The sequence below is a fragment of the Ailuropoda melanoleuca genome, chromosome 12 (assembly GCF_002007445.2).
Source record: "Ailuropoda melanoleuca isolate Jingjing chromosome 12, ASM200744v2, whole genome shotgun sequence".
Taxonomy (NCBI): Eukaryota; Metazoa; Chordata; class Mammalia; order Carnivora; family Ursidae; genus Ailuropoda; species Ailuropoda melanoleuca.
Genome location: NC_048229.1, coordinates 35429089 through 35567690, shown reverse-complemented (window position 1 = coordinate 35567690; position 138602 = coordinate 35429089). Strand labels below are relative to the sequence as shown.

The window sequence follows — 138602 nt, the reverse complement described above, 5'->3', positions numbered from 1 at the left end:
CTCATTTCCCCACACCCTGAACAATATTGTATACTACCTATGTTTGTTTTTGAAATTTTATAAGTGTACATGTGGTATATGTCATTTGCTTCTGTTATCAATTTATTGCCTCAGCTCCGAATGCACGCTCCAATATATGCTCTGTGATAAACAAAGGGATTAGGATATTTCTCCTTCATAGTGAGCACAACAGTTTTACTAGAAGAGGGCGCCAGAGGGACATTTAGGAACAACAGGTCGGACTTTGAGAAGTCCCCCAACCCCGATCAACAAAAACAGTAAATCAAGCATACAAAAACAATGATTTATAATGATTGTCAATTCCCACAATGTAAACAGTTCCATCCTGGCCAATTTCTAGCTACCAAAGTGGTATCAGTAAAGGTGGAACTGGAAAGAGATGTGCAGTAGTACAGAATGATACAGCATTTCTGCCATACAGACACTACAAACATAATTTCAAGAGCATAGATAATAAAATAATAAGAAAGTGATGCATTTGACTATTTGTTATCTTATTTTTAATTTATTTAATTACAGTTACATAATTTTAAAATAATGGTTGTCCTTAACACAAGTCTCAAATTTTCTGAGAATCTGCCAGTAAGAACTAGCTCCTGCACACCACTGCATCCATCTACCGCTACTCAATCCTCTGACGCACCCAGGCACCCAGGCGCGCGCACGCACACACTCCCACCCCCTGAGGTATTTATTCCCAGCGCTGCTCCAAGACCTTGGGCACCTCAGCGGCCACCATCGACAACACCCCGCCTTACCAACACCAGTACTGCACCCGTAACCAACAACCCCACCCGAAGTACTCCACATTGCAAGGCTGGCGTGAGCCTACGACTGCGCACTGGGAGACCGACGACAACTACCAGACACTCCTGAGGCGGGGTCGTCCAATGGCCCTTGGGTTTCCTAGTCTCCTGCTTTTCCGGCACTGGACTACATTTCCCATAGGCCACCGGGCCCGAATGACCGTGAGTCTCTGAGGTCCCCCAGAACATTCCTATCATTCTTGGGTGGAGCGTGTGAGCAGAAATAAACTCAGAATGAGAAGACAACTGAGAAGAAATTGACTCTGAAGCACAGAGGGCTTTAGGAGCTCTGACCCCGGTTGACGGTGGGAGTAGGAGGAGAGAGGCGCTGGAGTTGAACACGAGCGGCTAAGGGAGGTGATGGTGTGACAGACTTGAGGGGGAGGATGGGCAAAATAGGGTCAGGGTGTCTCCCTGGCTGCGCGTGATGGAGTGACAGGCGTGGGACAGAGCCAGAGTGTGTTTCCCTGCCCGTGAGGCAAACACTTTATGTAGGGGTTGTGTGTGAACATTGTGCAAGTGATAGACTCAAGAGCGTGTCTCACTGTGTGAAAGGTGGTGTTGCACTTGCATGACTGCACACGACAGGACAAAGATGTCCTATGATGGATGGAGTGGTGTGTGTGTGCATTCAAAAATTTAGCTTTTCAAAAATGGCCGGGTGGGGGTGGGAATAGCCCTTAGAGAGGGAAGAGGAGAGTCACATTGGGCATAGACCCCTCGCCTACTCCAGGATTTTTATTTAGGAGTGAAGCAAAATGATATCTGCCATTTGCTTTTAATGGTTCATCAGAGATAGATAGATAGATAGATAGATACATACATACATACATACATACATACATACATAAATAGATACCAAAAACAACCACAAAGTATTCACCTCTGTCTATCCCTTCATTACTGCCTTTCCACACAATTTAGACTTGTTACTTGCTCTGGCCAATGGGACAAGTTAGCAAACATAACTTGAGCAGAGGCATGAAAAGCACTTGTTTATTGGTAGTTGTCCTTTCTTGCTGCCCTTTGGATCCTTGCCAATCCCATATGAAAAAAAGTCCTGTCTAGCCTGCTGGAGGATGAGAGGCCATGTGGAGGAGAACTGAGGCCAAGATGACAGTCACCCAACTAACAGTCTTGAGTTTAGACCATCTTAGATCATCCAACCACTATCCAATCCACCAGATGACTATAGACACATGATAGATCCTAAGAGAGATGGATCAAGTCAACCCATACCAGAAGATAAAATGCTTGTTGTGTTAAGCCACTAAGTTTTGTAATTTGTTATGCATCAAAAGCTAACTGATACAGAAACACAGATAAACAAATATGACAAATGTTAATAATTTTGATCTAGATGGCAGATATAAAAACAATCGAACTAATAATATTTCAAAACCTTTGCACCTTTAAATTTTTTCACAATAAAATTTAGGAAAATAACCTTTTTTATGATATCATGATTCATGATATTAGGGCACTAATAATAAGAAAACATATAAAAGTAAAAATCTCACTGGAAATAAGTAATAAAACTAGTGTATAAATCACTTACAAAGCAAGTATGAAGGGTGAAAGACAAAAATAGCATGATTAATTTAAAATACAATAATTAGTGAAGGAATACATAAAAAGATATAAAATGTGTCATCAAAAACAAAATGTTGGGGGTGTGAAGTAAAAATATAAAGCTTTGTAATGTGTTCAAAATTAAGTTACTATCAACTTAAAAGAGACTGTTATATACATATAAGGTGTTATATGTGGACCTCATGGTAACCACAAAGAAAAAACAGTAAATATGCAAAAGAAAAAGAAGAAGGAATATAAACATAACTCTAAAGAAAACAATCAAAAGAAAATAGAGAAGAAGAAGAAAGGAACCAAGAAAAACTACAGAAACAGCCAAAAAACAATTAACAAAATGGCAATAAGTATATATCTATCAATAATAATTTTAAGTGTAAATGGATAAAATTCTCCAATCAAAAAACACAGAGTAGCCAAGTGGATTTAAAAAAACAAAAACCAAGACCCTTATGTATGCTGCCTTCAAGGGACTCATTTCAAACCTAAAGATACAATACACTGAAAGTGAAGGGATAGAAAAAGATATACCATGCCAACGAAAATGAAAAGAAAGCTAGGGTAGCAATACTTATACCAGACAAAATGACTTTAAACAGAGACTAACAAAAGACAAAGAAGAGCATTACTTGATGATAAAGAGGTCAATCTAACAAAAGGATTTGTAAATATTTATGCATCCAATATAGGAGCACCTAAACATATAAAGTAAATGTTAACAGGAATAAATGAAGAAACAGACAACAATACAATAGTAGTAGAGGAATTTAATACCCCCACTTACATCAATGCATAGATCATCATATAGAAAATCAACAAGGAAACATTGGCCTTAAACAACACATTAAATTAGATAGACTTCATAGATATATGACATAACATTTCATCCCAAAACAGAAGAATACACATTCTTTTCAAGTCCACATGGAACATTCTCCAGGATAGATCATGTCAGGACACAAAACAAGTCTCAATAAGTTTAAGAAAATGGAAATCATATCAAACATCTTTTCTGACCACAATGGTATGAATTTATTTTATTTTCTTAAGTAGGCTTCATGCCCATTGTGGGGCTCAAACTCACAACCCTGAGATCAAGAGTTGCATATTCTACTGACTGAGCCAGCCAGGTGCACTTGACCACAACGGTATGAAACCAGAAGTCAACTTCAAGAAAAAAACTGGAAAAAACACAAACACATGGAGACTAAACAACATGCTATTAGACAACCAATGTATCAACAAAGAAATCAAACAGGAAAATTTTAAAGATTTTATTTATGGGCTGCCTGGGTGGCTCAGTTGTTTAAGCATTGGCCTTTGCCTCAGGTCATGATTCCAGAGTCCTGGGATCGAGTCCCACAGTGGGCTCCCTGCTCAAGTGAGGGGTCTGCTTCTCCCCCTCCTACTACCCATCCCCCTGCTCATGTTCTCTCACTCTCTCTCACTCTCTCTATATATTTGAGAGAAAGTGAGAGAGAGGGAGAGTTCAGAGGAAGAGTGAGAGGTAGAAGCAGACTCTCCGCTGAGCAGAGAGTCTGATGTGAGACTCGATCCCAGGATCCTGAGATCATGACCTGAGCTGAAGGGAGATGCTTAATCAACTGAGCCACACAGGAACCCCTCAAAGAGGAAATTTAAATAATTTGTTGAGACAAATGAAAATAGAAAAAAATGTTTCAAAATCTTTGTGATGAAGCAAAAGTAGTTCTAAGAGGGAAGTTCATAGTAATACAGGCCTACCTCAAGAAACAAGAAAAATCTCAAAAAAGCAATCTAACCCTACGCCTAAAGGAACTAGGTAAAAAAGAAAAAACAAAGCCTAGAGTTAAGAGAAGGAAGGAAATAATAAAGATCAGAGTGGAAATAAGTGAAAAAGAAAAGATCAAGAAACTAAGAGCTAGTTCTTGAAAAGATAAACGAAATCAACAAACCAATCATAGATTCATCAGGAAAAAAAGAAAGCCCAAATAAATAAAATCAGAAATGAAAGAGGAAAAATTACAACCAATACTACAGAAATACAAAGGGTCATAAGAAAATGCTATGAACAATTATATGCCAACAAGTTAGACAACCTAGAAAAAAAATGGATAAATTCCTAGAAGCATACAGTCTGAAGAATCATGAAGAAATAGAAAATATGAATAGACCAGGGGCACCTGGGTGGCTCAGTCAGTTAAGCATCTGCCTTCGGCTCAGGTCATGAACCCAGGGTCCTGGGATTGAGTCCCACATCGGGCTTCCTGCTCAGTGGGGAGCCTGCTTCTCCCTCTCCTCCCCGCTTGTGCTCTCTCGCTAGCTCTGTCACTATTTCTGTCTCTGTGTCTCTCTCAAATAAATAAATAAATAAATAATATCTTTTTTAAAAAAAGAAAATATGAAAAGACCCATTAGCAGTAGTGAAAGTAATTTTGACAGTAATTTAAAAAAAAAATCCCAACAAACAAAAGTCCAGGTCCAGATGACTTCACAGGTGAATTCTACCAAACATCTAAAGAAAAGTTAATACCCATCCTTCTCAAATTATTCCAAAAAATTAAAGATGAAATACTTCCAAACTCATTTTACAAAGCAGCATTACCCTGATACCAAAAACAAAGACACTATCCAAAAAAAAGATCAATATCCTTGATGAACATAGATGTAAAAATTCTCAACAAAATATTAACAACCTGAATTCAACAATGTATTAAAAGGATCATACACCATGGCCAAGTGGGATTTATTCCAGGGATGCAAGAATGGTTTAACATCTGCAAATTAATTGATCTGATACACCATGTTAACAAAGTGAAAGATAAAAATCATATGAACATCTCAATAGATAGATACAGGAAAAGCATGTGACAAAATTCAACATCAATTATAACAAAAATTCTCAAAAAAGTGGATATAGAATGAATGTACCTCAACAGAATAAAGGCCATATATGACAAACCCACAACTAACATTATACTCAATGGTGAAGAGCTGAAAGCTTTTCCTCTAAGATCGGGAACAAGACAAGATGCCCACTTTCACCACTTTTATTCAACATAGTACTGAAGTCCTAACCACAGCAATTAGGCAAGCAAAAGACATAAAAGTCATCTAAATTGGAATGAAGAAGTAAAACTGTGACTATTTCCAGATAACATGATAATATATAGAGAAAACGCAAAAGACTCTACAAAAGAAAACCCTATTAGGACTAATAAATTCAGTAAAGTTGTGAGATACAAAATTAATATGTAGAAATATGCTGCATTTCTATACACTAATAATGAGCTATCAAAAAGATAAATTAAGAAAATAATCCCATTTACAATTATATCAAAAAATAAATGCCTAGGAATAAATTTAACCAAGGAGATGGAAGACCTGTACTTTGAAAACTATAAGACATTGATGAAAGAAATTGAAAACAACACAAATAAATGAAAAGATATACCATGTTCATAGATTAGAAGAACTGATATTGTTAAAAATGCCCATACTATTCAAAGCAACCTATAGATTCAATGCAATTTCTATTGAAATACTAATGGCATTCTTCACAGAACTAGAACAAATAATCCTAAAATTTGTATGGAACCACAAAAGACCCTGAATAGCCAAAGAAATCTTGAGAAAGAACAAAGGTGGAGATATCCCACTCCCTGATTTCAAACTATACTACAAAGTTATAGTAATCAAAACAGTGTGGTACTGGCACAAAAACAAGCCATAGATCAATGGATCAGAATAGAGACCCCAGAAATAAATCCACACTTAAATGGTCAATTAATCTATGACAAATGAGGCAAGAACATACAGTGCAAGGGGTTCAGGGGAATTGTCTCTTCAACAGATGGCATTGGGAAAACTGGACTGTTACATCCAAAAGAATGAAACTAGACCACTTTCTTACACCATATACTAAAATAAACTCAAAGATGTAACTTAAATGTAAGACCTGTAACCATAAAACTCCTAGAAGAAAACACACAGTAAGCTCTTTGACATCAATCTAAGCAATATTTTCTGGATGTTTCTTCATGTAAGGGCAACAAAAGCAAAAATAAACAAATGGGACTATATCAAACTAAAAAGCTTTTGCACAGTGAAGGAAACCATCAACAAAATGAAAAACCAACTTATTAAATGGGAAAAGATACTTGGAAATGATATATCCAAGAAGGAGTTGATATTCAAAATATACAAAGAACTCATACAACTCAGTGCAAAAAACAAACAACCTGATTAAAAAATGGGTGGAGGACCTGAATAGACATTGTTCCAGAGAAGACATCCAGATGGCCAACGGACACATCAAAAGATCCTCAACATCACTTATCATCAGGGGAATGCAAATCAAATCCACAATAAGATACCGCATCACACCTGTCAGAATGGCTAGTATCAAAAAGACAAGCAATAAATAGCAAGTGTTGGTAAGGATGTGGAGAAAAGGGAACTCTCATGCACTATTGGTAGTAATATTAAATTAATGTAAATTTGTGCAGCCACTATGAAAAACCTTATGCAGTTTCCTCAAAAAATTTAAAAAACCAGAATTACCATACAATCACAGAAAAAAGAATTACCACACAATCCAACAATTCCACTTCTGGGTATTTATCCAAAGAAAACAAAAACACTAAGTTGGAAAGATATATGTACCCCCAAGTTAATTGCAGCATTATTTACAACAGCCAAGATATGGAAGCATTTAAGTGTCCGTCGATGGATAAATGGCTAAAGAAGATGTGGTATATGGAATGGAATATTACTCAACTGTGAAAAAAAAGAGAAATCTTGCTGTTTGCGACAACATGATGGACCTGCAGGGTAGTATGCTATGCGAAATAAGTCAAACAGAAAAAGACAAATACCATATGATTTCACTTATATGTAGAATCTAAAAACAAAATGAACAAAACAGAAAAAATCATAGATACAGAGAACAAACTGGTGGTTGCCATGGGGGAGGGGAGAAAGAGATTAAGAATTGTGTACAAACTTCCAGTTATAAAATAAGTCAATGGAATGTAATGTACAGTACTGAGAATACAATCAATAATATTATAATAACTTTGGTGACAGAGGGTAACTAAACTTACTGTGGTGAACATTTCATAATATATAAAAATATTGAATCACTATCTTGTACACCTAAAGCCAATATAATATTATATGTCAATTATAATTCAATTAAAAAACATTAAAACTAGATTATCTAAAAATAAATATAATGGAAGATATGCAAGGCCTACAGTAAATGTTAAAAAACTGAAAAATTGAAGGCATAAATAAATGAAGAAATATATCCTTTCATGGATTGGAAGACTCTGTATTATTAGCCTGTCAATTCTCCCCCAAATGAATCTATAGATTCAATACAATCCAATAATAATCCCAGCCTGCTTTTTAAAATATAAGTTGACAGGATAATTCTAAAATTTATACAGAAAGGCTTAGAGTAGCCCTGACAATCTTGAAGAAAAAGGAGGAGGACTTAACACCACTTTATCTCGAGATTTATTCTAAAGCTACACTAATAAAGTCAGTATGGTAAAGACCTAAGGATAAACAAGCGTATCGATGGAATAAACCATATAACAATGAATATGTCCTAGTAACAACCAAACAGAACCAATACTGGCTACAGAGTTGTGCAATGTCCTGTAGGTCCCCTGCACTGTCTGGTGAAAACTTTCATTGCTGGGTTTTGAGGAGGCCCAGAGTAGTTGATGAGGAGCTAAGCTGGACAGAGTTGGGGGGGGGGGGAGCACAGGACTGCCTGCCTAGGAGCTGCAGGGTCTCCAAGGAGACCAGCCAGGGTGGAGCGAACATGGCCAGGGAAGTTGGGAAGAGGTGAGAGTAGACTTGCCAGATAGAGCACATAAAAATACGGGACACTGGGCTACCTGGCTGGCTCAGTCGGTAGAGTGTGCGACTCTTAATCTTGGGATTGTAAATTTGAGTCCCGTGTTAGGGGTAGAGATTACTTAAAAAAAAAATCTTAAAAAAAAATACAGGATGCCTAATAAAATTTGAAATTCAGATAATTAGTGTGAGTACATACCATAAAATATTTGGGACATACTTCTACTAAAAATTACCTGCTGTTTACCAGAAATTCAAACTTAAATTTGCATCCAATATTTTATCTGGCAACCTCAGGCAGGGGGCAGTGGAATGGACTCAGGAAAGAAGGGCCAGGAAATGAGAGGCAAGGGAAGAGGGGAACTGGAAGGTCAGCTTGGAGAGAGTTGGAACCTGGAGGAAAGCAAAGAGAAAGAGATAGGGGATGTAGGGAGAGTGAGGGACTCTATGATGGGAGAGAGGTGGAAGGACAGAGAAAGGGCAGGCAATGGAGATCCTTGGAAGGCAGAGAAGTTTGGAATACAGAGGGATATTTGTACATTCAGAAGGTTGTGGATAGAAATGGAGGAATCCAGGGGCCTGGGGAGACACTTCTGAGTGTTCTGGCTGGCATGCACCTGAGATCTTCTGCCCTCCCCACACCAATGCAGACTGTGGGTGGGTGTATACACTGGTGTGGCCAGAACACGGTCAAGTCCTCTCTGAAGTTCAGCCATATCTCCTACAATGAGAACCTATGATCCCACCCCTCATCCTGACCTATTCCTGAAGACTCCCGTCTCTTTAGTTCTCAAAAACCTGGAAGATCAAAGAAGGCAGGGCTCCCAGAGTGCAGCAACTCCTGCCCTTTCCCCCAGCTGAAGGGAGCAAAAGAACTCAGGGAAGAGGAAAGTTTCTCTTAAGGACACACAGCAAATGCAGGGTAGAGCCTGGTCTCTTGTCTCACACCTGATCACATTCCAACAATTCCTTCCACTTTGATTGCCTACCCCTGACCTCAAACACCCCTTTAGATGGTCCTAAAATTTGCTCTTATCTAATCCCCAAGTCCTGCTACTCCTGGCTGTGGATCTCTTCCTAGAAGTTTCTGATTGTCTTCCACTTTGTTATGAAACAATCCTCCTCTCACACCTGCCGCATCTGTGTGTGGCTTTCCACAGTCACCATATACAGTTGTTCATGTTGGACACTGCACAAAAGCACTATACCTAGGGAGGTGCCATTCATGTCACAGACATCTTTATTATTTTGAAAAATTTTGTAAATATTTGTGTATTGTGTTATTCTTTTGCCAACTGCAAAGTAAATTATTTATAATTTATTGCAATCATGTTCCAGCAGATGGCAGCAAAGTGTCTTGGTCTAACGTGGTTGGTAGCTACCATTCCTCTTCCACTTAGAGAAATCAGTTTGAAAATCTTAGGACACATGTAAACTGAATTTATCATGGTGATCATTTTGCAACATATACAAATATTGCATCATTATGTTTTACACCTGCAACTAATATAACGTATGTCAATTATACCTCAAAAAAAGAACAAAAATAAATTAATTAAAACAAATTTTTTAAAATACTCACAAAAGAGAAAGAAAATGGGAAGACCTTATTGATCTCATATTATCTGAAATAGCCTGTGCTTCTGAACAAGGATTTGCTTTTCACTTGATGCGCAAGGCATCTTTAAAAAAAAAATCCCCTTTCTTCCACAACGGGTTTGCCCCCAGAACACAGGTGTCATGAAAACCACCACTAAATTTAAACTGAAATGGGAAAGGAAAAGACTCTTATCAACATCAGTGTCATTGGACACCTAGATTCGGGCAAGTCTATCACTACTGGTCATTTGATCTACAAATGTGGTAGGGTCAACAAAAGAACTATTGAAAATTTTGAAAAGGAGGCTGCTGGGGTGGGAAAGGGCTCCTTCAAGTATGCCTACATCTTGGATAAACTGAAAGCTGAATGTGAATGCGAACCATTGATATCTCCCTGTGGAAATTCCAGACCAGAAAGTAATATGTGATCATCACTGATGCCTCAGGACAATGAGACTTTATCCAAAACATGATTACAGATATATTTCAGGCTGACTGTGCTGTCCTGATTGTTGCTGCTGGTAATGGTGAATTTGAAGCAGGTGTTTCCAAGAATGGCCAGACCCATGAGCATGCCCTTCTGGCTTACACGCTGGGTTTGAATCTACTAATTGTCGGTGTTAACAAAATGGATTCCACTGAGCCAACCTACAGCCAGAAGAGATACAAGGGAATCATTAAGGAAGTCAGCACCTATATTAAGAAAATTGGCTACAACCTCAACACAGTAGCATTTGTGCCAAATTCTGATTGGAATGGTGACAATGTGCTGGAGCCAAGTGCTAAGTGGCTCAAGGGATTGGAAAGTGACCCATAAAGATGGCAATGTCATTGGAACCACGCTGCTCAAAGCTCTGGATTGCATTCTGCCATCAACTCCTCCAACTGACAAGCCCTTTTGTCTGCCCCTCCAGGACATCTACAAAATTGGTGGTATTGGTACTGTCCCTGTGGGCCAAATGCAGACCAGTGTTCTTAAACCCAACATTGTGGTCACCTTTGCTCCAGTCACTGTTACAAATGAAGTCAAGTGCATTAAAATGCACCACAAAGCTTTGAGTGAGGCTCTTTCTGGGAATAACGTGGGCTTCAATGTCAGTAACATATCCGTCAAAGATGTTCGTAGTGGAATTGTGGCTGGTGGCAGCAAAAATGACCCACCAACGGAAGCAGCTGGCTTCACAGCTCAGGTGATTATCCTGAACCATCCAGGCCCATCAGTGCTGGATACGCACCCGTGCTGGATTGGCACACAGTTCACATTGCTCTCAAGTTTGTTGAGTTGAAGAAGAAGACTGATTGTCGTTCTGGAAAAAAGCTGGAAAATGGTCCCAAGTTCTTGAAATCTGGTGATGCTGCCATCGCTGACACGGTTCCTGGCAAGCCTGTGCATGTTGAGAGCTTCTCTGACTCTCCTCCTCTGGGCCATTTTGCTGTTCATGACATGAGATAGACTGTTCTGCGGGTGTCATCAAAGCAGTGGCCAAGAAGGCAGCTGGAGCCGGTAAGGTCATCGAGTCTGCCCAGAAAGTTCGGAAGGCTAAATGAATATTATCCCCAATACTTGCCACCCCCGTCTTCATCAGTGGTAGAAGAATGGTCTCAGAACTGTTTGTGTCAGTTGGCCATTGAAGTTTAATAGTAGAAGACTGGTTAATGATAACAATGCATCGTAAAACCTTCAGAAGGAAAGGAGAATGTTTTGCGGGCCATTTGATTTTTTGTGTGTATGACAGTTTTAAGTCATTAGGTTTCTTTTTTAAGATTTATTTATTTTAGAGAAGGGGGAGGAACCTAGGGAGAGGGAAAAGGGGAGAAGCAGACTCCCCTCTGAGCATAGAGCCCGTTAAGGAGCTCAATCTCACAACCCTGAGATCACCACCCCAGCGGAAATAGAGTCAGAGGCACCCCTTAAGTTATTAGTTTTTTAAATCAGTACTTTTTTTATGAAGGAATTTTTATTTTTTTAAAGATTTTATTTTTTTATTTGAGAGAGAGAGAGAGAGCACAAGTGGGAGGGGCAGAGGGAGAGGGAGACTCTCCTTGCTCAGGGCAGAGCCCAACCCAGAGCTCAATCTCATGACCCTGAGATCACGGCCTGAGCTGAATCCAAGATGCTCAACCGACTGAGCCATCCAAGCACCCCTAGGATCAGTATCTTTTTTTTTAAGATTTTATTTATTTGACACAGAGAGAGAGGGAGAGAGCAGCAGAGGGAGAGGGAGAAGCAGACTCCCTGCTGAGCAGGGAGCCCAATGTGGGACTTGATCCTGGGACTCCGAGATCCTGATCTGAGCCGAAGGCAGACTCTTAACCAACTGAGCCACCCAGGCGCCCCAAGATCAGTACTTTTAAGTGGAAACAACTTGACCAAAAATCTGTCACAGAATTTTGAGACTCATTAAAACAAAAGTTTAATGAGAAAAAAAAATCATTCTTGGTGTCTGTGCTGTGGCTGCATTTAATATTTCATATTGCAGTTCATATTTTCTAATTATTTACTGTACCAGACTAGAATTATTGAGTTCCAAATTTAAGTCCACACATCCTTTCATTTGGCATGAATCACTACATAATAATTAATACTCAATTACCCATAGTAATCCACAAAGAATGTGGGTGGAAATTTCCACGTGGGTGGAAATTGAATAATATTACTCAACAGCCTGTTAATTATATTATTATAGCAGTTGTTTATTATAAGCTTTAACAATTTCATCAGTATAGAAATTATTATTAATTTTAATGACTTGTCATCTACATATTATTTTAAGATGTTAAGATTCTAGGGGAAAATGTTAACCCTATTTGACATCCATCAAGAAGGAAAAATAATCAGGATTGGAAAATGGAAAGCTCATTGCTTTAATAGCTAACAAAACTACTTAGATAATTGAATAAATTTTTGCAAAAAATAGGGTAGCAGGAGAAAAAAATTCTACAATGGTTATTTCAGCAGAATGTAGCTGAATCCAGAATCATTAATGATTGACATAAATTTACCTTCTACCTCCATGTAAACTGTGAGGAAAAATTTCAAGAAATGAGTGGAAGAGGGAAAATGAAGAATCCTTTCATTAACATGCTTTTTTAAAATTATTTTATTTATTTATTTATTTATTTATTTATTTATTTGAGAGAGACAGAGCACAAGCAGGGGGAGCAGCAAACAGAGGGAGAAGCAGACTCCCTGCCAAGCAAGGAGCCCTACATGGGACTCGATCCCAGGACCCCGGGATCATGACCTGAGCCGAAGGCAGAGGCTTTGCTTAACTGACCAAGCTACCCAGGCATCCCTCGTTAATACACTTTTTGCCAATCCATCTTATTCAGATATTAGACTCCTACATTTAAGTTCTTAAAATGTCAGTGTTTGAATATTCAACACTTAAACTCTTTTTTTTTAAAGATTTTTTATTTATTTATTCGACAGAGATAGAGACAGCCAGTGAGAGAGGGAACACAAGCAGGGGGAGTGGGAGAGGAAGAAGCAGGCTCATAGCGGTGGAGCCTGATGTGGGACTCGATCCCACAACGCCAGGATCACGCCCTGAGCCGAAGGCAAACGCTTAACCGCTGTGCCACCCAGGCACCCCTCAACACTTAAACTCTTAAAAATTATTCACTTTATTTATTTTTTTTTTGGTGGGCAGCAAAGAAAAGTTTAGTGAGTGATAGTACAAACGTCCCAAAAAGAGAGGGGACCTGAGAGAGTTGCCCAAAAATTACTCACTTTAAATAAGAAATTTTAACTTTTTTTTTTTTAAGTAGGCTCCACACTCCACATGGACCCCAACAAAGGGCTTGAACTCAGTAACCTGAGATCAAGACCTGACATAAGCTTAACGGACTGAGCCACCCAGGCACCCCAAGAAATTTTAACTTTTGAAAGACATAGTGGTAGACAGAAATATCACTTCACACCAGTTCTTCCAACTGGGGAATATATTATCAGATTTGGGTAACTTTATTTCATCTCAAAGGATCCTGTAATTAATCTTTGTTTCTCTGGAGATGGGAAAAATACACTTGAAAGAGAGAATGCATAAGGGCACCTGGGCCACATTCTCTTTCTCTCTCTCTCTCTCTCTCTCTCCCTCTCATTCTCAAATACATAAATAAATCTTAAAAAAAAAAAAGATAGGTCACATGTGGTGTTACACATTATCTAGGGGATGGCATTTAAATAATCATTACAATCATAGCACATTTGATTAATGGAATCATTTTGAATAAGTAATACTAAGTATTTCTCAATTATTTTGGCCACAAAGCCTGCTTGTAGTTAATGAATCAGTTAATAATTATTGCTAGATGGGCAGAGTTCAGGACTGCACCTATTCCTATATGTAAACATGTTGGGGAATTTTGTCCACTTCGGGGAGAAAGATGATAGCACATTTATGAAACTGCTTACACAAACCAAATCTGGGGGGGAAATCATTTGAAAGGCCAGGTATTTGCATATATGCATGAAAATGGAAAGGTGCATGGAAGCTTATGGAAAACAATAGAAGATCCTTGAAAACATTCTAAGGCATTCAACAGAACCTACAGACACTCAAACACCAGATAGTTGAAGACATCCAGACAGATGCTCTGGTAGTAGGCTGGGGCTAGGGCAGAGACTCTAGATACAACCTCCAGACTTTCCTCCTTCTTTCCCCTTGGAGGAACAAATCCAACTGGACAATGAATAATGCAGCAAAAATTTCTTCTATACTACTAAATTTTTAAAAAGATTTTATTTCTAAAGTAATCTCTACAGGCAACATGGGGCTTGACCTTACAACACCAAGATCAAGAATTGCATGCTCTACCAACTGAGCCAGGCAGGCATTCCTATACTGCTGAATTTTTAAATATCATTCAAGCACTCTGCAACTGCTTTTCAACTTCTAATAAATGTGAAATATACTGAAAATACATTTATTTTTTATTTAAATTTTAAGATACAGTGCAATATTGGTTTGTTCTCTATCATTAAGAGTCTCTTATGATTTGTATCCCTCTCTCCTTTCTCTTTCGCCCCTCCCCCTATGTTCATCTGTTTTCTTTTCTTTTTTTTTTTTTAAGATTTTATTTATTTGACAGAGAGAGAGACAGCCAGCGAGAGAGGGAACACAAGCAGGGGGAGTGGGAGAGGAAGAAGCAGGCTCCCAGCAGAGCAGGGAGCCCGATGCGGGGCTCGATCCGAAGGCAGACGGTTAACGACTAAGCAATCCAGGTGCCCCTCATCTGTTTTCTTTCTTAAATTCCACATATGAGTGAGATCGTGTGGTACTTGTCTTTCTCTGACTGACTTATTTCACTGAGCATAATACACCCTAGCTCCATCCATGTCATTGCAAACGGCAAGATTTCATTCTTTTTTATGGCTGAATAATATTCCATTGTGTATATATACCAGATCTTCTTTGCCCATTCATCTGTCATACTTGGGCTCTTTCTATAGTTTGGCCATTGTTAATAATGCTGCTATGAACATCAGAGTGTGTGTATCCCTTTGAATCTGTATTTTTGCATCCTTTGGGTAAATACCTAGTAGCACAATTGTTGAACCGTAGGGTAGTTCTATGAAAATACATTTATTGAAAATAAATTTGAAACTATTCAATATGCAAAGAGAAAACTGATTTGGTGGCATCACACCATTAGGAATTCAATTTGAGGTAGCAAGCGACATGCTTTTAGAAACTGCTCATGACATTCATATAGATTTGCAACTTAGAACATAAGCCAAAGGTGCACTTTGAAAATCACCTACTCTTAAACGGTGTTTTAAGTGAAATTAATATTTTCAGCAAAATAATGCAGGAATCCAATTCAATGCCCTTACAAGCACCAAATGAAGAAAGGATAACACGACATAGTGATATGTTAAAAATTGTTGAGTCTTGGTGGTGAACATGCTGTTCTCTGTAGGTTTGTGTGTGTGTGAAAATTTCTAACAGTAAAAAGTTTTTAAAATAGCACCTTAGGGACACCTGGGTGGCTCAGTCGGTTAAGCATCTGCCTTCAGCTCAGGTCATGATCCCAGAGTCCTGGGATCGAGTCCCACATTAGGCTCCTTGCTCGGCACGGAGCCTGTTTCTCCCTCTGCCTGCTGCTGCTTCTGCTCTCTCTCTCTCACCCCCACACACAAATAAACAAATAAAATCTTACATTAAAAAATAAAGAAATTGCTGCAAGCTTTAAAAAAAATAGCACCTTAATGTCTACCACCAAACATCCTCAATTTCCCCCCAATCTCTTAAATAATTAATTATTTGGTTACTAAAGTTTAATTACTGGAAAAAAAAAAAGAATCCCTGTGTTCACAGGGAGCTCAGAGTTCATGTTGTATAGCCCCCTATGGATATATGAGCCCTGCCCAAATCCCTAGACCTAGATCACCAGGTCTCTACTTGATTACCTCCTGCAATGGAGAGCTTCCCACCTAATATCTCACAGCCTCCAAAGGTACCGAAAGGTGACCAGAATCAAAATCACATACACACAGCCACACACTCACGCAGTCACTTACACACACTCTTTCATACATATGCAAACACTCACACACTAAACCGGCTGGTCGGACAATTCTTCAAGCCTCAGTCTCTGAAACTGTAAACCACTGTGAGCACTTCCAAAGCCTCTACCTTCCACAGGGGCTTCAGAAAACCCAGCCTCCTTCCTTGGCCAGTCTCTGCTCCCCAGCAGCCCTTAGCTCCACCCTGCTCCTGTGTGGCCAGTACCCAACACAGAGCCCAGGGCAGGAACAGGAGCAGCAGGAAGAATAATGTGGATGCAAAACAGGTTTGGGGAAGTGATGCCTGATTGGAGGGGCAGTGATTTGGCAAGAGGGTGACCATGTCTATGAGAGTTCAGAATCTGGTGACTGTCCACAGTGCCTGGGTGTCTGCTGTCACAGAAAACATTCCACCAAAGTTAAACAGGCACTGGAGACTTTATTCAAGACAATGGCAGGGGTGCCTGGGTGGCTCAGTTGGTTAAGCCTCTGACTCTTGATCTTGGCTCAAGTCTTGATCTCAAGGTTGTGAGTTCAAGCCCCACACTGGGCTCTGTGCTGGGTGTGGTGCTACTTAAAAACAAACAAACAAACAAACAAACAAACAAACAAAAAACCACCTAAGACGGTAGAGGAGAGACACTGAGCTCAACTCCACCAAAACAAAATAGGGGAAGGTTTTTAAACCCCAGATGGGCTAGTGGAACAGAGCTGGTTGATGATAGAAGAGGCGCTAGTCCATGGAATGTGTCCAGCACCCTGAGTTATTTCTGAGTTTGCAAGTGTTTTTCTCTGTGATAAGGTCATCTGTGTTTGCTAATCGTCCGTTATTCAAGTTCAGCTCCTACCCTCCCACAGAGCCTGGGAGATTGGGGGGGGGGTGCTATCTTCCTCCATGCTGACTTTTCAAAGGGATGGCTCCCAGGTCCCTGAGAAAGACATCCCAGGGTTGCAAAACTGCTAAGAGGCTGGGAGAAGATTTGCCTACATTTCAAAGAGACAGAGGAAGAACGTGCATCTAAAACACGTGCCCTGAGGAAAGGGAGGTCAGGGGCCTGAAGTCAGGAAGAAAGCTGTGTAAAATTTAGTCAAGTTCAGGGGACTATTAAGGCCATCCTGGTCACTGTCATTATGTCAACTCTGTCCCATCCATCTGTGGGTCTGTGACCCTAGGTCTGCACATGCCTGGTGCCCACCCTGCACAGCACAGCAGGGGCGTGAGCGCAGACGACAGCACCAAGGGGTAGAAGTGAGGCAGGTCAGGAGGTGCTGACTTGGGGTCTCTGCCCCAGCTCCCGCAGCCTGCAGGGGCATCGGTCTGCATGTCCCCACTGCCCTGTGTCTGAGTGTTCACACGCATCTGTCTGTGTCCTCGGGGGATACTGTGTCCCTCTGCTTGTCTGCCTGTGTTTCCATCTCCTCCAATGCTTTTTTATTCATTCATTTACTAATCTAATAAACATTTATTAGGGGCATGTCCTGTTCACCAGAGTGTCCCTCTTCATGTCTGGGTTTGTCTGGGTGTCTACATTTACACCTGCCCACACTGCATGAGACTGTCTTTCTGCATCCCATGTGTAACTGCCTCTCCATCTGTCTGTCTGTCTTTCTCTCTCTGCTTCTCTGTACATTCATTGGTTCATTCATTCATTCAACATTGCAAACATCCCTGAGGCCTCTGGGGAGTTCTCAGCCTGATAGGGGAGACAGACAGCAGTCCAGCCCAGGGTGACCATGGCTGGGAGACAGGGAGGTGCCTGAGGCTGAAAGTGGGTGGATGAGTGGGGGAGATTGGGATCAGAAGAGGCTTCTGGGAGGAGGTGATGTTTGTGTCTCTGGGTGTGGAGACACGGCCCCAGCATTGGAGGATGTGTGTGTGTGGTGTTTGTGCATAATGTGTGTTCCAGTAGAGAAAGAGAAGCGAAATCAAGAGACCATGTGTACCAACCTCAGACTAGAACACAGTGTGGGGAACGGGGTAGAAAGAGAGCCTGCAAACTATAAATCTCCCAAATTAAGGGTTATAGGCCTCTAGCTCCCCCTTCCCTCATACTCAGAAATCCAGACCCCAATCTCTCTCCCTCCTGGGCACCAAGGACTCATCATGGCCCCATCATGATTACCTAGGAGGAGACCAGGAAGGGCGGGGGTGGAGGAATCCTAAGCAGGCTGGAGAGCCGGGATGCCTGGGGCTCAGCAGGGAGAACCAGCCAGACAGAAATCAGAGCAGGAGGAGCTGTCCTCAGTGTCTCAGCTCAGCTCCACAAGCTGGCAATGGGAGTCCCCAGAACCATCCTGCTCTGCCTCTTTGGGGCTGTGTTCTGCCTGACAGGTACCCAGACTTCTGAGCCCAGTGTTGGGGAGGGGTGGACTCCTGGGTCTAAGGGAGGAAGGACTGGGGAGGCCTAGGCTCCTGGGTCTGAGGGAGGAAGGACTGGGGGGACCTGGATCCTGGGTCTTGGTGGAGGAGCCGCTTGGAGACTGTGGCCTTCTCATGTGTCTTCTCCTCTGAGCTCCCACCAGTCATCTCTGGTGTCTCTCTTCCCCTCTCTGCAGACTCTCATCCTGCCCACGCCCTCATTCAAGGGTACTTCCAGGGAACCCTGGGGGCTCTTTCCAGAACTGGCAGGGAACTTTGGCCTCATCCTCAGGCAACCCCTTCCCCCAGTTTGGGAAAAGATAGAGACATACTCCTATCAGGACCACAGTGTCTCCAAAGACAGGGGCAAGCGGGGAGAGGAAACTAAGCCTGAGCCTGCTCCCCCGCCCCCCCCCAACACCGTGTGTGTGTGTGTGTGTGTGTGTGTGTGTGTGTGTGTGTGTGTGCGCGCTCAACCCCGGAAGAGAGTCTGATTGCTGTGTGTGTCCACATGTGGGTGCCCGGTGGGTCTCTGTGTATGTGTGTGTTTCTCTGTACCAGATTTCATACATGAACAAGTGTTTGAACAAATGCTTCTGGGTCTTTCTCTGGGTTTCACTTCCTCTGTAAAAGCGATGTGTGTGTGATTTTGCATATCTGTGTCTCTCTTTGTGTTTGTGCATCCTGTGATCATCAGGTCTGGTTTCATCCCTGGGCACATGTGTTTGGGGACTGAAGTGTGTCTGTCTCTCTGTGTATCTGTGCCCCATGTCTCCCTGTGTCTTGGATCTGTCTATGGTTTAAAATTGTATGTTTTTGTGGGTCTCTTTTTTTCGTATCTCTAACTTGGCATAATTGTGGTCTCTCATTTTATTTGTGTCTAAGATTCTTGAGGCCATATTTGTCTCTCTCTGGGTCTGACTTCCTCTGTCCCTGGGTCTCTCTGCATGTTGTTTTTGTTTCTGTATCCACACGTTTTTCTGTCTGTTGATATGATCTTGCATGTGTCTTGGGTGGGGGAGTTTCCATTGGGACTTATTTCATGTGTGTATACAGAACTCTGCGGGGACGCTCCGGTTGCTCTGTGCATGTGAGTGAGATTTGCATGAGTCTGTGTCAATTTTGTTATTTTGTGTTTATGTCAGTATTTTAACTGTTTTGTGTGTGTGCTGCTGGGGCTGGCCGTGTGTGTACATTTGTAGTACAAGATTGCACATCCCATTGCCTGTGCTGGAGTCTGTTTTCTACCCACGGCCTTTTAGTGCTACTGGACATCCTGAGTTTGGTTGGGAGAGGGACAGGCGGAGCAGGAGTGAATCACTTCCTCTTTTATTTAATCTTAGAGGGCTTCCTGGAAGAGGGTGGAGATCCTGAACAGCTGGGGGAGGGAAACTGGACTGGCAGGTGCACAGAGGCCATTACTTTGCCAGGAGGTAGACACTGCTGTGAGCAAGCCCAGCAGCGGACCCTAGCTCTCTCTAGGCAGCAAGGCCTGGTTCCCCTCAGAGCAGAGCAGCCTGGCTGGTGAGACTGTCATTTGCAAGGGGGAGCTCTGGGGGAGTTCCTGGAACAGGCTCATTCCTCCCTACCCCACCCTCCCCACACACACAGCTCCTCTCACCCTATCCACCCTGCTTCTCTCGTCAGACACCCACGACCGGCAATGCTACAACTTTCAACACATCTACTTCGGGCCCTTTGACCTCAGCGGGATGAAATTCCACAATGTCTCCTGTCCCCAGGGATGCTCTGAGGCTGTCTTGTCCCTGGACACTGGTGAGGGACAGGAAATGGCAGGAAAAGGAGAAGCGGGAGCAGAAGACAAAGGGGGTGGGGGCAGAGACAGGGATGAGAGATTAGGGAGGGAGGGAGCAGAGGAGAAGAGCCAAGGGGTTAGGGGGATTGGGGTGAAGAGATGGGCAGAGCTAAGGACAGAGAGCGGAGGTAGAGGAAGGGAGGAGCAAGGAGGTGAGGGAGAAAGACCAGGGAGGATGAGGGGCGTGCTGACGGTCAGGAGGAGGGAGGGGAAGAGCCGAGGAGGGGAGGAGGTAGGAAGGGGTTGGTGAGGGGAGGAGGAGTAGGGGGAGTAAGGGAAGCGGAGTTTGCAGGGAGAGAGGGAGAGGGAAGGGCAGGAGGGAGAGGCGAGGTGAGTGCTGGAAAAGAGTGGAAGAGGAGGGAGAGGTTAGAGACTAGGGAGGCCGAGCGGGGAGGTAAGAAGGAGAGGAGGAAGCAGGCTGGAACGAGGCAGCGCACCAGGCCCCGCTCCCCTCCTGCCTCCAGGGTACCGCGCCTCAGTGACCTTGGTCCAGAAGGGCTGCTGGACAGGCCCGCCTACGGGCCGGATGCTGTCCGACTACCACGCGCTGCCGCCAGACTACTCGGTGGTGCGCGGCTGCGCGACTGACTTGTGCAACTCCGACCTCATGACCCACGACTCGATCCCCAATCTGAGCCCGGGTGAGCCGGAGGGCGGGGCGGGGCACTGGGTGGGCTGGCAGGGTTCCCCCCCATCCTCGGCCTTGGCAGGGAAGGGGCGTGGCCTCCACTTGGGCGCTTCCTCCCTCGCGCTAGGATTAGGGCCTTCATGTCAGTCAGGCTAGGCGGGCGCCCCGATGCAGTGCGCAGCTCACACGACCGTACCGCGCAACCATTACCTGAGTGTGCGTCTACGCTCTCTTGCTAGCTCCCAACCCGCCGACTCTCAGCGGCTTGAAGTGCTACGCCTGCTTGGGTATCCACCCAGAGGACTGCACCCCGGAGAAGTCTCGACAGGTCCAGTGTCACCACGACCAAAGCGTCTGCTTTCAGGGCAACGGCCAAATGACCGTCGGTGAGGGGCTGGGAGCGGGGCAGAGCCTGCCCAAAGGGTGTGAAGGCAGGGCAGGCCTGACGGGGAGACATGGCAGTGGTCTGAAGGAGTCGGCGTGGCTGGAGGGAAGAGCCATGGCTCTCCTTTGAGGAAGAAGCATGGCCCTGGTCTGAGACAGGAGGCAGAGCCATGTTCTGGTCTGAAGGAGGAAGCCATGCCCCTGCTCTGAGGGAGGAGGCAGGGCTCTAGTCTGAGGAGAGGGACTGGCAGTAAGTCTGAGGACCCAGTCGTGGCCCCCGCCTCTGAGGTGGAGGTTCAGACACAGCTGCCTCCCTCAGTTCTGACCCCTCACTGCCCCCACCCAGGCAACTTCTCAGTCCCCGTGTACATCCGAACCTGCCACCGGCCCTCCTGCATCATCAAGGGCACCTCCAGCCCCTGGACAAACATCGACCTGCAGGGCTCCTGCTGTGACGGGCACCTCTGCAACAGGGACTCCGTGGCCCAGCCCTTCACCACTGCCTCTGCCACCGCCCCTGCCCAGGCGCCCCTCCTCAAGGCCCTGCTCCTCATGGTCCCCCTACTGCTGGGTACTCTGGGAGGACCCCTCATGCCCCTCGCTTAGCCCCTCCAGCCTCTTCATGAGCAGGATGCTGGGGGCAGACATGCACTCACTTCTCGAAACTTCAGCCTTTGTAATGTGGTTTACTGGGAAATGATATCACACAAGAGTTGCACTCCTGTCTCTCTCTGCCACCCCCCCCAACTTCTCATTCCCTGCCCTGCCCACACCTGATCAGCAGGCCTGGGAGAAATTGGGAACGGTCCCCATTATCCCAGGGTGGGGAGAAACAGCCCCATCCTGGCCCACATGAAGAGCAATCCTGACAACGGCTATTACTGAACACCAGTGAAGCCCTGGCACCCCACGACCCGGTTTCCTCCCTCTGGAGCCAGCAAGGAACTACAATAATGTCTTTATTCGTATCATCATGAGAGGTTCAAAAGGCAGTATATCCTAGGAGCTAGGAGCCCAGACTCTGGAGCCAGCCTGCATGGGTCTAAATCCCAGCTCTACCATCTAGCCCGTGGCTAGTTACTCAACCTCTCTGCACCTGTTTCCTCACCTATAAGGCACAGGTGAAAATAAAACCTATACTAATGACAAGCCCTACTTCGCAGTGCTTGTGTTCAGAATTTAATGAGATGAACACGGACTACCTGGGACACAAGAGCCACCCAGCGTGAGTCGGGCTATTATCACAATGCCCATGAGCAAATGAGAGGTGAAGGCATGTGCTCGAGCTCGTGTATCTAGTGAATGGAGAGCCAGGAGCGTGACTCCCGGCGCCATCAACCACTAGGCAACTCGACCTCACAAACACACAGGTGTTGATGAATTTGACAGAAAAGCACTTGAGGCGAAGCTGAACCAGGAAAAATTCTCCAACCTGTGGAGACTGGGGGAGACACCCTGGAAGAAGTGAATCTTACGCAAACTCCTAACGGGTAAAGAGGTCTTTGGCAAAGAGAAGCAGGAGGAAGGGCATTCCAAGCGGAGGAGACAGCCTGGACACAGATCCAGAGGTAGGAAGGAACACGGGGTGGGCAGATGTGTACATAAACATGGAATCCCGCAGCGTGACCTCTTGTCCACGTGCTTTACAAGGTCCTTTCACATCCTGTCCCCCACTTGGTCCTCCCAATGACCCAGAGAGGCACACAAGAAAGGGAGTTGCATCCCCATTTGGCAGACAAGTTGCCCAAGACACGGTGAGAGGCAGTGATTTTCAGAGTAAGTGGCAGGGCAAGGATGGATCCCCACATCTTCTAAGTTCCTTAATGAAGAGGAAGTCAGCTCAGACACTCCTATCTTCCTGTGAGGTCAAGGGGAGAAGCGTTCTAGATGTCTACACGTCTTGACATAGAAGGAGAAGCTGAATGTCAATATCCATTCATTCATCACATTTACTCAACACCTACCGTATCCAAGCACTGTCCTAGTTTCTAAGCATACAGCAGTGAATGAAACAGGCAAAAGTCCCAACCTTCAAGAAACTGACTGACTGATTTATTCTTTTATTTATTTGACAGAGAGAACACAAGCAGGGGGACTGCAGAGGGAGAGGGAGAAGCACACTCCCCGCTGAGCAGGGAGCCTGATGTGGGGCTCGATCCCAGGACCCCATAATCATGACCCAAGCTGAAAGGCAGACGCTTAACCAACTGAACCACCCAGGTGCCCCCAGAAAACTGACCTTTCTAGTGTGGGAAGCAGACTTTGGATTTTACTGCAAATGTGGTTTGAAGCTGGGATGGTCAGTCTGGGATGGTCAGTCTGACGTGTCTGCTTGGATAGGCTACAATCTCAGTTAGCCACGCAAACACTAATCTCAGTGTAAGTACGAAGGTATTTTGTAGATATAGATATTACAGTTCATGGTCAGGTGACTATGAACAAGGGAGATTATCCAAGATCATCTGGGTGGGCCTGGGTCAGTCAGCTGAAAACACCTTAAAAGCAGACTGAGGCTTGCCTGAAAAAGAAATCTGCCTGCGGACAGCACCTTCAGCCCGTGCTGGAGAGTTCCAGCCTGCCTCTCCTTACAGCCTGCCCTATGGATTTTCAACTCACCTGGCCAGCCCACACAATCACGTAAGCCTTGCCATAAATCTCGTATCTTAATATATATCTCCAGCTAGTTCTGTTTTTCTGGCTGATCCCATACTGATAAGAGAATCCATTGGAGAATTATAGCAGGGAACTGCCATGTTTCACATAAATATATATCATATAATAATATATGTATAGTATATTATTATATCTTACATAGTGTGTACATAATGTTATAATATATGTATGTAATTATATGTATATGTAATTACATATAACTTTTTCACTGAAACATAAAACACATACAGTAAAATGCACAACGTGCCATTTTTCCATATGTATACACCTGAGTAACCTCCACTAGGTCAAGATATAGAACATTTCTGGTCCCTGTCCACAAAGCCTCCCACATAGCCTTTCACAGGCACTTCCTACCAGGAGGGAGTCATTATTCTGACTTCTATCGTACATCAATTTTGCCTAATATCGTACGGCATATAAATGGAGTCATACAGCGTGTCCTCTTGCGTACATTTTAATAAGATCCCTGGGTCTGGGGCACCTGGGTGGCTCAGTCAGTTAAGGGTCTGTCTTCGGCTCAGGTCATGATCTCAGGGTCCTGGAATCAAGCCCCGGGTCAGGCTCCGTGCTCAGTGTGGAGTCTGCATGAGATTCTCTCCCTCTCCCTCTGCCCCTCCCCCCATTCACATGTGTGCATGCTCACTCTCTCTCTCTCTAATTTAATTAATTAATTAATTAAAATTTTTTTTAAAAAAAAGAAGTCAGGAAACTCAGTGGCCAAAAGAGGGGACAAGGGGATTTCTGGGATCTGGTCTTGTGTTTCTTGATCCAAGAATCCACTCACCCGGGGCGCCTGGGTGGCACAGCGGTTAGGTGTCTGCCTTCGGCTCAGGGCGTGATCCCGGCGTTGCGGGATCGAGCCCCACATCAGGCTCCTCTGCTATGGGCCTGCTTCTTCCTCTCCCACTCCCCCTGCTTGTGTTCCCTCTCTCGCTGGCTGTGTCTATCTGTCAAATAAATAAATAAAAAAAATCTTTAAAAAAAAAAAAAAAAAAATCCACTCACCCTGCTCTTTGCTGAGATTTGTGTCCTTTCTATATGTTTATTATTTTCCATAAAAGGTTGAAAAAAATTTTAAATGCTTTCTTGGTGCAGAAATGGCAAATGGGGGGTGGAGAGAAATAAAACATACCCCCTTTCTTAAAGTTATTTATTTGGTTACAACTAATGAGAAAAGGGATAAAGAAGACTTCAGTTAACCATCTCATGACATGAACCATTGCGTGTTAGGTAATGTGTTAAATGAAAAGGAGTGACTGAGCGAATAAATCCAGGAAATGTGGTCTCTCTTGTCTCCATTGTGTGAAATATTCAAATGATATTTAGTATTGTTACTATCTGCATTCTGACTGAATGGACTTAAATTTGCACATCATTCATTTTGCCTATCCCTTCACACACATTTTTTTGTCTTCTTGATCTTTGGTCATCTAACCCTTTTTTACTACTCACCCAACAACTAATTATTGCTATTTCCTAGTTGCAGGGCCTAAGAAATACCTGGTCTTGATGAGAAGGAAAAGGCAGAAGTAGCATGGATGCGATTGACAAAATTTTCATTTATGAATGTCAGGACCACCACCACTATGAATCCTTATATGAAATAATAAAGGGAAAGAAGAGGCAAGATTAAATGAAGTCAGTAGATAGATGATAGACAGATGGAAAGATAAAAAAGGAAGAAAGGAAGAGAGGGAGGGATGGAGAGGAAAAAACAAGTGAAGAAGAAAATATGCATATCTACAGTTTGCATTTCTGTAACTGGTCACAAGGCCATAGTTGATATGTATGCTTTCCTTCTTTCGTTACTCATTCCGAATTTCCTTTGCCCTCAGCTGGAGAGTGTCTTTTAACTAGGGAGGTGACCCAAACACTCATTCCTGAAAGGTCTAAATCCTTAGTGGTCCTGTCTTTTTTTTTTTTTTTTTACTTTTGGACATGGAATCTCTAAGAAGAGTTCCAGAGAATGCCTGGGGTTCCAGACATGCCTATTGGTTCAGTGGCATGAGGAGGAGCCCCAAATGCCTGGGTGGCAGTCTCACCTTCAATTCAGACGAACCACTGCTGTGTCCTCTAGTGGAAGCATTCTTTCCTTGGGAACAAAGACCTCCAAACAAGCAGAGCTCAAGGTCATGGGAACAGGAGGCAAAAATTTTCCAAGTGGGTAGTAGGTGTAACAGCGAGAGGACCCCCTGCCACCCCTTGATACCCATGCATTCTGTCTGTGGGGAGACAGCACTATAAAATGGTCATCACCTCAAAGCTTATGCTGTACCCTAGAAGGCGGAGGCCCATCCTTTCAGGGTGTTGACTCCCAGAGGGCAACAATAACCCAGGCATCCCATTGTTTTATCAGGTGAGCTTCTTTTAGGTGATGAGATATGAGGTAAGACCAGTGAAATCCACGGGCACGAGCCCATTGCCACACTTCATTCACTGTATTAAGAGGTTCCTGGTCAGAAACAACACTGTGTGGAACACAGTGGAGGAGAAGACATTCTGCAGTCCTAGGGAGGGAGTTTAAGTAAGGTGGGAGAAGAAAGGAGAGCCCTTGATCCTCCAAGTGTCCATTTACATACAAATGACCACTTAAGACACGGGTCTTGGAAATGAAGCTGAAAGGTGGCAAGGGAACAGCATTAATTTACCAAACCTAGAGTTATACACCTCGGTATCCATCATTCATTGTGGTCCTCTGTTCCTGGCCATGCACTGGGCACGGGGGCCATGGAGGTGACTCCCAAGCCTGGAGGAGCTCTGAGTCTGATGTGAGGGAGGCAGATCCACACTCAGACAGCCACAAGCCTATGGTGGAGGAACATGCATGTATAAGAGGAGACAGAGTTGGAGAGGGATATAATGAAGCTGGTGCCAGAGGGAGGAGAACCTGGTAACAGGTCTTAAAGCATGCCATAGGGACAGAGAAGGGAACAGCATTCCAGGGAGAGGGGCTAGCCAATTCAATGACAGAGAACACAGAAATAGAAGTAATCTCAGGGGAGAGTCCACAAATATTTGTTATTCATTCCTCTGTGCTGGGCAATCCTGGTGAATCCTACCCTTGAGGACTTCTTGGTCTGATGGGGGATGCAGGCTAGCACCCAAATGGCCATAGACCCCAGATAGATCAGGGGATAGATAGAGGAGTGGTTGGGCTGGAAGGGCTAACAGGTAAAGAAGAAACCTCTGATTGAGGGTTGAGGCAATGGAGCATCAAGGTGGCATCAGAGAGGACAAAACCTCTGTTGGGTCCTGAAGGATGAGTAGAAGGTCATCATGTGGACAGAGTGGGAAACAACATTCAGGCAGAGGGACCAGCCCAAGCCAAGGCCTCAGGAAATGTTTGCTAAATTGCAAGAAGACAGCAGGACAAAGGCAGGAGCAAGTTAAGACACAGAGCTGCAGGGAGGGAGAGTCGGCAAACATTTACAATCTGTTCTGAGCTGGATGATGCCAAGGACCCAGTAATGAGTCAGATCCAACCCTGCCTTCCTGCTCTGGAAGGAGACAGTGATAAATCTGGAGGCTCACAAGCGGTAAAGCATGAGGTATGAGGGCCTAAGGGAGCTCCAAAGGGGAAGACCAGAGAAGGCTGTTGACAGGAATTAATCTCTGAGAAGACATCTAAATAACTAATAGGAATTGGTAAAGCAGTAGGAGGAAAGGCATTCCAGGTAGGAAGGACAGTACTCACAAAGGCTTGGTTTGTGTATACAGCATGAGGAAGGAAGATGAGGATGAAGAGGATGGCAGAGTCCCTGAAGGGCCTAAAATGTCAGGTGAAGATAAAGTCCCCTGAACTTTTCCCTACAGCCAATGGGGATCCATGGAAGGGCTTAGAGCAGGAGAAAGACATGGTGGAAGCCCAGTGATGGGAAGCTCTCCCAGAGACCATGCGGGGGACAGACCAGGGGGAGTGAGACTGGAGACAAGGAGAAGAGAGAGGAGGTCGTCTCTCACTCATAATCAGGGTGCCAGGGGCCACATAGTATCTAAGGGTTGGAGGGAGAAGGAGAGACTAACAAAGCACAATGTGTGAGGGCTGTGGGTTAGGAGGAGTAAAGTTTCTTATAAGTGGGGATAGTGGTCTCCTCTGGAAATTGGGAAGGGAATTTTGTCATAAAGGGGCACCCAGGAAGATTCTGGGGAGAAGCAATATTCTCTCTGGGTGTCCAGGGTGATTTCATGGGGGTTCACAATATAATTATTTGTCCAAAATAGACCTCTGGATGTTATGCACTTTCTGCACGTACAGTACATTTCATACAAAAAAAAAAAAGAATTCCAATAGCAAAGTTAAGGCCAGAGCCCAGGTCTTTGGACTCCCATATTGTGGGAGTCTATCTTTGTTGATAGAGGTCAGAATAGTGACCATCCCTGGTGTGTCAGTTGGGAGAGAGTACAGGAGACCTTGCGGTGACAGTGGAGATGCCCTACGGCCTGATCAGGTGCTGGTCACACACGTCCATACACAGGTAGAGCTGCATCAATCTGTACACGAAGATTTGCAAACCTTACAATGTGTGAGCCATACCTCAATGAAAAGAAACAAAATTCAAAATACGACATATAATTAAATGATATCATGTCTGGGATTTGCATTAAAATAATAGAGGAAGTGAGGAAGTGGGTGGAGGTGAAATGCAATTAGCCATGAGTTGGTAGTTGTTAAGTGGGTACATGGCGGTTTATTACACTCTTCTTTTCACTTCTGTATGTTTGAAGTTTTCCAAAATAAAGAGTATATACATGAATGTATGTATACATGAATAGATAAGCACAGAAATAGTTAGGACAGGGGCGCCTGGGTGGCACAGCGGTTAAGCGCCTGCCTTCGGCTCAGGGCGTGATCCCGGCGTTATGGGATCGAGCCCCACATCAGGCTCCTCTGCTATGAGCCTGCTTCTTCCTCTCCCACTCCCCCTGCTTGTGTTCCCTCTCTCGCTGGCTGTCGCTATCTCTGTCAAATAAATAAATAAAATCTTTAAAAAAAAAAAAAAGAAATAGTTAGGACAGGTACCTACTGAACACACAGTGACCCAGGCACTCCCTCCCTTGGGAACTCAGATGTCTGCCTTCTCTCAGTGATCCAGAAGTTCCAGTGTCTGGATGGATCACACACATATCACTCCTTTCCCAAGATTTGTTTGACCTCTCCAGCGTAATGGAAGTGGAAGCCCTAATCAGCACCAAGGACAGATCTGTGGCATTAGGTCTCAGAACCACAGACAGCAACTTCAACTAATTGGGGTGGAGGGACAAAGGACAGGGAAATGAAGAAATGACATCCTTCCCACCTCCAGGACAGTGTGGAACAGGGTAAGAGGGTAGAGTCGAAGGACAGCCAAAAAGTACCATTGAATAAGAGGATTCCTTCACAAATATCCATGGGGCATCTCCTATTGCCAGGAGCTGTTCTGAACACTGAGGATGACAAATCCCTGCCCCAAACAATTAGACAAATAAGAAAACAGGATTATTTAGACAATCCTAAGTGCTATGAAGACAAAGCAATTAAATAGGATACAGGATTCTTTATGGAGCAGGAGGAGACCGTTTTTAAAGAGGTGGTCAAGAAAGAGACTATATTTGAGCAAAGAACTGGATGAAGTAAGACAATGATTCGTGAGGAGATTGGAGGGCAAAGCACTCAGGCAGAGGGACAAGCAAGTGTCAAGAACTTGAGGCAGAGAAAAGCATGGCAGGTTTGAGGATCAGCAGGAAGGCCAATGTGGTAGAGCAAAGTAAATGGAGAGGAAAGTGGCAGGAAGGGTTTTGGCAAGATAGGAATAGACTTACAGGAGAAAGAGAGAGGAAAGTATGAAAGACAGGGATTGAAAGAGTCAAGAAAGGGGCACGGGGTGGTTCAGTTGGTTAAGCATCTGCCTTCAGCTCAGGTCATGTTACCAGGGTCCCTGCTCAGCGGGGAGCCTGCTTCTCCCTCTGCCCCTCAGCCCACTCATTCTCTCTCTCTCTCTCTCAAATAGGTAAATAAAATCTTTAAAAAAAAAGAAGGAAAGAGTCAAGAAAGACCCAGAGATGGGGCGTCTGGGTGGTTCAGGTGGTAAGTGTCTGCCTTCGGCCCAGGGCATGATCCTGGCGTTCCAGGATCGAGCCCCATGTCAGGCTCCTCCGCTGGGAGCCTGCTTCTCCCTCTCCCACTCCCCCTGCTTGTGTTCCCTCTCTCGCTGGCTGTCTCTCTCTCTCTGTTGAATGAATAAATTAAAAAAAAAAAGACCCAGAGATAAAAAGAAAAGCAAAATGATACTATCTGCAATTTATAAGGTACAATTTCCAATTTCCATTATCTATTCCATTATATAATCACAGTTGATCCTTGAACAACATGGGTTTGACCTGTGCAGATTCACTTATACACAGATTTTTTTCAATAAATACAGTACTATAAATGCATCTTCTCTTCCTTATGGTTTTCTTCACATTTTCTTTCCTCTAGCTGACTTTATTGTAAGAATACAGTATATAACAAAAATAACGCACAAAATATGTGTTAATCAACTGTTTATGTTATCAGTAAGGCTTCCAGTCAACAGTAGGCTGCCAGTAGTTAAGTCTGGGGGGAGTCAAAAGTTATACATGGAGTTTTCAACTGTGTGGGGTGTCTGTACCTCTAACCCCCCATTTCTCAAGGGCCAACTATATACATATTCATATATATACATATAGTTTTTATTATGTAAACTTCAAACACGAAAATGAACAGAAGAGTTTGATATTTATTATCATTGTGTAACAAATCACTACAAAATCTAGTGTCTTTTTTTTAAAGATTTTATTTACTGGGGCACCTGGGTGGCACAGCGGTTAAGCGTCTGCCTTCGGCTCAGGGCGTGATCCCGGCGTTATGGGATCGAGCCCCACATCAGGCTCCTCTGCTGGAAGACTGCTTCTTCCTCTTCCACTCCCCCTGCTTGTGTTCCCTCTCTCGCTGGCTGTCTCTGTCTCTGTCAAATAAATAAATAAAATCTTTTAAAAAAAAGATTTTATTTACTCATTTGAATGAGAGGGAGAGCACAAGGCAGGGAGGGGCAGAGAGAGAAGCAGACCTCCCGCTGAGTGGGGAGCCCGATGTGGGGCTGGATCCCAGGACCCTGAGATCATGACCTGAGCCAAAGGCAGACCCTTAACTGACAGTCATCCAGGTGCCCCAAATCTAGTGTCTTAAAACAAAAACTATATTATTTCTCATGATTCTGAGGGTTGACTGGGCATTTCTGCTCACCTCTCCAGAGGTTACTCATGCTGCTGCATTCAGCTGGGGCTAGACTGAGGCTTTGGGCCAGGGTGCCTTGATTCTCCTCTGCATGGCCTCTCCATGGGCTTGCTCACAGCATGGTTGTCTTAGAGTTCTAAGAGAACAAAGCGGAATCTTCTAGTTCTTTGAACAACTGGACCTTGAGCTGACCCAGCATCATTTCCACAACAAACAAGTCACAAGCCACATGCCAGCACAGACAGGAGGGGTTATTGGCAGCCAGCTTTAGAGACAATGTACCCCAAGTGCTTATAATACACCAGCTCCAGGGGGTGCCTGGGTGGCTCAGTCAGTTAAGCGTCCGACTCTTGATTTCAGCTCAGGTCATGATCTGGGGTCCTGAGATGGAGTCCCCTCCATGCTGGGCATGGAGCTTGCTTAAGATTCTCTCTCTTCCTCTGCCCCTCCCCCCTCTAAAAAAACAAAAACAAAACAACATATACTAGGTCCTGTGTCGAGGACTGTGGATATTCATCTAATTCTCAAGCATTCCTGTGACATGGGTATCATCCCCATTTTGCAGGACACACAGCTAAGATCACAGAGCCAGACATGAACACTGGTAAATCCCTAACCCAGGCTGTATGTGTGTTATATTCCACACAAAAACAATCAATGAACCAAGGTCTGTGGACTCCCAGACTGTGAGATATAATTATTTAATTATACACTACTTATAATTTAATTCATATATGACTTAAAATAATATACATATTTTTTAAAAAAAATTTTTTAAGATTTTTTAATTTATTTATTCGACAGAGATAGAGACAGCCAGCGAGAGAGGGAACACAAGCAGGGGGAGTGGGAGAGGAAGAAGCAGGCTCATAGAGGAAGAGCCTGATGTGGGGCTCGATCCCATAACGCCGGGATCACGCCCTGAGCCGAAGGCAGACGCTTAACCGCTGTGCCACCCAGGCGCCCCAAAATAATATACATATTTTTAATGATGTACTACATGTTGGCTAATTGAACTTAATAAAAAATAATAATTACATAATTTTTAATTGGTGAGGGGCAGAGATATATAAAGGATAAAGTAAACAAAAACAGAGAGAAAGACAAAGGAGAAAAGGAAAAGGAATGCACTTGAAGACAAAGACCAGGATATAGAAATAGAAGCAAGGTGAGCGAGATACAGAGAGAGAGAAGCAAAGACTCAGAGTGAGAGAGTTGATGGAACCACAAAATTTCCTTTAGCCTGGAAGCTCCATGAGGGCAGGGATTTTGTCTGTTTTGTTTTTACTACACCCTCAACACTTAGAGCAGGACATGGCACTCAGTAGGTGTTCAATATACGCTGACGGGAAACTAGCTTGGACCAGCAGGTGCCTGCAGTTCCCAAAGCCACCACTAGGTGGAAGTAACCCATGCCCTGAAACCTCCAAATGACTAAATCAAAAGAGACCAGCCGTGGTGGATTTGCCTCCACAAGCCTCTGACTTTCATGAAGAATGTCTTCCTCCTGGCTCAGCCCCGCCTTTCCCTGCACAAGCCCGGGGCGACGAGTGACCTTTCCGCCTGAGACACCCTCTTCACTCCCCTTCACCACCCTGCCCAGTTAAACAACCTTTGTCCTTAGCCCCTTCCGGCTGGGCCCCAAGGCACCTGGGTCCTTTCCAGGCCCGGAGATGGGGCTGGGATGAAGGTGGGGCAGCTGGGATGAGGCCAAGGAAAAGTCCCAGGGACGTTGGAATCAGTTCTAGCCTTCCTGGACCAGGAGTATGTGATCCAGCCCCTTCCTCCCTCACACCCCCAGCCCCTCCTCCCTCAGACCCAGGAGTCCAGGCCCCAACCCCCACCTCCCTCAGACCCAGAAGTCCAGGCCCAAATCCCCTCTTCCCTCAGACGCAGCAGTCCACACCCCTAGCCCCCCACTCCCTCAGACCCAGGGGTCCAGGCCCCCAGCCCCTCCTCCCTCACACCCAAAAGTCCAGGCCCCCAGCCCCTTCTCCCTCAAACCCAGGAGTCCAGGCCCAAATCCCCTCTTCCCTCAGACGCAGCAGTCCACACCTCTAGCCCCCTACTCCCTCAGACCCAGGGGTCCAGGCACCCAGCCTGCTCCTCCCTCAGACCCAGGAGTCTAGGCCCCCAGCCCCTCCTCCCTCAGACCCAGGAGTTCAGGCCCCCAGCCCCTCCTCCCTCATACCAGGAGTCCACGCCCCCAGCCCCTCCTCCCTCAGACCCAGGGGTCCAAGCCTCCAGCCCCTCCTCCCTCAGACCCAGGAGTCCAGGCCTCCAGCCCCTCCTCCCTCAGACCTAGGAGTCCACACCCCCAGTACCCTCCTCCCCTCAAAGTCCCATGCAGCCGCCCACCCCCTCCTCTGAGGGGGCAACCTAGGCAGCAAGGTCCTCTGGTGTTCCTCCTCCCTCTCTTTTACAGAGACCCCTCTCCCTCTCCACTCCCCCCTTCAGGGTTGGGACCAAGGGCTGAGTCACAGGAAGCTCTGGGGCCCTGAGTCACCCCCATCCCCTGGCTCAGCCCCTCCCTGGGCTGGAGGGAGCTGGCTCTGGAGCAGTGTGTCCTACTGACTGACCCCCACATCCCAGAACTTCCGCTTGGAGGCAAGTGCCTTTCCCACTGTGACCCCATTGCTGCCCACCCTGGCCTCTCCCATGGCCAGACCGCTCCGTTTTTCTCTCTTAGTTGTGGTCTCTTTGGAGACGAAACTTCTGTCTGCTCTAACTTCCATGTCCTGATCCGGGCGTCTGCTTTCCCTTCACCTCCACGCCTCTTCTCTCCACCTCTTTGATTTTTTCAAGTTCTCTCCCCACTCCATCTCTCTCCCTGCCTGGCTGCACCCCTCGGGGTCTCTCTGTTCCCCCCAACAGTTTTCACTAGGGCCCCCGCACTGAGGCACGGCGGTGCAGGGGCTGGGGCTGGAGGTCTCCGTTCCGAGGCCTCTGACTCGGGCAGCCGCAGCCTGTGTCTCTGGCCTCTTGCCCCTGAGTGGGGCTGGTGGAGCTAGAAAGGGCAAGGCTGCCCCCAGCTGCGCTGGTGGACGGAAGAGAGCAACTGAGGCAGAGACAAGCATGGAGAGGTCCAGAGAGAGAGGCAGAACCAGAGACAGAGAGACAGAGAGAGGCCCAAAGGGAAGTCTGGAGGCAGGGGGACAGGGAGAGAGAGAAACTGAGTCACAGGCAGAGACAGAGAGACCTAGAGTCAGCAAGAGGCAGGGACAGAGAGAGAGCACAGAGATGGAGACAGAGGGACAGTGACAGGGAGAGAGGATGAAATAGAAAAACAGGGGGACACAAAGATGGAGACAGAGACAGAGAAGCTTAGAGAGACACAGAGACACAAACAGGCTGAGAGACACAGAGCCAGAGAGAGAGAAATGGAAAGAGACACATGGACGGAGAGAATCAGAGATACTGAGAGACAGAGCCGGAAGAGAAACAGGTCAAGAAACAGGGGAGAGAAGAGGAGAGACAGGGAAAGGCAGAGACAGAGCTAAAGAGAGCACAGACCCAGAGGCTTCCAGAGCAGGAGAGACTGAGGGAGGAGTCCAAGGTAAGGCCCGAGAACCCAAGAGGGAGGAGGAGAGGTGCAGAGAGACCAGTGCCAGGCCACAAGGGTGGCGGGTAGCAGGGGGGCCCCCAGCTGCAGCCTCAGGAGTGCCCGGCGGCAGCGTTTTCTCCCAGCGGGCACGCACGTGGTCTCTGGGTGTGCCCGGGTGTGTCTCCATCACTCTCCCGCCATGTCTCACCCAGAGTGGGAATCACATGTGTGCCATGGAGCGGGCGGGGCACCAGCACGGGTTGTGTTTTTGTCACTGGGCGTGTCTGTGTGTGCGGTTTGGTGTCTCTGGGTGTGTCTGCATGGGTTGTGTTGGTGTGTTGCCAGACATGTCTGTGCGTGAGTGTCTCGTTTCCCTGTGGCTGGCGGGTCCATGTTCCTGCGTGACATATGACATGGGAGGGAGAGGGGTTGTGTCTGTGAGCTCCCTCTAGAGTGGCTGTGTCTCGGAGGTCAGTGTGGGAGGTGTTTTGTGTTACCAGGCTGGTGTCTCCCCTGGGTTTGGATCTGTGTCCTGATGTACGGCACACAGACCCATGTGTTACCCCTGTGCTGCTGCACGTGGTGACATTGCACATTGCATGTCACTCTGGGAGTTGCAGTGCATCACCCTGCATTGCATTTGCTGTTTTGTACATCACTGTGTGTTGTGTCTCTGAATGTGTATTGTTTGTGCAAAGGCGAGCTATTGTTCAGAGATGTGACAGGGGTGAGTCCATTTGGGGGGCCTCTCCTTTGCCTGCCGAGAACACAGCCTGGGTGCCCACACTCAGAGCATGTTGTGTTTGTGTGGCTGTGTATTATACCACACTGGAGGGTATCCTCAGGTGTTGTGTGTGGTGTTGTTGCAGGCCTAAGTGTTGGCTGTGTCAGTGGGTCACACCTGATTTATGTGATACGTGGTGTTCAGAAAAGGCTGTGTTCGGAAATACTGTGGCAGTGTGTTTTGTGTCATTCTGTGTTTGTGCATTACTCTGCATATGCTGTTTGTGTGGCCACGCATGTTGGAGTATATCGTGTGCCAGCCATGGTGGGCGTGGTTCAGGTGTGGCTTACCAGTCAGAGAAGATGTTGCATTTGGGCATCAGGGTCCATGTACCCTGTGCCCCCCCCCACCCCCTGAGGTACCATTCTAGGTCATGTCCTCTGTGATGCACCAAAATATATCAGACTGTCTTACTTTGTGCCGTTTGGGTTTCTGTATGTGTCGCTGTGCATTGTGGGTGTCTACACGTGTCCGTTCACACTGCTCTGACCAAACGTGTGAATGGCTCTGGGTGCTGGGGCATGTTGTATGTCACGGTGAGTCTGTATGTGCCGTGAATCATTTTCCGAGCATGTATATTTGACTTGCCATGTGCCACAATGTGTCTCCATGTGCATTTCGCTGTGTGCTGGGTGCTTGAGGACTGCCATGGTGTGTGTCCCCAAATGTTGTGTGTCTGCACATGTCGGGCGCCACTCCACAGCTGTATCACGTTTGGGACGCCGTTAGCATATGGTCCATACCGCTGTGTTGAGTGTGGCACGTGGGTGTCACTAAGTAACATGTTGTGTGTCTGAGGAACCATTGGTATGTGTTGTGTTAATGTAGCAGTAGAGTCTGGGGGTGGCTGCTTGTGCAAGAGGACGTCGTACCAGTTTCGACTACAGTTTTTGTGCCTGTGTGTGGACAGTTTGGGTGGTCATGGGCGCCACGGGGCACTGACTGCCGTGCTGAGTGCCGGCGTGTGTCACATCATCTGTGTGGTGTCTGGGTGTGGCTGTGGGTTGCCGAGCTCATCGGGAGTTGTGAGTCACTCACTGTAGGTTGTGTTGGTGCCCCATGTGTGTTCGGTTCCGTCTCCGGCCATACTGTGTGTGAGGGTTTATCACCCGGTGTCTTGTGGTGTCTGGGTGTGGCTGAGTTTAGGTGTGTATTACCAAGTGCAGACCGTTGTGTGTGACACAAACTATTGTGTGCCAGTATGTGTCTTTATCCACGTGGATGCACGCCTCTTCCTTGCTCTGCCCCAAGACACACCCCAGTCCCTCCTTAGGCTGAGAAGGGAGGTTGGGGAGCCTCCCCTCTGCCCAAGGGCCACGCCAGCCCCTCCCTGCCCTGCCCAGCCGTCACCACCCCCAGAGGGCACAGACTCCCTCTGTGCCTCAAAGCAAGAGCCCCAGAGCAAGGAGCAGAGCAGGCTGAGGACCTGCAAGCCACAGTGGCTGCCCTTTGTGTGCTGCGAGGTGGGGGACCCTGGGCAGGAAGCTGGCTGAGCCCCAAGACCGCAGGGGCCATGGGCGGGGAGCTGGTGCCAGGCCTGGGGGCCCTACAGCGGCGAAAGCGGCTGCTGGAGCAGGAGAAGTGGCTGGCTGGCTGGGCACTAGCGCTGGCGGGAATTGGCATCGGACTCATGGTACTACACGCCGAGATGCTATGGTTCGGAGGGTGCCCGGTGAGTGGGGCTCTTATCCTGGGCAATGGGAGGCTGGGGGCTGAGACTCCTGGGTCTGAGGGAGGAGGGGGCGGAAGGTCAGGATCCCTAAGTGTGAGGGAGGAGGGGCTGGGGACCTGGAGTCCTAAGTCTGAGGGGGGAGGACCTGAGGGCCTGAACCCCTAAATCTGAGGGTGGAGGAGCTGGGGTTCTGTGCTCCTGGGTCTGAAGGAGGAGGGAGCTGAGGGTCTGAACTGCTGGGACGCAAGGGAGGTAAATGCTCAGGGCTCTTTCTGCAAAAGGAAGGGAAGAGGGGTCACGGTGTCTCAGTCTTTGAAGGTTTGCGTTGGGACATCTGCAGGTCCGGGACCCCTGGAGGCCAGGGGGTGGCTGATCAGTCCTCCAATTTCCCAAGAACAGATGAGGGGAGAGGTAGCCCCAGGTTCAGTGAAGGGAGCGTGGGGAGAAAGACTAACTTCTTCCAAGTAGGCGGCAGCTCCTTGGTCCTTATCTAAACTCAGGTTTACGCAGTGCCTCAGCAGCAAAGGGCAGAGACCAAAAAAGCTAGCTGGGGTGGGGGTGGGAAATGGAAAACAAGCCCCTGCCCCTTCCACGTCCATCATTCCCAGCCTTCCCAGGGTCTGCATGCTATTTAGTCTGGGGTATAGTGGAGAAGTAGGTACACAGTGGCTTGGACTCCTAGGTCCTGGGGGAGGGGGCTGGGAGCCCAGGCTTCTAGGTCTGAAGGAGGTTTAGAGCGTCTTTGGGGGGAGGGGGGCCTGACCGAGGATAGTGTGAGTGGGGAGGAAAAGGACAGGTGGGGCCAGGACAGGTCTGAGCAGGCTCTCGGCACATTCCAGCCTCCGTCTGGGCAGCAATGGGGCAGATGGAGGACAGGGGTCAGAATCAGTGGATTAAGGACAGAACAGAGTTGCTTAACCGGAAAGGAGGGGTTGGAGAACTGTCTAGGGTAAGGGATGTGGAATTGGGCTGGCTGGGGGGGTGGGCGGCACTGACGTGAGGACTGGGTTGGGGGGCATTCCTGGAGGAGGGAGGCTCAGGCTTGGATTTGGGGGCGGCGGAGGAGGGCAGTTCCGAAGTGACCAGGAGCCACATGGAGGGTCAGGGCAGGCCAGCTTCCTCTGGCCAGGCAGCCGAGGCCAGGGCAGCGGGCACAGAGGGGGTGGGGTCACCGAAGCCCATGCCAACAGGAAGCATGGCCAGGGCCTACCCTCCGCTCCCACGCTTCAGCACCCCGCCCAGCAGGGGAGGTGGGGACCTGAGCTCCCGGCAGATGGGAAGGGACAGGGGGTCTTTCCTACCCCACTCCCTCTCTCCCCCTTCTCACCTCTCATTTCTTCCTTCCCTCTGCCATCTGCCAGGATGTTGCCTCCAGCAGCTGGACTCTGGGGAAGCTGCTGCAGCTTTCTGAGGCTCAGTGTCCCCATCTGTAAACTGGGGGTGAGGGTTTAGCTGCATGGCCCTAAGGGTCCTCCTCAGCCCCCTTTCTACTTGTGCCTCAACAACATCCATGCCTCCTCCCCACCTCATTCTCAGTCTTAGGAGCTCATTTTGGAGGGACCCAGACACCTGCTCCCCAGGGGGGAGGGGCTGGAAGACAGGCAGGTGCCCAACTGGGGGAGTGCAGGGGAACAAGATGGAGATAGCAGCAGCAGGGGGGAGGGGCGGGGAGAGACTGCGACTGGAGACAGAGACGCACAGAGACGGAGACAGACACCGATGCAGGAAGAGACAGAAGTACAGCCACAGAGAAAGAGCTCCCCAAGTTGAGATACATACAGAGAGATGGAAAGTCTGACAGAAACAGAGACCCTCAGACATAAATAGAGATCGAAACAGAAGCATCCCCAGAGACAGGGAAATTTCAGAGACTGAGTCAGGGATTTGGGGGAAGAGGAACCAGCCAAGTAGAGAGAAGTGGGTGCAGTGTGGACAGGGGGTGTGTCTGGTGAAGTGGAGTTTAGGACAAACTAAAGAAAGACACAGAGAACTAGGGAGCCTTAGAAGGATGAAGAGGTAGGGGAGGGCTATGAACAACAGCACCATTGTTCGGGGAGGGGTGGGGGGGCAGGTCCCCTGAGGCAGGAAACTGGCCGTCTTCCCCTGCACAGAGGTGGGGCCCTGGCGGGGCCAGGGGAGCTGGCAGACATCTGCAGAGAAACAGGTGCTAAGCTCAGCATGGGAGCCCAGGTGGATCTCTCTCCCTGACAACACTCCTCCTAGGGAATCCAGCAGTCCCAGTCCCCCCTAAACCTCTCCTTCCAGAATTCTAGATCTCTCCAAGGTATTGTCACACAAAGAGAGGGCAAAAAATCTCTCTGTGGTTTCTGGAGGCCATGTGCTTCCGGCCAGATCTGCCCTGGGCTTAGAGCCAGGAGAGAGGGCAAGGGGAAGGAGACACAGGGGTGAGGACTCAGGGACCTTCCTCAGAGCTGGGGCTGGGATTTCAGGGACCCAGTGCCCTGGATGGGGTGGGGGGTGGGAGGGTGTCATTCACTCCTTGGGTATTGGGTGATCATTTCTAGGCTGCTTGGGGAATTGGGAAGGTGTCAGGACCTTCTAGGGCAGGTTGCTTTCTAGGGGTGAAACCAGCTGTGTGGTCAGGGAAGGGAGGGGGGACTTTCTAGAGGCCAGATGTCTGTTTCTAGACCTCCCCACTCCCCCACCCCCTAACCAAGGAACTGGTTTTGGTGGGGAAGGGGATGAGGGAATTTAAAAAGGCTGTGAGTCGCAAGGTCTTCCCTCAGGTGTGGATCATAGGAGAATGGCTGAAGAGGAGGGAACACACTGGCTATCAGGCTGGGAAGGAAGAGGGCACTCTCCCTAGGGACCAGATGATGGTTTTGAGAGTTCCCCAAAACTGAGACACGGGGTGGGACCAGGTTTGAGGTGGGGAGAGACAGGGGGATGGATGGAGGAGGCCAGGAAATTGGGAATTGAGAAGGGATAGCATTATGGGAGGAAGGTGGAGGGGACTGACCCCTTTTTCTGTCCCTCCCAACAGTGGGCGCTCTACCTGTTCCTGGTTAAATGCATGATCAGCATTTCCACCTTCTTGCTCCTTTGTCTTATCGTGGCCTTTCACGCCAAAGAGGTCCAGGTAGGGCAGGCCCCACCCCTGGGCCCCTTCCTTGCTCCCCCCAGCCCCCACCACTCCCTGTCAGCTCACACTTTCCACCCTCCTCCTCCTCCTGGTCTGAGTAATGAGGTTTCTCCACCCTGAGATTGGTCCACACCCTCACCCACCGAGATGAGAATAACCACAGATAGACAGACTGAGCCTCCTGGAGCAACCCAGTCCCGTGCTCCACCTGCAGCCCTGTCTCCCAGTGGATGCCCATGGATGCTGAGAGCTCCCACCCCCAGGCAGCCTCACTCCAGGCCCAGCCCCCCAGATCTCTGTCCTCCATCCCTGAGGCCTCACCTATTCCAGTCCCAAGCAACCTGAAATCCACGTTATGCACCTGAGGGTCCTTCCCTACTCCTGAGCTCCCCATCTCTGTGCCAATTACCCCCTAGACACCAGGGGAGGAGGGAGGGGGTGTCGTTCCACCCATCACCCCCCTCCCATGTCATGCCTCACCCAGACACTCAACTCTCCACTGGAGCTCTCCTGTCATCCCATCCCCCACATCCCTAGATCCTGTTGCCTTTACCCCTTCCCCCTTCACCTCATCCCCCAAAACCTTCGTATATAAAATGGGGGTTTCCCATCATGTGCAGTAATTCCCCCTGCGGTGCCTGCTCAGTAAAAAGTACACATTGTCACTAATAGCAGTCATTCAAACAGTTAAGTGGCCTGGATTTGTAGCTCAGCTGTGCAGCTACACCTGAGAGACCTGGGCCTCAGTTTCTGCATCTGTAAAATGGGGGTAAAAATACTTTCAATTTCACTGTGTTGTGAGCATTCCCTGAGTCATAACACGTAAAGGAGATAGACAGAGCAGTGCCTGGCCCATTCAAAGTGCCCTGTAAACGTTCGCTATTGTCATTGCCAATGCCATGCGGTTTTTTAGTTACTCCCCCCCCCCCCCCAGAAATAGGAGGAGGAGATGGCTCTGTGCACGTGGGCTGTAAGTTCCAGGAAGGCAGGGCTTTCTGCTCTGTGCACCTGTATCTTCACTATATAGAACAATGTGGAGTACACAGGAAATTCTGGAAGTGGGCTGAAACTGAGGCGGAGGGGCTGAGGAAGAAAGTGCAGAGACGTCCTCCTCAAGGTCCTGTCCTGCTCCTTCTCCACCTTCCCCAACCCTTCTGTCCCCTCCCCGCAGTTGTTCATGACCGACAACGGGCTCCGGGACTGGCGCGTGGCGCTGACCGGGCGGCAGGCGGCGCAGATCGTGCTGGAGCTGGCTGTGTGCGGGCTGCACCCAGCGCCGGTGCGGGGTCCACCGTGCGCCCAGGGTTTGGGGTCCCGGCCCGCGGCGACGCAGTCCTGGCCGGGCTTCCTGGATGAGGGGGAGGCGCTGCTGTCCCTGGCCATGCTGCTGCGCCTCTACCTGGTGCCCCGCGCCGTCCTCCTGCGCAGCGGCGTCTTGCTCAACGCGTCGTACCGCAGCATCGGCGCCCTCAACCAGGTCCGATTCCGCCACTGGTTCGTGGCCAAGCTGTACATGAACACGCACCCCGGTCGCCTGCTGCTCTGCCTCACGCTTGGCCTCTGGCTCACCACCGCCTGGGTGCTGTCGGTGGCCGAGAGGTGAGGGNCTTCCCCAACCCTGCCCCCTCCCCGCCCCGCCCCCGATGGGCACGCCCCCCTTATCTCCCTGCTCTGGCAGGCAGGCTGCCGCCCGACCTTCGTGTGACCCCCTCCCCCATCTGTCCCCTCCCCGCAGTTGTTCATGACCGACAACGGGCTCCGGGACTGGCGCGTGGCGCTGACCGGGCGGCAGGCGGCGCAGATCGTGCTGGAGCTGGCTGTGTGCGGGCTGCACCCAGCGCCGGTGCGGGGTCCACCGTGCGCCCAGGGTTTGGGGTCCCGGCCCGCGGCGACGCAGTCCTGGCCGGGCTTCCTGGATGAGGGGGAGGCGCTGCTGTCCCTGGCCATGCTGCTGCGCCTCTACCTGGTGCCCCGCGCCGTCCTCCTGCGCAGCGGCGTCTTGCTCAACGCGTCGTACCGCAGCATCGGCGCCCTCAACCAGGTCCGATTCCGCCACTGGTTCGTGGCCAAGCTGTACATGAACACGCACCCCGGTCGCCTGCTGCTCTGCCTCACGCTTGGCCTCTGGCTCACCACCGCCTGGGTGCTGTCGGTGGCCGAGAGGTGAGGGTGCTGGGGGTGAGCGGTGGGGGTACCTAGAGCACCTGGAGGAGCCGCTCACAGCCACAGCTGCCCTGGAAGGTGGAACCGTTTGGGCCCCTTTGGGGCAAAGCAGAGGAGAAAGCTGTTTGTCCACACTCATCCACTGGGGTGGCTGGAACCAAGGGCCCAGCTCTGGCCCTTCCTCCCCTGGCAGCCTCCAGTCTCCAAAGACACACACAGACCCTAGCAGGCCCTTCCCTTCCCGCTTCCACCCCTGTCCTACCTCAGGGTTTGGGGCACCTGTTCTTTCTCTAAACCCAGGTACTGGGGCCTGGCCAAAGGTTGCAACTGCCTCCTGGAGGACGTTGACACCTCTTCTGAATTAGCACAGATGCACTGTAGGTGCCCCCCATGATCCTGGGACAGTGGTGATTTGGGGCTGCTCTGGAAGGGCATTTCCTGCAGCGAATGGTTACAGGATTCCAGGCTGCCTGCTGGACAGACAGGAGGAGGGGCCTCAAGTTCTCTCTCTTACAGATAAAGAAAGTGATGGTAATCTTAGCCAGTGGGTCTTAAATTGTGGTTCCAGGACTGGAAGCATCACCTGGGAACTTGCTGCAAATCCAAATTCTCAGGCCCTACCAAATCCAAAACTCTGGCAGCTGGGGGCCCAGCAAACTGTTTACACAGGGCATTTTGACCCCGGCTCAAGTTTGGGAACCTCTGGTTTAGTATATCTGGCAAAGGATTCTTGAGGGGAAGTGGGGAATGACAAGAACTGGCTTTAGATCCTCCTCTCTGACCCTCTGTTTCCTCATCTGTAAAATGGGTGTCACATTCCACCATCTTGGAAGTCTCCCCGGCATTTCCAGTCTTCCACAATTTTAAACTCATTCATCTTGTAAGATCTCAGTTTTCCTCCCACCATGTTTCTCCTCTGAAAAATGCGAGGGTGGGCAGGGGGGTCAAATTTCTAAACCTCAAGGCAGAAGTCCTCCAACTTTAATGTACTGGATGAGGGGAGTCGGGCTTAACAGTGCAAATTCAGTCCCCACCTCCAGACACTACTTTATCAGGTCTGACGTGTCTGGAGCCTCACGAATGAAGCTTTCCCTGCTGACCCTGATGCAAGGGGTCTGTGGGGTCAAGTTTAGACATATCAAGATTTTCTGTCCCTTCCATGGCTGGAACTCAATGTCCCCTTCTATGAAGTGAGGGAAGGGAGGGCAGGGTCCTGCCTTTTTAGTCTTGACAGGACCCCTGTGGGCCATAGAGCATCTTTATGGACATTAGAAAAAGGCACCCCTGCCTGGCCCAATTGGTGGAGTGTGCGACTCTTGATCTCAGGGTTCTGAGTTTGAGCCCCACATTGGGTGTAGAGATTACTTTAAAAAAGTAATAAAATCTTTAAAAAAGAAAAAGAAATGAAGAGAAAAAGGCGCCCCTTCCCTCTGGGTGGATGCGATCTCTGCCAGAGTGTGACGACTGGACTTTGGGCTGGGTTTCTGCCCCCTCTCAACCTCTCAACCACGCACTCTGAGAGCCAGCAGTCCTGGTAGCCAGGCTAAAGCCAAACAGGCTTTGGAATTGGCTGGAACCAGGTTCAAATGCCACAGCCCAGAGTGGCTGAGCCTATCCTGCCCAGCTCACACAGCAGAGAGGAAGCCAGGCAGGCTCTCCAAAGCCCAGAACGGACTGACTTTTTCTCTGAGTGCTTCTGGGGACTGTAGGTGCATTAGGAAGGAGAGATCAGACATCACAGCAACCCCTGGGGTAGGGTTTGAGAACTAAGCCACCCTTCCCCACAGGCAGGCCGTTAATGCCACCGGACACCTTTCAGACACACTGTGGCTGATCCCCATCACATTCCTGACCATTGGCTATGGAGATGTGGTGCCAGGCACCATGTGGGGCAAGATTGTCTGTCTCTGCACTGGAGTCATGGTGAGTACAGACCCCTCAAGGACCCCACCCCTATCCCCCACTGCTCATCCCCTGGGTCCAAGGAAATCATGGAGCCAACAAAGGCACTCAAGGACACCACCCCCAAGAAACTTGGGTGTCTGGACACCCCACAGCCCCATTTCCTTTCAAAATCCAGGAATCCATCCCCTAAGTCCTCGCTTTCTTTGGAACCTAAGACCCTAGGCCTCACCATCCTCAGGAACACAGGCCCCTGACTTCCCAGCCCCATTGCCTTCCAGAATTCAGGAATCCAGCCCCGAGCCTCATGAAGGCTCAGATTATCTTGCCCTTCACCCCCACTACCTTCTCAACTGTCTAGGATACAGACCCATTTTCCCAGCTCTAGGCTCCTCCAGGACCCAGGAATCCAGTCTCCAGACTCCATTAAGGCTTCATCAAAAGCATGCCTGTGGGGTCAGGCTGCCTGGCTTCAAATCCTGCTTCTGCCACTTCCAAGCTGGGATCAAGCCTATAATCTCCCAGTTTCCTCATCTATAAAAGGGGGATGCTGATACTAGTGTACTCCTCATGGGGTTCCTGAGATTAAACCACGTGAAGGGTCTCAGCACCCAGCACATAGGAAATACTCAGTAAATGGGTCAAGGGGTGGGGGTGGGAAGGCTGTTATTTGTAACTGGTCCCAAGCATCCAGCTGCCCCGACTCCAGCTCATGTCAAGGATGAGGCAGAGCCTCCCCAGGGTCAGCCTCCTGAATCGAGACATCTACCACCTTCCCTTCATAGACCCAGGCATCCAGTTCCCCCGACCTAGCCCCTATCCTCGTCCAGGACCCAGCACCCAAGGCCTTGGTCTTCACTTCCCCATGAGATCTGGCTCCCCCCACCCAGGGACTCAGGCTGTCAGCCCCCAGCCCTGATGTTGTCCCAGAAAGGACATGCTACAATTCCACTAGTGATGGATGGGGTGACAGGGAAGTGTGATCCCCTCTGCACAGATGTGAGTCTTTGGGACCAAGAAAGAGGGGCAAAGATTCAGCCAGGGAAGCACTCCCCAAGGGCCAGGGACCCTCAGGGCTGCCTGGGACCTCCTCCCTCATTTGACACAAGGAGAAACAGACCTAGAAAGATCAGGCAATCTGCGCTTGACCTCACAGCCCAACTCCTGGCAGGGAGGTTCCCCGGCACAACGGAATAATCATAACTAACTTTATCGAGTACATACTCTGTGCCAGCCTCTGCTCTGAACACTTCCTGGGTGTTGACTTAAGGAATCCACAGAATGATACTGTGAGGGCATGCCCCTTTTACAGGGAAGAAAGTGAATAACGTGCTCAGACCTGGGCTTGGAACACAAGCGGTCCTGGAGACAGTGTTTGTAACTAGTAAACTGTTCAGTTTTCATGAGCTGAGACACAGCTTGGGGAAGGGGAAGATTCCAGAAGAAAATTCATTGTAACTCAAGAAAGAATAGCAGGTGCCACCGAGCAGCTGATGGATCAGAGGCCTTGGGAGAAGTGGGGGGAGCGTTTAGGCCAAGATGCTCGGGCAGCTGAGGCAGAATGAGTCCAGGCTGAGTTGTCTGGAAGAGAGGCCTAGACCTTGGAAGGCTCTGAAAGCAAGGGTAAGAAATTTGGGGCAGTGGGAGCCTAGATTAGGGTAACGGGGCAATGTCATGATTGTTAGATCTCCCTGGGATCCAGGTCAGGAGATGGTCCAGGAGGGAAGGGACAGGGCCAGAACTGGGCAGGAGCCCTGGGGGTAGGAGGGGGAGGAGGGACACCTTTGGTGATGGCTAACTGGGTGTGAGCAGTGGGGAGGAAGGGCTCCTGCAGGAGCCCAAGCTCTGCCTCTCACCCAGAATCAGCCCTTCTCCCCTTCTCCAATCATACCTTTAATGAAAGAGGGCATTCTGGTGGTATAAACACTACACATGCAAGTGGGACTCAGACACATGAACTCTGATTCTGGCTCTATCCCTCGGGGCTGTGGGACCCTGGTTCCCCTCTCTGGGCCTGCTCATCTGTCAACCAGGGGTGGTCTTGCCTGCCTTCTGTGGCTGTTGGGAGGGTTCAGGGAGGAAGTTTGTGGCACAGGAACCCCACAGCCCTCTGTCATAGTGCTGCTGTGCCCACAGGGGGTCTGCTGCACAGCCCTGCTGGTGGCCGTGGTGGCCCGGAAGCTGGAGTTTAATAAGGCAGAGAAGCACGTGCACAACTTCATGATGGACATCCAGTACGCCAAAGAGGTGAGGCTGGGCATGCGGCACCCACAGCACACGTCTCCTTCGGCCCAGGAGTCCCTCCCCCTCCTCCCTGGGACCAGGGAGTCCAGACACCGTCCCCTCCTCCCAGAGCCCTAGGGGTCTGCCTCCACTGACACTGTGCCCACCGCCAGATGAAGGAATCAGCTGCCCGAGTGCTGCAAGAGGCCTGGATGTTTTACAAACACACACGCAGGAAGGACTGTGGAGCTGCCCGCAGGCACCACCGCAGGCTGCTGGCCGCCATCAACAGGTGAGGGCCTCTCTGTACGCATCTCCTCCTTTCTGCCTGGTGTGCGTGAGCGAATGTGAGCGTGTGCCCAGGTCAGGACACCTGCGTGTGGGCTCAGGGAACAGATGTCCACCTGAACCTCACAATGACTCCGTCTCTGAAGATCTGTGTTGCACGTCTGTGTCTGCGGGTCCGCGCCTCTCTGTGTGTGGGTCAGGCTACCTGGGGCTCTACCTAAGAGGCGGGCTCAGGCGTGCTTCAGCTCTGGCAAGTCTTCCTCACTGGACCACGCCTATGTGTCTCTCCTCCCCTTCTCCCCTCCCCAAGCTGGGGTCACTTCTGACCTCCTGCTTCTTCCCACAGGTTCCGCCAGGTGCGGCTGAAACACAGAAAGCTCCGTGAACAAGTGAACTCCATGGTGGACATCTCCAAGGTACTGGGACCCTGCGGGAGGAGGGGTCTGAAAGAGAAGGGAGGCCGGGGCAGCTGGTAGGGACATCTGGCCCCAGCATAGTGAACACTGGCAGGGGTCTGGCACACACACACACACACACACACACACACACACGCACTCGACAAAGGTTTGTGGTTGAATGAATGATGTGATGATTTCCTCAATTCATGGCGAGGACCGATTCCTTTTAAACTTAAAAAGAAAGAAAGGAAAGAAAGGAAAGAAAGGAAAGAAAGAAAGAACGAAAGAACGAAAGAAAGAAATTGCACAAAGAACTCCAGTGTTTTGTTTTACATTATTTTTATTGTCGAGTTAATGTGGACGGATATAAAATTCCTTCCAACTATGACTTTTAGACACAATAAAACCAAAGCAAATATACAAACCAAGTTCAAACACAAATGGCAAAACCAGTAAAATGCAAATTAATCATACTGACACAGACGGGGCACATTGTTTCGGTAAAAGTCAATCTCTGCTGTTATTGCAAAGAGGGGCCCAGGGTGGTGGGGGCCTCCATGCTGGGCAGGCTTGCCCGGCTGAGGCTGACTCAGCTTGCCCTTCTGCTGGGACCACTTGATTGAACCAGGGCTTGGGGATGGTGATGTCACACCCGTCCGCTTGGCTCACAGCGCCTTTTGCTTATCAAGAGGCCTTTGCTTTTTCTCATTAGCCTGAGACAATTCAAACAGTGGCCCTTGGCACCAATGCCATGGCAAGCACAGTCACAGATGCGGGCCCCTACACTGCAAGGCAGGTCTCAGTGGGGAAGTAGGGGCCTAGATCTGCCCAAATTGGCAGATCCTAATTTCTGGAGATTATCTAGCCCAAAACTGAGAATTCAAGAATTCTCACAGAAAGCTCACACACCCTCAAGAATGAAGCTGTGAATCCTAGTTTGAGAAGGTAATGAAAGGGCATTTTAAAGTCATTCATCAATTCCACAAACACTTAGTGAGCACCTAGGCTCTAAGTACTAGACCTTACTCTAGGTGCTGCCTTGGGCATGTCATTTAACTGCTCCAGGCCCGTTTCCATAGGTGTAAAAACAGGAACGGAATTCTCACTCCCCACACTTTTAAGAGGATTTAAGCCATGTGTGAAAAGCACTGAGCCAAGCAGCTGGGATAAGGAGGAAGTCTACCTCAGCCTGCTGATACCTCCGACCCCCTCTCTGCCCAGATGCACATGATCCTGTGTGACTTGCAGTTGGGTCTGAGCAGCTCACATCAGGCCCTGGAGAAGCGGATGGATGCACTGGCAGGGAAGCTGGACACCCTGACTGAGCTGCTTAGCACGGCCCTGGGATCGAGACAGCTTCCAGAACCAAGCCAGGAGGCCACGTAGCTGGTGAGGCAGCTGGGACTCGGGCAGAAAAACATCCTGGAGAAAGGGTGCTGTGGATAGCACCCCATGCGGCTAAGTGAGGAGGGGATGGCCTTGGAGACAATGCTGCTCTTTCTCTTCTGCTCTGCCTGTCTGGAGGAAAGGACTCTAAGTTTGGGACTGGACTGGCAGGGGAGGAAGGAGACAGCCCTTCTCCCCTTTGCTGACCCTCAATACCCTCTCCCTTTCTTTGCATGGTCTGTCTGCCTGTCCCTGGGCATGTTCCCAGTCTCTGTCCGAATGCCCAGTCTCTTGGTAGCAGGTACACCCACCCTCTTCCTTCCTCCTTTGTCCACTGATGTCTGTCTGTCTTCACGTTAGTGTCCCTGCTCTTGCTCTCCCTCTGGTTTCCGGCCTATCTATCCATCTCTCTGCTTCTCTCCCCAGGACCCATGGAGGAATAATCAAGCTACTTTCCCCAGGATTGAGGTGGAGGACATTGTCCCTGCTACTCCTCACCCAGCCCTATGAATAAAGCACCTCAAGTGCAAGGACCAAAGGGGCCCCACCTTAGGGTGGGCTCACTCACTGACTGCTGCTGGAGGAGACACTGGCTCAAGGAGAAAGACCGTGGCCACACACACACACACCCAAACCCCTGCCCCAAATGGGAAAATAATCACTACTATCCCACATAGGCTGGACAAAACATCCTTACTATGCTGCTATGGATGACCTCCAGCTTTCAGTTAGAAGTGGAGGTGCCTGGGGGCTGAGACTCCTGGGTCCCAGAGGAGGAGGGGACTGGGGGCCCAGAGTCCAGGATCCTGGAGTGCCTTAGCTACCACTGGATAGCAGAGCTCAAGGAACCAGGCCTGAGGCTGAGAGGTGGCAGGAGGCAGCGCCCCCTGGCGGGAGAGCAAGGAGGACACAGTTTTCCAGAGCGCAGAGAATATCTGGTGGGGAGAAGGTGGGCAGGGGGCACAGCTCACCAGTCTCTGCTCTCAACTTTGTAATAAACGTTCAACAACGCCAGAAAAGCTGCTGTTTCTTTCTAAACATACGTACACTCCTAACAAGCAGGTCATCCAATGGAAGGCCCTTGTCCTGTCCATTTCCTGATCTATAAAGCAGAGACCTCCTCTAAGTCCCCTCCCAGCTCCATAGGCCACGACGCCCTCAATAGCCTTCACCCTGAAAGCAAGGGCTTCAAATCCAGGATTTGGCTCACGGTCCAAAGCCTAGCTCTGCCATCCACTGGCTGTGTGACTTTTGGCAAGTGGCTTCACCTCTCTGAACACTTACCTCATCTCTAAAATGGGCCCACCTTCCCATGGAACTGCTGTGAAGAAGGAAACAGAGAGTGGCACAGAGGGTCGGATATTTAGTAAAAACCAAACACACGAGAGATAGTTGATCATCTTTATTATTGCTATTGATTTTCAGACACAATGCACAGCTGCTCTTTCTTCTCCTGCCCTCCCCCCGCCCCAAGTCATCTCACCAGAACCTAGATGACTACTCACCCATCAGGAGACTAACAAGAACCCCAAACCACTCCACATACTCATTTCATTATCTGGTAAGACTCAGACAGGAAAGGGGAAGGGGCTGGCACTTCTGGAGGTCCTACTGTGTGCTCCCTTTCTATAAATCACCATGACCACTTTCCACCTGCTCCACCTCATTGTAAAGATACAGAAACTGAGGTTTCAAGAGGTGCCAGGCCTGGAGGCTGGGAATCTGGCTGCAGGCCCCTGATTCACACCCAGCCTGCCCTGCGGCTAAGTCCTCCTTCTGCCCTGTCTGGGGTGAGTCAGAGGCAGAGTGGCCTTGGACCTCTAACTGAGGTTTCACTTCCCACAGTGGCTTCATTCTACTTTGAGAGGCTGATTCATCCTTGCTTCCTTTGATTTGCGGGGAAGCCCAGGCTGAGAGTCATCCTTTTCTGCTGAGCTATCTTTGGATTTCCCTCCAAATCCACAGATAGCCTCATGCCTCAGCCCTGAGAGCTAAACTGGGGCTCGCACCACCCACTGCCACAGACTGCCCTTCCTCTGGATGCCGGCCCACCTGGGAGTAAAGGAGACAGGAACTAGATGGGATCTCTGATGACATTTCCAACACCCTCCCTCTGCAGGAAGCCCTCCACGAAGTGTTGCCAGATCCCCTACCAGACTCAGTCCTCCTAGTCACACCCTACTGCTCCGGCACACTCCTTCAGGCCTCAGCGTGGATGTCCCCTTCTCTAGGAAGCCCTTTCTGAAGCCCTCACAGCCCTGTGAATCTGTCTCTATCACAATATATTTTTTTAACATTTTATTTCTTTACTTGACACAGAGAAAGCACAAGCAGGGGGAGCAGCAGAGGGAGAAGGAGGAACAGGCTCCCTACTGAGCAGGGAGTCCAATGTGGGGCTCGATCCCGGGACCCTGGGATCATTACCTGAGCCGAAGGCAGACGCTTAACGGACGGAGCCACCCAGGCACCCTCTATCACAATATTTTTTGAGCCCAGCACCATGCTAAGTCCTTTACATATAAAAGACCTCACAAAACCTCCAAAAAGGAGGCAAAGTGGGTATTGTGGCCCCGTTTTACATACAAGGTAACCAAGTCAGGGAGAGAATCAAGAAACCTGCCCACGGTCACAGCAGAGGTAGGGGGGAGCTGGGATCTGACTCAGGCAGCCTGACTCCAGAGCCCCAGCCCTTAGCCAGCAGGCCCATTCAGAAGTGCAGAGATGACTGCACCATATTTTCATTTTTGTTCTCTACTGTCTTCAATGTCAAGAGCTGGCATATGCAGGGCCTCAGTGAAGATCACGGAATGAAAACACTGAATACCTGGGGTGGCCCAAACTCCTCACCCTCTACCACAGTGGTTTCTGCTGAGATAAGGTAGGAACTGGTTAGAAGGGGCTCTTCACTAAAACTAAGAGAACACATGAGAGATCTTCTGCTCTGAAGTATCGTGCATCTGCCCCCGCCTACCTGCACCCATTCCCAAAGTGGGGCATCGGTCCTGAGGCCCCCCTTCCAGCAGTTTCTGCACTTCCTGAAGGCCCTGCACCAGGGCTAAGGCTGTAGGCACGAACCAGAGAGCTGTCAAGGGGCTCAGTCTCATGGTGCTTTGGGCTTCTTCCCTGCTTGCTTTGCCTCCACTCCCACGAGAGGACTGGATGGGGAAAAGAGGGCCCGGAGAGGGGTGGGATGGGGGCTTACCAGGGTTCAAGAGCCAATCAGGAGCTGAGGCTGCAGCAGACCCTGGCCTCTCTCACGCACCGGCCTCCCCAGACCCTGAGGACTCTCCCAACATTCAGATATGACTGGGTCTGGCCCTGACTCAAAACTCTTCTGTGGCTCCCACCTGCCCTTCTGTCAATGTCTAGCTCCTTAGCTCAGCTTGTTTTTTTTTTTCTTTTATTGGGATCCATTTTAAGTAAAGCACACACATTTTAAATGCAGTCTCAATGAATTTTTATGAATTTATTCACCTGAGCAACCACCACACAGACCGAGCTAGAAGTTTCTGGCCCCCTAAAAGCTCCCATGTCGCTCCTTACCCTCCTCCATCCCCAGTAACCACCATTCTGACCTCTTCTGCCCAACTCTGAACCCTGCTCTTATATGCTACTGTGTACAGGCTTTCTGGGCTCGGCACAGTGGCCATGAGAGCCATCCAGGCTGCTCGCTCTTTTTCTCTGCAGAATAGTATTCCATCGCGTTAATTCACTCACAGGTCTCACGGGGGCGGGGGGGCTCTTCAGGCCCTGGCCCCACCCCTCCTCCAGCCTCCCCCGACCCCGTCCTGGCTGCTAATGATTATGCACCCAATTCCAGTGTGTGGATTTTTCCCCCCACACCAAGCAATTCTCACACACAGGCTGGGTGTCCTACACGTCAACTTAATTCTACACTGTCCACCTGGAGACAGAGTCAGATTCCACAGGTTAAGAGCTCAATCCTACAAGACTGCACCCCCTCTAACCTTCAGACACCAGTGGCAAGTCCAGGTTGAAACCTGTGCTTCTGACCAACCGGCTACAGATTGCAGATTCCAACGAATGCCCCCTTGGGTTGGATTAATTTGCTAGAGCAGCTCACAGAATTCAGAGAAACATTTTACTTACTGGATTCATTGTATGCTATGTATCAGTAATTATTATAAACCAGGATAAAACTCAGGGAGAGCCAAATGGAAAAGACACCCAGGCAAGGTATGGGGAAGGGTGGGAGCTACCATGCCCTCTCCAGGAGCACCACTCTCCCCACATGTCCACGTGCCCACCAACCTGGAAGCTCTCGCAAACCCTATCCTTTTGGGTTTTGATGGAGGCTTCATTACACAGTCATCATTAATTAAATCATTGGCCACGGCAATTGATTCAACCTCCAACCCTCCGCCCTCCCTTCCCTGAAGGCCAAGGGTGGGACCGGAAATTCTAACCTCTAATCACAAGGTTGGGTCCCTGGCAATAAGTCCCCAGCCCTAGGTTACCTAGGTACTTTCCAAAAGCCACCTCATTAACATCACAAAAGACACAGCGACCACTCTCACCACAGAAAATTCCAACGGTTTTAGGTGCTATGAGCCAGAAATGGGATGAACACCAAATATATTAGTATAAATCACAGTATCACAGCTGCTCCTGCCAGGGGGCTCCTCTTCCCCAACATTCCTTGTTGCACCCGCCCGTCACCGTCCTCTCCCTCTTGCCCCATCCACTTACAACATCGCCAGAGTTTACCCAGTTCTTCATTATGGTTCATAAAGGAAGCCCTACCATTTACATCAACAACAGGCTGTAGTGCAAAGACCTATCTTGAGCTTTTATGCTGTGTGGAATAGCTGCCACCACAGAAGACACGAGAGAGTGGTTTTTACAATTGGGAGGGGATGTCAGATGGCACAGCTTTCCTTTCTTTTACCAAGGTGAACGGGCCCCTCTTCAAATCAAGTCCAATTCCTCTCTCCACCTCCCTGTCAGCAACCCCCCCCCCACCTCCTTCAGGACCCAGTTCCAAAGCGTATGGACATGATGGAACTTCTCCCACCTTAAAAACACACCATTAGCACTTTAAGCACCTTAGATCCTACGTTATGTTTAAAGTTCACTACGTACTCACCGAATTGCAAAACATCTGGAATTCAAATTCAGATTTTAGATATTGTAAAATAACCAGGACGTGGAAATCCTTAAAAGTAAGTTCTTACAAAACCAATCGCCATTTCATACAACATGGAAGATTCTCACAGACATAAAGAGGAAAAGAAACCAGAAGCACAGGAGACCTGCTGTAAGATTTCATTTATATTGAGTTCAAGAGCAGCCACAACTTGTCTATGACCGAAATCAGATCAATGTGGGGCGGGGGAATGGACAGGAAAACTGCACCAAACAAATTTCTGGGGTGCTGCAAACGAACTCTATCCTGACCTGGTTAGTAGTTTACAGCAGTATATAGATTCATAAAAATTCACTGACCTGTACCCTTAAGGTCTGTGCCCTTTATGCACTTTACCACACTTAAGCTCCATCTCACCAAAAAAGAGTTGAAGAAAAATACTTATAAATTTTTCCTCACAGAATCTGTATTACGATATTGAGAAGTTTCCATTAACAGTTAGACTGGGGGATTAAAAAAAAAAGAAAAAGCCACTTTTTTCTTTTTTAATAAATATTTATTTATTTACTTGAGAGAGACACAGAGCGAGAAAGAGAGAGCACAAGCAGGGGAGGGGGGCAGAGGGAAAGGGAGAAGAGGACTCCTCCTGCCCCAGCAGGGAGCCAGGACCCTGGGATCATGACCTGAGTTGCAGGCAGACACTTAACCAACTGAGCCACCCAGCTGCCCCAAAAGCCATGTTTTCTTCATGGTGGACCCCACGCCTACCTCTAACAACTTCCCCAGACCTCTGATCCCCAGCTGATCACCGTCTCTTCGGAACTCTTTGTTCCCTTGGCTCCAGGTCACCCCCTCTGCTGATGTTCCTATTCCCTGTCAGCCCCCTTCTGGGATGCTGGTCCTTCCCCTGATTCCTAGATGTGGGAGGCCCCAGGGCCTAGCCTCTGCTCTGTCTACTCACTCAGCCTGGATGGTTTCGGCCAATCCCAGGGCTTTAAGTACCATCTATAGACTAAAAGCTCCAAATGGAGCACACTTGTATAGCTGCTAGTAAAATGACAGGACATCTGAGATTTGGTTTTAAAAAAGTAAAGAAATTCCAAGTAAAAAGTGTGCTTATGTGTGGGAGGGGAAAATAGAACAGAAGAAGTAAAACGTATGTGACTATCAATACTGAGTGATGGGTATGTGAGAATTCTTTATACCACAATACCTTTGTGTTTGCTTTTAAAATTTCATAATGCAAAAAAAATTTTTTAATAAAATAAAATTTCATAAAGTCAGTAAAAACTGTGCATCTACAAACCCTGGGTTCTCCCCCAAACTGTCACTCCTCACTTGATATCTAGTGAGTATCTCAGAGTAAGTTCAAAGCTTGTCAATTTCCCATCAAGATGACTATTAATGCATCTTCATAAAAAAGCATCACTCTTCATCCAGTTGGTCAAGCCCAAAACCTTAAGGATAACTTTTAAGTCATCCCTGATTCATGCTTCCTCTCACACAACCCTCTTCCTGAGTCACCATCATCTCCCGTCCAGGCAGGGACATGGGTTTCCTCATCGCCTGTGTCCATGCCTGCCCAGCTGCAGGCCATTCTCCCCACAGTAAACAGCACTGATTTAACATTTTTGTGCAAAAACAGTCACATGGCTCATTAATGCAGAAGTCTTAAACAGTTGTCCCCACAACTCTGATCCACGGGTCTATGACCCTCATCTCCATAAACAACCACTGTCGTTAATACGGGGTGTTCACTACAGAAATTTTTATAAAACATACATCCCAACATGCTGGTCCTTGCTCATGGCCCTCCAATGGCTTCCTGTTACACTTGGGAAGTAACTTCCAAAGCCCTTACCATGGCCTACAAGACCCTATGTAACCTGGCCTCTCTCCATAGCTCCATTCCTAAACAATCCTTCCTCTCTTCCCCTCGCTCTGCTCTAGTCACCTGGGCACCTTGACAATCTTTGAACAGCCAGCTCTACTCCTGCTTCTCCCAAGGGTCTTTCCACTGACTGTTTTTCAGCATCTTCAGATGGCTCATTTCCTTAACTTTTTTCAGGCCTTTGGTCAAATGTCACCTCCTCAGACAGCCCTCTCCAACCACCTGTCACTCTCTGACTTCTGTCACTCAAAACTTCCTTACCCTGACTCTTCCTTCCAAGTATCTTCTACCTGACATCATCTGCTCTACTAGAATATCTGTTGCCAGAGGTCAGGTGCTCTGTTCTATTCACTGTAGGATCTCTAGCCTACAGCCACGCTTGGGAGCTGACCAGACTTCCATAATTCATTCAATAGATTAATGAATAAAATGAACAGAGAAGTGAATGAAGAAATGAATAGATCATCTGGCAATGGCTCTCAACATTCCCAAGCTTGTACCCTGGACCCAGCAATTCTACTTCAAACAAGATATCACTGATACTACCATATACAAGTAATCAGATGTACAAGGATATTAACTGCAGCAAATATGAGAGCTAAAGTTCAGAAACGGTCCAAATGTTTATCAATAGGGAAATGGTTAAAGCATGGTACATCCACACAACAATGTCACTAATATGAGAAAAGGCAGGTCTCTGGGTGCTTGTTTGCACCACTGACTCACCACTAGGCAGGCTGCCCGTCGCCAGGGGAAAAAATATGGGCTCGCTCCTTGGTGAGACAGGCTTGCATGTGAATCCAGGCCCCGCTGCTTCCTGGCTAGGGGACTTCTCTAAGAACCTCCTCTTTCAGACTCATTTTCTGCATCTGTTAAATGGGGAGGAGAAAAGGTTGTAGTGATGTATATAAAACACAGCCTGGTACACAGTGAGCCCAATGTCAATGTCAGTCCCCTTCTTTTTCCTTTTTAAGTCGTTTCCAACTGAGGGTGCTCAGAATTGTGAAACTGGCATAGAGGGTGAGCAAAGATAGATAAATTTAGTTAAGAGAAACTGATAATGATCTGAGATAAAGGTGCTAAAGAGGGACACTGACAGACATAATACAGAGGGCCTGATTGTCATGTGTGTCTCTGGGTAACACCCACAGCCTCTGGAGAATCCATAAACAGGGCTCTCAACTTAGGTCTGTGTGAGTGGTGTTTTCACCCAGCCTGTGACAGCCTGGAGACAGGTCCACCTGGCACAGGTACTGAGAAAATGTCAACATTCAAGGCTTGGAGGGGAGAAGGCAGCTCGGAATCAATCACTATCATTACCATTGTAACGCACAAAACATGGCAACACATAGTGCTACTATGCACCAGGCACTGTTCTGAGAACTTTCATCCATTTAACCCTGCCGGTAACATCACAAGGTGCTGCCAACTTCTTTTAGAAACGGGGGCAGAGAGGATTAAGGAACTTGGCTAAGGTCGGCTGCCATTTATGTGAACCCACATTTATGTGTCATTTATGTGAACTCAAGCTCTTAACGCCAATGCTTTAACAGTGGTTCCAGAAGGAAACTGGGAGCCAGTGCTTTAGGAACGGAATATGGGAACCAGAGTAGGAGACTTACTTTTATTGTGTACCCCATTGGCTGCTTGAAATCTGTCAGAATATACATGTATTTCCTGTTCAAATAGAAATAATAAAGCACTTTAAATAAGATTTCAAATGGAAAATGGTAAATTCCCCCATTCGCGGATATACATGTATATGAATCACCCTCCGCTCCACGGAGATTTCCTTCCCAAAGGTAACCGCCTGCCGGCCTTAGCTAAGGCGCTGCGCATGCGCTCTCCGCGGGCCGCACTCTCCGCCCGGTAGTCCCCTCAGGCGAGCATAGGGCTCCGCCACAGGCGTCTTGAATTTTCGACCCTTAGTCCTGGGTTCCTCCTGCCTTGCGGCCGCCGTACATAATCCTGTTCCCCTGTTCCCCCCAGTCTCCGTCTCCCATGCCTTCAGGAGAGAGCCTGCCCCTCGAGGCTCTTCAGGATCTAAGGTGCCCATCTTTGCGGCCCCACCTCCTAGCCTGGGGAAACTGAATCCAAAACAGTCTAGACTTTTCCCTCTGCCTGGAGTGCTCTTGGCCGTGCTTCAAGGTCCAACAGGACCTGGGCCCTCTCCCTAAGTGATTTGATCTGTCTCCCTCCACAGAGCAGGATGTCTCCCAACGCTCACGCCAGGTCTGATTCATTCATCTGTGTTCTCAGCACTTACTCGGCCCAGGACCCTGAAATTCGTCCATGCCGCCCCACCCCACTCCAGCCAAAGCCACTGAGGAGTCGCGACTCGAACCTGCTGTCTCGGTAACCGCCCTCTCTCCCTCTGGGTTATACTCCCACAGAAGCCCCCATAGACGCGCCCTAAGGCGGAACCGCAGCGTTCTCCCTCCTCCCCCTCCGTCATCCGCATGCGTGCTGAGGCCAACCACCTCCATCAACGCATGCTCAGCCCGGCGCTGACGCTCTGTCCTCGCGCGCCCAGCCCTCGGCGCATGCGCAAGGTCAGCGCCCGGCTGGTACTGCTCTCGGCTCGGTCCCGCGCCACCTCCTCCTCTTCCTCTTTCGGCCTTGCCGCTTCCAGAGTGCCGAGACCGGTTCCGGAGTGAGCGGTGCCTGCTCACTCGGTCTCCCCCACGCTCCTTGTCCCCCAGACGCCATTAGCAGGCCCGTGGTTTGTGGTGGAACCTCCCCCCACCAGCCCCGTCACGGAAAGCGCGCGTAGCGCTGCGCCCCAAGAGCCAATCAGCCGCCGCCTTAGGTAAGGGGCCCGCAAGCCCGCGCGAGGCCCGTGCGCCGGCAGGGGGCGGGGCGCGGGGGGCACGTTTCGGGGCCCCGCCCCCTTTTCGACCGTTAAACGGTCGCTCCGACGCCCGGCGGGTGTGCGTAACTGAGTAGGGAGCGAAGACCAATCCTTAAAATACCCCGTTGGCGGGCGTCGGGTGGGGACCGGTAAAAAATGTGTAAATAGGAACTTCGGTTCTGGGAGGGCCTAAGTATTGCCAGGGTCCCAACAGTAGCGTGTAAAGGGAAACAAGTTTTGGGAACACGCAAAGGGTCAACAGACAGGAGCTATATGCCCCGGAGGCCCTCCAAGTACTATGTAAAAAGAAACTTAAGTTGTAGGGTTCCCCATAGGAGGCTTGTGAGCAGGTGCCTAATTATGGGGGATGCCCTCTGAATAATCTATAGACTCGTAAGTTCTAGGGGGTGCCCCATATACAAACTTGTAAATATACGTGTTCAAGTGTCAGAGAGTCCTTTGAAAAATAGTGTGAATCCACTCTTACGTTCTGGGGGTGGGGGTGGGCATAAATATGGAGTTAGGAAGTAGGAGTTTGCAGATAGACACTTAGGTTCTGGGGGAGTCCCCACAAGGATCATGTGAAGAGATGTGCAGGTGCTGAGGAAGCTGCCCAAAGAAGGCCTAGTTAGATTCCACACGTCTGCGAGGTCACCGTCGGAGTCCTGTAAATATAAATAGACTGGCTTCAAGCGTTTTGGGAGACTCCTCAAAGGAACCTGGAAACACCGGGGTCCCCAGATTGCATGTAGGTGGACTCAGATTCTGGGGCTCTCCCCCATAGAGCTGTCAAGTAGATGCAGATACTGTGGAAGTTCCCAGAATAACATGCAAAGGGACACTTACTGCGTGGGAAGGGGGTCCTCTGAGTGTGTAAACAGACACTTGAGCGCTGGTGTGGAATCCCCGTTGAGGACAGAAAACAGACACTTAAGCGCTGGAGTTGGGGGGGTGGGGGCTGTCTCCAGAATCGTGTAAACCAATACCTAATGGCAAGGGAGGGAGGAGTCCCAATTTCTGAGGGGAATCTCCCTCAGAGACCGTGTAAACAGTCATTTAAGTGCTGAGTGGATCGTTTTCCAGAAGCATGTGTAAACAGGCCTTGCCCTCTTGTCTCAGAAGGCAGTCTGCAGCTCCATTTGTGGCTGCGGAGAGGTCACTTGGAGCAATGAGGAGCTAGACAAGCCCCTGCCTGGCTAGCAAAATTACTCCCACATCCTGTAAACACTTACTGAAGTTCTGGAGAAAGAATCTTGCACAGGGACCCGTTAGTCACTGTTTGCTTGGGTGGGGGGGGATGCATAGAATGATTTCACAGGCACTTAAGAGCTAAGCAAGGGTCAGCAAACCTTCTGCAAAGGGCCAGAGGGAAATTGTTTGAGATTCTGCAGGCCATACTGTCTCTGTCTCAACTACTCAATTCTGCCATATCAAGAAGGCAGCTATAGACAATTTATAAATTGATGGATGTGGCTGTGTTCCAATAAAACTTTATTTACGAAAACAGAAGGCAGCCCTGATTTGGTCTGTAGGCTACAGTTTGCCAACTTGACCTCTGAGCTATATCGTAAATGGCCTTATAGTGTTGCAAACAGACTGTTAAGTACTCAGACACTTCCCTAGAATGAAGTGTAAACAGCTGGGGAAACTCCCCAGAGGGACCTATAAAGCTAATTAAATGGTAGGGAGTGGATCATATAGGTAGCAATACATTTTATAACATCTTAGATTAACTACTGGTGAGACCTTGGGGTGTGAGGGATGGCAGACCATCAGTGGAAGGTAAACAGACTGATGCCAGATGGGATGCCAGATGAAAATAGGCCCTTGAATGCCCCGCATGTGTAGTTGTCCGACTGAGGATCATGTTACTGATTTGTAAGGAAGTGCTTTGCTGCTCTTTGGGAAAGAAGATGTCCCATTTTTATGTGCCCTTCCCCTATGAGTTATAATTATGTTGGGGCAAAATGATTAATAGTTGGGAATAGTTTTGGCTGTAAGTAAGAGATAGAAGTGTATTTGTTACTTACTGCATCCTGAAGTAGACAACGTAAGGTTAATACGGGACCCCTGAATCTTTTCCTAAAGTGTCTTCTCTCCTTCCTTCCAGCCCAACGTGGCTGCTTGAGCTCCAGCCTGCACACCACATTCCTTCCAGCCAGGAGGAGGGCAAAAGGCACGTGCCAGTGTCTCTGAAGGAAAGTTTCTGAAAGCTGACAAAACACACCTCTGGTGTCATATTTTTGGCCAGAAAGAACTTAGTCACATGGCCACCTACCTGCAAATTATGCTGGGAAGTGTGTTGTGGACAGCCATGTGCCCTGTTCAGAACTGAGGGTTTTATATTTTTTGGAAGAAGTGAAGGAAGAATAGATCTTGAGAGCCAGTTGGCAGGCCCTGCCACAGCCACAGAGCTCTCTGGAAACAAAGTGCCTTCTTACAGGCCACAGTGAGCCAGATAAATTGGAGAGCGTCTCTTCACCCTGAAATCAACCTCTTTCTCTCTGTAGGCAACCATGTCTGAGTCTGGCCATAGTCAACCTGGGCTCTATGGGATAGAGAGGCGGCGACGGTGGAAGGAGCCTGGCCCTGGCGGCCCCCAGAACCTCTCCGGGCCTGGTGGTCGAGAGAGGGACTACATTGCCCCGTGGGAGAGAGAGAGACGGGTGAGTGAGTGGGCCCAAGGGCAACATCCACATATCCGCTTGTTGCACAAATGTTTTTTAAGTACCTGCCACGTGCCAGGCACTAATCCGGATGCTGGGGCTCTGTGAACAAAACTGGCCTTGTGGGGTAAGGGCAGAGAGTGACAAAGGGGGCTGTCAGATGAAGTGGACAGAAAGGGCTTCTCTGAAGAGGTGTGGAAATACACCATGACAACATGTGAGTGAAGAGCATTCTGGGATGGACAGAACAGCAAGTGTGAAGGCCCTGAGCCCTATGTGTGGTGTATTCAGGGAGTAACCAGGAAGCCAGTGTGGCTGCAGAGGCTGAAGAAGAAGGGAAGGTGATAGAAGATCATATTGGGAGACGTAACTCAGGCCAGATCACATTGGACCTGAGAGGCCTGGGAAAGGACTTTGGATCTCACCGAATGAAATTGACATTGGAGAGTTTGAGCTAAGAGTTTAAGCTCACGTTTTAAAGAGTCGTATGATAACAACAGCAGCTGTTGTTGGTTTTTTTTTTAAGATTTTATTTATTTATTTGAGAGAGAGAGCGAGCACGCATGCAAGCGGGGGGAGGGAGAGAGACAAGCAGAATCTGCACTGAGCATGGAGCCTGATGCAAGGCTTGATCTCATGACCCCGAGATAATGACCTGAGCCGAAATCTGGAGTCGGTTTCTTAACCCTCTGAGCCACCCAGGCGACCCATAACAATAGCAGCTGTTACTATCTGTTGAGCGGCATGCAGGCACTGTGCAGAGTGCTTTAACATCCTTGGGGGTCTTCCTGAACCCTTAGAGCTACCCCGTGAAGTCGAACCTAGGATAGATTCGATTTTCACAAATGTAGAAAATGAGTCTCAGAGGAGAAGGGACTTACCCAAAGTCACAGAGTCAGCAGGCTTTGGGGCCAGAACTCAAGCCCAGATCCAGCCGAGCCCAAGCACAGCCTGTTCTGTCTGCTACAGCGTCCTGGGCTGGGAATCAGGAGCCTCGGCGTGGGCGCTGGTCCTGCCTTGCTCCCCTCACGTGCTTAGGTGACTCACTGGCAGAACCTGCCCCCTGCTCGGGTTCTTTCTCCACCTCTGAGAGAGGTTTGGCAGGGTGGAAGACAGTAACAATGGGACCAGTTTCTGAACCATAAAACTGCCAACATGAAGAATAATTTATTCACAGTGAGCTCAGCTCTTGCTTGTTCCTTCCCTTGGGTGCAGCACAGGTGAGAACAAAGGGTCTCTTCTCATTCCACATGTATCCTGGGGAACATTACCGACTTCCTATACTGTCAGCTTCAGTCCCTGGATAAGCAGCTCCAAAGTCTCTTGTCTTTGTCTCCGACTTCACCGTGGAGCCCTGGCAGCCTCCTGACTGGCCACTGGACTCCTCACATCCTCCGTGTCCCCTGCTGACCTCAGCACCTTCCTCCCAGCATCCATGACAGCCCATTGGGCCTCATCCTGGACACCCCCTCCCCACACCAACCAGTCAGGCACCTGTGCATACACTGTGCCTCCTGAATACATCTCCTGCCCACCATCTTGTCTCTGTCCTCGCAGCCTCGGTCCCACGTAGCCTCCCCTCCTCCCCAGCCTTCTGAAGGCGCACAGCCTCTCCTGTAGTTCTGTCACAATTGTTCTTTCCAGAGCAGTTCCGTGCCCTTTTGTGTTCTTCACCATAGGCCAGTATCCCCAATGTACGGTGAAGAAACGGAGCCGGTGAAGGCTCACAGCTCTCCTGAGGTTCCTCAGGGAACCAGAAAAGAACAAGACTCAAACTCGGATCTCTCCCCCTTCTTATTAAGCAGATCAGGGTTGAGTAGAAAGAAGCATGAGGAGGGCAAGGTGTGGGACTCAGGCCACTGCTTGGCAAGCACAGGAGTGGAGCTGAGGAGCGAGCAGGATAGCAGCTGTCGGGTAGTGAGCACCTGCCACATGGACCGGTCACAAGCTCATCCACTTTCAGCCTTGTGGGAGCCCCGTGAAGAAAGTCCTATCCCTGTTGGCCAAATGAGGCAGCAGGCTGAAGTGAGGCTGGTTCCTTATCCAAGTTCACACAGCCAACAAAAGGCAGGGCCAAGGTTGAACCCAGAGCTAGCTCCAGAGCCCTAGCTTCTCCTGCTTCTCTGGCAGAGGCAGCTGAATGCAGCTCTGGAGCCAGGCTGCCAGGGTTCAAATCCTGACTCCATTGCTTATTGGCTGTGTGACCTTGGGCAAGGCAGTTAACCTCTCTGGACCTCAGTTTTCTTCATTTGTAAAATGAGGATAATAGTATATATCTCCCGGGGTTGTTGGCGCAATTGAAAAGTTAACATATGAAGGCATTTAGAATTGTACCTGGCACATGAAGGCCTTCGGGAGTGTCCAGGAGAGCCAGGGGAGCTGTTCCTGAGTAACTGCCCTCCCTCACCACAGGATGGCAGCGAAGAGACAAGCTCGTCGGTCATGCAGAAAACCCCCATCATCCTCTCAAAACCTCCAGCAGAGCGGGTGAGCAGGGAAGAATCTTCTGAAGGGGAGGCTGGGAGCAGTTAGGGCAAGGATCTTTCCCACTGACTGGAACCTTCTCTCTCCCGTAGTCAAAGCAGCCACCACCTCCAGCAGCCCCTGCTGCCCCACCGGCCCCAGCCCCTCTGGAGAAGCCTATCGTCCTCATGAAACCACGGGAAGAGGGAAAAGGGCCTGCGGCTGCAGCAAATGCCTCCACCCCCGAGGGCACTGCCCCTGCACCCCCTGCAGCCCCTGCACCACCCAAGGGAGAAAAGGAGGGGCAGAGGCCCACACAGCCTGTGTACCAGATCCAGAACCGAGGCATGGGCACTGCCGCCCCGGCAGCCATGGACCGTGAGTTGGGGCCGGGCAGGATCTGGTTGGGGGCTGGAACCCCCTCCCACGGAGCCTCACCGCATCCTGTCTCCTACTTTCCTCGTCTCCAGCGGTCGTGGGCCAGGCCAAACTGCTGCCCCCAGAACGCATGAAGCACAGCATCAAGTTGGTAGACGACCAGATGAATTGGTGTGACAGCGCCATTGAGGTACTGAGCAGGGAGGTTGTGTCTCGGTGCTTGAGCTCCCCCAGGTCCCACATCTCACCACGTCCACCCCACCTCCCCACTGCCACCCTCTTGGCTGGCAATACCAGACTGGACAGCTTTCAGGCAGCTGCGACGATGAGAGAGAAGGAATCAAAGTCCTCACCTAGCCAGGGCTGAATGGCGGTGGCTTCCACTAGATCAGCTGTGCTGGTTGTTAAAATACTGAAATAGTTTGCTGTTGGTCGGCAAGGAGGGACTCCGCCTACCACCAAGATGCCATCCCACAGCAGGGCAGCCTCCTGGACCCTGCGCCAGTTCCCTTCCTAATTGGGTGAAACCCATGCTGTACCAGTGTTAACTGGTTTGAATCTTACTCCCCAGAGGTTTCCCATCCATCGCAGCGGCCTCTGCTCTAGTTCAGACCTCACGTTCATGCCCTACCCCCCTCCAGTCTCCCAGGCTTCATTTCTCCTCTTCTGCTGCTTTTCCCCCCTAGACCCGTCCCATCCCATCCCTGCCCACATTCTCCCAGATGTGTCCTTTTTCCTTCTCCAACAGCTTGGACTCATTAAAACAACATGCCAGGCCCATCTTTTCCTGGCCTGCTGCCTTTCTATGTCCACTGTCTTACTGACATCAACCGGGGGGCTTTAAAACAAAAACAAAAGCCAGTGTCCAGGCCTGCTCTTCAAGTAGGAGGCTCTGCAGTGTAGGGGGTGTATTTGCACCATCTAGTGTGGTAGCCACTCTCTTTATCTGTGGCTCATGGGCACTTACCCACATATCCCCACATGTGGCTAGTATCACTAAGGAGCTGAATTTTTAGCTTTGTTTAATCTTAATTAACTTAAGTTTAAATGGCCACATGTGGACAGCATCTGCCTTATTGAACAGGGCTAAGCCCTAGGTATTCTGCTTTAATGTGTCTAGGGTTAGGCCCAAGATTAGCTGCTGCTGCTGCCTTTTTTTTTTTTTTTTTTAAAGCTCCAGGTGATTCTAAGGAGCCAGTTGAGGACTTCTCAGTTTTTCTTGAGGAGTGTCTCTCACACCCCCTGGTGGTGGAAGGCATCAGATAACTAGTGGGCCAGAGGTGAAAGTTTCAGGATTTTCCAGGACTCTTTTTTTTTTTTTTTTAATGATTTTTTTTATTATATTATGTTAATCACCATACAGTACATCCCCGGATTTCCGATGTAAAGTTCGATGCTTCATTAGTTGCATATAACACCCAGTGCACCATGCAATACGTGCCCTCCTTACTACCCATCACCAGTCTATCCCATTCCCCCACCCCCCTCCCCTCTGAAGCCCTCAGTTTGTTTCTCAGAGTCCATAGTCTCTCATGCTTCATTCCCCCTTCTGATTACCCCCCTTTTCTTTATCCCTTTCTTCCCCTACCGATCATCCTAGTTCTTATGTTCCATAGATGAGAGAAATCATATGATAATTGTCTTTCTCTGCTTGACTTATTTCACTTAGCATTATCTCCTCCAGTGCCGTCCATGTTGCAGCAAATGTTGAGAATTCGTTCTTTCTGATAGCTGAGTAATATTCCATTGTATATATGGACCACAGCTTCTTAATCCAGTCATCTGTTGAAGGGCATCTCGGCTCCTTCCATGATTTGGCTATTGTGGACAATGCAGCTATGAACATTGGGGTGCATATGGCCCTTCTCTTTACTACGTCTGTATCTTTGGGGTAAACACCCAGTAGTGCAATGGCTGGGTCATAGGGTAGTTCAATTTTTAACTTTTTAAGGGACCTCCACACTGTTTTCCAGAGTGGCTGTACCAACTTGCATTCCCACCAACAATGTAGGAGGGATCCCCTTTCTCCACATCCTCTCCAACAATTGTTGTTTCTTGCCTTGTCTATTTTTGCCATTCTAACTGGCGTAAGGTGGTATCTCAGTGTGGTTATCCAACAGACTGGAGCCCGGACAGACTGACCTTCCCATCCTGCACTCTCTTCCCTTTTTCATGCTTCCGTGTGTTTTCTCAACCTGCCAGAAGCCAAAAGCCCTCCAGGAGTCTGCTCCAATAGCCCTCAGTTACAAGTCCTGTCTTCCCCCACCTGTCCTTCATTCCTGTGCCTTTCCCCTTCTCTTCAGCAAAGTCAGGTTCCCCTTTTTCCCACTGTGTTCCAGCCGCACTGATTTCCTGTTTGCTTCTTGACCATGCCCGGCTCTTCTGTACTTGGGAGCTCTCACAACAGTTAATTCTTTGTGCCACCACATTCATACACAGCCCCTTTGCCCAACTCAGGGGATTGAAGCCATCGAAGTTTTGCCTCTTATCTGATGGGGCAGGCAGGCCAGCCATGAAAGTCTCTGCTTCTGCCCCGCCCCACCCCAGTCTCACTCCCACTCCGGCACATTTACGAGGGTCACATTCCTTCATCTTCCCACAGTACCTGTTGGATCAGACTGACGTGTTGGTGGTTGGTGTCCTGGGCCTCCAGGGGACAGGCAAGTCCATGGTCATGTCATTGTTGTCAGCCAACACTCCTGAGGAGGACCAGAGGTAAGGGATGTGGAAGGCCAAGAGGGAGGGGAGGGAGGCCTGGGACAGGAAAGGGTGCACCTGGGTGTGGCAAGTGGTGTCACCAAAGGACTTTGGGAAAATGTTTCACCTCCTGTGGCCTCAGTGCCTTTGTCAGATGAGGATAATTAGGGGCTGGATTAAATCTTTGTGTAGCTCCAAGGTACCCAATCCTGTTTCTCCCTCCCTCCCTTCCTGCCTTGCCCCAACTTTGAATTTAGGCTGACCTCAGTCTCAGCCCTGCCACTCACCAGCTAGTTGACCTTGTGCAGGTCACTTCACTTCCCAGTATCTCACTTCATTGTAAAGTGGGCTTTTGAAGGATAAGATCAGGAAGGCAAATGTCAATAAGAACCTGGCACAGAGCAAATTCTCGCAGGATGTTGGTTGATAAGGCCTGGTAAATAGAACAGGGAAAGAGACTCGGATGTAGGGCATGGGTTCTAGACCAGCTTCAGTCTTGCATTCTTGAGGAAGGATGGAGATGATTGTGAAGTAAAGTATGAAGTCACAGGAGAGGATTTGGGGGAAGAGGGAGCTTAAGAACTAGGCACCGGGGCGCCTGGGTGGCACAGTCGTTAAGCGTCTGCCTTCAGCTCGGCGTGATCCCGGCGTTATGGGATCGAGCCCCACATCAGGCTACTCCGCTGTGAGCCTGCTTATTCCTCTCCCACTCCCCCTGCTTCTGTTCCCTCTCTCGCTGGCTGTCTCTATCTCTTCAAATAAATAAAAAATAAAATCTTAAAACAAAAAACTAGGGACCAAAACTGAGGGCAGGGGAGGAAAGAGGAAAAGGCAGGTACCAGGGAGGGGGGGATATATACAGTCCGAGGAAGGAAGACTCAAACTGGGGAAGAAAAAAGGGTAGTAGCCACTTGGGATTGTCTAAAAAATATAGGGTTTTGTTTTGTTTTGTTTTGTTTATAAAACAGGTGATACTACCTTGCATTCCATGGATGGGCATCAGGGGGTCCACGAACCTCCTAAGAGTAAATGCAGAATTTTACACATATCTGCACTCAGGCTTTTTTTCTAGGGAGAGGGTCTGTAGTTTCCACCAGATCTTATAGAGACCCAGCACAGGTTAAGAACCACTGCTGTGAGAATATACATCCTCTAGAACCAGAGCCATGGGGTTGCCCTGCCTCCCAGGTCCACGCCGTCTCTTCTCCTGTAACTTGTAACTTACTCACTTGTAACTTAAGCTCACCTTGTCTCCCTTTGGGAGCAGCTCCAGCTTCTCTCAGAAGCATTCCTTCCATCTCAGCTTCCCCCAACTAGTGAAATTTCCCCCCAGCTCTGAGTTCAGATTCCTCAGCTAGAGAGAATCCTGCTGGCCTAGCTGGTCTTCTTGAGCCATGTCAGCCTCTGGCATTGTGGATTTTGATGCCAGCTGTTGCCATCTCGATTATGTTAGGAATTCATCTGCTTTTCCCCTTCTTCATTCCTATCTCTTGGTCCAAGCCTCTGACATCTGCCCTGGAGGATGCCAAGAACCTCCTTACTGGTCTCCCTGCTTTCATTTAATTCAACTAGTATTTATTGAGTGCCTACAGTGTGCCAGGCACTGTTCTAGATTCTGGGGATATAACAGCAAACAAAACTAGCAAAATCTTTGTCGCTGGCGAACAAAGTAAATAAGTTATTTGACATGTTAGGAGATGATAACCACACGGGAAGGGATTATAGGGAAGCAGTATGGGTGCTAGATTACAGTTCTAAATCGAGTGGTGAGGGGAGGCCTCACTAAGGGGGACATTGAGAGAAAGCAGACTTGGAGGAGGAAGAGCTTTCTAGTCTGGGAATGGTGAAAGCTGGCCTCCGAGGCAAGAGCTTGCCTGGTGTGTGTGCAGCACAGCATGGAGGCCATGGAGCTGGAGCAGAGTGAGCAAGACGGGAAGTCCTAGGCGATCAGGTTAGAGAGCTTAAGGGAGGGGCGCCTGAGTGGCTCAGTTGGTTAAGCGTCTGCCTTCAGCTCGGGTCGTGATCTCAGGGTCCCGGGATTGAGCCTCATGTCTGGCTCCCAGCTGAGCGGGAGTCTGCTTCTCCCTCTGCCCATCCCCCAGCTTGTGCGCGCATGCGTGCATTCTCTCTCTCTCAAATAAATAAAAAATCTTTAAAAAAAAAAAAAAAAGATAAGAGAGGCCTGAGGTGTTGGGCGTGTAAATTGTCATCCACTCTTTCCACCCTACAGCCCTCACTGCATAACACAAAGGGGAGCTTTTCAAAACCCACACCCAGTCCACTCCTCTACTTAAATGTGTGCAGGGCTTCTCCAGTCTCATTAGCCAAAGCCCCAGCTCCTTACCTTGTCCCACAAAGGCCTGCGTACCCTCTTCTTGCTTCCAGGCCCACTTGTTCTCTGCTCTCACCACATCGGTCTTTGATTCCTCATATACACCACCTGCCTTCTGCCTGGGACAATCTTTGCTTCCATCCTCCATCCCCCGTGCACCTCCCTTTTAATTTAATTGAAGTTGTTTAATGAACTCTTCTCTCATTCTCAGTGTGGTCATTCGCCTCTTTTATGGCATCCCTTCCCAGCTCTACCAACTGAGTTATCCCCACTCAGAGTGCCACACACCTCTTCTTCCTGCCACATGAAGTTACTGATTTTTCTTGGTTTGTAAGGTAGACCAGAAGCCCCATGGAAGTGGGGCACCTGGGTTGTTCAGTTGGTTAAGCGTCTGCCTTCGGCTTGGGTCATGATCCCAGGGTCCTGGGATTGAGCCCCACATCAGGCTCCCTGCTCAGTGGGGAGTCTGCTTCCTCCTCTCCTCTTCCCCTCCTTCTGGTTCATGCTCTTTCTCATGCGTGCTCTCTCAAATAAATAAAATCTTTAAAAAAAAAAAAAAAAGCTCCATGGAAGCAGAGACTGTCCTTATTCACTGCCACATCCTGGTATCTGGTACATAGGAGGCCTTCAGTACAGTGTTTGTTAAGCAGGGGGAACTTGCTCTGTGTCAGACAGCAGAATAAGCGTCTCAGGGAGGTGGGGATTACCTTTTGAGAGATAGGTTCTACAGATTTTTTTTTGCAGATTGAAAAAGGAAATCTCTTTTTCAGAGCCACGGAATGGGACCAAGTTGAGCTCAGTTGGTTTAGGGCAAGGCTCAGCTCTGCCTGCTTTGCTGTCTTCTCCCCATCCAGCACAGGTAGAATTGAGGGAGACTCTCCTCACAGGGGAAGAACTGGGGACCAAGTTCTACAGCCATACAGCCTCTCGCTCTGGAGGTGGGGAGTACTCAGTGCTGTATCTCCAGTGCCTGGCCTCTGGCAAGTGCGCTTGGTAATTAATAGCTGACAGTTATGCATCCGTGCGTATCAGGCACGTTCCTAAGGGCTTTACGTATATTAGCCTCACAGTAACCCCAAGAGTTTTGAGACTATTGTTGTCTCCATTTATAGATGAGGAAAAACAGAGGAGAAAGAGACTAAGGACTTGCCCAAAGCCACACAGCCAGGAAGAGGCAGAGCTGGGATTTGAAGCCCAGCAGTCTAGCAAAGGCCCTACTTTTGACCACCTTAGTCTGCTGACTTCATTAAATGAGTTGACACCTCTACTTAGGAGTAAGGGTAAAGTCATGTGGAATAAAGTGTAGGCCCCCAGACAGCAGGGGCCACCGATGGAAGACTTTGTGGGCAGGCAGGGAACCATGCCTCACGTGCTCCTTTCACAGGGTCATACTCCGGAGTTGTCAAAGGCTGAGAACGAGATGTCTAATGCACCCCACCTGCTCCTCTCCACAGGGCATATGTTTTCCGGGCCCAGAGTGCCGAAATGAAGGAACGAGGGGGCAACCAGACCAGCGGCATTGACTTCTTTATTACCCAAGAGCGGATTGTTTTCCTGGACACACAGGTGCCAACCTTCACATGCCCCATTCTGCTGCATGCCGCATTCAGCTCTGTCCCTGAATGTTTTTAAGCTAGAATCCTGCTTGGATTCCACATGGTTTCAGCCAAGTTGTGTCTTTTCTTGGCCCATCAAATTTTTCCTCCCTCCTCTCCCATCTATCCTGTACACAGTCTAGCAGAGTGGTTTAAATGTGTGGGCCCTGGAGTCAGTCTATGTATGTCCAGATTCTGCCTTTAATTCTTACCAGTTGGGTGACTTGAGGCAAGTTTTTGTACACACACACCCCCATCCAGACCTCAGTTTCTTTGTCTATAAATGGGGATGATAATTGTTCTCAGCCTCACAGGTTCATTGCAGGGATTCAGTCCAGGCAGAACAGTCCAGGCAGAGTGCTTGCCGTAGGACCTGGCACGCAGTTAGCGTTCAGGCCCATCACCGTCATTAGCACTGACCTGTCATGTGTCTGGCAGTTTTCCTCATCTTCTCCCTTGCCCTCAGGCAGAGTCCCCATTCCTTAGCATGGTGTTCAAGGCTTGTGGGGCTTGCCTCCTTCAGACTCTAGCCTCCCCTCTCTGGTGTAGTCTCTGGCTCCACCGCACACACCACAAGGCCTCGCCATGATCTCTTTCCCTGCCGGGGTGTCTTCATCCTCTTCCCTTTATCTGAAACTACACTTTATCTGAAACCGCCTATTCTTCAGTTTTCTGAAGTGGGAAGAATATTACTGCCTACCTTGTAGGGTTTTGTGAGGCTTCAGTGAGTGAATACGAGTAAAGTCCTGATGACAGCGCCAGACATGAAGTACGTGAGAACACCCTCTCTCCCCTTGCCTTTTTGCTTGGCTAATGCTTTCTCCCAGAAGACTCTGCTGGGGTGTTGCCTCCTCCCAGAAGCCTTCCCCTCCTCTGAGCACCCACCAGTGCCGTGTGCACCTTCCGCCACAACACTGCTTTATCACGGCCTGCTTCAAGTATGCTGTTCCCACTCCCCATCGGCCTGGAGCTCTTCGGGAGCAGCTCTGTTGGTCAGGGTCTGGCCCATAGTTGGTGCTCACTGAATGTTGATGGAACAAAGTTCTCGTCACCGTAGGCATTGATGACACAGAGCACTCTCTGTGAACCTACAAAGGTGGCGTGAGATCTGTGAGCCAGGCCCTGTGCAGGGCCCACTGGGACCTGGAGAACAACGGAACTGCTGTGAGCTGGGTCCGAGACCCGCGTGGAGCAAAACGGGAGTTAAGACAGAACAGAGCGTGCAGCGTTGGGAATTTTAGAAAGCGAGCAGTTGGGAAAGCCTCTTACCTAAAGAATTCCATTCGTTGCAGTAAGCAGTCGAGAAGACTGCCAAGCTGATTGAACTCTTGCAGTTTTTAAATGGAATGTTCCTTTGAGAAAAGGTGATGAGCTCACCACTGATTCTTTTACACCCACTGATGCAGTTTTAAAATCCTCACCAGTTTTCACACTAATCATTGTTTTTTGACCAAAGTAATTATCTTAGTGAAGTTTTGAAAGCGTTTGAGACAACTAAGAGAAGGCTCTTGAAGGGCCGTGACTCACTCAAGTCAATATTACATTTATTAGCACTAGGAGAGTTCTCTTGAGCATGAGGCGCTTGAGAGCAGTGGTGATTTGTAAAAGAGCTGCGGGAAGCGTATTTGCTTTGAAAAATTCTTCTTTCACCTCCTCTGGCTGACTAGCACTTATCCATGTTTCTGACCTCATTTTGTCCTGAGAGAGGCGAGGTATTTGCCTTCAGTGTGTGGAACTTGGGTGGCTGTGACCCTTAGGGTCCCAACCACCAGCCCCTTTCCTGACACCTTCTCTTCCTTGCTGCAGCCCATCCTGAGCCCCTCCATCTTGGACCACCTTATCAACAATGACCGCAAGCTGCCTCCGGAGTACAACCTGCCCCACACCTATGTTGAGATGCAGGTGAGGGGGGCCAAGCCAGCCCTGGGGGAGAGGTCTCACCCTTCCCCTCAAGATTTGTGATGGGGAGTTGGATATGGGTTGACCTCGTTTTTGCTTCATGAAGAGCCCCGGGTGCCCCAAGAGCTGTAGGGAAGAATAGCATTGAGAGTCCTATCTGGTTCAACTTCTGGCTGTGCTCCTCAGAAAAGTCATTTCCTGCCCCCTCCCCCTTCAAGCCTCGTCATCTGCCTGTGTAAGTTGGGGGTGATCATTCCTACCTTGCCTAACTTAGGGATAGCCATAAAGGAAATGCCAGCATAGTCTGGGCACGCAGTAGGTGGTTAAAGGCTCTGAGACCCTTGCCCTGCTGCCCCCTCAGCCAATTCCTGGGAACAGGGACCCCAGTTTGGGCAGAGGGGCCCTTCAACTCTGTCGTCCCTTCCTGCCCACTCTCAGTCACTCCAGATTGCTGCTTTCCTCTTCACGGTCTGCCATGTGGTGATTGTTGTCCAGGACTGGTTCACAGACCTCAGTTTGTACAGGTGAGGAGCAGGTGGGGAGGGGGAGCCAGGCAAGAGATGGGGACCAGAGACTCAGCCTCTTGGCCAGGTCTCACACATTCCACATAGCAGCCACAGGGACCCCTTTAAAATGTGAGATGGAGTGGGTCATCACCACCCAGCATACATACACACGCTTACAACTCTCCACTGACTTTGTACATTACTCAGAATAAAATCCAAAGTCCTTCCCAAGCATAGCCTACAAGGTCCTACACTGTACAGTCCCAGTCACCTCACTGACCTCCTCTCTCACTGCTTTCCCTCACTCCTTCCATTAAAGCCCTAGTGACCTCATGGTATTCGTCATGTAGCTTAGGACCTCTGCACTCCATCCCTCAGCCGGAAATACTCTTCCTGTGAACCTCAGGCTGTCACGTCCTTTGGACCACCTCAGCCCTTCCCGCTACAACCCCCCTTCCTCCCCCGCTTCTTACCCTACTGTGTTTTCCTTCATTTGCATGTATGACTCCCTGACGGGACATTGCAGATCTCTCTGTGGTCTGTCTCCTGCATTAGAATGTAAGCCCCAGGAGCCCCAGGCCTCACACAGTGCCGGGCACAGGGTAAATAATACACATTTGTTGAGTGAATAGCATCATCGGGATCTGGCTTGCCCGTCTTGGCCATCTCCCCCAGGCATGTGTACCATTCCACCGGTACCCTGGCAGGCAGGGAAAGGGAGGGAGTTGGCATCTGGCAGGAGTCCTGCCTGAAGCAGCTGGAGGTTCTAGAAATGCCCCCTCACCCCAAGAGAACTGGCTTAGAACCTGAGGCACAAGGATTCCTCTTGGCCTCAGGCCCTAGGGCATAGCTGTGTGGTGGCCAGCCGCCTGAGGCACAGGACCCAGACAGAAGGAAGGAACAGGAGCTCATGGGCAGGGGAGAGCTGAGGCGAGGGAAGCTGATGTCTCCAAAGTGAGGCATCCCGCCCTGGGTTTGAACCCCAGCTCTTATTAGGTAAGTGGCTTCTTTCTCCTTAGCTCCTCATAGGCAAATTGTTTTATACAGATTAAATGAGTTAAAGAATTCAAAGCATTCAGCAAAGTATAGTACCTGGTACATGGTAAGCAACTGATGAATGAACTGAAGCTTAACGTTTATTTTAGTAACCCTGGGGGGTGGGGGTGAACTGTGGGTCTGGCCAACAGTAAAAATGACTTTCTGGGAGAGCCAGCCATTGTGACCAGATCTGAGTGTCTTATTTCTGAACCCCCCCCCACCATTGTGTATTTGAATTCATTCACATGACAAATGTACTGAATGTTTATGGCTGCCATTCACTGTTCTGGGCACTGAGGACACAGGTATGAATAAAACAGACTGCCCTGTGGAGTGTGCATTCTGACTGGGGCCTAGCGGTGGGCTTCTTAGCAGGCGAACCCCTTGAAACTGGATGACGTACTTGTACGTGTGTCTGTGTGAAGAGAATAGCCATAGCTTTTTATTCGGTCCTGTTATCCCCTATGTCAGATAGCGGGTTTATTTTATTTACATATTTGGAAAATAATTATTTTAAAATAGCATCAATCGACATTTAGGTCGACACAGAAACCTGCACATGGATGTTTATAAAGCAGCTTTATTCACAGGGCTCCTGGGTGGCTCAGTCGGTTGAGCGTCTGACTCTTGATTTTGGCTCGGGTCATGGTCTCAGGGTCGTGGGATTGAGCCCTGCATTGGACTCTGTGCTGAGTGTGGAGTCTGCTTACAATTCTCTCTCCCCCTCTCCCCATTTCTGCATGCTCACGCGCGTGTTCTCTCTCTCAAATAAATAACTAAAGCAGCCTTATTCGTAATTGTCAAAACTAGGAAGCAGTCAAGGTATCTTTCAGTAGGTAAATTAACAAACTGTGGTACGTCCAGACAATGGAATGTTACAGCAAACCATGAAAAGACATGGAGACAGTACATATTCTTACGTGCCTATTACTAAGGGAAAGAAGCCAATTTGAAGGGGCTACTGTATGATTCCAACCAGATGACATTCTGGAAAAGGCGAAACTGTGGAGACAAGTGAAAAGATCAGGGGTTGGGAGGGGAGGGAGGGGTGAATAGGTGGAGCACAGAGGATTTTTAGGGTAGTGAAACCATTTATTATAAAACTGTGTGGTGGTTACATGACATTTTTGTCAAAACTCATAGATATACAACTCCAAGAGGGAGCCCTAATGTAAACCATGGACTTCGGGTGATAATAATGTGTCGAGGCCCATCAGAGTGTCAATAGTGGGGGAGGCAATGTGTTGCGGGGGTGCTGGGTGTCTATGGAAATCCCTGTACTTCACTCAGTTTTGCTGTGGTCTTAGAAATGCTTCAAAAAATGGAAGTATTTTTTGTTGGGGTTTTTTTGTAGAAGTATTTTTTTTAATAGCATAAGCTCATTTAAAAATGCGTACATCTGGCATGGGTCCACGGATTGGTGTCTGAGAGAGTGGTCTCTGAATTCCCTAAAATTGTGTGAGAAATAGGGTGTGGATGTAGCCTTTATCTGAGTGTAGTTGTAGTTTTTATCAGATCCACAAAGCGAGCCCTGTCCCTAGGCTGTGGGATGGGGGTGCCAGTGCACCAACCTCTCACCCCAAACCCCAGGTTCCTCCAGACAGCAGAGATGGTGAAGCCTTCCACCCCGTCCCCCAGCCATGAGTCCAGCAGCTCCTCAGGCTCCGATGAAGGCACTGAGTACTACCCCCACCTGGGTGAGAGACTTTCTGGGGGCTGGAGGGGTGGGCAGAGGAGGAATGGGGGCCGAAAATCAGGAGCACTGGGGAAGCGGGGAGCTGGGAGGAAGAAAGAGCAGAGTGGCTGCTCCTTCCTTGAGGGTCCCACCTGGCCACCAAGGGCACAAACCCCGAGCCTGGGTGTGGCTTCTTGATCAGAATGAGAGCCTTTTGTGAACGGGACCCACATCTGCCCATCTCTCCGACCCTGGCATCTCCAGCACAGGCTCAGGGAGGGAGTGTTGCAGTAACCTGAGTGGCCCCAGGTCCCCTGCTCACCCTCCCTCAGCCGCACACAGGCTGATCCTTTGCTGCTATGTCCTTGCTCTGCTGTGCCTATCCACGCCCTGGTCTTCTACAAAGATCTGTTTCATGTATGCCACCCCAGGCGGGGACTTCCCTACTTCCTCTGTCTCACCAAGCCCCTGGTACCTTCCTGTCTTACTCCTAATCCTTTGCCTATCTTCCTCTTCTGTCTTTTCCATCAAACTGGGGACTCCTTGGGGGCAGAAACCACATCTGACTCACATCTGGGTCCCCAGCATCACCCAACACAGGGCCTGGTGCTAAAGCAAAGTAACCTGTCACATATCTATTTACGAGTGCTCTGAATCCAGGGGTAACGGCAGATCTTTGGCACAAGAGGGGAAGTCCACACAGCCAAGCCCCAGCGGCCTCACAGGACTGCATCTCTCTTCCCACCCCTCAGTCTTCCTGCAGAACAAAGCTCGCCGAGAAGACTTCTGTCCTCGAAAGCTCCAACAGATGCACCTGATGATTGATCAGCTCATGGCTCATTCCCACTTGCGTTACAAGGGTGAGGGTCCCTGAACCACCCCCCCAGGCTGACCAGCGGCCTCTTGATTCCTGACCCGGTCCCTTGGCCCAGACGTCCGGACTGGCTTCCTGACCCTAGCTTGAGGATCGTGCATGTACGTCCCCTGCCCCTCAGCATAGTACCTGCAGGCTGATGGGTTTTCTCCTCCAGGTACTTTGTCCATGTTACAGTGCAATGTCTTCCCTGGGCTCCCACCTGACTTCCTGGACTCTGAGGTCAACTTGTTCCTGGTGCCCTTCATGGACAGTGAAGCAGAGAGTGAAAACCCACCAAGAGCAGGTATAGTTCCTCCTCAAGGGAGTCTGGTCCATAGGGATATCAGTTCTTCCTTGGTCTGGAGGGAGACACAGGATGCCCTGGTCTGGGGTGGTAGGGACCCACGGTGGTCTGAGGAGAGACTCCAGCTTGTCCCTAAGGTATTTGTACCTTTTCTTAGGAGTGTGTTTCCAAGTTGTGGAAGTACAGGAAGAACTGGGCTGGGTCTGAACAGGGCGGTACAACTGATAACTCCAGCCCAGGATGCTGGGTGACCGGGAAAAAGGAAAGGCCCTCTCTTGGCAGGCTGTCCCCCTTATCCTCCCCACCTCAACGTTCCAGGACCCGGTTCCAGCCCCCTCTTCTCCCTGCTCCCTGGGTACCGGGGCCACCCCAGTTTCCAGTCCTTGGTGAGCAAGCTCCGGAGCCAAGTGATGTCCATGGCCCGGCCGCAGCTGTCACACACAATCCTCACTGAGAAAAACTGGTAAGAGCTCTTGGCAGAGGGGTCAGCGTGAGGGCCCCACCCTGGCGCGGGCCAGAGGAAGGTCTCAGTGATCTCTCCACATCCCAGTTTCCTCCTCTGAAACATCAATGATTGCTCCCATGCCGGGCAGCAGGCTGTTTCATGTGATCTTGAGTCCCCCTGAGTAGCCAGTTAGGGTTGAAGTCTTCTTGCCAGTTTTACTAGTGGGGAAGTCTAGGCTCAGAGAAAGGAAATGTCACATAGCACCGTCACACACCTGTGGCCAGGTGTCATGTGATAGGAGTAGGAACAGTGAGCCCAGTCAAGCTTGAGGAGTGTTTATTCTGAGGCCCTGAGGGCAGAAAGTGTGGCCTCTCAGGAGGGGACACTGGAACGTCCCCACAGCAGCTGTGTTCTCCAGCTCTTACTGGATGGCACAATCTCACTGTTCCCCTCCACCTTCCCTCCTTCTCTGCCGACTCAAGCCCTGAGCCTCCCCAGCCCCAGCTTCACATGACTGTCTGTGTCTGGAGCCCACAGCAGGTCTGCCAGATCCAGGTCGCATCATCTCATTTCCAGGAGACACAGTGCAGCCTCTGGCATGGCTCCCCTGGGTCTGCAGTCAGCTGTGGTCAGAAGCGGCAGGGAGCACACACAGCAGCATAGCCATTCAGGGGGCGCAGGGCAAGGGGGCCAGGAGCGCTGTTCCTCTCACCGTCTATGGCAGAGCCCAAGGAGGTGAGGGTCACGCAGCTGTTAGACTGGTCATTATAAGACTCTGGAGAGAGAGAGAGAGATAGAACCCCAACCCACAAAGGCCAACACTGAGTGGAGTGGGAAGAAGTTTGGACTCGGAGCTGGGGCTTGAGGCCTAGGTTCCAGACCAGGCACCTTCAGCTTGGCTCACCCTGGCTGAGGTCTGAGAACCCGGGCCATTCCCATCAGCATTGCCGTCTTCCCTGTGTCCAGACCATCTTCCCTGCGTCCCGATGTCTTGGGTCATACGGGTCGTACGCAGGACCTATTTTCCCACCTGGCCAGGGTCAGTGCAAGGCCGGTGGGCCACAGCCAGGGCAACTGACTGCTGACCTCCTCCCGCAGGTTCCACTACGCTGCCCGGATCTGGGATGGCGTGAAAAAGTCCTCTGCGCTGGCAGAGTACAGCCGCCTGCTGGCCTGAGGCCAAGGGAAGCAGCGTCATGCAGAGAACCCCCTTCTGGGTCCCCATGATGGTGAGGGAGCACACGTGTCCTACCCCCCTGGTGGGGTGGAGAGTGGCAGCAGGCCTGATGGATGAGGGACCGTGACATTCTCGCCCAGAGACATGAGGTGTCCAGGGCCAGGCCCCCCACCCTCAATGGAGTATTGTTCAGGGGGCAACTTCAAGATCCCACCCCCAACCTGGGACAGGGCAGCCCATCCTCAGTTCCCCGCAGGGACAGGCAGTGGGAGTAGTCTGAATGGTCACCAAGAATCCCAGGTTCCATCTTGACCTCCCTCTGCAGGGACAGGAGCAACAGGTCCCTCCTCCCTGACTCTGAGCCCTTTCCTGTAAGGTGCAGCAGGGTCTGGGGAGCTCTTCGTTGGGGCAGATCTGGTGGTTCGAATAAAAACAGTCATACAAGCCTGTTCCTGGTGCTTCTCTTCTTCCCCTCTCCCCAGCATGCTGTCCTGGGGAGCGGGGCAAATTGGGGTCCCAGCCTTTGGGGGCAGATTAGCTGCAGCCACCATTGGAGACTGAGTGAACTTCCCATGGGGACACATCCACTGTAGGTCGTAGGGTTGTCGGGAGCAGATGGAGACCAGTCTCTGCTAAGGAGGAAGCCCCGAGAAAGCAGTATTCTAACTGATAGGAGAATACAGTGCCCTCCTTTGGCTAAATGCAGTTCCTATCCTCGTGTCCTCAGTGTTCAGTTGAAGACAGTGCCTGCCTTTGAATGCTAGTTCAGTGCAGTGCCTTATTTAGTACATGGTTAAAAAATAGGACATATTCGGGGCACCTGGGTAGTGCAGTCGTTAAGCGTCTGCCTTCGGCTCAGGGCGTGATCCCAGAGTCCTGGGATCGAGCCCCACATCAGGCTCCTCTGCTGGAAGCCTGCTTCTCCCTCTCCCACTCCCCCTGCTTGTGTTCCCTCTCTCGCTGGCTGTCTCTGTCAAATAAATAAATAAATCTTTAAAAAAAAATAGGACATATCCTAGTTCAATATAGTACTTAACACTGAGTTGAAACAGCTTCTACCCTTATGCAAATACTCCTACCTTACCCTTACCCACAGTGCTTACTGTTGGTTAACTACAGTGGCTTCCTTTCCCCACAGACCTCATCTACTCTTGTTTAAAAGTCGACTCTACCTTTAAATCCAGAACCGACCCTCAATCAGATACACCATACACTTCAATATAGGACCTATCATCTGCTCAGTTTACATATGCTACGTCTTAGTTTGCTGTTTCCCGAAGTATGTCTCCAAATTGGTCTGGCTATCCCACCCATCCCTCCTTAGTCCTGACCTTCAAATGCTGCTGCTCACTGACACGGTTGGTTCCAGTCACCAGCTGAGTCTGTCTGCCTGCTACCCCATACCCCTTTGGTCTCCCTGCCTTCCTCCTGCCTTGGGCATACCCATACAGTCCCGGTGTCCTTGGGGGAATCCTGGGGGTGGTGAAGAAAACACTCAGGCCAGGAGTAGGGTCTGGGAGGCACGGGACCCAGGGCAGGCTCTGGCCCTGCCACTTGCTGACAGAGAAGACATTAGGCAAGAACTTCCCTTGATGGTCCTCAAGGCCCTTCTGGGCTGTGACGTTCACAGCCCTCTTAGGGAAATGCTTCTGAACCCTTTCCCCACTGCCCTGACCTACACAAACACCTTCCAAGGTGCCCTCTAGCTAGACAGCGGAGTTTCTCCCTACCTTGTCAAAACTTACGTGTCCTATGTCCTGCCCGCTCCCTCTACATCCCAAGGGGACTGGTGGTTGACGTGGGGGGTTCAGGGCAGGGAAGGTGGGAGCAATGGCCAGAGAGGGCATAAGATCCAGCACTCAAAAGCACAAACAGCACGCGGGCTCAGTCTGGGAGAGTTGGAGCTTGAGTTTCTTTCCATCCCCTGACACCACTCAGCCTGGGGACAATAGAACCGGTATCCTCCTAGTCCTTTGCTGCCACCTCCAGCCGGCCTAGGTTCAGGGCTGGGATCCTTGATTGGGTTTCTCTGGGAGCTTGTGGTCGGAGCTGTCGAGGAAGGCCTGAAGCAGCACTCGCTGGGCATCGTTGACCGCCTCGTTCAGAGACGTGCGGAGCATCTGGTAGCTGGTGGCGAAGGAGATGCCGCAGGTGGCCAGGGGGCCGAGGATGGGCACGTTGAGGAGCTCCTGGGTGAAAGCAGAGGCATCCCTGGAGGCCTGGTCCAGTAGTTCCACCACCAGTGCCTCGGTGACCTTGGTCTTCGGGCCCCAGACCACCTCCAGGATCTTGTGCAGGGGTTGGCCTGTCTGCCCCGCCAGCATGACAAGGGAGTCCTGGTCCAGGCCGAAACTGCGGCGGTAGCCTTCCAGGGATTTGATGAGCACGTACAGGTCACACGCCACATCCTGTACGCCTGGCACGGGGCTCGGGTTGACGCCACAGGCCACCGCGGCCACCAGTCAGATGTGCTGCTGCAGCGAGGCGGCCTTCTCTAGGATGGGCTTCGAGATGTTGGGCATGGCCAGCAGAAGCGCATGCCGCTTGTGGCTCTCCAGTTCCCTCACCATCGACTCCTCCAGCAGGTGGAAGTCGTACTTGCCCAACTCAAACATGGAGAGCAGGAAGACCTTGGGGTCCTTCAGGCTCCCCGCTGCAGGAGACAAGAGCACCCTGCGGTCTGGGCGCCAGAGCAGGCCACGGTGTCCTGACAGCTGCCGAGGCATGAGCACCTGCCAGGAGCGCCCAGCACAAGGCTGGAGAGTGTCGGCCCCGGAGGCAGGCTGCCTGAGTTCCTACCCCAGCCTTGCTCCCTACCACCCGCTCGGCCTTGGGCAAGTTACCAAATCAAACAAGGGGATAATTGTCCCTCTCTCCTAGGGATGCTGTGGTGGTGAAGTGAGCACGTGAAAATGGTGCCTATGGTAATCCCTTAATAAATGTTAGCTGCCCTCAGCCACAGGTGCCAGCATCCCATGGGCACATGGCATTTGCACTGCTCTAACTTGGCAAATACACAAGCCAGCACATGTCCTGTTTCCTTAATGCGGGTGATTGGTCTCTGTCACCTGCGACTGAGAAGCGCCAGCTCCCGGGAAATGAATGGCAGCTGTGAGCATCCCAAGTTCAGCCCCACAGTGTGACATTGGACAAACCCTTTCCCCCCTGCGGGCCTCGGCTGGAAGACGAAGGGGAAGGGGCAGGCGATCCCTCCAGAATCCAACTGCCCCCCCACCCCACCCCCACCGCCAACAGTCATCCCGGATCTGGCCAAGCACTCGCTCCTCTGAGAAGGTGCTGGGGCGCCGGCTGCGGGAGGCGGCGATGTCCACGTCCACCTTGGAGCGGATGAGGTAGAAACGCTTGCCCTGCTGCAGGATCTCGCGAGCCAGCTGGGCATGGTGGGCGGTGAAGCTCTCCGAGGTGATGATGATGAAGAAGTCGTAACGGGCCGGCAGCACTCGCTGGAGGTATTGGTCAGCCTGGAAGGCGGGCGCACCAATGCCAGGCAGGTCCCAGATGACGACGTTGGGGTACTTAGGGTGTGCATATGGCGTGGCTCCACCGTCATTTCCACCACGCCCGTGTAGGCCGATTTGGGGTCCTCGTCTCCCAGCCCCCTGATGGCATTGACAAAGGTCGACTTGCCTGAGCCCGTGCCGCCGGTGATGCCGATGTCCAGCCTGGCATTCTCCAGCGAATGCAGTGTGGCCTGCAGCTTGGGGGCCACTGCTGGCAGGTCCCCCGCCTCGAAGGCTCCCTTCAGAGCGCTGGTGTCCTTGCACAGCTCCAGGACCTGGGACTGGCTGAAGCTCGCCTGAAAGACTCTGCTCTCCATGGGCTCTCTGACGTCCAGTCCTCCGTCTTCAGGATCGATGCCCTTCAACAGGACAGGCAGGGGAGTAGTCGCCCTCTCTTCTCTATACTCCTCAGCATGCCCCGAGTATTCGAGGCACCACCAGCAACCGTACTGAGAGTGCAGCCATGTGCTGGGCCCTGTGCTAAATGCTTGGGTTCGGTTCACTTTTATTCATCGCTGCCAGGTTGTCCTCCTGGAATATCTCAGAAAATCCTCCTAACAGCCAGAAAGGGAGATTCCCTTACTATCCACATTGGCAGTGAGAGGAGAAATCAGTTGCCCAAGGCCCCCAGCTAGTGCGTGGACTGTTGGGAATAGGAACTGGATCTTAGGATCATAGAATTCAAATTCTTTTTTTTTGGGGGGGGGTAGTTTTAAGTATCCTCCATACCCAACATGGGGCTTGAACTCACAACCCTGACATCAAAAGTCTCATGTTCCACTGCCCTAGCCAGCCAGGAGCCCCTAGAATTCAAATTCCTAAATAACTTTGTATGGCATCTACTGTGCGCCAGGCTCCGCCATCAGCAATAGAGGGCAGTAATGAAGAGCTGGCCCATCATCATGGCTCCTAGCAGTCGATGTTGGCTCACTGTGTACTCGGGGCCAGCCACTGTTCCAACCACGAGCATCATTTCATTGAGTCCCCATTGCACAGAGTAGGAAACCGAGTCGCTCACTTAATGTCTTCCAGCCTGCACCAGAGCCAGGACACAGACCAGCCCCCTCTGATACTTTTGCCACACAACCTCCCCACCCCATCCTTGCGCCACTGAGCACCTGCCATGGGCCAGGCAGGACCTGTTTGGGCCCTGCAGTTCTAGCACCAGGGAGAGAGACTTGACGGGACGGGCCTGGTGCACTTGTGAAGACACTGCCGCCTCGGCTGCTGACTTCCGAGTACCCACGTCTGCTCCTGGAACTGGGAGGCACATCTCCACAAGCCCCGCCCGGCCTCTGAGCGTCGGAGTCCTCATGGGTGCAACGCCCTGGGACACCAGCGCCGACACAGAATGCATGACTGCAATGAGTCCCAGCCATGCCGGGGACTTGGGTGACACGGGTGGGTCATGTCCCCTCTGCAGCCTTTATCTCCCCCATCTGTTTGGTTGCTCACCTGTGAAATGGAGCAATGACTCCCCAGGGCCCTCCAGCTTTGTTTTAGGGAGCCTCAGGGTCTTCTGTTGATGAGGCCAGCTTGGGAAGGGCTTGGAGCATCAGGCGGAGCTTGAGCTTTCTCTGTGGGTAGCCGTGGACGGGTTTTCAGCAGGGAAGGGAGACGTGCGTGGTGGACGTTGAAGGAGCCCCCTTTGGCCTTTGGGGAACACACTAGAGCCTGGGAGATGAGGCGAGGGGCAGGGGCAGGAGCTGGTGTAGAGGGTGAGGCCTGTGCTGGAACAGGGGCTGATGGGGTGGAGATGGAGGATGGGAAAGGGAGAGATGCAGGCAGAAAGGACAGGACAGGGTGACCAGTTGGTCGGAACTTTAGGCAGTGTGTGGGGAACGTCACTATTCATGCCTGACCGTTGCATCCTAGCCACTCGGGGCCCATGAGTCCTGTGTTTTGGATGATGTCTGAGGGTGCAAAGGTACAGAGATGTGGGCTGGGTTTTTGAGAACACATTTGGAGTGGACCATCCCGTCCTCGTATCTGGGGGTCTGGGATTTCCCTACCGTTATCCCCCACCCTCTTTGGTGCAGGAAAGTCCACGTGAACCCAAAAGTAGTCCTGACAGAGCCAATGGGAAGGCCTTCCAAAAAGAGAATCCTGTTGCAAAGCACAGAGCTCTTCGGCAGAGAGGACTGGCACCCCCTTTAATCCTCCAGCTGAAACAGCCCCTCTTTGTCTGGAACTGTTTCCTAGGTTCAAGGCCATTTGAGGCCCCCAGATGAGGCTAGAACCACCCCCAGATCTGGGAATATCCATAGGCGGTATTTGTGAGCACCTAGGGGTGAGGCCACCTCCCCTTCCCTGCAGTCCCTGCTCCACCACTGGCCTTGTACACAGCTTCCAGAGCCTTCTTGTGAGTTCCTGGAAACTCACCTTTCCCTGCACCTAAATCCGACCCTTCCCTGACCCCCTGTGCAAGCCCACAGTAGCCCTGGGGGCAGCCCCTGTCCTGTCCAAAGACCCTAATCACATAGTTTTTTAATCTTTTAAATGTATGTGACCCTTGACTTGGCATGTGAGGTCAGGCTCGAGCGAGGAGGGGGTCAGGTTCACTTCTTCATTCCCACCAGAGAGCCATGGATGGAGCAAGAGGGAGTGCCCGGGGTTTGGCTTCACAGACACAGATCCCCTCACCCTGTGTTGCCCACGCCCAGTGACACCTGCAGCCACATGCAGCTCTCAGGAGTCCCACCCCCATCGCCCTGGCTCGGCTCCATGGCCTTCAGCACCACCCCAGCATTCTCGCACCCACGGAGACATGCGGACACAGCAGGTGAAAGCCCAGTCAGCAGACTGCTCACCACCTCAGACGCACGGCATCAAAATCCCAGACATTTACCCATGCTTCTCCCAATCACAGACATGCACGTTCCCGCACATTCCCGCACAAACATCTGCTCGCTCTCCAAAACGACGTGTTCTAGGTGGCGGGATTCGCCTTCTGCCCCCTCTCTCCTTTGGTGTGCGGAGAAAGAGCCCACTGGCCTCCCCGCCACCCCAGGCTCCACGCGGAGGCCAGCCCAAAGCCCTCGGGCCTCCCCTTCCCCGGCTCCCCACACTGACCATCACTCGCTGGCAGCGGGGCTGGCCCAGGAGGTCCCGCGTCCCCCACTCTGTTTAACCGGTTGCTAGGCACCATTGTGCCGATCCTGGGCACCAATTGGCTGCCCCTCCCCCCTCCAGAGGTGGCCTGTGGGACCCTGGGCTGCCAGCAAGGGACCTGAGAGGGCAGCAAAAATAAGTACCATAACCAACCCCAATCTTCACTAAGTTATCCGCCCAGTTTGGCAGTTGACTCCTATCTTGGATCCAGGCCGGGCTGTCCTGTGGCCCCACAAATCTCCCTTGGCTACCAGGGGACCAGGGAGAGAGAGCCCCCCAGGTGCCCTTGGCCCGCCATCCATACCCTAAAGCTCTCCCCACCCAGAGCAAGTCCATCCCGGTTCAGCGTGTCCCTCTTCGACTCGACTATGGCCCACAGGCCTCCTCAGATCCCCCCCCCCCACCCCGCCACTACACTGGCTTTGTTTAGCTGGTTCTGGTCAAGGCTTGGTTTGTGGGATGAGGCAGGGGGTGGGGGCCGCACGTTCATTTCTCTTCAGACAAGTCTCTCTTCTTCCAGCTGTCGAGAATATACTTGAGGAGGAGGCCGAGCTTCCGGCGGGCCGAAAGCGGTGCTTCCTCGCACCCTCCCTCCCCGGAGCCCCGAGTCTCGACGCCATTGTCACCGGCCGCCTCCAGGCCGACCTCAGACCGCGGCTCGTCCTCCTCCAGGGCCTTGATGCGGACCCGCTGGGCGTCCTCAGCCATCTCATTGAGGCAGCTCTGGAGCATGGTGTAGACGGTGCCGAAGCTGATGCCGCCGGCCACCAGGGTGCCGAACACGGGGATGCCCTTCTCAAAGGCGCGGGCCACCCTCATGGCGCCGTCCGATGACTGCGAGTAGAGCCGCAGGACGGTTTCCGGCGACACCTCGTTGGCCAGCGGGGACCGGATGACGGAGCGCAGGTCCCCCGCCTGCTTGCCCACCTGCTCGGCCAGCTTGGCCAGCGAGTCTTCATCCAGGCCAAAGCTGCGGTGGTAGCCGCGCAGCGAGCGGATGAGCAGGGCGTCGTCGTAGGCGGCCGCCAGCCCCGGCACGGGCAGGGCCTGGATGACGCCCGACACCAGGGCCGTCTTGAGCACCTGCTCCTGCAGCATGTCCTTCTTCTTTTGCAGCGCCTCCAGCGAGATATCGGGCAGCGAGAGCAGGCCGGCGTGGCGCCGGTGGGCGGGCAGGTCGTGCTCCCAGGTGGACATGAGCAGCGGGAAGTCGTAGCGGGCCGGCGACAGGTTGGACACGAGGAAGATGCGGGGGTCGCTCACGCCGGCCACCCGCAGCCGCTCGGCACAGTGGTCGCGGATCTCCTGCAGGACGGCCGCCTCGCTGAAGCCCGAGGGCCGCTGGGTGCGCGTGGCTGCCAGGTCCTCGTCCACCTTAGTGCGCACGAAATAGAACTTCTTGCCCTGGCGCAGAATCTCCGAGGCCAGGCGGGTCTCCACGGCCCCACAGCGGCGGGGAGAGACCAGCAGGAAGAAATCATAGCGGCCGAAGTCCACCTGCTTCAGGTACTTATTGGCTGGGCAGCCTGGAGACCCGGCCCCTGGCAGGTCCCACAGGGTCACGTCGGGAAATTGGGGGTGCGGGTAGGGCGAGGGCTGCATCGTGGTTTCGACGACGCCCGTGAGGGCCGCACCGGGGTCCTCGGCCCCCAGGCCACGGAGGGCGTTGATGAGGGAGGACTTGCCGGCGCCCGACTCCCCTGTGACACCCACCTCCAGGCGGATGCTCTCGGAGGAGGCCAGCAGCTCCCGGAGGCGAGAGGCCGCCTGGGGGAGGTCGCCCGACTCGAAGGCGGTGCGCAGAGCCTCCAGCTCTTCCTTGGCCATGAGGATGGTGGTCTCCTCCTCCCTGGGCACTGCTGGCAACTTCGAAGTAGCCATGGTGACCAGCGGTTCAGAGGGCGCGGGGGCTGGGGAGAGTCACGGGATGGGTGGTCCTCAGCGTCTGCGGGGGTAGAAGGGAGCCGTTCACTTTTCCTGGGCCTTGGCGCAGGGGAGGAAGAGAGAGACACTATGGATATAAGGGAAGTCCCTCTGGCCCGCCCCTTCTCAAAACACCCAGGTACATATCTGACACGAGCTAGGGGGCTTTGGAGTCTCACAGGCCCAGGCTCACATCCCATCCCTGCCACTGACTTGCTGTGTGACCTGGGCCAGAGGGCGGTACCTCTCTGAGCCTGTTCCTCTGCGTAAAGGGCATAGTGACTGACCTGCCTCCTGAGGTGCTCGGGAGTCTTCAGGGTAACCTAAGAGCGGGAACAGTTCGATGGCAGCTTGTGACCCATGCGGCCACACAGGGCCCCAGGCTTGGAAGGCTCAGCTCTGGGATTCACGCTCTGCTGACACCGACTGAAATTCTTAATGGTATTTGAACCAGGGCCCTGTGTTTCCATTTCGCACCGGGCCCCACAAATGGTGTAGCCAGGCCTGCCAAGGAAAGGGCTTAAGCCCAGAGCCTGGGCCCAGGCAGAGCACGCTGTGCGCCCGCTGCTGCTGCTGTGGGGAGCAGGGGGAAGGGGTGATGAAGGAGACCCAGACCCTGGAGCCAAACCCAGGGTCAAGTCCTGGCTCCCCCACATACGCGCTGAGTGATTGAGGCGAGCGACTTGCAAGTCTCCTCCTCATTCCCCTCGTCTGTAAGGTGAGGCCAGTAACTATGGTAATAGTTGAGAATTAAGTGAATTGATACATAAGAAGCGTTTGAGATAGTGCGCGGCCCACAGCAGGTGGTCTGTGTTAGCAGCCCCAGCGTTATTATCCTGATCACATTCCTCGCTGTGTGACTTCAGGCTGTCCCCTGCCCTCTCTGAGTGCACCGCGGAAGGCAACCTTGCTCCCCCACAGGGCAAGGGAGGCCTGTGACGATCGGATCGTGAGCCCGCCCGTCTCTCCCTAGGCCAGCGTGCTGGGGTTCAGCTGGAGGAAGGAGCCTGGCATGAGGACATGCCAGCCATGGGAGCCCTTCTCCGTAAACACCCAGACCCTCCCTGGTTGCTAAACTAAGCTCACATGAGGGACCACTGTCCCCATCAGACAGAGGGACCGAGGCTCGGACTACACCACTGACATCCCTGCATGGAGGCCCAGTCAGGACTCAAACCCACATCCCTGGGCTCCCTCATCCCTCTGAAGCTCTCTGTTCAGGTACATGTCTTTGCCTCCCTCCTTGTCCTTGGGCTGTCCCTGTCCACCCCCCACAGAAAGTTGTCCTTATTACACTGTTCCTGCCAGGTCTGATTCCCCCGTCCCGGGGGGGAGGCATTTCTCCCCTGCTATGCCCACTCTGTCTACACCCTGTCCCCCTAAGCCGTGTAAGGATATGGTCCAGGGAGAGGAGAGCGGGTGCTGCGGCAGGTTCCAGCAGCCAGGGCCAGGCAGGTCAGTGGCCCCTGGGGTGTGATTGGGGCTGAGGGAGCTAGGGTTGGTCCTGGAAGCCCCTGACTCCCTTCACCCACAGGGCCCAGCCAGACAGTCCTGCCCTCAGGGGACTCACCTGCCCTGCAGGCTCTCCCTCTCGCCTCACACTTTCCCCGCTGGTGGGGTCTCCTCTCCTGTTAGCCCAAGGTCAGACCCGTTGCTAGGACCCCTTATAACAGCAAGCCGCAGCTTATTGGTCAGCCCACCCTAGCGCAATAATGTGACAGTGATGTCAGGGGGCGGGGTCCCACAGCGGGGCAGGGACCCCATCCCCCAGCTGCTCCTGGGGCCCCCCTCTCCGTCACGCTGGGCCCTCGGTCCCCCCACAAGGGGCCCAGAGAGATCTTCGTGACGCCAAGATGTTCAGAACCCATCTGTGGTCTCCGTCACCCCCAAGACATAGTTCGAGCTCCGAAGCCTGGCATCCAAGGGCCTGACCCTGCTCACCACCCACCCTCTATTTCTCCTCCTTCCAGGCAACTGTTTTGCAAACAAGGCGTTCATGTTTCCTTCCCCCACCATCTACTCACCTACCACCCCGCGATGTGTTGTGCGAGCTCCGAGGGTGCTGATTTGGCTGCATGGGGGCTGGCTGGGGGGAGAGGCCAGGTCTGAAACCACCCACAAGGTCACTGCCAGCACGCCTCTGCCCGGCCAGGCCTGGAGCCCACGCGACAGCACCACAGCCCATTTCGGTATCTGGTGTCCAGGCCTCTCCTTGCCCAGAACCTTAACCTCCTCTCCTGCCCAGCCTCCCATCCAAATCCCAGCTCAGTGCCCGCTCTGGTGCAACACGTCGGTCCCCTCTGTCTCTCGGCCTGCTCTGCCACCTCACGACCACTGAAGGTGGCAGCACTGTGACAGATGGGGAGGCGGAAGTAGGCAGCCATGTGAGTGAGAAGAGAGGCTGAGGCAAAGGCCCCCTGAGACAAGGGAGAGTTGGGGTGGGGAAAGAGACTCCCCAAGAAAAAAGAGCAGAGGGAGAGCCCAGCAGGAAGACAGAGTGGGCGAGAAACCACCTCAGGGAGAACCAGGGAAAGACCGGTCAGAGGCTCAGCTTACGGAGGGGGTTACGGAGGGGTTTACGGAGGGGGTTACAGAGGGGGTTACGGAGGGGGTTACAGAGGGGAAGGAGATACGGAGCTAGAGAGATGGGACTGAAGGGCGGAGACAGAGACGCGGGGAAGGAGCTGAAGGCCAAGAGATTAAAAAACGTTTGCAGCGGTTCCCAGATCCCAAACACACAGACCTGGACCCCTCCCCTAAATTCACAGACATGCACACCTGGCCCAAGAGGGAAAGTAGAGACCCAGACCGTCCAATACAGTTACTACAGAAAAGCAGAAATCAGGCCAGTGAGCAGCCCACACACATTCAAGCACGCAGACCTGCAGCCCAGGAGAGACTCCGTTACACGAAGACAACGCATGCAGGCTGTGGCTCCTGAAGCTTACCTCCCCCTTCACAGCCTCATTCATTCGGCCCCCGCTCCTGATCCCCAGTGCCTGGTCAGCCACGAGCCAGCGCCCCCAGAAGTGCCTCAGACCCAGGCTCTGCCCTCGGGGGCTCCAGGTCGGAGGGAAGGGAGATGGTCCCAGCCCGGGGTGACTGAGGGCCAAGACGGCGGCCGGGTACCTGCAGGCTGGCATGCTGCCAGGGGCGCCTCTGCCAGCTCCTGAGGGCAACCGCCGGGGAGAGGCTGCGCCCTGGCCTGTCTGCCAAGCCTTCTCTTCCCTTTTCATTCATCACACATTCAGCACCTCTCCAGGCCCCATCCTGGGTGGCAATGACCACAACAGCCCTGGGCTCTGTCCCATGCAGGAGTCCCATCCATCCGCAGACAGTGACAACCCAGGATGGGATGGAGGACTCCAGAGGGCTGTGGGAACGCCAAGGGGGCACCTGACCCAGCCTGGGGGTCTTCCTGGAAGAGAGGGCACCTGAGCTGAAATCTGCGAGCCTGATGGCCTGCTAGGGAGTTGCAGCCCAGGCCACCACACCAGCCCATGCAAAGACCCTGCGTTGACAGACAGCTCTCATTCACCCAGTAATTCAGTTACTTGGTCACTCCACGAACATTTGCTTAGCCCTGGCCCTCGGCTAGCCCCTGCACTGGTCCGGAGGTGTGAATCGCACTCATCCCTGCCCTTACAGACCTCACAGGAGGCTGGGGGCGGCTGACACGGCCACGCACGAGGCAGAGCGCCCACTTACTGGGTGTTTACAATGTGTCAGGTGCTGTGAGAAACCCATCAGATGAGGTAGTTCATTTAACTGGGACTAGAATTCTGTTCTCCCACCTGTCATCCCCAGACAGACATAAAACCCAGGAGCTAAGACTGGATTCGAGAGGAAGACAGAGACAAATGAGATGAATACATTTATTCATTCATTCTTTCCGCGGGTTCCCTGTATAATCAGATCGAAGGTGCCACTGGATGTCAGCTGCATCATTTCCCATCCCCCTAACAAGGGGACAAATTGCTGTCAATACAAGTATGACACGACGTTTCCTTATCACTTAAAATTTTTATTTTACACTTACTCTTTGTAGACATACGTAGAAAATACAGATTTTTTTTTTTATCGTCTATCACTTTGTGTGTGCATCTAACTGGGAAAATACAAGGGAAATAAATTGGCTAAGCTGTTCCTAACCAGTCTGACTCTGTGGAATCTCTTCTGCCTCTGAGCCGTGGACTTCCCGGCTTTCCCACCCGCCACGTCCTCTGTGCCATCAGGAGCACATCCACGATCACATCCAGGCAGCAACAGCAACGTCACAATGGCTGCCTGGCTGACAGTGATTGTAAAGGTGCCATCAGCTGTGACTCTTACTGATTTCGGAATTGCTAAAATGTGGGGGTGGGGGGAGCGCATCTTCGAATCAATGAAGGTGATTCCTGAGTGTCCACTCTGTGTCTGCCAGGCTGGAACAGCAATGACAGAGACAACCCTTTCCTACAGGGGGCGGTTTCCGCAGCCTATGCTCATTGTGCGCCAAGGACCCAGCATAGGACTCCCAAGAGTCCAGTGAGGGACACAGAACTCTCCCCTGACAGTAACAACCCACAGGGGGTAAAGTAGGGATAGAGTCCCCAGACAAGTGTGAGAGCCAAGGGGATGCCTGACCCAGCCAAGGACTCTGTGTCTCCTCAAAAGCCTGAAGCACTTCCCTAGGAACGTCCACACACGTGGTCTTCACCTTGCCTCCATTCGCCATAATCCAGAGGAAACTGGAAGTTAGTCCCTAAGGACTCATTCATTCATTCATTCATTCATTCATTCCAATATGCACTGGCTAGACATAGTTGTAGGCGCTGACACACAGATGGCCCCTACCTTCATGGGACTTCTATTTTTTGAAAGATAAAGATAATAATAAACAATAAGGTAGTATCACATGGAAGAAAAACTAAACAAGAAAGCAAGGAGAAGGGGCGCCTGGGTGGCACAGCGGTTAAGCGTCTGCCTTCGGCTCAGGGCGTGATCCCGGCGTTCTGGGATCGAGCCCCACATCAGGCTCTTCTGCAATGAGCCTGCTTCTTCCTCTCCCACTCCCCCTGCTTGTGTTCCCTCTCTCACTGGCTGTCTCTGTCAAATAAATAAAATCTTTAAAAAAAAAGAAAAGAAAGCAAGGAGAAGGTTGGTAGATTGCCTGCAACTATGGCCGCCAACCACTTCTCCCATCTCTGCAGGCACACATCACCCTTCCCACCAAGAGCAGAAGTCTCTGCCCTCTCCCTTTCAACCTGGGCTGGCCTTGTGACTTGCTCTGATCAACGATATGTTCCTGAAAGGACTTTCTGGGACTTCCAAGCTCAGGTGTAAGAGGTGGCGGTCCGCTTTCTCTTTCTCAGAATCTGAGCTACCAAGGAGAAGTCCTGCTACCCAGCTGGACAGACCCCATGAAGAGACAGAAGCCACCCAGCACGTTCAGGCCCTCACTGACTTCCAGCTAAACACAGCCACAAGAACCACCCCAGCTGCTAACACATGGGAGTAGAAGAACCAGCTGAGCTTAGAATTTCCCGCTTGTGGGACAGACTTGTGGGAAATAAAGCATTGTTTTAGGCCACTAAATAGCCAAGTGACTTGGGGGAGGAAGTGTTCTATTTTTGATAGAGTGGTGCAGGAAGTCCTGAGAAAGTGACATTCTATTTGAGCTGAGGTCTGAATGAAGTAAGGACACAAGCCATGTGGACATCAGGGGGAAGAGCATTCCAGACAGAGGACATGGATGTGCAAAGGTCCGAAGGCAGAACGGAGTCTCATGTGTCTGAGGGAGGATCACAGTGGCTGATGTGGTTGGAGCAGAGTAACCGAGGAGAGAGTTCTAGGAGATGAGGTCTGAGAGGCAATCAGGGCCCAGATCTCGTGATAGACTGCAGTGAGGACCTATACACCTGTTACCTGGGAAAGCATCAAAGGCCTTTTGGAAAGGGTCATGAGAGGGGCACAGGGATGAGGCAGGGATCTTTCTGCACTAAGTGACACAGTTTGGTTAGAACCAGGGCCAGGACTATGGCCAAAAAGTGAGACACTGGTCTTGGGTGTACAATTTAAGGGGGTGCCAAAAAACTCAGTTATCAAGATAAATGATACTGTAATGTAATACTTTTTTAAAAAATAAAAATTAATGCAAAAATCCATGATATTTCTGTGAAGAAGATCCCAAAGTTTTAAATAAAGGCCAGCACCTTTCTGAGCTATGTTGGTGCCTGAAGCAAAAGGAAAAAAGTGTATCACCGGCTTTGATGAAAGCAAACTCAACAATAATATATGTTTTTAAATCTGCATCTTGGCTTATCACATTTTGCTTTAGAATTCTTTTTGAGAGAGAGAGAGAGAGCCCATGCATGTGTGCACAGGAGTGGGGGGAGGGAGCAGAGGAGGAGAGAGAGGAAGAGGGAAAGAATCCCAAGAAGACTCTGCACTGAGCATGGAGCCTGACACGGGGCCGCATCTCACGACCCTGAGGTCATGACCTGAGCTGAAACCAAGAGTTGGACACTTAACTGACTGAGTCACCCAGGGCACCCTTTATCTCACTTTCGGTCAAGAGAATTTTCATGCTTGACAGTTTCTCTTGGCCAGATGATGATGTTAAATAAATATTAATTGACTTACACTGAAATAAAATTATGTTAAATTCTTTCTTGGTATAAATAAAATACTTTAAAAATAATGTGAATTTTAATATGCCCCTCTTATATTTTTTCAATATTTTTTTCAACTACTTTAGTGTTCTGGGGAATAAAATAACCATTAAAAAAGAAGCCAAAGTATGTATACAGGGCCTTTTTCATCAGGCTTCAATATGGCTCTGCATGGCACTGGTCAGAACCCCAAGATGTTGCTGAGAAGTTTCAGGAAGACAGGGCAGGTCTGTTTCCTGAAGATGGTAGACAAAGAGGAAGGGCTGGGAAGTCAAGGTCTGTTTGCAGAGACATAGTCCGGTGCCTCCACGAGAAGGTCAGGCTAAAGAAGAAACACTTGAGGCCAAGCTGGCATCACCTATTAGTGAATTAAAAGCAAACGTTCCTTCCAACCCATATCCCTTCTCCTGAAAATCTATCCCATAGATGTTCAAGGGCTGAAGTAATTTAATTGACTGCTTCCTGGAGTCTGTGGGGGGGAGGGATGTCCAGGGGGCCTCATCTGGGTAAACATGACACCATGATACCAGGGAAGGCAGGGGAAGCTGCTCCTTGAACCACCCCACTCACCCCCACCCCGATTCACTGTGTCTTTTCATTTTTAACTTTCAATTCCCCTTCTATTTTGTTTTGTTTTGTTTACTCATTTATTAGAGAGAGAGAGAGAGAACGAGAGAGAGCACAAGCAGGGGGAGCAGCAGAGGGAGAGGCAGAAGTAGGCTCCCCCCTGAGCAGGGAGCCCAACACGTGGCTCCATCCCCGGACCCTGGGATCATGACCTGAGCCCAAGGCAGATGCTTAACCATCTGAGCCCCCCACATGCCCTGATTCCATGTCATTACACATTTTAGAATTGTCTTTCAATGCATTAAAGGCATATGTCATCCAAACTCTTAAAATAAATCAGACATTTCCTAAAGACATATAGAAACACAAATACTGCCGTCGACAGGATGTTTATCGCTGCCTCTGACAGTGGGGAGAGGCAGAAAGGGAACCAGGGATTCCTTCAGTAGGACCGTGACTGAATAAATGTTGGTACATCCACTCCATGCGCCATGAAGACCTTACCATCCAGCCATTGAAAGAGACGAATCAAAAGACTTGGATAATTTCCATGACGTGCTGTTAAGAGAGAAAAGCAAGATGCAGAGGAGAGCTGTGGCTAATACCCTACTAAAGACCAAAACACCTTTATATACCAATATACATACGTGTGTGTGTATGTGTGTAAGTGTCTACGCGTATACAGATATCAATGCACGTGTGTGTTTGTATCTACACATATTTATGCATCAAATGTCTATATGGGATTATTTGACTTTGGGGAATAACAGGAGGAGCCCCGAGAGGCTGTTAGTATGAAATCCCTGGGAGGGGGAGGTCCCCGGGGAGAGTCTATGGGGGGGAAAGACGGAGAGGAGGGAAAAGGAAAGGGGGAAAATTCAAAGCATGTTTATTTGTAGCAAAATTACAAGTATGGTGCTCGGGGTAGCACTTATCTCCGGAGAGGAGGAGGAAAGGCAGTGGTCAGGGAAGGGGCCACTGGGGATTGCAGCTGTTTTGATGCTTCCTGTCAGCTGAGCGGTGAGAGACACTGCTTACTCTTTGTTTTTGTGTGTTTTAAGTCATTTGTAATAAATTTTTGAAACCTGAATAACGTACTCACATTGGTGCCCTTAAAGAAATTAAGGAACGTACAATAAAATTAAACCCTCTGCGCAGGGTAGACTCCCAGTATCCCGTCACCCCACCCCCACCCCTCACCCCTCCACCCTTCCACACGCACACCCCTGCAGACTCCAGGGTCACGGTCACCAGATGGCTGTTTCTGCCTGCAAGCATTTCCTGAGCACCTCCGTGGGCTCCCAGCTCAGCCGAGGTGGATCATATCCTGGCCCCATCCCCGGGGCCTCCAATCTCACAGAAACATCTCTTTCCTTCCTCGCCACCCCAGGCTCCTCTGCACCCCACCTTGAGGCAGGCATCCAGCCAGGCAGACAGGAGGCCATAGTGGGTAGGAGAAAGAAAGGGGCTTTGGGAGTCCAACACATATCTGGGCCGGGTGACCCAAAGGGCGCTCCCCCTCCCCAACCATAGTAGTTAAAGGCTTTTATTTACTTGTGTTGAACTCTGATTTCTGTGCACATATGGTCCTCACCGAGGTCACAAAACTAGTAACTGGCAAAGCTGGCACTTGAACCCTGACAGACTGGTACCACAGTCCACACTCTTTTTTTGTTTGTTTGTTTGTTTGTTTGTTTGTTTGTTTGTTTGAGAGAGAGCGGGGAGGACCAGAGGGAGAGGGGGAGAGAGAGAATCTCAAGCAGGCTCCGCTCTCAGTGTGGAGCCCAATGTGGGGCTCGATCTCACTACCCTGAGATCATGACCTGAGCTGAAATCAAGAGTCAGATGCTTAACCAACTGAGCCACCCAGGTGCCCCCAGAGTCCACACTCTTAACCACCGTCTCTCTCTTTGGTGTGAATCCCATCTACGTATCAAAGTAGGCAGTGCTGATATGATTTTTCTATGAAGACTTGAGAAGAAGACTACAGCCCCGGCAGTGAGGGGAGATCTCCCCTAAAGGCCAGGACATCCAGGGCCTTCTGCTAATGGACAGGGATGGGGGCAAGTCAGAGAAGCTCTCAGCTGCCTTATCTTAGTCTGTCCTCCCTCCCAGGAAGGACACGTAATGCAGAGGTTATGTGTGCACGTTCTGACGCATGATGAGGTATTTCTGGGGAAAACGCGATGTCTGGGATTTGTTTTAAAACTTCTTGGCACAAAGAGGAAGGAAGGGAGGAGGGGGTAGGAGTAGGAAGAGAAGGGGGGAGGGCGGAAGGAAGAGAAGACAGATGGGAGAGGGGAAAAGAAGAAAAGAGGAAGATATGGAGGAGGGGGGAGGGAGGGAAGGAGAAGGGGAAGGGAAAGGGGATATAATTGGCAGAATGTGGGTAACTTTTGATGCGGGGGCCATGGCGGGGGATAGATACCTGAAGGTTCATTATACTATCTTCTCTACTCTTGTGTGCATCTTGATGTTTCCTCAGTGTTTAACGGGGGGCAAAATTTATCCTCTAGAATCAGGCAGATGTGGGTTCAAATCCCATGGCTGCCATTTCCTAGCACTTTCTCCGGCAAGCCTCCATTGTCCCTGTCACACAAATCATAAACAGTACAGCTGTTGTGGTGAGTAACACCCCAGCAGGGGACAGCTTCCATCCGCTGAAAGTTGAGGACATGCCAAGCCTTATGCTTGGCACACCTGACAGTAACGGGAGGTCAAGCTATGACTACCTCCCTCTTCCCAATGGGAACGCAGGGCTCAGAGACGTTCCGAGACTTTTCCAGGCCACACAATGGATCACTTGTGAAGCCACACTGCAGACCCGGGTCTGAGTCCAGAGATCTTAACCACGACCCTGTCTAGGGCAGCAGTGTTGAGATGTGCAGCTCTGCCCCCCGTATCTGCCTTCCCTTCCCTCTGTGGTCTCTGTACTAGGCAGGATGGGCCATGTGATGTCACGACAGGAACAAACAGCCCGACGTCTTGGTGGCTTTATCACAACAACAGTGTATTTCCCACTCGCACGGCAGGTGCACTGTGGGTGAGGCTCACGGACTCTGTGTGGAGAGTCTTTACAAGGACGTGCCCATCCTTCAACACTGGGCCCGGTGACCCCTCAGTCCACAGGAATCCTGACTCAGCAGCCACAGATGCATCCAGCTACGTGACGTGTGACCTTGAGGGGGACCCTCAGAGGTCCCTGTTCCTCATCTGCAAAATGACGGCCTCTAATGCCTACGCACAGGGCATTAAATCAGATAAATGATCGGAAACAGCGACAGGGCGCTTACCACAAATCGGACGTCCTTCCCTTTTCTCTCTCAGCAGTGTTAGGAAGTGAATGCTTGTGTCGCCCCAAAATTCAGAGGTGAAACCCCCAGCCCCTCAGTGTAATGGTATTTGGAAGTGGGGCCTCTGAGAGATCATGTAGAAGGGGTCAGGAATGCGAGGCCTCGGGATGGGATTCGTGTCCTTACGCAAAAGGGGAAGAGACCAGAAGGAGGGCCCTGTCTCTGCCATGTGAGGACACAGAGAGAAGGCATCCACCCGGAAACCAGGAGGAGGGTCCTCACCAGAACCCAACCACACTAGCACCTTGACCTCACAGTCGCAACCTCCAGAGTTGTGAGAAAATGTCTGGAGTGTAAGTCACCGAGTCCGTGGTGTGTGGTTATGGCCGCCCGAGCTGACTAAGACAAGAAGTAGCCTCATGACCGCTGTCCACTGTAAGCATATTACCTGCTAAACACTATCTAGATGAGTTCACTTTTTCAGGAACAATCACTACTCCCATGTTACAGACGAGGAAACCGGGCCTGAGAGAGGGGAAGGGACTGGCCCAGTGTCATTGTTCCTCGCCTGTGGTCCCTCCTTTCCACAGCCACCCCTCTCTGCCCTGTCCTGCTGACAGCTGCGAGTTGGAAAACTGCATTTCCCAGGCTCCTTTGCCACCTGACTTTGCCAAGAGGAAGCACTCCAGGTCAGAGGGTTAAAACCACACCTCCTCCACTGCTGCTTCTGGAAGCATCCATGGAACTGGCCGTCGTGCCTTCTGCGTGGCCCCAGCCCTGGCCACACAGCCGGGGTGGCTCAGTCAGGGAAGCGGCCAACCCTCCATTTCAGCTCAGGTCATGACCTCGGGGTGTTGAGATGGAGGCCCAAGTCGCTGTGCTCAGTGGAGAGTCAGAGCCTGCTTGAGATTCTCTCCCTCTCCTTCTGCCCCTCCCCTGCTTGTGTGCTTTCTCTCTCTAAAATAAATAAATCTTCACGGGGCGCCTGGGTGGCACAGCGGTTGGGCGTCTGCCTTCAGCTCAGGGCGTGATCCCGGCGTTCTGGGATCGAGCCCCAACGTCAGGCTCTTCCACTATGAGCCTGCTTCTTCCTCTCCCACTCCCCCTGCTTGTGTTCCCTCTCTCGCTGGCTGTCTCTATCTCTGTCAAATAAATAAATAAAATCTTAAAAAAAAAATAAATAAAATAAATAAATCTTCTTAAAAAAGGAACCCTATTTTGTGCAGAATCTGGGGTCAACCATGGACCTCATGAGAGGTGGGGGCCTCTCTCAACGCCAGAGACTGACCCTTGATTAGGGGAAGTCAATCAGGATTACCGTCACCTTGACAGGGATCAGCTGGCTCCATTTCAGCCAATGGGATGTGAGGAAAGTTGGCCAGGGGACAGGGTTTCTGGGAAGACAAGGATGGGAGGCCACGTCCTCCGGCTTTGGACATGGTCATATGAGGGCCAGTCGCTGGAGCTCCAGCCACCATCATGCAAACTGAGGACGGCAGGCCAGCAAGCTAAGTTCTCAGTGACTCCCTTGAACTGCTGAATGAATGGCCCCTGGGGGCCCCACCTCCCTTCTTCCAGTTCGGATGTGTATTCACGGTTCCTTACTGCTCCCACCTCGGGGCCTCTGCCTTTACAGTTCCCCTGCCTGGAATGGCCCCATCCACACCCCACATGCCTGCACGGGCCTCTGCCTCGCCCCCTTCGGGTCTTCACTCAGATCTCACCTTCCTGAGGCCTCTCATGTAAAAATGCACCCCTCCTGCCGGCCTCCCCACTCCTCTTCCCTGCGCTCTGTTTGTTATCTGTCTCCCCCACTGACACATAACCCTCCTGAGAGCAGAGAAGTTTCTTTGCTATGTATCCTCGGTGTCTAGAACAGTCCTTGATGCATAGCATGTGATCAATAAATATTTGTCCAATCAGCACCAAGTGATTGCTTTCGGTTCTTTTTGTTGGCCTTTGTATTACTTGCAGCTGAAAGCAGATGGTTCCTGGCATTCCGCTTCCTGCTGAGTTCCCCATCTTTACCTCCCTGCTCAATCCTCTGGGTCCAATGCTGGCTGGAAAACGACACTCACTCCAGACGGAGCATTTGCTCTGAAGCCTGCCCTGGCTCCCAGACACTGTCATCCGCTGGTCTCCTTGGGTCCCAGACTCCGTGGAGGGGAGAGCGGACCACATCAGGGCCCCATTTGAGGCTGCGATGGGAGAAGAAGGAAACCCAAACCACTTGGCATTGTGGGATGCGATTCATTCAGATTTGGTGACAGTGGGGACACTGAGCCCAGACAGAAGAAGGACTGTGGTGGGGGTGGAAGGGGTGCTCTAAAAGCCTGGGAAGGGGGTGTATTTGGTCCTCAAACCCCATCTTGGCTGCCCAAGACTTTACTAGACCCTAAAGAGGGAGACAGAAGGAGCTGCTTCCCAATGTTCGGGAAAGGAGACATGGCCCTAGTCTGAGGAAGTAGCCTGGTGTTGGGGACCCCCTAGTTTGAGGAAGGAGGCTTAGTCTTTGGGGCCCATGGAGGCATCCCTAGTCTGAGGTCTGAGGAAGTACAGCCTAGTCTGAGGGAGGAGGTATAAGGACCCTGATGTTAAGAAAGAGGAGTAGCCTTGGGGAAGCCCGTAGTCTGAGGGAGGAGGCTCACCCCCTGGTTTCTGACTTTTCTCACCAGAAGTTTCCAGGCCTAGAAATGCCAGAAGTTGGGGGAGTCAGGGTGCCATCTAGCCACGTGGGACACAAGCGGGGTTGAGTGCCTGCGGGGCTAGGGCGGTCGAGGGGGGCCTGCTCAGGAGAGGGCGGCGGTGCCCAGGGCCACCAGCATCACGGACAGGGCTAGGCAGAGGCCGGGCGGCCCACCCGAGTGGCACTTCGAGTCCATGATGGCCCGCTGGCTGGTGCTGCAGTGGGGCCGGCGGGCCAGCCGGTGGCCGGACAGCGCCAGCAGCCCCTCGGTGGCGGCAGGGGCACCACACAGGTCTTGGGAGCCGCAGCCACTCACGCTCATGTTCTGGCCGCCTGCAGAGACACAGGGGAGGACACGCGTGAGGCCGAGTGCAGGGCAGGTGTCCCCAGGGCCCACATGCACCTGCCACCGCGCACCACCCTGGCCAGCCCCCATCCGCATGCCTGGGCCTCGGTGGCCCCTGATCAAGCCCATTTCCCCGCAACTCCCTGCAGCCCCGCGGGGCCGCCTGTCTCTCCAGGTCAGAGCCTTGGGATCTGCCGAGTTTTCATAAAAGACAAAACTATCACATCCAACAGGAAACGTGGGAATGGACCAACCCTGGGGGCCAGGGAGGCCCTCCGACCCACGTCCTTCGGAAAACTCACCGGAAACGTTGGGATCCCCAAGCTGGGGCCTGGTCCCACTGTGCTTTTCATTGTTACTCTTTATACCTTGCATGTATGTTGCAGGCTTTCTCTTACTTGTATTCAATATTCATAATACTGAATGTATTCATGACTGTGACACCGGGAGGCCACTCTGTTTCACACACCCCACCAATGGACTTAGTGCCCAGCCTTCTCAACTTCTTCCTATGCCTCCTGAGAGCCATATATGGTGGAAGATGGTACAATGTGATACATTTTTATGTAAACATAGATATACAAACGTAACCGGTTTATTGAGGATTTGGTGGGGGATGTGAAAGTGATCCAGTCTTATTTTACCAAAGAAAAACACCTCACCACCATTGTGGCTTGTTTTTAAGTCCTTATCTTTTAAAGAAATGTATGGAAATACTTAGGGTTCAAGTGATATGATATCTGAGGTTGCATTCAAAATTATGTGGGGCGGGGGTAGAGATGAAACAGGATTGGCCACGAGTGGATAATTATTGGGGTTGGGGGAAGGGCATGTGGGATTTATTAAACTGTTTGCTCCTGTATTTAGCTTTGACCTTCTTTCATTAAAAAAAAAAAAAAAAAAAAAAAAAAAAAAAAAAAAAAAAAAAAAGCGCCTCACAGCATAGTCTGTATTTGTCTTGGTTTGCCCTGAACTGGGGTATGTTTCCTCGCAGAGCCATGATGGTCTTAGATTCACTGAAATGCCATACATAGCACTTACTATGTTCTAGAACTTTCTCTCTTTTTTTTTTTAAGATTTATTTATTTCTTGGGGCGCCTGAGTGGCTCAGTCATTAAGCGTCTGCCTTCGGCTCAGGGCGTGATCCCGGCGTTCTGGGATTGAGCCCCACATCGGGCTCCTCCACTCAGAGCCTGCTTCTTCCTCTCCTACTCCCCCTGCTTGTGTTCCCTCTCTCTCTGGCTGTCTCTCTCTGTGAAATGAATAAATAAAAGCTTTAAAAAAAAAAGATTTATTTATTTCTTAGAGAGAGTGCGAGCAGGGGGAGGGGCAGAGGGAGAGGGAGAGGGAGAGAGAATCCTCCCTGCTGAGTGCAGAGCCCAAACCGGCATCCCACGACCCTGAGATCATGACCTGAGCCGAAATCAAGAGTTGGACGCTTAACTGACCCACCCAGGTGCCCCTGTTCTAGAATTTTCAGTACAGTAGCCACTAGCCACACACGGCTATTGCCCACTAGAGATATGGCTGGTCTGCGCTGAAATGGGCTGTGAGTATAAAATCCACACCAGATTCCAAAGACTTAGTAGGAAAAAAACGAATGTAAGATATCTCGCTTATAATTTCTTATGTTGATAGCATGTTGAAATTACAGCTGTTGGATAAATTGGGTTAAATAAAATATTAAATTCATTTCATGTTACTTTTTACTTTTAATGTGGTTCCTTGGAAACTTTAAATTCAACATGTGGCTTGCATTCTATTCCTTTTGGACAGTACCCCCAACTCAGGCACGCCCAAATCCAAAACCAACGTGCTCACTCTTGGGCACGCGCCATGTGTATGTACACACATGCACACACATGCACACACACACACACATATTACCTTCTACAAGCACCAGGTCCAGCTGGACACACTCTGTCTCCCCACTGGGACACTGCATATAGAAGGAGGAATTGCAGGGCCCCGGCTGGTCGCTAGGACATGTAGGACACAGGAACTCACTCAGGGTGTGTGAGGTTGGCAGAACTTCTGTAGAGGGGGAAGTGACAGTCAGGAAGACTCTCAGAACCTCCAGAGCCCTCCGTGCACTCACAGGCTGTCCCGCAGGGGGATGACCTTCCTGGCATTTCCCACTTAGCTGGGATCAGGGTAAAGTCGGGCAGCCTGGCTGGGGAATGGGGATGCTCCTGCCTGCCCGCCTTCCTCAACTTAGGACGAACTCTCCTCTGCAGTCACCCCACCGCTTCCCTGGCCACCCACGACTGCTTTCTGGTGGCAGCGTACCGAGAGGAGTGAGTTCTTGGCAGTTGCCTTGGCAACAGGTGGAGTTGATCCAGAAGCCCAAGTCAACGCTGTAGGTGAACGCAGAGACGGAGTTGCCAAATCCGCAGTCCTTGGAGGCCACGCAGGAACCACTTCTCCAGACAACAGAGTTACTGTCCTCTAAGGCTGGAGAGATGTGGAGGGCAGGCTTATGAGGAAAGGCGATCATGAACCACCCCCTAACTAGAAACCCCCAAATCCCTCTGGGTGTCATTGTTGGCATTCACTTTGCTTAAGATTTCCCCCAAATACACTCAAAGCCTGTCAACTGTTCATCAAAACACAGAGCTCAGAAAGCCTTCCTTCCTCTGCCTTCTTCCACTAGGGTTCCAATGAACAGGGTGGTTCTATTCCTGTGATGTCTCCCAACCTATCTACGAGCACCTCACGGGCTTAGCCAGAAACTTCTCAAGGATCCCAGAAACGCCCACCACCAGGCCTCGTACACTATCCTTACTACCCCTACTTAAGTTGTTAGAAGACAGAGAAGGACTGGTTTCCAGTTCAACCCCCCTTCCTGTTTACAGAAGAGTCTAGTTTTTCCCTTTATGGGGCAGACTGACAGAGGCCTCCTTGCCCAGAATGTTGCCCTAGATACCAAGATAGCTGCAACCGGATCTCCCATGCCCCATGCTTTTCTACATCTTACCCTTACCGCTCCCACATCGAGAGGTGGGATCCGTTTCCTCACCCCTCAAATCTGAGCTGGCCTTGTGACTTGCTCTCATCGAGAGACTGTGGCAGGACCGACCCTGGGCCAGTTCCAGGCTTCTCTCTTAAGAAGCCCATTACCACCTCTTCCCTCCGGGAAGCCAGCCTCCATACTGTAAGGAAGCTCAGCAAGGCTCCTGACTGAAGACAGACCACACACACAGAGGCCCCGGAATGAAGAGGCTGTATTGAACGTTCCAGCCCCAGCCAGGTTCTCAGTGAACGCAGCCACATGGGGGACCTCACCCTTGGAGCACAAGACCTGCCTACACTGAGCCTCGTCAACCTGCAGAATAGTGAGAAATAATAAATTGTTGTTTTAAGCCACAAAGTTTTTTTAACTGTGACCCCAAAAAACAAAAATGAAAACACCCCACAAGATATAAAATTTGCCCTCTTCGGCATTTTTAAGTGTACATTCAGTGGCGTTAACTATATTTACATTGTGATGCAACAGATCTCCAGAACTTTCTCTTTTCCAAAACTAAAACTACCACTGTCCTGTTACTTTGACTACCCTAGGTCTCTCATAGAAGACGAGTCCTGGTATTTGTTCTTCTATGACTGGTTAGGCCTCTACGCCTCGAGCTGATCTGACACTCAGCCATAAATATTGAGAGCAATGTGGCATCAGATCTTAAACTCACATGCTCCCTCACAACCAGCCCCTGGCCTCCATGGCTGGAGTCAGGGCAGCAAACATGGCGGGGGGCTGGCAAGGTGAGGTCCTGGTCTGCCTCAGGTCCCCTTTCTGCATCCCCCACCCAACTCTGTCTCCAGGGACACTCACCCAGGATGCCCAATGTCTGCAGGCAGTAATTCCTATCTGCTGGGCAGAGGACAGTGTCACAATTATTGAGGCCTGAGCAGGTGAGACAGGTGGTGACCTTATCCTTGGTCAGAGTTGTAGCTGCAGGGGGACCTGGGGAGAGAGGAAGATAAGCCAGCTGGAGAACCACCTGTGTGTGTGTGTGTGTGTGTGTGTGTGTGTGCGCGCGCGCGCGCGCGTCTGCAATGATGCAGTCTGCATGCCCAAGCACGCAGGCCTGTTTCCCTGTGTGCACACACGGTTGTGTGGGGCTGTGTTGAACTCTGTGTGCTCTGGAACTCTCTGCGGAAGGGTGGGGGTGTTTGCGTGAGGCTCCATGGGCCCCTGTGTGAGAAGGGGTCTAGGTGCGTCCTGTGTGAACAGAGCACCTGTCTATGTGGATACTTATAAGGCTGGTTTTGTGGGTCTAAGCATGTTTCTGTGTCCGGGTGTGTCTGGGTTCCCAGCAAGGTTTAGAGTGCCTGGATACAGATATTGGACTACAGATGTGAACATCTCTGCAGAATGTTGGTAAAGTGTTTCCGCATGTCTGTGTGTGTGTTGTACTTTTATATGTTTGTGTGCTTGCACCTGTCCATGCACACGGACCCGACAAGGAAGGAGTCCCTGCCCGGATGGGTTGCATGCCCGTAGGGACCGTATATGCAAAGATTCCCTGTCCTGTATTCCGGTTGTTAGTTACCCTGTTTGGCCCTTTACATATTGTAGATTTTGAGATCCTGGGTCCACCTTTTTTCCCCTTCATTGCAATCATTAATTTCATCCACTGTTTAGTTTTTAAAAGTCGGACTCCGACAGCTGATGATCTGAGGAAGAAGCCAAGGTGCGAATGGATTCTCCCCTGCATCGCAGATCTGTCTTCGCTGTGCAGTTTCTAACAAAAGGGACTTCCGCGTCCCTGGAGCTGAGGGAAGGCTGCTCTATCCAGCTTTGAAAATTGCCTTTCTCATCTCTGAAACATCTCTGATCCTGTTCAGGTGTCTCACTTAAAAAACTGTTGCCCTGGTAAATACGATCTCAATTAGCATCTCTCTTTTCTGGAAGACAAAACTTACTGTCCGTATTCTTTGTTAAGCCGAAAGAAGACTGTTGGCAAATCTGTCTTCTCTCACAAGGAAAGAAAAAAAAGACCATTAGGTTTCTTGTTGAAACAGAGCTTGTATGTCTAATCTCACTTACACGACAGGATGCTTGTGTCTAGAATTGTGTGTTCCTCTTTGGTGTGTTTTGGGTGCTGGGATATAGATGTCGATGTTTGTGGATGTGTGGGTGTGTGCCGGCAGGATTTTCTGCTTCTAGGTGTGTTAAGTGGTGTGTGTGTGTGTGTATGTGTGCTCTTATATGGGTAATTGCACTCCCTGAGAGCATATTGGTAGGGGGAGGGGATACCCTGGAAACACATAGGATTGGGAAGGGCATGTGGGATCTGGGAAGGGCAGAGAAGCTAGAATCTCTGGGAGTCAGGGTTCAAAGGCACCTGGTGGGGTGGGAGTAGCCACATAGTCGCATTCAGGCTTGCTGATGAGATGAAATCCAGATGCTTCCGGGCCCAGGGTCGTGTTCACTTGCAGGTGGCAGACATTTGGGGTAGCACAGCCCTTCAGGATTTGGGGACCCCCTGCAGAAACAGAGGGAAGCTGCAGGGGGAGACTCAGAGCCAGAGCCTTCCCACCTTGATTTTCAGACTTTCTCTGTCTGAAAGTTCCCGTGTCTCCTGATAGTTCTAGATATGATTCATCTTCAAATCTGCCCGGTCATTTCTTACAACCTCCTGATGCCTGCTCCTTTTTGCGATTCTAATTTTATTCCTTCAACTACTTCTCATACAGTTATGTTCTGCAGCTGATAATTGTAAGAGCTGAGCTCCTCATGAGCCCACATCTCTTGTCTGTTGCCTCTGCTCTCACTCATGGTGACTTGTTCTTTTGTGCATTTCATGAGCTCTGACTGTGAGCTCGTATTTGGTTGATGTTGGTGGGGGGCTCCTGGGGGCTTTTCATGGAGAGGATTTGCCTTTGTTTATCCTGAGAACTAAGAGGTACTACCAATCAGGGATCATTTCAGTCTCCTTCCAAAGTCCCTGACTTAGGTGGAACTCTAAGAGTCCGCTCTCCAGCCATGCTGTGGACCCAAGACCTAGTCACCCCAAGCAGGGTGCAATCAGCATTTCTTCTCAGGGCCACTGTGCTTTTCAGGTTTGCTTACTGCTCTTCTTCTGATTTCTGCTCACATTTCCACTGTGTCTGGGGACCCTTGGAAATTCCCCTAACTTCCTATAAGCCCCCCAAAGCATGGAAAAGTATTTTTGTACAACATCTAGTTCATCGGTAAACAGTGGCATACAAAGGGGGAGACTAATGGGAGCAGGCTCGAAGGGGGTAGACTCTTTCTGGCACATTTAAAAACAATAATATAACTGACTAGGGACGCCTGGCTGGCTCAGTCGGTAGAGCCTAGGACTCCTGATCTTCGGGTCCTGAGTTCAAGCCCCACGTTGGGCATAGAGCTTACTTTTTGCATTTATTTTTTTTTTTTTTTAAATTTTATTTTATTATATTGTGTTAAAAAATTATAATAAAAATGACTAAATATCAATCTGCTTCTTTTTAATCACCGTATTCCAGCATTTTTAAACAATGGCAGTCCCCCGGGGCAGACTAGTCCCACCACCTGTGTCCCCCCCACACCCCCAACCTCACACACCTTCCCTGTATGCCACTGTTGGTAGCAGGAAGACCCCTCAGAGGATCCAGTCTGCCAGGAGCAAAAGCCCAGACCGCTTCTCTCTGTCACTTTGTTGGCTTAACTCTGGTCAGTATGGTTCTATTCCAAGCCTTTCACTCAAACAGCCCCTGCTCCAACCATGTGCAAACACATAATGGTGATTTTAAAATACATCTGCAAACTCTTCGGCACGTGAAGAGGTGAGGGTCTAGGCTTCCTCCCCTTGAAACCAGATGGACTTCTGTGACTGTTTCAACCAATAATGCATGGGAAAATGACGTTGTGTGACTTCCAAGGCCAGGTCATAAAAGACCACGAAGATGCCATTTTGTTTGCTGGAATGCTCACTCTTAAAAGTCTTCAGTCACCATGGAAAGGTGGCGGCAGCCATGACGTGGGGAAGCCCAATCTACCCAATGTGGGACAACCACGTTGGAAAGGCCCAGAGTCTATGCGTGTGAGATGCTCGGCAAGCCCCCTAGTTGCTCCCAGACCTGCAGTTCCAGCTTGGGCCACCCTCTGCCTGGGATCCCACAAGAGACTCAGAACTGTGCAGCTGAGCTCTTCCACAATTCCCACCCCACAGAAGCTAGAAGAGTTAATAAGACAATGGCCATGACTTTAAGCCGCTGCATTTGTGAGTGATTTGCAATAGGGTAACGAGAACGCACATGCAAATGAACCTCAAGACTTATTCATGCAGGTGAGAGGGAGGCCTGCCACCCAGATGCCTCCTGAAGGGAAGGAACCCCTACCTCCGCTCCATGTCCCATTGAGGGTAAGACACACAGTCTGATCGCCGGTGCAGTTCATGACCAAACGGGAGTCACACAAGGCTGACTTATCCCCGAAACAGTAGTGACATTTCACTCCGTTGAGCTGGGCTTCGGGCGCCGCCTCTGCTGGGAGTGGGTGGGGTCAGGGTGGGATGAAGGCTAAGAACCCCCCTCCCCCGCAGACCTCTGTTCTTACCCGCCCCCCCCCTCCCGGCACAATCCAGAGCATTTTCCTCTGAAGTGGGACCGGCCTGGTCTCAGCACCTCCTTCCAACCCCTGAAGACGTGTTCTGAAGAGCAGCAAACAGCCAGAGGTGAGGCTGCCCCACGCTGGTCATTTGTCCTAAACAAACCTTCGGGTTCTTTTACTCATTCCACAAACATTTCTTAAGCACCTACTGTGTGCCAGACCCTGTTCTGGAAACACAGCACTGACCGCACAGACAAAAGCCCTCCCGTGAACACACTGAATTCCAAAAGTGATGAAAAAGTGATCGTGTTATTTTAAGTTTTAAGGTATTGTGGTGTTCTGCCAAAAAGCAGAGCTGTGGCCTCTGGGCTCTCCACCACCTGATCAATTCCAGAGCTTTCTTAGAGATCTGAAACATTTAAGAGAAAACTGCTTAAGCATATTTTTCCTGAGTCAAAACTAAGCCACCAATCGTTTTCATGTGTGTTTGTATTGCAATATTGGCAAACAGAAAAGTTGGCTAAAGAAGGGCAACGGGGTGGCTCAATCAGTTAAGCCTCCAACTCTTGATTTCAGCTCAGGTCATGATCTTGGGGTCATGGGATCGAGCCCTGCATCAGGCCCTGTGCTCAGCACAGAGTCTGCTTGAGACTCTCTCTCTCCCTCTCCCAGTGCCCCTCCCCCTGCTTGTGTTCTCTCTCTCTTGCTCATTCTCTCAAATAAATAAATAAAATCTTAAAAAAGAAAAAAAAAAGAAAAGAGAAGAAGCGAAGGGAAAAGGAAAGGAAAGGGGAAAAAAAGAAAAGAAACCTGGTACGTTCCCTTTGGAATGTGCTGTGAGCATAAAACACACCCTAGATTTCAGAGGCTTAGTTTGAAGCAAAAAAATAAAATATCTCATTAATAATTTTCTGTTGATTACATACATGCCAAAAGGATAGTTTAGATATGTTACCTTAAATAAAATACCTTCTCAAAGTTAATTTCACCCGTTTCTTTGTACTGTTGAACGTGGCGACTAGAAAACCATACGTGTATGGCTCACACGGCATTCCTACCGGGCAGCGCTGCTCCAGCAAAAGCCATTACTCAGAGCATTCCGAGATAGTCCCTTTGATCTCTCTGTACACATAGGAATTTTGTCTGACGCAGTTGTAATCATTACCGGCATTTTATATACCGCACGGCATGCCTGCCTCTCAGCTTGGAACTGCAGTCTTATTTGGTGAGCGGCACAGTTTTTAGGAGGAGGGAAATCCCCGTTGGTTGAAAGCGTGGCTAGCAGCCCCCAGTGTGGAGCTGTCTAAGGTCTCCCCCGCCTCCCCATTGCTACACCTGCCAGATACAAATTCCTTCTTTGGAAAAATCACGGAGCAACAAAACGTGATCTTTATCACCGCTCAGAGCCAGGTCTGGAGCCAGGCCAGCAAGGAGACGCTCCCTCCCAAGGTCATGCAAGTGCAGAGTCAGCGCCTAAAAGCGAATGCCTTGTAAATTCTGCACCCTGGAGCCTCGCTGGCCTCACCCTAGACGGGGCCTGTTGCCATCCCTCCATTTCTTGCTCAGCTTGGCTAGCCCTCAGTGGAGCTCCTCTGCTAAGGAGAAATAAAACTCTGGGGCTCCTCTCCAGCCCTCCAGTAAGTGAGTGAGTGCAACTACGATTGCTCCAGTGCCTGCTACGTGCCAGCCCTGTGCTGGAAGGCACCCCCAGTTTATTTCCCACCCATTTTCCAGATGAGAATACTGAGGTTCTCCTTGCCCCGGTTAGCCAGGCAGAGCTGGAAATCGAGGCCAAGCTCCCACAACACCCTTCCTGGGGCTGTGACCCCCAAGTCCTGCCAACAAACCTTGTCGGGTGGCCCCTTTGCAGTTGTTCTCACAACAGGCCGTGCTGACCCAGAGACTCGAGTGGGGGCCATAGGTCAGGGCGTAGACGCCTTCTCGGCATTCCCCAGGGGTGACACATGACCCGTTCTTGATGACAATCCCATTTTCTGGCGATAGAGGTTGAGGAGGAGAGATTAGAGACCCTTGTCCCCCCACCTACACCCACCCCGGACCACAGTCCTGTCCATAGCAGTCCCCAGAGGTCCGTCTCGGACCTCAGCTGGCATGGAAGCCCCCGCAGCCCCACCCCCACCCCAGTGACCCCGAACTGAGCTATGAGACAAAGCCTGTGGCCTCCAGTCCCAGGGTGGTTCTTCTATGCCTCCCCCTCCGCACCCCAACCCCTGCCCACCCGCTTTGTTGGTCCTCCACCCAGCACCCATCCGGTCCCCCACCCAGCTGCATCTGGCTAAACAAGCAGGCTTCCTTGGCGGGCGGACAGGTTCTCTCAGTGCAGTTTCCCAGTAGAGAGCAGGCTGGACACATCTTGGCGGTCCCTGTGGGGAGAGAGGAGTGATCAGAGCCTTCGATGTAAGGAGGAAAACACAGGCGTGCACACACACACACACACACACACACACACACACAAGATTCAAGAATAGGACTAAGGGCTGGGCTGTTCGGAGGCAGGGATCAGCATCTCTAAACCGGAGCCGCTGGTGATCTCCAGCTCATCTGCAGTTCTCACCAGGGAACTCTTTCTCCAAACACCTCCCTCGCAAGCCCAGAGTTGAACAGATAAAAGTGGAATGTCCCTTCTTGGGCTAGGCTGGGGACAGCTGTGTCTGTCCGGGCAGCCTTCTTGTTGATCTGCAGAGAGGCACCTGGGGCTCTTCCGAGAAACCTCGGGGCTCGAAGAAGCACGGTTTGAAAACAGCAAATCTCGTCTCATACACCTGCCGCTTATAGATGGATCCACGAGGAAACTGAGAGCAGATGGGCTCAGAGTCTCCCTCAAGATCACACAGTGAGATCCTGGCCAAGTGCCAGGTCACTTGATCCCCAACCTGGGCCAACGGGGGCAGAACTAGAACCAAAGGGGAGACAGGTAGGCAAAGTAAGGAAAAATAACTGTTTTTGGCTCTCAGTAAGACTCCATTTGGACAGGGCTACGTATGGCCGGATACTGTTCTAAGCTCTTAAAAAGCTCTTCAAACGTATTAATTCCATGGATGCCCCCAGCAGCTTTTTTATTCTTCCCAACAGCTCTTTGAGGCAGGGTCATCATCACCCTAATTTCACAGATGGGAAAATGGAAGCACAGAGAGGTTCCGCAACTCACTTAAGGTCACCTAGCGAAGAAGTGGCGGAGCCAAGATTTGAACTCTGGCAGCCTGACTCCAGCACTACGGTCTCAAGCACAGTTCACCTGCATCTGCTAGATAGAAAGCCGAGGGGGGAGGGGCTGGGCCTCAGACTCTGAAGCTGGATTCACGCGTGTGAACCTGGATGGTCTCTCTGGCTAGCTCGCTCTCGCTCTCGCTCTCAGGGACCTGCTCTCAGGGACCACACGCAGTGTGCCTACCTGCTGGGGCGGCCAGCGCTCCCAAGAGCGCCAGAGCAGTGAGGAGCTGGAACATGATCCAGGCCGGAGGAGAGGAAGCAGGACACAGGTGACCTGGCCTTTTATTCAAGGGCCTTGGCTTGGGTAGCAGCCCTGGAGAGCAAACAGCCTAGGGAGATAGCAGCCCCACCTGCCATCCTGGCCGTTGGGACACTTGGCCGGGGGCGGGGGCTTAGGGAGCATGGAGATGGGGAAACTGAGTCCTGAGAGGCACGTGGGAGAAATCTGAGCTACTCCTGAGGCCAAAGAAAGACAGACAGGCGTGCTGGTATTATTATTGCTATTATTAACAAGCTCCTGGTGGTTCCAGAGAGATGTTAACCCTCTAAATCCTTACCAGAGTCCTACAAGCCATTACCCTACATCCCGGGAGGGAGACAGTATCCCGAATGCTTACTGTCCGTCAGACCAGGCCAGGCTATGTGTCAGTAACAGCTCTGCCTACAGCTGGACGGTGAGCTGGCGGTCTCCACTGATCTGGTGTTTAACTCTGAGTTGCTGGAACATGGGGCTGCCCTGGGACGACCCAGATAGGCCACCGGTGGAGGGGGAGACTCAGGGTCTCGGGATAGCAGATTTTTACCAACCAGATCTGGAAGTATTTCAGTATCTTAACAGCTGGTACAGCTGAAATGAGCCCTGAATTTACCCTCATCGTAGAGGGAAGGAAACCAAGTGTCAGAGTCATGAAGGCCCGACTGCAAAGCTGCAAAGTGAAGACATTGGCATAACTAGGATTGGAACCCAGGCCTCTCAAACTTGACTGCCGGGCTTCACTGAGAAGGAGGAGGGAAGACAGCCCCCTACCCTTCCCTGGAAAATGGCCCAGCAAGAGGAGGCCTGCACTTCTCTCCTGCCCCTGCCTCGGACTAAATGTGCACTAGATGTGCAGCCTTGATTTGCACATCTGTTCAATGGGAATAAGGCCGATCTCAAGCACCCCAGGGCTTGGTCTCCGTCAGAGTCACCCCTTCACTGCTTTGACTCCCCACCTGCTTCACCTTTGAGGTATAACTCTGGGGCTATCCCTTCCCTTGCTTTGGTCCTCAGTACATCCGTCCACTGAACTGGCCCCAGGGCCCACCGCTGATGCTGGGTACGTGGTGGCTGTGTGCGTGTTGGGAGGACTCGTTCGTGCTAGTGATGCTCAGACTCTAAGGAAACCACACCCCCATCCAGAAGAGAATGAACACTTTGGACCCAGATGGCCTGGGTTCAAGTTCCAGTTCTGCCCACTTCAAGCTCAGTGACCTGGGACAAGTCAAGTCACCTCCCAGAGCCCCAGTGTCCTCATTCGTCCAACAAGGAAGGTAGGAGGACCTGTGGGGATTAAATGAGTTGATGTATGCAGAACGCCCTGTATTGTCACCATCCTTCAGCAGTGCACCCGGCAAGGCTGGGGCTGGCCTCTCCCCTTGGCTCAGAGGAGAGATCCCAAACAAGAGAAAGAACCCATCCAAGGGCAGTCACAGGCCTGCCGGGGCTTCCCAGACTCCTGGGGTGGGGGGTGGAGGGGGCTTGATCAGCAGGTACAATCAAGGAGCTTGTGCCTAAAGGAGGTGGGAGCCTGGGGGTGGCTTTTCCTGTGGGGTGCTATGGCAGGGAGACACCTAGGGAGAAGGCTTACCGCCTTCCCGGGTGGACCCAGAGCTCTTGGGTCCAGGCGGAGTGGGACAAAGAGGGAACAAGTAAGCCCCCCACCTGGTGTGGAGTCTGGAGCACGGGAGGAGGGAGCGGCTCTTGGTGCTTTGCGACTAGAAGCCCAGCTCCTCAAAGGTCAGCTGATAACTCAGGCTGGGCAAACAGGCTGGGAGCCACACAAACACAAGGTGAAGTGTGTGAAGGGTAGGGAGGCAGGCAAAGGACGTGTCCTTGCCCTTAATTTGAAACCTGAAGGTGAAGGGCCGTGGGAGGGGTTACATTGCACACAGACAGGCCTCTGGGCCTCTGCACCCCCGTCGCAGGTGCAAACCGCAGCATACGGGAAAGCCCTGCTCTGCCCCTAAAATCCTCCGCTTGAAAACAATGCAACCTGAGTTGCAGCTTCCTCTTTCCCCACCCCGGGGGATAAAAGCACCTTCGTGGGGTTCTGTGTTTTCCCATCGTGGGCTGTTACAAGCCCTGTTGCAATGAAGAGCTTTGTGCCGCTATCACTTTAGACGTGTGCCAAGTTCCCCAAGTGGTAAGTGGTTTCATTACATCAAAAGGCTTTCCTACGTTTGTCAGTTTGGGGAGCAATTGCAGAATCACCCTTCCTGGGACGGTACCAGCTCACAGTCCCACCAGCTGCCTAAGGGAGTGTCTGCTTCCACTCGGATTCACCCACTCTGGGTGTCATCCCACTGTTGGATTTTTGCCAGCTTGCCGGTGAAAGGGGCGTGGCAGGACGCCAATGGCCTTGAACTCCACGTAGCTCGTAGCTCGCGCCAACCAGAGATGGAAGCTGTTCCCCTCCCCTCGACGCCCAGCCAGGCTTGGATCGCGGTCCCTGCCTCACCGGGACCCCTCTGCCACTGTGGGGATGAGCTTGCCTCCTGCAGCGGGGAGAACCACGCAGAGGGAGGCTCCGGGCCGCCCTGCCAGCCGGGCTAGGACCTACGAGGGAGGCCAGCCTCGACCAGCCAGGCCCCTGCCAACCCCCAGAACCTTGAGGCGTCATGCGTGTTGCTTGAAGCCGCTTCATTTCCCGGTGGTGTAACCCAGCGCGAGCTCCCTGATGCAAACAGCATTGTAGGCAACTTTCATACGAGTCATTCGTGCTTCCTCTTCTGTCCTGTGCTGTTTCTGTTGATTCATGGGAGCTGCGTGCGTTTCCCGTGGTTGCCGCGGCAAAGCGCCACGGACCGGGCAGCTCAGAACCACAGAAATGTGCTGTCTCACGGCTGGAGCCTGGGAATCCAGAACCCAGGTGTGGGCAGGACGTCTGTCTCTGAAACCCGTCCGGGTTTGGTTCTGGTGGTTTTGCTGGCCATCTTTGTCTTCCTTGGCCAACAGCTCCCTAACTCCAGTCTCTGCACTCACTACCCCATGGCCTCCTCCCTGTCTCTGTCTTCACATGGCCATCTTCTTTCTTTTTTTAATAATTTATTTTTTAAAAGATTTTATTTATTTATTTGAGAGCAAGAGAGAGAGAGAGCGCGCGAGAGCACAAGGGCAGGGGGCAGGAGCGGCAGAGGGAGAAGCAGACTCCCCACTGACCAGGGAGCCTGACGTGGGGCTCGATCCCAGGACCCCAAGATCGTGACCTGAGCCGAAGGCAGACACGTCACTGATGTCAGACACTTGACCGGCTGAGCCAGCCATGCGCCCCCTACATGGCCATCTTCTCAGGAAGGCAGCAGACACATTGGATTAAGGGCCTACCCTACCCCACTGTGACGTCCTCTTAACCAGTGACAGCAGCAGCAGCCCTATTTCCAAGTAAGGTCACATTCTGAGTACTAGAAATTAGGATTTCAACACCTCTCTCTCAGTCTATTGGGGTTTTTTGGTCCGGGGGCGGGGTTTGGGGAAGTGGAGGAGGACTCATTCAGCCCTTAACCAAAGCTCTTCATAGATCAGCGACATTAGCTCTTGAATTGCAGTGATGATTTCTGCCGCTGCAGCGTAGTGCTGGGACTTGAGCTGCAAGGGGCTAGAGACGGCGAAACCTTTCTTCTTTGCACAAATTCTTTCTCCTCTGGATCCCCTCCTCTCCCAAGTCAGCTCCACCCCGTGGCCAAGGGGACCCGTTGGGGACAGCATGGAAAGAGCCTGGGGGCTTCTAGCTCCTGGCCCTTGTCTCCCCAGAGCTGCAACACTCGGGGTGATAGTTATGCATGTGTTGGCCCTACAGCCAGACTGTTTGGGTCCGGATTCTGACTCTATGCCCACAGGCCATCACAGGCAAGTGGCTTCACCTCCTGTATTCCTTTCTTGCGGTCGCTGTAACAAATGAGCATCGTTTAGTAGCTTAAAACAACAAGAATGTATTCTCCTACAGCACTGGACGTCCGAAATCGAAAATGAGTCTTAAGGGGCCAAAATCAAGGTGTGAGCAGGGCAGCACTTCCTCCCAAGACTCTAGGCGGCAGGGTCACCTTGCCTTTTCCAGTAGCTAGAGCGGCGCTCCCAGCATCCCTCTGTTCTTGGCCCCTTCCTCCACCTTCAAAACCAGTGGCAAAGCGTCTTGTCTCTCCGGCCCTGCTTTCCTCCCTCTGTCTGTAGTCAAACATGCCCCCCGCCTCCCTCCGTAAGGACACTTATGATTACATGGAGGGCCCACGCAGATCATCAGGATACTGTCCCCGTCTTGAGATCCTTGACTGAATCACACCTGCAAAGACCCTGTTCCCACATACGGTACCACTCGCAGTTTCCAGGGCTTGGGACCTGGAGCTCTTTGGGGGCCAGTATTCAGCCAACCGTGCCTCGCTAAGCCTCAGCTCCCTCGACTGTAAAATAGGTTCCTGTGTGGGGCACCTGGGGGGCTCAGTCGGTTAAGCGTCTGCATTCAGCTCAGGTCATGATCCCAGGGACCTGGGATCGAGCCCCACATCGGGCTCCCTGCTCAGTGGAGAGCCTGCGTCTCCCTCTGCCCCTCCCTCCCCCGCCCGTACTCTCTCTGTCTCTCTCACACAAAAATAAATAATATCTTTTTAAAAATAGGATAGTGTGAGGCTGCGCCAGCGTATCCAGAGAAAGCACTCAGAACAGTGCCTGGCAGAGCGCGAGCACTCAATAAAAGTGAGCTGGGGAGCCTCGTTTAAAGTTTCCCCTTTGGGCCTCATTTTCTCTGCCTGGAAAATGGGGAAACAGGGGTGTGGAGTTGACGGGTTTCCAGCTCTTTCACTCCCTGGGGGAGATTCCTCTTTTGTCCCCACCCACCCCCCTTTTTTTTGTGGAGGGAGGCCCTGAAAAGAGACATCCATGCATCTGGGAGGTGGCCGGGCCAGGATGGGAAGGCCACATCTGTGTCCCCTGGAGCCGGGGAGGAAATGGCCATAGCTGCGCCCCTGGCCGACAGCCAGGCCAGAGGCGGTCCCCTCCTCAGGCAGGTGGCAGGAGGCTAAGGAGGGTCCCAGATGGACGTGCTCTCACGTGCTCAATTTCTCTGTGTCTCTACTTGCTTTCTCTTAGGGCCATCAGGGGTCATTCTCTCCAACTCCCTCTGCCTCTGTCTCTGGCCCTCTATTTCTCACCGTCTCTGTTCTTCTCTCAGGTGGAGAGATCTCTCTCCCTCTCTGACTGCCCTGGAGTCAGTTCATCGGTGGTCTCTGCCCCCTCCCCCACCTGTCCCTCTCTCTCTCTTGCTGTCTCCCTGTCTCTGTCTCTCTGGATCTCTCTCCCTGTCTGACTCTGCATGAGATTCCCCCTCCTCAGCCCGGGGAAGCCCCCGAAACCTGTGGGCCTCCCTGAGGACCCAGCAGGCAGATAGGAGCCGGGCGAGGCCCAGGTGAGTCACAAGGAAAGAGCGGACATTCCTGCCGCTTTTCTGGGATTGTGCACGGGCCCAGCCTCCTGCCCGCCCCCTCCCGAGAGACACGTCACTGGACCTCACAGGTGTGTGTCACCTGAGAGAGAGACAGAGGGAACGAGTCACAGGGAGGCAGAGACAGAGAGACAGAAAGACAGGCCTGGAGAGACACTAAAAACAGAGACAGAGAGACAGAAAAGAGAGAAGCAGAGAGAGAGACAGAAAGAGACAGGAAAAATAGATACAGAGACACAGACAGGGAGAGGGACAGAGAAAGAGAGAGAGGGATTGAGAGAGACAGACACAGAGACAAAGAAAAAGACCAAAACAGAAAAAGACGGGCGGAGAGACAGGAGGGGAACAGCAGATGGGTTTTGAGAGACTAGAGCAGTGGGGTTGGGCGGGCTCCAAGATATTCCCCCTCGTTCTTTAAACAAAAAAACAAATAGAAGGGGATGACCTCAGAGCAGTGAGGTCATCCTGCCCGGAAGCTGGATGGCAAGCCTGCCGCCTGCCGGGACCAACACCCCGACTTTCTATTTCCCCACCTCAGTCGGTCTTCACGCCAACCGCAAGAGGGGCCCCACATTCCAGATGAGGGAACCGAGGCTCACAAGGGAAGACATCTGTTGGCCCAGGGTAACCACAGAGTAGTCTAGGCCTGTGGCTTTTACGGAGCACATACGTCACGCCAGGCACGGTGGCAAGCACCTGGGTGCGTTGTTTTATGCCCACAGCACACCAGCCCTGGGAGAGAGGCACTGGTGAGGGAGCGGGAGGCACAGAGAGGTTAAGTAACCTGCCCAAGCCCACACAGCAGTGAGTAGCTGGAATTTGAACCCTCCCACTCAGGTGCCAACCCCCATATCTTAAACACTAGGCTCTACTTCCTCTTAGAAGGGAGAATTTCTTTGGGACTTTTCTTATTTTACCTTAAAATTATTACCTTTAGTCTTCAATGAATCAGTAAGAATAATACTACACTCATTATTATAGCGGTGGGGGTAGCTACTACTTACTCATTGCCTGCTATCCTCTCTCTCCCCTATTCTGTTCCAGCCACACTGGCCACTCTGCTGTTCCTAGAGCTCATCAGGACACCCCCACCTCAGGACCTTTGCACTGGCTGTTGCCTCTCCCTGGAACTCTTCTGCCCTCACCACATTCAGCCTCTGCTCAACTTTCACCTGCTCGGGGAAGCCAGACAGCGTCACCCCACCTAAAACCAACCATGCCTCACTCATACCCTTGTACTTCCTGCCTCCTGACTTGTTGTTCTCTGTTTTACTTATCGCTGCCTGACAGCCATAGATTAAATAACACGTATTTACTGTACATTGTTAAGGGCAGGGACTTTGATTTGTTTCCTGCTGTGTCCCAGCTCCTCCTGGACCAGTGCCTGGTACAGAGTAGCTTCTTGGTAAACGCTAAAGGAATTTGTTGAACCCTTTTTGTGGGCTGGGAACTGTTTCAGGCATTTTCACCTGTGTTAAATTGCTCTGATGAGTCAGAAGCATGCAGAGACTGAGAGACTAGATGATTTTATCTTTTACATTTTATTTCACTTTTTTTTTTTAAGAAAATGAGAGAGAGCATACGTGAGGAGAAGGTAGGTGGGCAGAGGGAGAAGGAGAGGGAGAATCTTTTTTTTTAAAGATTTTATTTATTTATTTGACAGAGAGAGAGAGCCAGCGAGAGAGGGAACACAAGCAGGGGGAGTGGGAGAGGAAGAAGCAGGCTCCCAGTGGAGGAGCCTGATGTGGGGCTCGATCCCAAGACTCCAGGATCACGCCCTGAGCCGAAGGCAGACGCTTAACGACTGAGCCACGCAGGTGCCCCAGGAGAGAGAGAATTTTAAGCAGGCTCCATGCTCAGCACGGAACCCAGTGGGGACTCCATCTCACCACCCTGAGATCATGACCTGAGCAGAAGTCAAGACAGACACTTAACCAACTGAGCCACCCAGGCACCTCTACATTTTATGTTACTTTTTAAAAAACTTAATGAGGACCTTTCCAAACACACAGAAAAAGGAGACGGAATGGCATGTAAGTTACCCTGATATAACTGACACAAGTTCTTTGCCTTTCTTTTTTCCTAAAGCATTTTAAAGTAAATGCAGACATCCATGACATTCACCTCTACATATTTCAGTGAGTGTCTGTAAAAACGAAGAACAATTTCCCGCATAACCACAAAACCATTTTCATAACAGCAATATCTATTTTTTGGCTGAAGTGTTTGAAGGTAAATTAGAGACAGTATATTCTTTCACCCCCAAATATTCCAGTGTGCATCTCTAATGATAAAGACATTTCCCCACATAACCACACCACCATTATCCCTCCTAACAAAACTAGGAAAAATCCTAACAACAGCTAATGATCAGCCACAAATGTCCCATGAGGACAACTTTTTTAAATTTTATTTAAATGCAATTAGTTAACATATGGTGTATTATTAGTTTCAGAGGTAGAGTTCAGGGATTCACCAGTTGCATATAATTACATCATTGCCGGTTACATCAAGCGCCCTCCTTAATGCCCATCACCCAGTTACCTGATTCGCCCCATCTCCCCTCCAGCAACCCTGATTGTTTCCTAGAGTTCAGGGTCTCTTATGGTTTGTCTCCCTCTCCGATTCCATCAGGATAAGTCTTTAATCAGAGTGCTGAGGTCCTTTGCCTGAGGTCCCATAGCAGGAGGAAGGAGAACGGGAATTTGTTGGGTTGTTTGTTTGTTTTTTCATGAAACAAAATCTATTTCATTTCAATTACAGTAGCACAAAAAGGCCCAGGAAGGCCATGGGGCGTGCTCAGCACCCGCAGCTAAAGCCCACAGCGGCGGGTCTGGACTGCTGGGCGCCCACGAACCCAGCCGCACATCTGCGTCCTTGCGACCCTGGGCAGCACTAAGAAGACGTGCCGGATAACGGCAATCATCGCTTGGCGCTGTCTGTCCGCGATGCCAGCGGCGGCCACGGGGACTTAGCTTGGTGCTGCAGGGTGTCCGTCAGCCGGCCCTGCCTCTTGCTGGGACTCCTGCCCTGGGAAGTGAGCTGTGAAAGGCCACTGAGTTAGCACTTCGGCAGCCTGCAGACAGTGTGACCACGGCCACATGACTCAGAGCAGAGCCTATCCCCCCTCCTCCTGGCTGGCCGCGCCCTGGCAAAGGAAGTTTTTGAGGAGGAGGGGTGAATGGGGGAGGAGGGGGAAACACTCTGGGGCTGACTCGCTCTTTCGCAAAATCTCTGGGAGGAGCCCCGGGGGCACAAAACTGTCTCCTTCCCCGGGCCAGACTGAGAGGTGCGGGGAGCCACACGGACAGGAGCTGCTGCCAGACATGGGCCGCCCGCTGCTGCTGCCGCTGCTGCTGCTGTCGGTCCAGACCTGCATTCCAGGTAGGGGCTGGGCGCCCAAACCCCTGCGCTGGGCACTGGGTCCTGACCGCAGTGGAGAGGGGGAGGGGCGGGGGGCTCAGAGGCGGATGAGCTGGAGGAGGGGGGCTCAGTCCCCAGCCCTCCCCCTCACACAATAATCCTCCAGCCACCTGCAGCCCCGCACAGCACAGTAGTACCAGGCCAGCAGGAGGGGCTCAGGAAATACTAGACGAGCGAAGGCAGTTCGCCGCAGCGGCCGCGGAAGGAGTGCGCTCCGTATTCCAGGGGCTCCTCTACGCTCCTGCCCTGCGATTTCAGACTGGACGGCCACCGCTATTTTAACCCTGTTTCACAGAGAAGGAAACAGGCTCAGAGAGGTAACCTACATCCAGTCCTTGAGTAAGTGAGATTCTGGCCCCGCAGGGGCGTCCCCCAGCTCTCCGCGCTCGGTCGGGGCTCCCTACCGCCCCCGCCCCGACCCAGCCCCTTTGAAAGACCCGGAGAACGAAGCCTCGTTTTACAAAAGATCTAAACAGAGAGGCCGAACGTCTCAGAGACAGAGGCTGGTGAATCCAGGGCTTGTCGCTGGAGGACCCTTCCCTTTCATTATACCCTAGCTACTCTCTCAACTCCTTTCCCGGGAAATGTACGGGAGAGGGTTGAACTGCGAGAGGAAATTGAGAAGGAACTGAGTCAGGGCGGGGCAGGGAAGGGGGAGCAGGGGGTTGAGGGGCGGTTCAACAATGAATAACCCGGAAAGGTCTCCGGATCTTTCGTGGCCAAGAATGAATAATGACCCCAGAAGACTGCGAATTTGGGGTGGGGAATGGACCCCAGCAGGGGAGGTGTTGGGGCGGGGCTAGTGGGCCAAGTTATTACCGCAGGAGGGGCGAGTGGGCGGGGCTAAACCCTCAGGGAGAGTTAGTGGGCGGAGCGAGAATCTCGGGGGAGGAGCTGGGGGCAGGGAGAGAAACTTGAGGGGAGGGGCTGGGGTGAGGGGAGAGAACCTGGGGGGGTGGCTACAGCAGTTGGGGTTAGAACTTCCCGTGGGCTGATGGGCGAAGTTAAAACTTTGGCCTGGACTGATCGGCGGCGGAAGAGAACGTTGGGGAGAGGCTATGGAAAAGAGTAGAGTCTGGGGGCATTAAAGGGGGGGATAGTAAGTGAGGGTCACTGGGAACTGGGGTAGAACGTGAAGATCAGCTGCAGTTGGGTGAAGGTAGAACGCCCTTAGGGGAGCTTTCGAAGCAGAATAGACCGAGGGCCTGTGGAATGCGGGAAAGGACCTAAATTGGAGCTGGGCTAGAACATTCAGATGGACGGAGAGGGTGGGGATTGGACTCAGGATAGGCCTGGCGCTGTAACAGAATTCAAGGGAAAATGAACCAGGGGGGACTTTAGGGAAGGACTGTGGGAAGAGATCGAACTTTAGCTTAGGGGCTGTAGATAAAATATGGGTTTAGAGATAGACCGGAAGTACTGCTGACCCAAACCCAGGGCTGGAGCAGAGAGGTGAGAGGTGGGCAGAATGTGGAGCGCGAACCTGAGTGCACAAGGCCAAGAGACTTGATCCTGGTACTGGGGCATGAAGGAGGGCTCGGAGCTGTAACAATTTCTTCTCTCCTCCCTCTTTCTCCGCAGGCTCCTGGAGCCTACAGTGCATGCTGTGTCAGAGGACCGGGAAGTGCCAGGTGGAAGAGTGTGCTGGTGGCCAGGACCTCTGCAGGACCACGATCTTGCGCATATGGGAAGGTGAGCTCCCCCGCTACAGCATGACAGGGAACGCAAGTGACCAAGAAAACGTATTTCACCAGTAATCAGGGAAATGCAAACAAAAAAAGACAAGGGGACCCTATTTCATACCTACCAGAGGGACAAGCATTTAAAAATCTGACAATGCTGGGATGGGTGAGATGTGGAGCTATCCTGTTAATGGGGATAAATTCGTGCATCCACTGCACAGAGCAATTTGGAAGTCTCTAGTACAGATGAAGATTAGCATACCCTCCAGCCAGCAGTTCAACTTCTAGGAATATAGAAACCCCCGAGAACCTTGGACACACGTGCCCAGGGACACATGTATAAGAATGTTCTTAGCAGTGATGTTGGTGGTATGGATTACCGATCAGTGGAGGAGAAACATGATGGTGTAATCACACAATGGAATGCTCCACGGCAGTTTAAATGAAGGAACTTCAGCTGTAGGTATTAAAGTGGATACGTCTCAAAAACATCAGGTTGAGGGGAAAAAAAGCGTGTTGCATGGTATGACAGCTTTTAATATAAATAGTATTTAACAATATGCCATAAATAATGTATAAAGAAATCATACATTATGATGCGTACCTAGTGTGAGAATTACCTACCCCAGTGGTTGCTTCCGGACAGGGCATAAGGGGAATGGGATTTGGGGGAGTGGGCAGGAGGTGTTAACTCTATCTTTTAAATGTCAGTTCTTCAAAAAAATATCAGAAACAAATACAGCAAAATTTTCTAATATTTTATAAAATTTGGTGATGAATGCACAAGTATTTATTGTATCGTTCTCTTATGCTTTTTGGGAAGCCTGTAACAATCTCCTTTAAAAAATTCCTATTAGAGGCATCTCCCTGCTAAAATCACTAAGCTGGGAGGGAGGGGTAGATGGATCCAGATGGCCTCAGCCATAGTGTGGTCACTAAGAGAGAGTAGGCTCCCTGTGGTGGGAGGGCGAGGAGGGGAGACGGCTGGACCCAAGAGAAGAGGCCTGGCAAGGATCAGCCCCAGAAGTGGGTGACCTTAGGACCAAGAGTGTCAGAGGCTGGTTGGGCCCAGGGTTGCCTTTGGGGTGACAAAGATCTATTCCTCACAGGAGGTGAAGAGCTGGAGGTGGTGGAGAGAGGCTGTGCCCATCCGGAGAAGAGGAACAGGACCCTGAGCTATCGGACAGGCATGCAGATCATCACTCTTACGGAGACCCTGTGCGGGACTGACTTGTGCAACCGACCCATCCCTGGTGAGTTGGGCAGCCCTCACCATGCTCGACCCTGCCACCATCATTCTCCTGATCCTGCCCCCACCAGCCCCGACTCTCAAATGCCGGTTTAACAAAAAGACTTAGGCTCAGGTTCTCCAGTTCCCACAGGAGAGGGTAGGAAGCAACGGATCCATGTTGCATGGTCATGCATGTAGATTCCTCTTTCTGGGCCTGGCGAGGAAGGAAATTGGTTAAGGCCAGGCCAGTCCCAATGACGTCAGTAAGCATAGCACCTATGTTTTCACCGTTTCTCATTCATCCATGCTGACCTCAAACTTTCGTCTGTAGGTGGAGACTGAATCAGATGTTTATTTTCAAGGAAGTGACAAGAGAGGGGACGCTGGCTTTAGCTTTCTGTTAGATGTGCTTAAGGAAAACACTGATAGTCGAATCTAAGTAATTCTTCGAATCATAGATAATATTCAGAAGATTTAACAATATCAGTCAATGCAGAAGGCATTGACCAATTGGAATACTCCTAGAGCCCCCTCTTTAGCTGATGGATCTTGGAGACATAGGGTTCTAAAGAGAGAGTTGGGAGTGGTCAGGGGTTTACCAGCAAGCTTGAGGCAACAGCTATCAATTCAGTAATTTAATAAATGATAAAGCGATTATTAGCCCCATTTCTAAGGCCATTTTACCTTGCTTGTGATTACTGAATAGTTGGTTAAACCACATCCTGTATTTATGTGATACTGGGGATACAGAAGTGACCAAGACAGCTTTGGGCCTTACCATGGGCTTACAGTCAGTGGGGTGGGAGTGGGGGTGACAGACCCATCACCAGACAGTGACTGCTCAGATTACAGTCAGAGCCAGGATGGGGAAGCACAAGCAGAGGGGTCAGGACCATGAGACCCCCTGGTCTTAGAGGGGTCAGAGATGTAGTTGGGAAGCACAGTCCAGAATTTTCAGGGCTGAGATGAGGGAAACAGAGGCCAGAGTGATCAGGGCTGGGATGAATGAAGAGTAGGAGCTGTGGGACCCTAGGGGAGATACTGGGACCCTAGGGGAGATACTGGACTCCAGTCAAAGAAGTTTTCCTACAGAAAACAACAACTAAGCTGGATCTTGAGGGATGAGCAGGAATCAGACTGTTAAAAAGACAGTAGAAAGGGTTTTCTAGGAAAAGCAATCAGATACCAAGGCCCAAAGGTGGCTGAAAGTAGTATGGCTGGAGGAAAGAAAACACAGGGCAAGAGGAGCTGGCAAAATTGGCAAGGTCATACTACATGGGGCCTTCTAGGTTGTGGTGAGGAATATAGACCATACTGGCAACAGGGGGAGGTCATAAAAGGGTTGAGCTTTGTTTGTTTGTCTGTTTGGTTTTTAGATTTATTTATTTGAGAGAGAGAGTGCACACACAATGAGTGGGGGAAGGGGCAGAAAGAGGGAGAGAGAGAATCTCAAGCAGACTTCCCACTGAATGTGGAGCCAACGGGTTGAGGGGGGGAGGCTCAATCCCACAACCATGAGATCATGACCTGAGCGAAAACCAAGAGTCTGACACCTAACCAACTGAGTCATCCAGATGCCCCAGTCATAAAAGGGTTGTAAGCAGAGAGTGTCATGATCAGATTTGCATTTTTAAACAAATTATTCTGATCTCAGACGAAAGCAATGATGGAGGGAAAGTAGATGAGGGCAGTCCACCTTGGAGGTGGGTGAGATGGTCCAGATGAAGAAGAGAGTGATTGCATTAAAATGTCAACCATGCACATGGAGAGAAGTGGGTGGATTTTAAGAACTATGTAGCAGGTAGACAAGCAGAACTTACTGGTGGATTAGACAAGGGGGTAGGTTTGCTGTTCTGGTCATGATGGAGTCACACGTATCTTAATCTGCCAGTGACAGCCAGAAAAGCTGGACAGATTATAAACAATTACTTGAGGTCACTGGAGAGCAGCTAATGAAGAGAGGAACTTGAGTTGCTACAATCTTTGAAATAAGGGAAGCACAGAAATACAGGAAGCTGGCTTTATCCTTGAGTGCACTTTTCAATTCACTGCTGCAAAGGGGAAATATAACCCAAATAAGAGAGATCATTGCTAGACTGAGAAGACAGGGGTTAGAGTCTAGGGCTCCCAGAGGGTCTGGAAAATGAGAGATAGAGTCTGGGAATGTATGGAACCACAGAAAAGGGTGTCCCCAAATCTGCAGATTTCCTTTAAGTCATTGGCAAGCTGTACATGCACAGGGTGAGACTCCAAGAAACTCAGCAGAAAATAGTATCTGGGAAGCTACAGAACTGAACAAGGATTCCAGCAGGCATATGATGCTGAGGAAACAAAAGTTGCCAAGTTGGATAGAGAGGCCTTGGTAACCACTCCAAGCTTTCCTCTGAGACCATACCCTAGACGTAAGGGCAAAACTGAAAGAGACCAGCCCTAAACATGCCTACATCTGATCTTCAGCAGGAAGAAAACCTGACCTTCTTGGGAAGAAAATAACATTATTTAGAGCCTTTCCAAATTTTCTTTTTTTTTTTTTAAAGATTTTATTTATTTATTTGACAGAGAGAGACAGCCAGCGAGAGAGGGAACACAAGCAGGGGGAGTGGGAGAGGAAGAAGCAGGCTCCTAGCGGAGGAGCCCGATGTGGGACTCGATCCCAGAACGCTGGGATCACACCCTGAGTGGAAGGCAGACGCTTAACGACTACGCCACCCAGGCGCCCCATAGAGCCTTTCCAAATTTTCATTATGATGTCTGACATCTAATCAAAACTTACAAGGTACACCAAAGAAAACTGAATGGACCAATTAACAGGAAACGTAGAGAAAAATCCAAAAGTAGAAACAGACTTGCAATGATTCAGATAGTGGAGTTATTAGACAGGAACAGTTAAAATAGCCACGATCAATATAGTCCAAAAAAATAGAGAAAAGGATAAAATTTAGCAGAAAGGTGGAGTCCATTTTTTAAAAGAGTCAAACAGAAAACAAAGAATAGTGACTGAGATTAAGAACTCAATAGATGTGCTTAATATTGACCAGAAGCAGTGGGGCAAAAGGATTAAAGAACTAGAAGTCAGGCCAGGAGAAGTCTCCAGATTGGTGCCTAGATGTGGAGGATCAAGGAACCTGCCAGGTTTCTGCCCGGGGGACTGAATGGGACCACCGCAGGGATATGAAATTCAGAAGAGAAGGACCAATTTAGAGAAGATAGAGAAGATAGAGAGCTTCCTTTGGGGCATGTAGAGACTCAGGTGTTTGAGGGACAGCCAGAGGGCCTCTCCAGGAGGCAGTTGGGTGTACAGGTGTGGAGCTCAGAGGAAGTCCTGCCTGCAGTGAGTTCCCAGCAGACACGTGGAAATGAAGCCAGGTCAATAGATGACATCCCCGTGGGAAAGGGTGTGCACCATGAGAAATGAAAAGGGCCTAAGACAGAACCCTGAGGGTGACCCACATTTAGAAGAGCAACATAAGAAGAACAGGTCACTAGGGGACACAAGGATGGTATAATGGTGGTGATGGCAATCCATGTTTCCATTTTCATGGAAGTTCATGTGAGAAGACAAGGGTCATTGGCATTTTAATTATTTTTCTTCAGGGTTGGGGAAGATTTGGCCTTGGATGTAAATGATTCACCAAATTCCAACAGCTGGCCTGCCAGCTGAGAGAGTGGCTGAGACAGCCCTCTCCCTTCTGTAGGACTTGGCCCTGACTCAACTTGGATATTTGGGGTCAGGAAAGGGAGGGCATGCCAGGCTCCAGAATGGTGTGAGCCAAGGCCTGGCCGGAGGAATGACTCTAGTGTTTCCAGAGAAAAATAATTCAGCCCCTTGGCCTGGACCAGCAGGTAATGAGAGGCAGTATTATCACAGATCAATCAAGCAAGGCTTGGATCCCTGACACAATCGGGTAGTGCATTAATTATCTATCATCTATCACCTCATCACAGATCGTCCCAGAACTTAAAACAAAAATGAGCATGTGTTATTTCACGAAGTTTCTGAAGGTCAGATTCTGAAGAATCTGCAAGTGGCTTAAGTAGGTGGTTCTGGATCTTTCGTGAGGTTGCAATCAAGATGACAGTGGAGCTGCCGTCATCTCAAGGCTCCCAAGGGAGTTTTAGTCACATGGATGGTCCCCTCCCGTAGCTTGCACAAAGGCCTCGGTTCCTCGCCACATAGACCTCACCATGGGGTGTTTGAGTGTTCTAACCACATGACAGCTGGACTCCCTCCAGACCAAATAATCCAAGAGAGAGCCAGGAAGAAGTTTCGATGCCTTTTATGATCTAGCGCGGAGTCATACACCATCGTTTCCGCAATATCCCATTAGTTACACAGGTCAGCCCTATTCTTTGAGCGTGTGTACCAGGAAACAGGGGTCACTGGGGGCCGTCTCAGAGACTGGCTACCACAGAGAACAATAGCAGGGTTTTAAGCAATTCTTCATTCATTCATTCATTTAACAAATATTTACTGAATGTCTTCTCTGGCTCTGGCCCTGTGCTGGGTTGTGTTGGGACACAGTAATGATCAGGACAGCCTTGGCTCTACCTCCTGGGGCTCAGAGTCCAGTCAGACAGGGGAATGACCCAAAGTGGGTGTGGCTGGGATTGGGGAGCCCAGAGGGAGGTCAGGGAGGACTTCTTAGAGGAGGTGAAATTTGAGAAGATGTTGCCTGAAGAATGAGTAGGAGGAGACGGGGAGAGTAGGGAGCCAGGGGAGCGTGTTCTAGGCAAAGGCTGGATGCCAGTCAGCATGTACGTTCAGGGACTGTGGGAAGTCATGGGAAGTAGAGTCTGAGGGGCTAGTGGAGGGGGATGAGGCAGGAGAGGGGGCCGGGACCCAGAGGTTGATGGGCCTTGAATGCCACGCTAAGTAGCTTGGATTTTATTCTGAGGGCACTGGGGAGCCATGGAGAGGTTCTGAGCAGAGCAGAGGTAGTGTCAGATTTGAGTATTAGAACATCCTTCTAGGGCAATGTGGGGATGCACTGGGTGGGGCTGGGGGCAAGGATGGAAACCAGAAGGCCAGGGAGGAACCTGGTATTGAAGGAGTTCTGACCTGGTCATGGGGCTGGAAAGGAGGGGATGGATGCCAGAAAGATTCAGGAAGTGGGATGGGCAGGGCTTTGATGATTGGATGAAGGGTGAGATAAGGAGGAATTGATGCTAAGGTGAGTCTTCAAGGGAGCTAGATTTCTGAAACTCTCCTCACGGAGTCTCACCCTCCTGCCCCTCCCCAAACAGGTCGGCCTTCCACCTTTCCCCGAACCCGAAGCCGTTACCTCGAATGTGTTTCCTGCGCCTCATCAGATCTGAGTTGTGAGAGGGGCTGGAGCCAGAGCCTGCAATGCCGCAGCCCTACAGAACAGTGCGTGGAAGTGGTGACCCACCGGAGCCTGGAAGGTGAGCTCCAACCTATCAGCAGCTCCTCCCCCCTGCTTTGCTCCTCCCCAAGGCTGCCCTTAACAACAAGGACCCCAGAATAACAAGGATTTAAGCAAGGTAGAAAGTTACTTCTCTCACGCACAAAAAGTCTAGTGCTAGGAAGTCCTGGGCCACTAGGACAGTTCTACAGTCACCAAGAGCCCAGATGCCTTCTCATTTCTTGTATATTGCTTCCATTCTCAAGATTGCCTCATAGTCCAACATGGCTGCCAGAGCTCCAAACCTCATGTCCAAGTTTCAGGAAGGAGAAAGAGGAAAAGGAACAAAAAGTAGGCACCCCTCCTTTTGTGAGAGTTCTCCTTTCTGGAAGTCCCATAAAACTTTTCTATTTATATCACATTGGCCAGAACTTAGCCACATGATTATACCTATGGAAGCTGGAAAATGTGGTTGGTTTTTTGGGGTTTTTTTGGCCTAGATATATGGCTGCCCCAGATAAAATTAAGGTCCTATAATGAACAGTGAGGCAGGAAATGGGCAAATGACTGTTGTGGTGGTGGGCAAAGCCAGTGTCAGCCCCTGAAAAATCTGACCTCTCTCCTCTGCCCCCAACAGGCAGTCCAAGGGATGAGCACCACACCCGTGGCTGTGGCAAACTTCCGGGCTGCCCAGGCCCCACCGGCTTCCATAACAACCACACCTTCCACTTCCTGCAGTGCTGCAACACCACCAAATGCAATGGGGGCCCAGGTGAGGGGCAAGGGAACCATGCAGCATGAGGCCGGGCATCTGGGCAGGGAGGTGTACCCAGGCTTCTGCCCCTCACTTGCAGGCCACCCCTCCTCTCTAGGTATCCATCTCCTCTGAAAGCCCCTCCTCAAAGAAGGCTTGTATGGAAATTGAATGAGCCCATCAAACCTTTACCAAGACCCATGCTTTATACTTCCTTGAATCCTTCCACGCTGCTGGCCCACACCACCGGGAGCTCCTGCCTAGATTGTTGTGATAACCCTCTTGCTGGTCCCCCTGCTTCCACCCCTGCCTCCTACAGCCAGTGCTCAACACAGCAGCAAGAGTGCTTTCTTAAAAATGTAAACCAGAGCACGTCACTCTCCTTCCATGTAAACCAGAGCACGTCACTTTCCTTCCTTAGGCACTGCAGCGACTCCTCCTTGCTCTCAGAATAAAATCCAAAGACCACCCTATGCTCTATGTAATCCAGCACCTGTCTGCCTCACGCTTTACATTCGGTTTCCGCAGCCACCAAAATCCATCCTGCCTCATGGCCTTTGCGCATGCAGTACCCTCCACCAGGAACACATCTCCCCCAAGAGTTTACCCGGCTGGCTACTTCTCTTTTATTAGGTCTCAGCTCCAAAGTATCATCTTCAGGGACATTCCCTGTCCCTCCCCTCCACCGTCATCTCGCTGCTTGGTGTTTTTCTGTCTCTATAAACCAGTACTGCCCAACAGAACTTTCCACAGTGATAGAAATGTTCTATATCTGCACTGTCCATATAGCATATGGCTGTTGAGCACTTGAAATGTGAACTGAACTTTGAATTTTAGTTAATACGAATTCATTTCAGTGTAAATGTAAACAACCACAGGTGACTAGTAGCTACCATATTGGATAGTGTAGCTCTAAGTGGTAAGTGCTGTAGAACAGGGACTGTTTCGTCTTCCACAGCTGCTCGCCCAGTGCCTGGTCAGATAGGGGCTCAGGAGGAGCAGTGAGGTGGGATTTCTCTCACAGGTTCTATAAAGAACCCCCTAGAAGCAGTACCTGGGTGGCTCTGTTGGTTAAGCGTCTGCCTTCAGCTCAGGTCATGATCTCAGGGTTCTGGGATTGAGTCCCACATCCGGCTCCCTGATCAGACGGGAGCCTGCTTCTCCCTCTCCCTCTGCCCCTCCCCGTGCTCGTGCTCGTGCTCTCTGGCACTCTCTAGCTCAAATAAATAAATAAAATCTTAAAAAAAAAAAAAAAAAAGCGCCCCCCCAAGACAATGCTATTCCAATGCCTGACCACAAGGTGGCTCCATGACATCTCTGGCTGCAAGTTGACAGTTCTAGGGGAGGAAATACAAGGAAGGACAGCCCTCCACCCCACCTGCCTGGACCCCCATACTAATTTCCTTGGTTTCTGTGTCACTTGTCTTCTCCCAAGTCCTGGAGCTTCAAAACCTATCTCTGAATGGCCTCGAGTGTTACAGCTGTGAGGGGAACAGCACCCATGGATGTTCCTCAGAAGAGACTTCCCTGACTCCCTGCCGAGGCCCAATGAATCAATGTCTGGAAGCCACAGGCACTAATGGTGAGCCCTTCTAGGGCCCTGCGAGAGGATACTTGTGGGTGGCAGGTTGTCGGCCATAAGTCGACTTCACGGAGCTTAGTCTTTCTGTGGAAAAGGTAGGACATCCTTCAGGAGGGTCCAAAGTGTCATCAGGAACTAGGACTTCATTAAGATGGGCCTTCCAGCCACAGAAATGTGGACTTCTCCGGGAAAGGGACTTCCTACAAGGGGATGGGACTTCCCACGGGAGGTGGGACTTCCTGAGCACATGGCGGGCTTCCATCCTGTACTATCCTAGGCAGGTCTCTCTGTTAGAGCGGTTCTCAAACATCTCAAAATTCCTTCATGCTCTTAAAAATTATTTCTTGTGTCAGTTATACCTATAGATATTTACTGCATTAAAGTTAAACTGAGATATTTTAAGAGATGTAGTAATTATTAATTTATTATTTATTTTTTGAGAGAGAGAGAGCGCGCGGTCCTGCGAGTGGGGGAAGGAAGGGCAGAGGGAGAGGGAGAGGGAGTCTTAAGCAGGCTTCATGCCCAGCATGGAGCATAGGCCCAGCTTGATCTCACAACCCTGAGATCATAACCTAAGCTGAAACCGAGAGTCGGTCGCTTAACCGCCTGAGCCACCCAGGCGCCCCTATTAATTTATTTTAAAATAAATTAGCTTAAAATAAAAATATAAAATAAAACCTCATTCCATGTGAACATAACATTTTTTACTTTAAAAAAATGACATTTTCCAAAATGAAAACGTTTAACAAGAAGACTGGCGGTCCTTCTACCATTTTGCAAATCTCTTTCATGTCTGGCTTAATAGAAGACAGCTGGATCCTCATATCGGCTTCTGCATTCAATCGGCTGCAAGATCACATGTCCCAGGGTTTCTGGAAAACCCCCACTGTACACTCATAAGAATGGAAAAGTCAAATGATGCTTTAGTATTATTATGAGTATAGTTTTGACTTCTCGGTTCCCTCGGAAGGGTCTGAGGGTCCACACTTGAAACTGCTGCTTTCTTCAGGTAGTGTCCACCACAAGGTGGCAGGTCACCCAGTGAGCACTGCAGGTGGACGCCAGGAGCTGGGAGTCTCACACAGTCTTCTCTCTCCTCAGGGCTGGGCGACCCGAGCTACACAGTACGAGGCTGTGTGACCCCGTCATGGTGCCAGAGTCTCCACGTGGCTGAAGCCTTCAGCCTGACTCATCTCAACGTCTCATGCTGTACCGGAAATGGGTGTAACCTCCCAGTCCAGGATCACCAGCCCCGCATGGGCAGTGCCCCCCGGCCTGGTCCTGCCCACCTCAGCCTCACAGCCACCCTGCTTATAACTGCCAGACTGTGGGGAGGCACTCTCCTCTGGACCTGACCCCCCACACTCCCCCTTCCCTGGCTGGATCCAGGGGAGCCCTTTGCCCTCCCCTCAGCTCCCAGCCCTGCAGACTTGCTGTGTGACCTCGGGCCAGTGTGCTGTCCTCTCTAGGTCTCAGTTTTCCCAGCTGCCTCACAGAGTTGCAGAACCAGGGGAAGAAAACTGGAGAAACTGCAGGCCAGCAGGAGAGGTCTTGTTATGTTAGCATTGTTGTACCAGTGGTGTTATTATTAATTAATATTTGTTTTATTTAATATTTTATACTTTAAATAAAGATTTTTGTACCAGTGAACAAGGCCTGATCTTCCTTTCTCTGTAGCATCTCTCTGGGAGGATGAATGGGGTGGGGCACATTTTGTCCAGCTCCTAGAATTAGGGGTCACATTGTAGGACCCAGGCACTGGGGGCCCCAGCCTGGGGAGCAGTTCCGCTTCCATCCTAAGCCACCTCCACATCTATTTCTGGGCTCCAACTCACTCACCAAAGCACTAACCTTCCACCTCTTCTCCCAAGCTTCAAAGGTCAAGACTACTTTGTTGTTCCAAGGAGAGGCATCTGCATTTCCTAGGGGGCTCTGAGACCGGAGATGAATGGGAGGGATAATCTGATGGCCAGAACTCCCTGGGGGCCCTGCAGTGAGGAATCAGAACAGGACTACATTTCCCCTGATGCCCTGGTGGCAGGAGATAAAGGCTGGGCTCTTTTTCCTAGGATGCCTTCAGACTGACTGAGAAAAGGACAGAACTCTCCTTTCAATGGCACTCTAGGGGCACAATATTGAAGAATTCATGTTTCCTATGATTTGCTGAGGCAAGCCCAAAGAGACAAAATTACGTTCCCCAGGACCCTATGGCTAATGAAAAAAAGGATAAGACATCTTCCATAGTACTGGGGGTCAGGGAAGGGACAGGGTTTCTTTTTAGGACCCCCTCAAATCACATGCCACCGAGGGTCGCTGTGGTGGCTTAAAGAGGTGGCCCCAGTATCTCCACTGCTTTGAATGTGAGTGGCTCTGGGGCTGCTTTGACCAATCAAATGTGGTGGCAGTTATGCCATGCCACGTTCTGGGCCCAGGCTTTAAGAAACTGGCTCTGGGGAAGCCAGCTGCCATGTCAAAATCCTCCTGTGATGAGACTGCTGGGCTCCGGGGACGCCCACACTGCTCTTGCATGGATGCCACATGGGGAGAGAGCCCCCAGATGTTCCAGCCATCTCAGCCCAGACACCAGACAAGTGGGCGAAAGAGCGGCCCTAGACGTCGCAAGCCCAGCAGGAGAGTCGGGAAGCCCAGCTGTTTTTGTTTCCCAGGACTGCTGTTGTAACCACCAACTTTCTAACTGGGTGGCTTCCGGCCACAGAAATGTATTCTCTCAGAGTTCTGGATGTTAGAAGTCTGAAATCAAGGTGTTGGCAGTACCACGCTCTTTCTAAAGTCGCTGGGGAAGGATACTTTCTGGCCTCTTTCTGGCTTCTGGGGGTTGCTGACAATCCTTGGTGTTTCTGGGCTGTCAGCCACGCTACTCCAATCTCTGCCTCTGTCCTCACGTGGCCTTCTTCTCAGTGAATGTGGCTGTGCCACTCCAAATCTCTCCTCTCTTTACAAGGACACCACTCACTGGATTTAGGGACCCACCCTAATCCAGTGTGACCTCACCTTAATCCCATCTGCAAAGACCCTATTTCCAAAAAAGGTCACATTCATAGGTCCTAGGGGTTAGAACTTCAATATACTGTGGGGGAGAGGGACACAATTCAATCCACAACACCAGCCAGCAGCCAGAGCCAAGGTTTCGGATATATGGCCCCATATGAACCATCCCACCCACCTCCAGCTGTCCCAGCGAGCCCATTTGGGCCCCAGTTCATTGTGAAACAGATAAGTACCAATCCTGCTGTGCCTCACTCAAATTCTTGACCCCCAGAATCGTAAAATAAAGAGGTTATAGTTTCACACCACTGAGTTCTGGGGCATTTTGCTATGCTGCAACGGTTACTGGGAATAGTCATTTGTTTGGTAGTTTGCTAACTTGCCCCACTATAATCTCCATAAAGGGCAAGACCTTTTTTTGTTCGCTACCACTGTCTTCGCAGTACCGAGATGAATAATGCCTGGAACATGGCAGGTAATTAAGAAAGAAAGGAGGAAAGGAAGGACAGAAGGAAGGAAAGATCTCATCTTCTTTAGTATTTTACAACAAAAACTGGTTAGGGCTGTATCTGTCATGATGCCCTACAGCAGAGATGAGGCCAAGATAGCACTTCCTGAGCTGCTCTACAATTAAAATTGAGGGTAGTTTCCCCTTTGCCATAATTGCTTCCCACAGAGGTTGGAGGCTAGGTTTACAACCTACCACCATGCCCTCCAGCAGACACTGGAGGCTAGGAATACATTTCCCATGATGCCTTACAGCAGGAATGGAGGGTAGGACTTCATCTCCCATGAGACCCCATGGCAGAGATCTGGGGCTAGGATTACATCTCCCAGCATGCCCTCCGGTGAGGATCAGAGGTTTGAAATACATGTCCCACGATGTCTTACAGCAGATATTGAGGCTCAGGGTACATTTCTCATAATGTTCTACACCAGATCTTGTGATCAGGACCTCATCGTTAATGGCTCCCAAGTTTTTGTTCAGGGATTTCGACCGCAAGAAATAAAATCCGTTTAAGCTGACTTAAGCAAAACGACAATGTTATTGGAGGTTTAGAATCCACGCAAGAGCTAGGTCTCTGGGCCTCACCAGAGACAAGAAACAGAATTGAAAAGCTGTGTGAAAGCAAGGTTGTCTCCCTTTTGCAGAATCTCTCTCTCTCTGTCTCTGTCTGTCTCTCTCTGTCTCCCTCAGAATGTATGGTTTCCCTCGTGAGCTTCCACTTTATTTTTCTGTCTCCCCACAGACTGCCTGCTTCTGCTTCACACAGAGTAGCCAGATATGCCCTTGAAATATCAAGTCCCAAGAACTCCTTGTGTCCCGGTTCTAAAACTCAAGCTAGCAGACAGACTCTGGTGGGGTCTAGTTGGGGTCAGACCTCTGCCTCGGACCCTCTCTGCTACAGTCAGGGAAGTTCACAGCTAAGTCGGGGAGTTGGTACAGTTGTTCGGGTCCTGAACAGGCCTCCACTGCTCCTGCAGCTCTCATGGTATGCGGCCCACTCAGCCAGAGCTGGGAAAGTGACCTCCATGAGAGGGATCCTACCACAAGGTCAGGGGACCAACTGAAAATGTGAACTGTCACTTGGAGTGTTTTAATCTGAAAGCAGGGCTGCCTCCCTATGTTCTATATGAATCAGAGGCAACACAGAGGCCAGGGATGTATGCAACAGGACACCCAACTCAAAATGGTTGAAACAAAGAAGAAATTGATGGTCTAAATGACAAGAGATCATGAACTAGGGCAGTTCCTGAGTTGACTAATTCAATGTTTTCCACTATGTCCTAAAGGATCCATTCAGGCTTGTCCACCTCATGGGCCCAAGATGGCCACTGCAATTCCAGACATCACACCCACATTCAGAGGCAATAACAAAAGGCAGTCTCTTCTTGGTTCTCTTTTTAAAACAGAGAGAGCTTAAGCCAACACTTCCAAGCCGACTTGCCCTCACATTTTATTGCCCGACTTGTTTCATACACCTATGCCTACAACAATCCCTGGGAGGGGGCATGGAACCACAATATTGAGCAAAATATATTCAGACCCCACTCCTGAGGCTTCTCTCACATCATCTGGCTACTAAAGAAAGGTAGATGCTTAAATGAAATCAGGATTCTCTTAAAAAGGGAAAAGGCGGAGGGGGGCGCCTGGGTGGCTCAGTCTGTTAAGCATCTGCCTTCACCTCAGGTCATGATTCAGTCATGATCCCAGGGTCCTGGGATTGAGTCCTGAGTCCCAAGTGGGGCTCCCTGCTCAGCGGGGAGTCTGCTTCTCCCTCTCCCTCGGCTGGTGCTCTCTCTCTCTCTATCCATCTCCCAAATAAATAAATAAGCTTTTAAAAAAATAAAATAATCTTAAAAAAAAGAAAAAGGGGAGGAATGTGTATTAGGAAAAAAAACCCACCCAGTCGGAAGATGGAAAGACCCAGTTCTTCACGCTGTGTCTTTCTTCTGTGCATCTCCTTTACTCTCACTGTCACACTCACAACACTTCTGGTCACCAGATGTGGGGGAGTTTTTCCACACCCAGCAATTCTCTGTGACATGGGCTGGGTGTCCTACAACTAGACTCAACTCTGACACGATCTACCTGGAGATGACGTCAGATCCCACAGGCGAAGGGCTCAGTCCCACAAGCACACTCCTCTCCCCATTCAGATGCCAATCACAAGTGCAGGCTATCACCTGTGCTTGTGACCCACCGGTTAAAAATCAGAGGTTCCCGTGACCCCTGCTTTGGGTTGGATTAATTTGCTAGAGTGGCTCACAGAACTCAGGGAAACAGTTTGCTTACATTTACCAGTTTATTATAGAAGAATACGACAAAGGATATGGATGGACATCCAGACAGAAGTGCGGCGGAGGGCAAGGTATGTGGGAAGGGGTGTGGAGCTTCTCCAGGGGGGAGCACTTTCCCAGCACCTTCACAGGCTCACCAACCTGGAAGCCCCCCAAGCCTTGTAACTTTTGCAATTTTATGGAGGCTTCGTCCCATAGGCATGATCATTCTCTGACTCCATTTTCCACCCTTCTCCCTTCTCAAGAGAATGGGGGGCAGGGCTGAAAATACCAAGCTTCTCATCACGGCTTGCTCCTTCTGGTGACCAGCTGTCATCTAGGAGCCAGCCAGAAGCCTCCAGAGTCATCTCATTAAAATAAAAGACACTCCTATCACCCAGGAAATTATACGGATTTCAGGAGCTCTGTGCCAGAACCAAGGCGCAGAGATCAAATATAAATTTCTAGTATTTCAGGGCGCCTAGATGGCTCAGTCGTTAAGCGTCTGCCTTCAGCTCAGGGCGTGATCCCGGAGTTCTGGGATAGAGCTCCACGTCAGGCTCTTCCACCGGGAGCCCGCTTCTTCCTCTCCCACTCCCCCTGCTTGTGTTCCCTCTCTCACTGGCTCTCTCTCTCTGTCAAATAAATAAATAAAATCTTTAAATTTCTAGTATTTCCCAGAATGATATTGAGTAAACAACTAATGGAGTCTGCACTATCCCATCACTTAAAAAATTCAAGAATGGTCAACTTATGATGTGCCCATCCCACCCACCCCCCCATAGCAGGCCCAGCAGTGGGCTCCCCAATATAATTTCTGCTTAAAAAAGCTGATTTCACCTCTCACCTGAGGGTGGGGGAAGCCTGTGGCTTAGGTCTAATTTAATCAGCATAATCTCATCTCCTGGCCATCCATATTAGTTCAGTGATAGGCAGGTGGCAACATCTGGGCTAACGAAACCCAATGAAAGGTTCTAGAAGCTTCTGGGGGAAGTTATTTCCCCACTCTGCTGAAGGAGCTTCTTAAAGCTTCTGTTCCCCTTTTCTCTCTTCCCCCCTCAGTCTCCTTCAGTCTGGCTCTCTCCATCTGTCTTGCCTTTTTCTCTCTGCCCCTCTCCAGATGAGAAGGAAAGATGTGGCCCCAGGCATACTTGCCAGACATCTTGCAACATGAGGGCAGCCATTTACCCTTAGGACAGAGAGACAGACAGGCCATGCTGACACTTTTTTATATGTGACCCAGTTCTCTTTCTCTTAAGCCACTTGGGCTTGATTTGCTGTCACCCGCATGAAAACTCTAATGGTTAAAAAGTACCCTGGTGTAGGATGGGATGGGGACAGGATCACCAGTCTCGTGGTGTCCTCAGAAGGGAGAAATGGTGGG

The 138602-nt window shown here is 50.6% G+C and overlaps 7 protein-coding genes and 1 long non-coding RNA gene across 21 annotated transcripts; 4 read left to right on the top strand and 4 right to left on the bottom strand.

The window, feature by feature from the left end:
- The first annotated feature begins 18573 nt into the window (after positions 1-18573).
- Positions 18574-22713, top strand: LYPD5 (LY6/PLAUR domain containing 5). Of its 3 annotated transcripts, none has more exons than XM_019804573.2 (5): positions 18574-18709; positions 20384-20512; positions 21017-21193; positions 21420-21566; positions 21911-22713. In XM_019804573.2, exons 1-5 carry the CDS (start codon positions 18652-18654, stop codon positions 22168-22170), a joined length of 771 nt encoding a protein of 256 aa, XP_019660132.1. In that variant the 5' UTR covers positions 18574-18651; the 3' UTR covers positions 22171-22713. The 3 variants fall into 3 exon arrangements, with proteins under 3 accessions (XP_019660132.1, XP_034494728.1, XP_019660134.1); XM_034638837.1 differs by lacking the exon at positions 18574-18709 and adding an exon at positions 19461-19826; XM_019804575.2 differs by lacking the exon at positions 18574-18709 and adding an exon at positions 19859-20260.
- Positions 22714-31146: 8433 nt separating this feature from the next.
- On the bottom strand, positions 31147-39267 carry LOC117804568. The gene is made up of 3 exons (XR_004629054.1): positions 38802-39267; positions 31484-31610; positions 31147-31205 (listed from the first exon to the last, which is right to left on the bottom strand). It is a non-coding gene; the product is annotated as an uncharacterized LOC117804568 (long non-coding RNA).
- On the top strand, positions 34942-49956 carry KCNN4 (potassium calcium-activated channel subfamily N member 4). The gene is made up of 9 exons (XM_034672467.1): positions 34942-37474; positions 40479-40574; positions 41749-42176; positions 44528-44663; positions 46779-46889; positions 47039-47157; positions 47500-47569; positions 48773-48940; positions 49364-49956. The coding sequence occupies exons 1-8, from the start codon at positions 37316-37318 to the stop codon at positions 48935-48937; spliced, it is 1284 nt and encodes a 427-aa protein (XP_034528358.1). The 5' UTR covers positions 34942-37315; the 3' UTR covers positions 48938-48940; positions 49364-49956.
- An 8260-nt stretch (positions 49957-58216) lies between these two features.
- SMG9 (SMG9 nonsense mediated mRNA decay factor) lies at positions 58217-79266 on the top strand. 6 transcript variants are annotated; one of them, XM_019804534.2, is made up of 15 exons: positions 58858-59534; positions 60897-60962; positions 61297-61452; positions 63865-63939; positions 64029-64293; positions 64386-64483; positions 66896-67008; positions 70777-70888; positions 72724-72819; positions 73255-73340; positions 75951-76057; positions 76788-76895; positions 77067-77195; positions 77478-77658; positions 78739-79266. In XM_019804534.2, exons 3-15 carry the CDS (start codon positions 61303-61305, stop codon positions 78815-78817), a joined length of 1599 nt encoding a protein of 532 aa, XP_019660093.1. In that variant the 5' UTR covers positions 58858-59534; positions 60897-60962; positions 61297-61302; the 3' UTR covers positions 78818-79266. The 6 variants fall into 6 exon arrangements, with proteins under 6 accessions (XP_034528357.1, XP_019660090.1, XP_011228967.1 ...); XM_019804533.2 differs by having other exon boundaries at positions 60897-60984; XM_034672466.1 differs by lacking the exons at positions 58858-59534; positions 60897-60962 and adding an exon at positions 58217-58290.
- A 1551-nt stretch (positions 79267-80817) lies between these two features.
- Positions 80818-82655, bottom strand: LOC109490343 (interferon-inducible GTPase 5-like). The gene is made up of 4 exons (XM_034639010.1): positions 82383-82655; positions 82071-82299; positions 81385-81470; positions 80818-81225 (listed from the first exon to the last, which is right to left on the bottom strand). The coding sequence occupies exons 1-4, from the start codon at positions 82653-82655 to the stop codon at positions 80818-80820; spliced, it is 996 nt and encodes a 331-aa protein (XP_034494901.1).
- Positions 82656-85858: 3203 nt separating this feature from the next.
- On the bottom strand, positions 85859-89001 carry IRGC (immunity related GTPase cinema). 3 transcript variants are annotated; one of them, XM_019804577.2, is made up of 3 exons: positions 88943-88996; positions 87660-87695; positions 85859-87394 (listed from the first exon to the last, which is right to left on the bottom strand). In XM_019804577.2, the coding sequence occupies exon 3, from the start codon at positions 87328-87330 to the stop codon at positions 85936-85938; it is 1395 nt and encodes a 464-aa protein (XP_019660136.1). In that variant the 5' UTR covers positions 87331-87394; positions 87660-87695; positions 88943-88996; the 3' UTR covers positions 85859-85935. The 3 variants fall into 3 exon arrangements, with proteins under 3 accessions (XP_019660136.1, XP_019660135.1, XP_002923973.1); XM_019804576.2 differs by lacking the exon at positions 87660-87695 and having other exon boundaries at positions 85859-87432; positions 88943-89001; XM_002923927.4 differs by lacking the exon at positions 87660-87695 and having other exon boundaries at positions 88943-89001.
- Positions 89002-100103: 11102 nt separating this feature from the next.
- Positions 100104-120075, bottom strand: LOC117795104. Of its 3 annotated transcripts, none has more exons than XM_034637865.1 (9): positions 119941-120075; positions 110715-110859; positions 110323-110469; positions 108265-108408; positions 106263-106403; positions 104747-104878; positions 103207-103371; positions 102805-102951; positions 100105-100904 (listed from the first exon to the last, which is right to left on the bottom strand). In XM_034637865.1, exons 2-9 carry the CDS (start codon positions 110743-110745, stop codon positions 100675-100677), a joined length of 1137 nt encoding a protein of 378 aa, XP_034493756.1. In that variant the 5' UTR covers positions 110746-110859; positions 119941-120075; the 3' UTR covers positions 100105-100674. The 3 variants fall into 3 exon arrangements, with proteins under 3 accessions (XP_034493758.1, XP_034493756.1, XP_034493755.1); XM_034637864.1 differs by having other exon boundaries at positions 110758-110859; positions 119941-120068; XM_034637867.1 differs by lacking the exon at positions 106263-106403 and having other exon boundaries at positions 100104-100904; positions 110758-110859.
- A 547-nt stretch (positions 120076-120622) lies between these two features.
- Positions 120623-133081, top strand: PLAUR (plasminogen activator, urokinase receptor). 3 transcript variants are annotated; one of them, XM_002923928.4, is made up of 7 exons: positions 120623-120780; positions 122401-122511; positions 123611-123754; positions 128977-129135; positions 129733-129867; positions 131285-131431; positions 132533-133081. In XM_002923928.4, the coding sequence occupies exons 1-7, from the start codon at positions 120723-120725 to the stop codon at positions 132784-132786; spliced, it is 1008 nt and encodes a 335-aa protein (XP_002923974.2). In that variant the 5' UTR covers positions 120623-120722; the 3' UTR covers positions 132787-133081. The 3 variants fall into 3 exon arrangements, with proteins under 3 accessions (XP_002923974.2, XP_019660097.2, XP_034493754.1); XM_034637863.1 differs by lacking the exon at positions 120623-120780 and adding an exon at positions 120937-121136; XM_019804538.2 differs by lacking the exon at positions 131285-131431.
- Positions 133082-138602: the final 5521 nt, after the last annotated feature.

Excerpts from the sequence above, each read along its gene's own strand:
- LYPD5 (XM_034638837.1), top strand. The coding sequence starts at position 19,739 with ATGTGTCTTGGGTGGGGGAGTTTCCATTGGGACTTATTTCATGTGTGT. Across the intron at positions 19,827-20,383 it reads GCTCCGGTTGCTCTGTGCAT|ACACCCACGACCGGCAATGC; the intron begins GTGAGTGAGATT and ends TTCTCTCGTCAG. Across the intron at positions 21,567-21,910 it reads CAACGGCCAAATGACCGTCG|GCAACTTCTCAGTCCCCGTG; the intron begins GTGAGGGGCTGG and ends GCCCCCACCCAG.
- KCNN4 (XM_034672467.1), top strand. The coding sequence starts at position 37,316 with ATGGGCGGGGAGCTGGTGCCAGGCCTGGGGGCCCTACAGCGGCGAAAG. Across the intron at positions 46,890-47,038 it reads ACATCCAGTACGCCAAAGAG|ATGAAGGAATCAGCTGCCCG; the intron begins GTGAGGCTGGGC and ends GCCCACCGCCAG. Across the intron at positions 47,570-48,772 it reads CCATGGTGGACATCTCCAAG|ATGCACATGATCCTGTGTGA; the intron begins GTACTGGGACCC and ends CTCTCTGCCCAG.
- SMG9 (XM_034672466.1), top strand. The coding sequence starts at position 58,228 with ATGCCGCCCCACCCCACTCCAGCCAAAGCCACTGAGGAGTCGCGACTC. Across the intron at positions 58,291-61,296 it reads GACTCGAACCTGCTGTCTCG|GCAACCATGTCTGAGTCTGG; the intron begins GTAACCGCCCTC and ends TTCTCTCTGTAG. Across the intron at positions 72,820-73,254 it reads ACACCTATGTTGAGATGCAG|TCACTCCAGATTGCTGCTTT; the intron begins GTGAGGGGGGCC and ends GCCCACTCTCAG.
- LOC109490343 (XM_034639010.1), bottom strand. The coding sequence starts at position 82,655 with ATGGAGAGCAGAGTCTTTCAGGCGAGCTTCAGCCAGTCCCAGGTCCTG. Across the intron at positions 81,471-82,070 it reads TGGCCAGATCCGGGATGACT|CGGGGAGCCTGAAGGACCCC; the intron begins GTTGGCGGTGGG and ends TGTCTCCTGCAG. Across the intron at positions 81,226-81,384 it reads ACCTGCTGGAGGAGTCGATG|GATGTGGCGTGTGACCTGTA; the intron begins GTGAGGGAACTG and ends CCAGGCGTACAG.
- IRGC (XM_019804576.2), bottom strand. The coding sequence starts at position 87,330 with ATGGCTACTTCGAAGTTGCCAGCAGTGCCCAGGGAGGAGGAGACCACC.
- LOC117795104 (XM_034637864.1), bottom strand. The coding sequence starts at position 110,848 with ATGTGTCCAGCCTGCTCTCTACTGGGAAACTGCACTGAGAGAACCTGT. Across the intron at positions 108,409-110,322 it reads CAAAGGGGCCACCCGACAAG|AGGCGGCGCCCGAAGCCCAG; the intron begins GTTTGTTGGCAG and ends CACTCCCAGCAG. Across the intron at positions 106,404-108,264 it reads CAATGGGACATGGAGCGGAG|GGGGTCCCCAAATCCTGAAG; the intron begins GTAGGGGTTCCT and ends CTGTTTCTGCAG.
- PLAUR (XM_002923928.4), top strand. The coding sequence starts at position 120,723 with ATGGGCCGCCCGCTGCTGCTGCCGCTGCTGCTGCTGTCGGTCCAGACC. Across the intron at positions 122,512-123,610 it reads GATCTTGCGCATATGGGAAG|GAGGTGAAGAGCTGGAGGTG; the intron begins GTGAGCTCCCCC and ends TATTCCTCACAG. Across the intron at positions 129,868-131,284 it reads CAAATGCAATGGGGGCCCAG|TCCTGGAGCTTCAAAACCTA; the intron begins GTGAGGGGCAAG and ends TCTTCTCCCAAG.